The sequence below is a fragment of the Akebia trifoliata genome, chromosome 9, assembly GCF_017979445.1.
Source record: "Akebia trifoliata isolate Shusen 1 chromosome 9, ASM1797944v1, whole genome shotgun sequence".
Lineage (NCBI taxonomy): Eukaryota > Viridiplantae > Streptophyta > Magnoliopsida > Ranunculales > Lardizabalaceae > Akebia > Akebia trifoliata.
In genome coordinates, this window is record NC_141383.1 from 26,292,495 (window position 1) to 26,412,724 (window position 120,230).

The window sequence follows — 120,230 nt, forward strand, 5'->3', positions numbered from 1 at the left end:
GTGAGGATAATCTCTATGGTGAGGAGATCATCCTCGCAAAAGATCATCCCATTCTAAAACTTCTAACCTCGTCAAAAGTGGTTTACTAGTTGAAGAATCATGGACCGTCAATTTTTATCGTTAATTTGTAACCACTTTTGATGGGGTTAGAAGTTTCAGAGTGGACTTATTTTTTGTAAGATTAATCTCCTAAAAAAATCAGCCCATTCAAACTTCTAACCCATGTAGAACAAAACACTGGCTCCCAACGTTGCTTGCAAAATGGGACTTGTCTATATAATAAAACACAATTGTGAGTCCCACGGTTGCTATAATTATGAGGGATAAACATCTCATCCACTCCTTTGTGTGGGTCCCACAGTTACAATTTTGTGAGAGACAAACGTCCCATCCAACCTTTGTGTGGACCCCACTTCATTACTTCCCTCTTCACACCTTCAACTTTATTGTCTTTCCTCCCCCTCTCCCTCCTTCCCTCCCTCCCTTTTTCAATAATACCCCTCTAACTATTATTTTTTCTCTTTACCCTTTTAACTCCAAAGATTTTTTAATAATACTCCAATTTTATTATATTTCCTCTTTTACCTTAAACCCCTCTAGTATATATATATAACCATGAAACCTGAAATGCCAACTAGATTCAAGGTATGTATCCCAACAAACCCATTTCAGATAAAACATAAATGTGTAAATACATGTGAATTTAACAATATGAAAATGTATGCACCACTTTTTAAATTTTGATTACATACCAATGGTTCACTAGTTGGTGGATGCCCGCATCATTTGAACACACATGAGCTTTGGCTAACTTCCATATCCAATGGGTTGTTGCATCATGTCCTTGAGTGTAAACACGTTTGTTTTGAGATGAAGAAGGTGTTGGAGGAAGGGAAAGCTCAATAGCAATTGGCTTCAGAGTGCCACTTTTGGTGTAGAAGAATACAGTCCTAGAAGCATAAGATTTTTTCCCTGGCAAGGAGTTCATCTTCTTGATAAAAGGCAAGAACGTATCATGGAAGTCAAGTATAAACAATCTCTTGCTCTTAATCGCCTGAAACATTAATCATAAGAGAATTATTGAGTATTGAAAATTCTAATTTGCGTGAGTGTGTGTGTGTGTGGGTGCGTGTACAAGAGCATATATGCATAAGAACATAATTGTACCTCTTCAACACTCAAACCATAAAGTTCCGGCTCTATTAGTTCTCTTGTTATTAATGACTCTTGAGGGCCATAAACCGCAGGATCTAATTTGCTGAGAATCGGAAATTCCTGCAAAACTCATTTATTTAATTCAACACTGAAAGGAAAAGATAGAAGGAAAACCTTTACTTGTAGAGAGCTTCTATAGCCACACCAACTTTTGCTAACATCACCTCAAGATGTGTGCTAATTCTTTGGTGATTTACATATGAATTGGGGTGGCATTAGAAAAAGTTGGTGTGGCAATAGAATCTCTCCACTTGTAACAACAAGACCAATTTTAAATAATACCTTCATTCTTTCAATGTTAACTGGATTAACCCCCGCCAAAGTCTGGCGTGCAAACTCATTATCTCGCAACCATGAAAATCTATCTCCTGGACTCAGAATTATATAATTAGTGAACTAGAAGTGTAGCTTCATCTCAAACCAGATGAGCGGCATTATATAACAACGTCATCCTAGTAGGGCTACCAATGGTTCGGATAATATCCATTTACCTGACTCATCCAACCCAAGTTATTTGGGTATGAGTACAATTTTATCCAAATAAGAAGGGTAAAATTATCCGTAATTATTTAATCCGATTTTTTTAGGGTCGGATATAAACATGCATCCTATCCGATCTGAATATCCGTTTATCCGAGTTTAATACGGCAAATTCACAATAAGATTATGTATAACCCAAAATAAAGGTTTTTCCAACATCTTCACAATGATATATATATATATATATATGGGTGGGGTTCCGTAGACACATAAAGCTACTCATAAAGCTACAACGTTTTTGTCTTATATGGTTAAAAAGATTCGGAATGGGCTGATTTTTTGTGAGGATGATCTCTGTGGTGAGGGGATCATCCTTGCAAAATATCATTCCATTCCAAAACTTCTAACCCCATCAAAAGTGATATACAAAAATTGGACGGTCTAAAATTTTTCAACTTGTAAACATGGGGCTAGAAGTTTCATAATGGGCTGATTTTTAGCAAGGATGATCTCCTCACCATAGAGATCATCCTCACAAAAAATCAGCCCATGCCAAACATTTTTGCCCATATAAGACAAAACACGTTGTAGCTTTATGCGTATACGGATCCTAATCCTCTATATATAGGGTTAGGTTCCGTAGACACATAAAGCTACTCATAAAGCTACAACGTTTTTGTCTTATATGGTTAAAAAGGTTCGAAATGGGCTGATTTTTTGTGCGGGTGATCTCTATGGTGAGGGGATCATCCTTGCAAAAAATCATCCCATTCCAAAACTTCTAACCCCATCAAAAATGGTTTACAAAAATTGGACGGTCTAAAATTTTTCAACTTGTAAACATGGGGCTAGAAGTTTCATAATGGGCTGATTTTTGGCAAGGATGATCTCCTCACCATAGAGATCATCCTTACAAAAAATCAGCCCATTCCAAACATTTTTGCCCATATAAGACAAAACACGTTGTAGCTTTATGTGTATACAATCCTAATCCATATATATATATATATCCGACTCAAGTATCAACTTGAAATTTGGGTACAAATCGGATACAGATATCCTTTAAAAAATTGGATAAATTATCAGATATAGATATCCTTAGAAAAGGTGGGTAACAAATCAGATACGGATATCCGGATATAGAATTGGATAAGGATACGGATAATGCTTCATCCGACCCATTGCCAACCCTAATCCCCAGCTACCCACAAAGAGAGAAGCAGAGAAAGAGCACAAGAAATACGTACTCGAGATAATGGCCGGGATTTCATATTTGAACAATCTTTCACCAGCACTCACGACCTTTTTCACCAACATTGGCACCAACAGGCTCTCAAAGACATCTTTTTGTCCCTCATCCTTCAAGAAAACGCCATCATTATACAGCTTGTCTATTTCGGTGAAGCACTCAAAGTGGTTGTCCGAGCGTGACAAGGCAGCAGTCAGAGATGGTATCAGATTGTGCAGCGCGGCTTTCAACCGTCCAGAAGAGAAAGTTGCCTGCTTAATCTCCTCAAAAGTTTCATCTCGAGGAACATATACTGGATGGGGCTTCTCTATTCTACTCTCTGAAAATGGATCTGTTTTAAATCCAGTAAACATGAGACATTAATCATGGAAAACCAATAGGATTTCACTTTAATATTATATGAAACACCTCATACCTGACTTCGTTGGACGTCGACCAGTGCGACACCGCCTAGGATAAGGCCTATCCTCACCCGCAAGAACAGGTCTAGCGAGATCATCATCTTTGTCCGGATTACCCAAGTCATTATAAGTAGCATAATCGTAAATTCTATCAAAGATTTTCCTCTCGCCCTTTCCATTCCCTTGAACACTCAGTAAATCTTCATGTCGAAGATCCTTAAGACCAGCTGGTGTTTTAGAGGGCAAATATGCCTGCTCAGAATTATGAAAAAAGTAGTAAGAGATCAATCAACAACATCATAGTAGAAAGAGTAGAGATGATGTCGAGTTCTTTACCTGATTTCTGAATATAATTCTACTTTCAGGATTATCATCACGGGAATGGATCCACGAATTTGCGGGGAAAAAGATGGGTCCTTGACTAAAACCATGAACCACAATCTCCATCAAGTAGAACTCCTTTCCATGAAGATTAGTGACGAGAACAGACCCAGGGCAGCCAAAATCAGATGGAACGGTGAAATTTGCACCATATTCCTCAATATATGAATGATCTGATTGTTTCGGCAACCAACCCCTTATGGCAGATTCTACACTTTTTCCTGATTTGGTTACTGAGAATAGAACACATAGACCACCTTAGAAACTGCAATTTTTATTTATAAATCTTTTATATATATATTTGGAGGGTGGGGTATTGAAGAGAAATTGGTTGTAAACTACCCACTGTGAGAATCCATGAAATCTATCATTTTCACTGAGAATAGAACAACTAGATCACCTTAGAAACTGCAATTTTTTTATAAATCTTTTCTACTTTTAGTGAATTGTTATGAGAAATTGGTTGTAAACTACCCACAGTGAGAATCCATGAAATCTACCATTATCACTGAAATTAGAACATGTAGATCACTTTTAAAACAGCAATTTTTATTTTACTTTTTCCTAATATTCTGTTTTTTTTTTTTTTTTTTTTTTAATATTTTGAAGGGTGGGGGATTGTGAGAAAGAAAATTGTGGTGTAAACTACCCACTGTGAGAATCCAGGAAATCTACCATTCTTACCTCATAGATCACTAAAATTAATGGTTATAAGACATACACACTTCATGTAATTAGAATTTATAACAGAAATCAAATATTGGGAAAAAAACATAATCCATGAAATCTATCATTGTCATTGAGAATAGAACATGTAGATCACCTTAAAGCTGCAATTTTTATTTTCTGTTTTTTCTGGTTTTCTTTTTTTTTTGGAGGGGGGAATTGTGAAAAAAGAAAATTAGTTGTAGACTACCCACTTTGAAAATCCATGAAATCTACCATTAAAGACTCACAATTTGTAAGAAACTCATACCCACGTCATCAAATTAGAACAGAAATCAAATATGAAAATATAATTAAAATCCATACCCAATTGTAAACAAATTCTCTATATCCCTTTCAATCTTCATATAATTCAAACAAAAAAGTACAAAACAGAGAGAGAGGGAGAGAGAGGGAGAGAGAGAGAGAGTTCTGAAAACTTACCAGGATCGATCTCTTCGCTAATTAGGCGAATTACGATCCCCTGTCCAATGCCATTAATAAACGATTCCCATTGATCCCCAATTTTCTCAGTAAGCTTCTCCTTCATTTTCTTCCTGATCGTGATCACAGCTCTCACATCGATTCCTGGTGAAGACGACGCCATGAACGACTCACTAGTATATGTCTCAGTGGTCTCTACATCCTTGTCACCACTGCTGATCACAGCTCGAATTGACCCAATTCTTGTCACTCGTGAACCAAATTCTGAGTTTTGGGTTCTGATTCTGCCATTTTTGCGAGTACCCACAATTGATGATGGAAAAAATATGGGTTTTGGAGAAGTGATGACGTCTGAGTTCAAGAGGGTTGGTGGTTTAGAAGCAAACATCTTTGAAAGTAAACTCTAAAAGAGAAAAAAAAAAAAAAAACAGAGAAGTCAGCTTAAGAGAGACAGAAGAAGAGTTGGGTTTTTCTCTTTTATGATTTTAATAACATATATATAAGATACTGAGCAAGAAGACAGAGAAATAAAGGTGAAGTTTAGCTCTTTAAAACACAGAAGGAAAGTGGAGATTAAAGTATAAGAGAAAGACACGAAAATAGTTGTCTCCTTTGCGAGTTAAGGAGAGACAGAGAGAGAGAGAGAGAGAGAGAGAGGCAATGGTCTTCAAACTCAGTGCTTGTAATATCAGTGATCACCAGCTAAGAAGACTATTATATAGGAGAGAGAGAGAGAGAAAGAGAGAGAGAGCGAGCGAGAGACATGGTCGTCGAGGTTAAAACTGAAGATTCTTGGTCTCACATACGGATACAACTATTAGGGGTATTTTGGTCCAAATATATATATTTTTTGTCAAAAGAATATTGATTAAGATAACTCAGGCACCTCGTGGGGGGTAGTATTTACTTCAGAAAATTCTACATCCAATTGGTATCACCAGGTGGCATACTCAAATGACTTCATGATGCGAACAAGTTCGAGAATCGTAGATTTGTACACCTCGGGATGCATTTTTTATGAGAAAGTACAATTATGTATCTCGAGGCATTCAGATTTACGATGCCTGAACTTGTCACGTCATGGAGTCATTTGAGTATGTCACATGGCGAGACATATTATTATTACTCTCTTAGATGATATCAATGGTGAATCTAACAATTATCAGTGATGATTTTTTGACTTAAAAATTTTCACTCTTAAGATGATTTGTAGTCGGCTGACGTGACAAGGGCATAGAATGGTTGATCATTTTCCTTGTGTATCCTAAAGAAAAAATAATGGTGGTTTTGTGCTCTTGTCGTGTCAGATGTGTACAGATCAAGTGAAAATTTTTGAATTAAAAAATCACAATTCAACAATTATTTATAGAGTCGTGCTCTATTAACTTTGTTGAACACTATGTTCAATACTACACCGATGTGGCAGTGCATAAATAACCATTGATTTTTCCTCAGGAAAATCAATAATTCTCTATGCATTGTAATATTAGCACAGCGTTGACCAGTGTATCTAATGAGGTAGACCAGCATTTTCCTTATTTATAACACACCAAGTAATAAAATATTATAAAAAATGTTAAACTGACTTTCCTTATCACTCACTCAACAATGTGCTAGTGTGGCAGTGGATAAAGAACTTCAAATATTTTACCTTGTGCCTCAAGGAAAAAATCTATGGCTCTCCATTCCACTGCCACATCAGCAATGTTGAGTGAAGTGTCTAGGAAAGTCAATTTAGAATGACTCAAATAATACTTACCAATAAACTCACAATGTTAAAAGAAATATTTAAAAGAGAAGTAATTTTATGGAAGTACTTTTGTATGTCATGGTAAATAAGCCAACAACCCTTGTTCCATTGTTGTTAACTCTCACTATTGTAAAAGTATGTGATAGCATCTCCAACAAGTGTCAAATAGAGATCTCAATCATAAATGTGTTCCAATGCATGTCTCAAATGGTGTCTCAAATATAAAATATACTAAAACCAACGCTATATTTGATATTGATTTTAGCACATCTCATTATTTGCTAAACTGACTTTTACATTATAAAAAATGTCTATTATTTTAATTTTTAATTTTTAATTTTTTTTACCAAATTGTAATCAAAACAAATTTTAAAAAAAGCAACATTTTAGATTATTTTGTTTAGAGTTGCTATTGTCACACTAACTTTTTCTATCGCCATCCCAAGATGTATTCATTTCTTTGTTGAATTACGTTTGAATTGAGGTGGCATTAGCAAAAGTTGATGTGGCAAATTCAGCATTAGCATGGGAGATACAAGTAGGAAATTTGGTCAATTAATGAAAGATTGGGGTTATTAATGTAAAAGTACGAAGTACATTATTAATGGAAGCGTGTACAACCATATGAGCTAGAAGTCATTTTCCTTTTCCTTTTCTTTTTCATCCCACTTTGTGAGTCATCTTTCATTTGAAAACGACGGTCGTCCATGATCCATTCAAAGTTAAAGTTAGGGTTTTTGACATACCCCTCTAAATTTTGGTGAATGATTGAGATGCCCTTTTTTTTCAAGGGCATATTCCTTCACTAAGGTCCTTTGATTATGGCCTTTTAGGAGAGACTAACAAAAATTACCCTAAACATCCCTCATTTTAATTTCTAGCTAAAAAGAATATTATTCTTCTCTCAAAAAGCCTATTATCTTCAAACCTAGGATAATTATATAACTTATTTGGCCTTCTCTCCACTTTATCATCTTCGTTCTCGTATTAAATTTTTTTCAAAAATTCATCAATCTTTAATGAGTCGTGATAATCTGACTTATCCATGTGACATATTCAATCGACACCATGGGACAGTACAGTTATGTATCCCGAGGAGAGTAGATCTACGATTACTAAACTCGTCATGTCAGGGGTGCCAATTGACTATCCCATGTGGGTAAGTTAGATTACCACGATTCATCTTTAATCTTTCTGAAAACTTTATCTTCTTATCGAGGTTTCAAGGTTAAATGAAATAAAATCTTGAGATTAAAGACGAGGACAAAAAAGAATTATCTTTAAGGCTAATAAGAGAGCTTTCTTAAAGATAAAACAAAGGATACTTGCAAGAAGTTGGAGATGACGGTATTTAGGCCAATTTCTTTTAATCTCTCTTCAAAGACCACAGTCAAGGGCTTAAGTCATCTGTTACAAAACACGTGGGTATGTCAAATATCACCAAAACGTGTTAAAGGTTCACGCTTAAAGTTACTATTATTTTTCCCATTTTCCTTTTGGAAAACCATCACAATTTAGAGAGAGATTCCAAACGGGCCAAGAAAGTTTGATCCACACATGGCCCATTGACCCAATAAATTTATTGCCCACCACTTGGTACACCTAACATTTTCAATCTTGACAAAGAGAATATCCCATACTTCCATTATTTTTTTAAACTGTGGTCCTTCCTAGAATGTTAATTTAGGGAGAGAGTTGCACACCAACCTTGAAAATTTACTTTTTTTATAATATTTATTTTAACGTACTAATTGCACTTCATTATCACTAACATTAAGATTTAGGGTTACTTATTTATCTTCTCGTGATTTTGTCTTCTCTGTTTATATAAATTGTAAACATGTTTATTTTACGATCAAGTATTTCTTACAAAAATTATTGAACCAACAATAATTTATGTGAGTATGGCTGAAGAAGAACAAAGAAAAAAAAAATAGTATAATATTTTCATTTTTATTTTGAGTGAAATTGTCGAAATGAAGTGAAAAAAGGAATTTTTAGGTGATGGAGTGCAATTTGTAGTGGGTGGTGTGCAATTTGTAGTGGGTCCCTTAATTTAAGGTGTTTTCTTCTTTTTTTTTCATATTGGTCAAAAAATATTATTGGGTCGGCATCAGTAGACTTTTGAAAAGTGAAATCATATGTTGACACACAATCTCGATTATTTTTACTTGAGATCCAATAATTGGAATAAAAGATGTATCTCGAGAATAGATTAAGGATCTCAAAGATAAATCTCGATTGTTGAATCTCACATATGCATTGTTGAGATTGTGTGTGAACATATGAATTCACTTTTTCGAGTCTACCGTCTTGACCCATTTTTCTTATTTCAATTATGACAATTTCCAAAATCAAGTTCTAAAACAACTTTTTCCAAACCTTACTTTGCAACAAAAAAAAATTTGAAACGGGTAGGCCGCATCAAAATTTTGAAGGAACTCTCTCCATTAAATTACACGTGGCATTTCATTTTAAAATGCCACGTGTCTTTTTGTGACGAGAGTGTTTCTTCAAAATTTTGAAGGGACATTTTATGAAGATTGATCATATAATTATAAAAAGTTAATAAAATAATAAAATATTATTTACATTTGAGAAGATAAAATTGCCCTTTTTATTCACAATGAGGTGAGTTATAATTTATTTATAGATAAAATATAAAGAGTAAAATACACACAAAATAAATCTTTCATAATCAAGTCTATATATTAAAAATCCAAAATTAGAATAATTTTTTTTAATATTTTTCTTCACAATTTATTCTCAAGTAAAAATTTATAATTTAATTTGTTAAAAGTGGGAAAAGTAATTGGGTAGAGTTTAAAAATCAATCAATGTGGATTGCAATTTTCTTGATTTTTGATCAAAATGATCATGAATATATTAAATCTAAGTTTAAAGGTCACGACATTGTGGAACCACTATTACTCTGCCTTCTTTCAATATAATAGTGAAAATGTGTAAATAATCCAATCATTTTGGGCCTTTTCGATAAAAAATCTAAAGGTTTAAGGGAAAACTATTAAAAGAAGATTTAATATTTTAATATTTACAAAAAAAAAAACCTATTTTTTCAAAAATTACTAAAAAAAATTTAAGTCATTTGACTATCCAACGTTTCTAATGGAAGTTAAATTGTTAGGGTGTTAAAGCACACTATTAAAACATTGAACAATCCAATATTTTAATCATTCAGAGGACATTTTTTATAAGAATAATATTGAAATGACCTCAAGATTGGATTTCACATGACACATCCTGACGTGAAAGTGTATGGGAACCATAAATACTTTCCTCGAGATACAAGTTAAAAACATATATGGCTCCCATCCACTTTCAGGTCAAGATGTACAATACAAGGTCCAATCTTAAGGTCACTCCAACACAACTCTTTTGGTAAAGCCGTGTATTTTAACGATTAATGACAAAGTGACCTCTGTGTGGTACACACGGGAGACATCTTGATGTGGCGGCGCGCACATGTCTATAGATGCGTACTCTCTAAAATACAAGTAAAACGCATCTGTAGACATGCGCGCATCATCACATCAACACAACTCTATTTTAACACATTAAAACGTTGGACAATTCAACGAGTTACTAAAACGCTGGACTGCCACGCAACTTAATCCGTTTTTGGTAATTTAAAAAAAAAATAATAATAAATAATATGAAAATATTTAACCCTCTTTTAATAATTTTCACCCAAGTGTAAAGTCCATGAAAAATATTATTAAAATAATAATATGTTGGTGCCTGTTATGATAATGGATATCAAAAAGAAAGCTGTCATGTGATGTACACGTGAAATAACTTTGTGAAATTCGTAATCATCTCTCCATGCCCATCACATCTTGTTTCCTGCAATTTACACGTGATTTTATTTTATTAATTAACTAAAATAATTAATTAATAATTAAGAGTTTCTTACCAGATAAACCCCAAACTTAATTATTATTTAAATAATCTCCCTTAAAGTTAAAGTAATTCTCTTTCAAACTTATTTTTCCAACCATGTGACCCATAGTTTCAACCTTTGATCAACTCCTTCAAACTACATGTTTAAATAATGATTTAAGTCATAAGATGTCTTCAACTATAATAACCTATTCATGTTCATATATGTATTTGTATTTCTTCTATCCAAAATGATATTATTTTATACCTTTATAATTCACACAAGTCACGAGTTTATTATACGATCTTAATAAATAATTTTTAAAATCGCTTTCAAACTTTTAATAATGTAGCCAAGTCTCCCACGTAATTCTTTAATACACAAGAAATTAATTTAATGCTAATGATATTCTGACTCGAAAATTTTCATTCAATCTATACTCAGTTGACGTGGCAAAGGCACAAAATCATTGATCGTTTTCCTTGTGTATCCCGAAGAAAAAGATTCGTCAACTGTATATAGATCGAGTGAAAATTTTTGAGTCAAAAATCAGGAGTCTTAATTTAAGTATGATAACATCATAGACTTATGCCTACAATTAAATTAAGAGTTTGTCCTTTCTCTCTCTCTTCGGATTCTTTATCCTTGTCAAGTGCCAATCAAAGTCTTAATAAAATATTTGATGATTAATCAGATTTAAAAAATAAAAAAAATTACAGTAATTGAACTCGTGGTACACAATCGTTGTCTTTTAAAATGAAATTTGCTTACTACATGATCAATATGAACTAAAGATAGTAATGCGACTCCTAAATATATCTAATGTACAAGTTTATTCTCTTGATTACACTCCATCACTTTAAAATTCAGTTTGACATCTCGTTCATGGACGAAACCGAGTAGTCCTGGATGAGTCAACTCATATTGGACGAGATAATATTTAACTCATTTTATAGTTATTTATTCATACATGCATGGGTCATGTTTAAGGGCCAATTTTTTGGTCAACGTGTTTTGTCCTAATGGGGTTAGAAGTTTCGGAATGGGATGATTTTGACGAGTATGGCCTCTAAGGTGAGGAGATCGGCCTCACAAAAAATTAGGCCCATTCTAAAATTTCTAACCCCACGTTTACAAGTTGAAGAATCGTAATCCGTCCCATTTTTGTAAATCACTTTTGATTGGGTTAGAAGTTTCAGATTCGGCTGATTTTTCGTGAGGATGATCTTCTCACCATAGAGATCATCTTCACAAAAAATCAGCCTATTCTGAAACTTCTAACCCATATAGGACAAAACATGTTGGCCAAATAATTAGTTATTGAACATGACCGTATAAGTATTTATATTAAAATAATTATAATTTTTTTTTTATTAAATAAGATAGATTAGAAGATATTTAATCATATTTCACTTCCCCATAATTTAATTACCAAAGTTTTTATGTAATCCGAGGTAACTAGAAAATTGAAGTTTTATTTGAATCTAGAAAATTGTATCTTTCATAAAAAAATAATAAACTAAAAGTCAAAACTCAGAAGTACTGAAATATTTTATCTTCCATAACGTGCACCACTTGGATAAGTTGTTTCTGGGTTATTTCCAGGACAGAAAGGCTTGCAAGTTTTCAAACCAAGCCATCAATAATGTACAACAACATTTGCTGTCTGTTGAACTAAAAAATAGAGAATGCTTGAGAAGATAAACCAACAATCGTATGGTAATGTATAAAATATAAGGAAAATGTTTAAGTAACATTAAAATTGACATCGTTTCGCACATTGCTGATGTGGATGTGTGAATAAAACCATGGATTTTTTTTTTCATCGAGATATGAGTAAGTGGCATCTATGGTTCTGTGCGCACCAATGTGTGAAACGATGTCAATATCAATGTTAATCCATCACGACTTAAAATATAATCACCATGAATACTAAAACTAAGTTGAATAATGATAAAGTGACCTCAAGATTGTACCTCATATCGCACATCCCGATGTGAAAGTGTGTAGGAACCATACATGCTTTTTGACTTGTATCTCGATGAAAGCATCTATGATTCCTACACAGTTTCACATCAGTATGTGCGATATGAGGTACAATCTTGAGGTCACTCCAGCACGATTCAACTAAGGTGGTTGGAACCCACTTACATGCAAAGGGCACACATCCAACCCGATCCCAAGTCAACTACAGAAATTTCTCATGAAAAATAGAAGCCCATGTCGGATCCTTATTTTATTTTTTTGCAATTATAAATGTTGTGTCGATAATCTTCTCTGGGCATGTCCCTGCCATGCCCGGATAACACTTCATTGTCATTGCCGCTGCTGGTAAAAATACTAAGAGACGACAGTGTGTTCATTTGTCAAACTTTGTAGGGAAGTTCATTCACTATTTGTGATTTATGAATCCAATTTCAGGGTTCCATATATGAGACTGGTGTGAGGATGGTAGCATTGTCGGATCATGAGATGTGGAATATAAGATGTTCGTCACTTTTCCATCAAATGTAGCTTCTTCAAACATAAATTCTCTGTATCCGATATAATAAAGATTTATCCGCAAAACCATGAAGAACTAGAACGGTTTACCAAATCAAATTTGTATTAAAAAAAATTCTCACATTTCATCAATAAAAATTTTATTTGAGAATAAATCCAGTAACATGAAAACACCTCAGGGCTCATATAATCCGCTTGCAGTTGCAATAAAAAGGGAAGAAAGAGAATGGATCGAATGATCCAACAATGTATCAGATTGCATGTATGGGCAAAAAAACGAGGAACAATTCCAGAAAAGTGTCTTTGAGTCGATCGGGAAGGGCATGTTCTTATGAAGAAAGCACCTTCTGAACTTCAACAGTAACCTCTTTCGGGGGTTTCTCTGCATGAAGTTGTGCAACGACGCCCTTCTTGGCATAGTAATCAATGACCTGCAGTTCAAATGTACAGAACACTTCGTGAGAATTAACATAGTTAGGGGAGGGGGGGAATAAAGAAAAATTGATAATGGTACAGGAGACAATGTAAATATGTTTGGCAGAAAGCAAGAGTTCTACACACGCAATGTATGGGTTGTGGATCTATACCCCAAATTTTTTATTATCCAGCAAAATCACCCTACTGTCACATTCTAACTCAGTGGGAAAAAAAATCACGTAAGCAGCATTATCACATTCATTCAAAACAAGCCAAACATTCACAATTACACGTGACACATTAATTAGAAATCTGACGTATGACTCACAACAGATACGCAGACTTTATTTCTTCTTTTCTCATAAAAAACATAAGTCACTTTTCCAAAACTCCAGGAAAAGTATTTCTCGTCAGTATTATTCAAAACCAATTTGTAATACAAAAAACTTCCAAATCATCAATAAAATTGATGGATTTTTTCATATGGAAAATTTGAATTACAGAAACTTTTCCAATTAAGAATTTATGTGTGCTGAATGCTAACTGGGGTTCCAATCATCTAAATAATATAATACCGACAAGTAAAAAAACTAGCAACTTTCCAACAATTGTCGGTATATAGCAGCCATAAGATTCACAAGAAGTGCTGTCATCAGAACCTCAAAAGTATTCATAACCCTTGTAATATAAGTAGCAATTAGAACTGACCCTGAACCAAAATAAGATTGTGAGAGAGAGAAAAATGGAAGAGTGAGGAGCAAGATATAATGAAGCCTCTTACATAGAACAAGTGTTGATGGCCAACTCAAAAGACTAGATCATTCAATTGGTAAGATATCCTCAGAAGGTTCACACAGCATACATCACACAAACCAGAGTCCTAACTATCCCATGCAAGGACTTTCTCGTGAGCATTTAACCTAATATTTTGTAGTCTGGCTGAGTTTTAGGTCTAGATGGCATGGTTAAGATATTCCCATTGGCATTATTCATTCTTAAAAACTCAACCATCTTTGAAAATAACTTCGAGAATGAAATTCAAGATAGATCTAGATTCACAGGGTAGCAGGTAAGGTTGCTAGGGAGATAGAAGGCATCTATCAAAAACAACATTACTAATTTCTGAATAATTTCATTGTGACCGGCAGAGTCCCAGAAATAAATTCCATAATGGCAACTTTGAGCTCTTTGAATAAGCAATTAGAAAAATGACTTCCTGATACCAATTTATTCTAAAAACCAGACCACAAACATTTTATATTTGACAAAATCCATGATGACTAGCAGAGTCACAAAAACATATTCCATATCTGATACATTGAAGCCTATCAGCAATTAGAATAATGACTGCATTGCTGATAAATAATGCTAAAACCACAATCTACAACCATTTTTTATATTTAACAAAATCATGTTTTTTCCTCTCACATAAATTCAAAACAGGGAGAATCTAAATAAAGAAGGAAGCATGCATACCGGCTCGGTTTGTCTGTGGAATGCCTCCAGCCTTGACTTGAGAACTGCTGCAGTGTCGTCTTTCCGCTGAATCAAAGGCTCTCCAGTGACCTTTGGAGAAAGAAAAAGAACCAAGTATAAATGAGTTCACTTGTCAATTACATTCAACCAACAATCTAATCAGAATAACACCGTTTAGACTCTCTACACATTGTTAAGTCATCAAATATGCCAAGACCAGCTCAAGTCCGCCCAAGAAAGTCAAATAATTTCATAACGACTAATATTAAAACAAGCGGAGAACAATCAGGAAAAAACTGGATAGACAAAACACCACTCATGTTTATAAAATAAAGCATTAGCATTTAAGGGCAGTTTTGCACAGATAGAAGTCATTTTAGTGACAATTATACCAAGCCTAAGACAACTGGCAATTGACGTTATTTACCACATGCCTTACCAACTTGGCTAAGTTGGCACCCTCACTAATGCGAATGAACATTATTTCTACAATGATTCATAAAATAGCCACCAAAGACAAGATTACATTCCATGATATTGATTTAAGCTGCCTAACAATGCTAGTCTAGCTTGGAGGATGGGGTATCTAAAGTATTAAAGCTAACTATATCGATAACTAAAAAGAATGCCAATTATGGCTTTCACAACACTTACACTAAGAAAAAAAGGAAAAAGAAATAGAGAGTATGGCAGTCACATTATCTTACATCATCAATACCAGAAACTTTGGGAGGAGCAAATTTTGTGTGGTAAGTCCGGCCACTAGAAGGGTGAATCCAACGGCCAGTAATTCTCTCCTCCAAAATGGAATCATCAATTGCAAAGTTGAGCACCTTGTCAATTTTAGTTCCCTGCTTTTCAAGCATATCATCAAGCTGCACAAGAAACGGTAGGACCAAGAACAGAAGTAAGTAACTAGACAACTTAAACCCAATAAAAGTACTAGAAAAACAGACCGACATGATAGGTGATATAAAGAGATGGAGAGAAAGACAGAACCTTTTCTGCTTGAACTTCTGTCCTGGGGAATCCGTCAAGAATGAAACCTTTCAGACATGATGGCTTCTTCATAGCTTCGTCGATAATTCCAACAACCAAATCATCAGAAACAAGTGCTCCCTGAGAAATTGTGAAAATCCAACCATGGAATAACAATTAAAAATATGGTTGTGAAAAACATTGGACCTTACAAAGATCTTAAGGCCAAAACCAACACTATGAAAGGCATTTACCTTATCCATAGCCTCTTTGGCCTTAATCCCAAGTGGAGTTTTAGCAGCAACAGCAGCTCTTAGCATATCACCGGTAGCCAAGTGGCACAAGCAATACTCATCCTTAATAAGGGGTGACTGAGTGCCTTTTCCAGATCCAGGGGGACCTGCCATTCATCTAATTTTACATTATTATGCTCATTGCAAACCCCAAGCCCCAAAACTCATCATTTGTACAAAATGTTGGAAGCTCAAACCAGCTTATGCATCTAAATAAGGGGGGAAAATACAAAACTAGCCCTAGACCTCTTAAACATATAAACAAACAAGACCAACCAAATTGTAAACCACAGATATTTTGAAAGAAAAAAAAACATAAACTAAGCATTAAAATCAATGCCAATCATTCTTCCCTAAACCAGGTAATTGCATATGACAACACACCTCACCAGGGGTGGATTTAAAGTAGGGGCAATGGGGGCACTTGCCCCCACAAGAATTTTTAAAATCTGTAAGGATGTATTTGTTACTACAACCAACTTATCAACAAAAAAAAATTGTTACTACAACTAATAACAGAGGCGAAACATAAAATCCCCCAATTGGCCCCACAAGAATTTTTTAAATTTATAAGGATTAATGTGTTACTGCAACTAATAACAGAGACGAAAAATAAATTCACCGATGACCCCCCACAAAGAATTTTTAAAATTTAGTAGGTTCTTAGCCCCCCCACCCACCCACACACGCACACGTAGAAAAAATCCTAGCTCAACCCCTGAACGTCACTGATAACAAGTTTGAGTGTTTTTCTTGAGTTAAGGGGACAAGTAATCTTGGATGACAAAACAAATTTTGTTCATTGAAAATATGATTTTTTTACTTGTTGCAAGACCATGGAGTCCACCAGTTCAACCAACTCATCCCCTCTCCATGCATGATGTGAATTTTGAAGATTTAAACGGACATCAATTCACAAGTCAGTACTCCATGGGCTTAATTTTAGAGGAGACTGTCAAAATTTCCAGAGATGACTAAATGAACCATATCCATATTTTATTATATGTGAAAATTCACCCTCAAGATTTGTGAATCTAGATCTTGGGTCATGACAGTCGTGACATCAGAAAACTAGGGATTAGGGTCCTGTGAGGGAGTAAAGAAGAGTATAGGACTGTAGGTTATAATGTCATAAGTCGTAAACCAAAGTTTTGTGATGGAGGAGTCCATGCCGGGGCAAGATAACCCCGAAGTAGAGACCTTGGGTTCTAATGTCGACTCAAGGATGACTAGAATCAACTCAAGAAACACCTTTTTCAAGTCTGGGTCATCAGGAACACAAAGTTGTTGTCCAAGGTTGCAAGATCAAACCAGGAAAAAAAATACCTATGAAATTAGCTCTAGATGGAATCCTCTCAAACAGATAAACAATCAAAACCAACCAAATTGCAAATCACAGATAAAAAAACAGAAAACACAAACTAAACATTGAAATCAAAGCCATCATTCTTCACTAACAGTAAAAAAAAAATTCATTTAATGGGGACTAGAAAGTTCGAAGCAAATATTTTTTTAGTATTTTTCACTCTCAACCCTCCTGTTCTCAATGCTAACACACCCATTAATAGTACAGATCGTCTCATAATTAACAAAAATAATAATGAAACCCCAAAATCCAGAAAAAAAAAAAAAAAAAAACCTTAAATGCCTCCCCTCCCCAAAAAACCTTCCACAAAGAAAACTCCACCAAATTTACAGACGAAACTATATATATCAACGTAATTTCATGGATTTCGTAATCAAAATCAAGTAAAAATTCACTAAACAAAAGAATCTTAACTGCCTATGAGAGAAAGAGAGAGAGAGAGAGAGAAAGATACCTATGAGAATGAGGCGTTTTTCTGGTTTGGAAGAACATTTCATTCGGCGAAGAAGCTCTGTCATGATATCAACAGAGGGGATGTTTTCTAAACCTTCTGAGCTCGCCATTATCAAAGATCTCTCTCTCTCTGGTTTACGCCCTGCGGAGGATTATAGAGAGAGAGAGAGAGAGACTATGGTTCCTTCGACGCTTGAAATCAAATCAGGTCCTCTACTTTTAAATGACCATTATAACCCTATGTGGCCGCCAAAGACACAGATGGCTTATAAATGAGTAAATTAAATAACTTTTCTAAATATTAAATAATAATTTATTTATAATAAATAAAATAAAATAGAATTTTTTTTTTATGTTAATACTATTATAACTATAGAGTCGTGATTTTCTGACTCAAAAATTTTCACTCAGTCTATACACAATCAACGTGGCAAGGGCACGAAACCATATACCTTTTTTTCTGGGATGCACAAGGAAGACGATCAACGATTATGTGCCCTTATCACATCAACCGAGTATAGATCAATGAAAATTTTCAAGTCAAAAAATCATTAGTGATAGATTTAAGGACAATGATTTTTAAATTCGGTATCGCATCTTGTCTCGTTCAGGTTCGATACCGAGTTGTCTTGGACGAGTTTTCCGATACATTTGAGACGTCTTGTGAGATAATTCAAAAAATTATATTATGAGACGTAAAACTCGGTCAAAAAATGACTTTGTGAGTTGGTCTCGTTCAGCTCTGACATCGAGTTAACTCAGGCGATACGTCTCGATTTCGGACGAGTTTAAAAACCATGTTAAGGACAAGATATAAAATCCCATCAAACAATCCAGGAAGGAAAAAATCTTAATTGCACTTTCGGACCAAACAGGCAAAATATCGAGAATATATGAAATCTCAAGTAATCGTTAAAAGGATAAGGGAAAGATGTTCTTAATTAGGAATTTACCATGTGGAAAAAGATAAAAATGGACCACATCAAATAAGGAAATAAAATTTTAGACTAAATCATTCTTAAATTAGAGGAGAATCCAGATCTATAAAAGTCACCTCAGAGTACAAAGATATACAATCTAAGAAACCCATAATTATTATTCTAATAGAATTGATGTTGATTTGATCATCGGAAAGTACTTTTTACTGAGCGTACAAAGGAATCCTCAAACATCTAGACTCAAAGCATGGTTTAGAGGGAAAAAAATTTGACCAACACACTAACAATTAACTATGAGTAATCTTTGTCAAATTTATATTAAATAAAATTTTAAAATTACAAAATATTATTAGAAAGATGTATAAATGAATTAATTTATCAAATATTATTATGGGACAACTTAATCATTATTTTAAACAAGAGGGGTATTTAGGTCAGTTCATCTCCCATCAATGTTGACAACGTTAACTACATTTGTCTGCTCTTTACGTCACGTTCTAAGCTAGGCAGGCCGTTTGGTTGTTGGAGTCAACTAACTCCACCACCTTAAAATTATATTTTTTATTTAATAATTATATTTTGAAGTTCGATTGTTTGGTTGGTTGAGGGGCTTCTCAACCACTCTTATTGTCAAATAAATATTAGAACCTCGGTCAAAAGATAATTAATGGAAATTCTGTACTATCTACTATCCCTATGGTTTTGGATCTATTGGATATACCCCTGGGGTTTCAAATTGCTTACATATAGGTCCCTTGACCATAGTCTTACGTGAAACACCCTTGTCTCTCAACCTCTCTGAAAAATAATAATAATAATAAGAGTCTTGATAATCTGACACTCCCCTCTAAAACACGCCCCTTTACACACTCATCACAGAATCGTAGATCATTTGCCTTGGGATACACAAGAAAAAGATTTGTGATTCTATGTATCTCGAGGCAAATAATCTACGGTTCTGTGATGGGGGGCAGGGGGGAGGGGGGGGTTGGGGGTTCAAAATATCGTTATTCTAATAATAATAGTAATAAGATAGATATAGACACCACCCCACAGTAACTGATCATCATTATACATCAATAGTTGAAGATGATAGGGTTGTCAATAGATTAAGTTTGGACTGATTGGTATTAAATTAGTATTGATCCTATAAACAATTTATCTAAAGGACCCGTCCGTGTGTCATATTAAGTTTCGAATCCATTGTGATATAATTATTGTTGGTTCAAGTCTTATTCAATTAAAAACAAAAATCAATATTTTTAAATATGTCCTGATTCAATCTGGGGCCGATTCATTGAGACATGATTGATCCAAAAAGCTAAAGAATAAGTTATCAAAACGAGTCCTCATTAGAACCCAAATCCTTGATCCAAACGATGATGGCTCCACTTTTGAACATTGCAGAGTGTGTTTTGTTATCCGAACCAAGACTCCGTGGAAGGTACATTTATCCCTTTATAGAAGGTTTTGCATTTATTTGGGTGTTTGGAGGAAAGTAGGTTTGTCATCCCTCCAAAGTTCTGGATTTGATTTTGGAATTGTGGGTCTTGATTTCTTCTGTTTTAGTGCATTTTTTGGTTTTCTTTTGATACTTCGGCTTGCATGAATTCAATTCCTGGTGCACACATAGTTCTACTTTGAGCTAGCTTTCCAAGTGTTGGGTATCCTAGCAGTGGCATAGGAGTACAAATAAAGCAAATTCAGGGAGTTTCAACCAACCATATATAGTGGATAAATGCGAGTGGGATCGAGTACAATTGGAGTTGTAACTGTTTCAATACTTGGCAGCTTTGGGTTTAATTACAATCACGATAAAGAGCGTGACAAGATTTGGTTAGTGTTTAAAACACATTGGGCTCCTAAACAAGCCATGCACGCAGCTCTGCATTCCTATGTATTATAAATCCAACAAAAATGTGCCACGTAGACACCATATGTTGCTCTATGAACGGGACGACTTGTTTAATTATGGTGGCAGTGATATGAAGTGGTAAGGCCTCGAGGGGGTTCATCACTTGGTGCTGGCTAGCAATAGCTGATAAGAGTCAAAATTTGAAGACTAAGAACACACACACACACAATCACAAAAGCCAATGCACACTGCTTCTTTTCCTAGCTAGAACAACTTTACAAATTCGCAACCTCAACGATTGCATGGAAGCTAAGAAAGGAAAACTTTACGAGAAAATCCTCGAACCCACAAACATGTACTTGCTATAGAAAGCTCCAAACATCTCTTTGAGCTGCACTTGGTTTGTATTTACTATAATATGCTGAAACTAAACAATTAGTTGACTTGAACCCAAGCAGATCATGCTGTCAAATTCTCTGAGGAATGGATTGCAGTCATGTGTGGGAGATGTAATGCGGCCAAGAGCCCTTCCCAGGTTTCTCCAGCTCCACTGGCGACTTGGAAGTCAAGAAGCTTGTTTTGCTTCCTGTAATAATCTTCCAATGGCTTTCTCTGAAAGAAAAAAGAAAATTACTCAATTAGCAACATTTTCAATCTTGCTTTCACCTTTGTATTTATACCCGTAAAAACATAATGACACATAAGTATATAACTCAAGCTTTCTATATTTTTAAATTTTGACGACTTTGTAGATCAAAATCAGGGAAGGGATAAATTTACCACATTAGGAGTGTGTGGAAGAATCTAACAAAACTACTGGTATATTAGACACGATATGGTAACCTCGTTACAATATTTGAAAAAAACTTTTTCAAAAAAGATCCATTTCAAGATGCAAGACCAAGTGTCTAGCCAAACTATATGGTGTGAGATTTGCATACAAAATCTTTCTGTACCATTTAAAAGCAATGTTACCATTGCTTAACAACTATGATTTTGAGTAAATAAGAAACAAGAAAGAACAAGAAAAAAATAGAGTACAGATGATTCCGACAAGGAGTTCCTATAAGGTTGACGTTATGTAATACGAGGTTAGTGATTCCAAACAAGTGGCAATAAAAGATGGGAAGTTGAAGGCTCTCCAAAGAGGAATTCTACCAGTGTAACTTACTAGTAAAATATGGGGTTAGAAGAGCAACCCATCAAGATGTCTCTATATATCTGATTGTATCAAAGATATACATTCATACAGAACAAGTTTGAAAAAAAAAAAAAAATGCATCAGTTAACAACCAAGCAACTCCTCATAGAGACACCTTGAAAGTTTTGAGTTTGCCGAATGTGCCCTCGGCTCACAATAAAGGAAGTGACCATTGTAAATCATGTTTTGTTGAATTATTCAAGAAGCAAGACCAAGAACAATTTCCTAAAATGGATTTTCACGCAAACTATTAGGAAGAAAATGTGTTTTCTTTGTAATTTAGCAACACTTTCCTCCTTTATAACCTTAAGGCCTTCATAATCAAACCTTCATGATCTAGATATTCGTAACCAAAAACAAGTATTATTAAACTAGAAGCATAGATTGTGCCCAAAAGTCAAAAGACCTAGTAATTTATGAAGAAATATGGTTTACCTGCTCGGCATAGATTCGCAATTTTTCTTTTTGAGTATCTTCCGTATTGGAGGATTTCAGTTGAGTGTGTTGCAATTGTGGATTGAGACGAGTAGATCCTGAATTTCCCGTGCCAAGAGATTCTTGACAATGGGAACAGATTCCACTTCCCAGAAATTTCTTCATCAAGCACTTCTCTGTGCATTTGAAATTCACAACTAGATCAATATCAGCAATTTGGTCAAGAATCTCCTGCAAACAAATAAAGGAATCAAGAAAAAGATTCTCAGTGGTAAGCTAAGTTCTGAGTAAAGTTTCCAACATTCGACCCTTCACCCCCTTTTGAGTTTTGATTCATGGGAAGTCACCCACACATTTTTTCATAAACATTCCCACAAAAGCGAACAAACACACACACACTTACTTGACATTCTCATCCTACACGTTTGACTTGTCTATCTATCTCGTTGGTGTCTCAGACGAGATTTAAAACCTTGATGGGAAGTCACCACGCATTTTATCATAAATATTCTTAAAAACCCACAAATGCGACGCGAGCACACACACACACACACACACGCTCACTTACTTGACTATCTCCCATTTTCAAAACAGTTGGAAAGTTTTGTCAAATGGGTTCAAAGATTCTCTCTGAAATTACCCAAAAAATAAAAAATTGAATATGTCAAAGACACTTCAACTTACAGCTTGAATTCGAGTTCGAGGAAACCCGTCAAGAATGAACCCAGTTTCACCTCTGTAGTATCCTTCCTCCAACCTCTTCGACAATAACGCAAAGATTATATCTTCCGGAACAAGCTTCCCTTGGTTCACTGCATTTGCAATCTAATTCAAACAACCGAAAAAAAAAATTTAATTTTAATTTTAAAGAATTTAAAAAGGTTTTCCAACCAATTTTCTATCAGAAAAAAAAAATCCAAGATTTTAGAAGAAAAAAAAAACCGAAAAAACTACCTATTTCATTAAAATGACGAAACCACCCCTAGCGCCCAATCAAATTTACACGAAATAAGAAACTAGGAAGTCTAGTAGAAGTTATAAATATCAACCAAGAAACAAGAAAATAAATGAATTTTAATTATAAATTTTACCTTTAAAAAGCGAAATAGTAAAAAGAAATACCTGTTTGTAGAGAGAACAACGAGGGCTGAGTTCTTGGCGAACGAGGCTTCCCATGGAAATGTGAGGAACTTCTAGAAGTTTCGAGAGTCTTCCGGCGTACACGTGTTTCTTTGCGCCGGGATTCCCTATGAACACCCACTGTACTCCCCTCTTCGACATCGACCCTTCCGACTCGTCCTTCGGCGCCTCTCCGCGCCGATTTATGTAGAGCTCGTCTTCCTCTTCTTCTTCGTAGTAATCGTATTGAAATTGGAGCGCGGCGGCTCCGTAAAATCGGATCGGCTCGAAGCCAATGCGCCGTAACAGAGGTGGCGCTGCTGTTTTCAGGCGACAAATTCCGGCCATTTGGCGTAAGTGTTTAGTTATTCCGGCTAAAGAAACAGAGCAAATGAAGAGGGCTTTAGGGATGATGGAAATGAGATTAATGTGGAAGTACCCCTTAATTTTGAAATAATTACGTTGGATGCCACTATCTGGCGTTTCGATTTCAGCCAGGTAGCTGGATTAGAGAAAGTGATGATTCTAAGAATGACACGTGGACAAAGGCCAAATGTCAAACCTTTTTTAATCATGAAAATTTATTTGGTCGAAAATAGCCCTGGTTTGATGTGAAGAGTTTGTGCTGCACGAGCGCCGTAGATGGATTTATGAGAAACGAATCACGAGGTAACAGTACACCACCACTTGAGGATGTATGGACAAAGATGGAAATATATGCAAAGAAATAGAGGGCACATGTTAAAGTGCAATAAATACACTTTAGGAATAAGGACTTAAAGGGTATTTTGATATATAAAAAAATTAAGGGCATTTTCGAGATAAATTTTAATTTTCAAAGTGTATTTATTGCACTTTAATGTTTGCCCTTCGGACACAAATTAACAAAAATTAAAATTAAAATTAAAAATAAGCAATTTATATAGAGGATCTGTTGACTCCTAAGAATGACTCATGAAAAAATCATATGATCCCCAATCCTTTAAATGCAAAATCCAACGATTGAAATTTATCCTCAAGATAAGTATCTTCGAGATTTGTATAATCAAGATATTCAAAAATCTCAACAATTGAATTTTGTGTTTAAAAGATTAGGATCATGTGTTTTTTTCATGTGTCATTCTTAGGAGTCAATTAAAAAAGAGAGTTAGTTACTAACGCTACATCATGTGCAATTCTTTGATAATTTACATAGGAAAGTGGTGTGACATTAGTAAAAGTTCGTGTGGTAATAGTTGCTTTAAAAAAAAAAAACCTTGATTTTCTTCTCAAAATCAATCATCTTTAAACTCTTCTCAGCATATACAAGAAATTTTTCTTCCAATCAAATCAGCATTATCTTCAATCAATCATTTTCAAGCTCGTTTTAAACATTTATAGAAGACACTCTCTTATCAAAATTCCATCAATTTCTTCTTTAAATCATTTTCTAACAGTCATTCAATTTTAAAAACATCTCTAGACATCTTATGTGTAAGTGAAAATCAAAATGATTTTCATCCTTTTCTTTTTAATACAACAAGGTGTTGGGACTCATAGTAGCGGTGAGACAACTTAACTCTTAGCACACTATATCTCGTCCAAATACCTCGACCAGCCCCCCGCCCCCAACAAACAACACATAATAAGTCAGAATAAATCCATGTAGGTGGCCAATGAAAGGGCTTGAACTCAAGCCCTCTCCCTTTTCGGTGAGAGGCTCTAGCCACTACGCGCAATGGGGATGAAATGATCCACCTGCCTAAGGTACACAGGATGGATCGTGGCCATAGAATCATCACTGAAGAGACTTGTCCCAAAAATATTCATAGCTCACACAGAATAACTCTTAGAAGAGTGACAATGCTCAAACAATTTATACTACAGATAAAAATCCATAAATAGACTCTTAGCACCTAAAAGATAGAAAACTACCAAACTACTATCATCCATCTTCGACAATCCACCATATCCTAAAAAATAGAAAATAAGCCTTAAATACTCTTCTTCCCAAGCATTGCTCGAACCCTCATAGGTAGACCATAGAGTCGAATAAACCCAGCAGCATCAGCCTGATCGTAAATTTGCCCGCTCTCAAATGATGATATATCTTGCCTATACAAGCTATATGGGCTTGTCAAGCCAGCTACAGTGACAGATCCTTTATAGAGTTTCAGCTTTACGGATCCCGTTGTGGTTTCAGTAATCTTCTCCATAAATGCATCCATGGACTCACGAAGCGGATCAAACCACCGACCAGCATACACTAGCTCAGCATATTTTAGGGCAAGCGAGTCCTTCACCTGTATAGTTTCACGATCAAGCGTTAAGGACTCGAGCTCACGTACAGCAGTGAAGAGGATGGTTCCGCCAGGGGTTTCATAAACTCCACGGCTTTTCATTCCAACAAGTCGATTTTCAACCATATCAACACGGCCTATTCCGTGTCTCCCACCAATTTCATTGAGCTCTGTGAGTAGTGATGCTGGAGAGAGGTTCTTACCATTGACAGCGACCGGGATTCCTGAAACTATTTGGATTTCTATGTATCTGCATTGTATAAATGAACGAGAAGGAAAATTGAGTTGATCATGAAGATTATGGGGGACAATAGAAAATTGTCCAAAGGACTTGTCAATAAATTAAAATGCAAAAGAAACAAGATAGCTTACTCAGGTGTATTAGGTGCATGTTCTGGGTCTGTACTCATCATGTACATATCTTTGTTTGGCTCGTTTGCTGGGTCTTCCAGAATGTCTCCCTTCCACAACCAAGATCAAAGAAATAAGACACAAAACTTCCCTTCCCCTTACAATATACTACTAGGTGGCATGTGTAAACGCACATCTATCAAAAGGGCTTATATGTAATTTAAAACATCAATTAAAGGGTTTTCAAATAGTAAATAGTTAAAAATGAAAATTTTGTAATTTTGAAAACTAACGATAGGTGATTCTAGGGTCTTGAGAGGTAATTTCTTGTTTTTTTTTTTATATACTTAAATGATCCTGATTATATTTATTTTAAATATAAAAGTGGGGGCATTTATGGCCACTCAAATTTTGGTGTCGAACCACTTTTACTCCTCCTTCTCTCATTATAAAAGTAAAAATATACTCCAGAATAGTGTGCCATGTAGTTATTATGTCTCGATCCAAGTTGGAGACAAAAGTTTTTCACATGTAAACCAAGACATGTCAAGGATCTATCCACAGCATGTCTGGATAAACAACATAAATTGCATGAATGATGATTACCAACGATTGGATATGGGCTTTTTTCATCATGGACTCAGACCCTATGACCAAAAAAATGCTAAAAAATTCAATGGATATGAATCACCTATCAAGCTTGACTATTTGGACGTAGGTCCACCAAGGCCTGACACTGTTACATGGCAATTACTATGATCCACAATGCAGGATAGGTATTTGTGACCAACAACTAAGGTTTCTCCAAATAAATTAGGTCATAAAATGAAGGATGGTGGGATATCTAAGGAGCACCCTAACTGAAAACAAATCCAAAGTTACCTCATGACTAAGGTGCCATAGGTTCCGGTCTCTGCTGTAAATAGATTTCTTTGTTACAGGAACGGGCACATTGTGTTTCTTTGCATACTCGATAGCATCTTCCCGGCCTTGAATTTCCCATTCCCTCCATGGGGCCACAACATTGAGGTCAGGATTTAAAGCAAAAAAAGTGAGCTCAAACCGGACCTGCAATAAGATATTGTGAGGCACAAAATGATTTTAGAAAGAAACACAGCACATTCCTTAGAAGAAAACTATAAGACATACTTGATCATTTCCCTTCCCCGTGCACCCATGTGAAACAGCATCTGCTCCAACTTCTTTGGCAACATCAACCATGGCCTGTTATTGAGAATACATGGAGGTGGAACAATCAGATTACTTTTAGGTCAAAAATGTAAAACAGCATTGAAAGGAGAAACAGTTCAAAGAAGGAAAATAGAAGTTGACACAGGGGTAAGTGAATGGGAGGGGGTTGTTTTCCATCAGAAACCAAACCATCCATTAAACATCCATAGATGTGGAAAAAAAAGGCCAACTTCAAAGTGCTTCTGTGCACAAGCATCCATATGTGGAAGCACTTCTATTCTATCTATCATCTCATTCATTTTGTCTTTTTACTTTTTCATTTATATTCAACCTTAAGAAAACATATAGCTTATATAAAGTTATGAACAGCTCAAAACTTATAATTATACTATTCAAATTTAATAATCTGCATTGATAACTAATACTGAAAATTCTGGTTGGAAGCTTCTTGAATTGAAGGCTGACAGTCCCTGGTTTTTCATATTGGTTGCCATATTTGACATAAGAAAACCAATATTTTAGGACATCAAATGCCACATGAACAAGATTTCCAAGCTCATGATTCATGAAGCAGCTCATGGGAAAATTTCAAATCCAAACTATCAAGAGACAAGATGTCAAATAGTGGAAATTTTGAGATTACAAATAGGCTCTATGCGAAGAGCAAAAAAAGAAAAGTGCATAAAGAAAATTAGAATCTCCAAATCAACTACAAAGAAGACTTATTTGATCGTTGTCCCAGACTCACACTAACTAAAGAAAAATCCTATAACCACTCAGTTACATTGTGTAGATATGGCCTCCCCTGGTACAAACTTAAGAGTATTTGGCTATTTGTATGATAAGTATCCTAATAAGGGTAAATTTTATTTGGCATCTAGACAATGTACTCTGGAAGGTAAGCTAATGCACATCTCTCTTCTTAAAATGTGTTTGCTAAATCAACATTGTATGTCACTGTTAATTAAACGATACAACCCCATGTCATTTCTTTTCCCACAAAATTTCACTACATGCACACTCTCATACCTTCTACAATATCTCTTTGCATGCGCTTTTAAGTCCTATATACATAATCTCCATCTAAAAGTCTGTACCAATTTAACAAGCTAAGAAATTGATCTTTCACAGACCCAAAATCATCACTAAATCCAAAATCAGAAATTCCCCAGAGTGTGATACCTGTGATTCATTATATTGAGAGAGAGAGAGAGAGGTCACTTTTAGGCTATGTTTGGATTGAGGGAAGTGGAGAGAAGAGAAACTCATTAAGAGGATAAGAGAATGGAAGAGAAGAGAAGAGAAACTCAATTTCCCTCCACCATGTTTGGATTGACACGAGAGAACTTGGGACAACTTCGGAAATTTAAAATATCTTAAAAGAGATCTAGGGATAGAGTTGGAATTATAAAATATTTTAAAAGGGTTTCTCTCCTCTTCTCTCCACTTTAGGAGAGAAAGAAAACTCATCTTTTTTTCTCTCCTCTTCTCTCCCCACTTAACAATCCAAACAGGAGAAATGGAGAGAAACTCATTTATTTCCTCTTCTCTTCTCTCCATTTCTCTCAATCCAAACACAGCGTAGAGAAAGGAAGAATTGATGAAAGAAGAGAAAATAGGAGGATAAGAAAGTAATTAAAAAGAAAAAACATAGTCTAGACAGGAAACAGGGCACCCATTTACAATGCATTCAAATAAAGAACAAAAGAAACGAATGTCACTTCTCAACAGAGGATCATATAAAAGGATTCATACTGCGTGTGTGCGCGCGCGTGCGTGTGTGTGTGTGTGCCATGTCATGCATAGTGAAGCATCCAGAATACATTATATGAACCTAAATATACAAACTCAAATAGTTTGTCTTTGTAAGAAATCACCTTAGCAATAACGGGACGCGCCATTGAAGTCCCCAGCAAATACTTCCTTTCATATATAGCACCAGCTCGCAAGCAAGGAAATATGTAATCTTTCACAAATTCCTCCTTCAAATCCTTAACAACTAATTGACTGGCTCCACTTGCCTTGGCCTTTGCTTCCAAACCTTCCATTTCCTTGATACCCTATAAAAATTAGGATTTCAGTCAATGGAAACTTACTTCAACTCGGAGATGAGGACCTCTTGACAAGACCACAAAAATAAAGATCTGCCATCTTGGAGTACATTCTTATCGGAACATCACTTATCATCATATAAGACTCAATTACATAACCCAATTTTGAAGGAGACAATGGTAATACTTGTGACATACTTGACCAACATCCGCGGTGAAGCAAACGACATCACATCCATAATTCTCCCTGAAATGTTCAAAGTGATAGAAGAAGATGAGAAAAGAGGAGCACATCGTTCAAGTGGAAAAGAATATTAGTATGTATCAATCCAACATACACATAAATCAAGTGAAACAAAGAGAAAATGATACACAACCCTTTGTTGTGCACTCAAAGATAAGCATGAACATAACATCGAAGCCATAGAAATACCTTAGCCATGGGACGATAACTGAAGTGTCCAAGCCACCACTATAAGCTAAAACCACTTTATTCAATTTTCCACGCAATCCTCTCCCATTAGGAGCCCCGGAAACATCGGTCTCTTTTTCACTAACCACTGCCGCTTGAATTGCTGCATTTTAAGATATAGTGCATGAGATTTGCAAAAATCACAAACGATGGTTGAGTCATATATGTTCAACAAATTAGACTCTTGCACCCATAGACTGGTCTCATAGTTTCAGCTGAATACCCCGGCTGGTTGAAGCTTGAGAAAGATTTACATTGCAATGTTTCATTGCATTCCCGTGGATCCCACTCGAACTTGCCCCAAACTATTTGATAATAAAACCATCATCATAACGAAGAAAAAGCTAACCAAAGCATGAACAATTAAAGATAAATTTTTGAGATCAACGGGGTCACTACCTCTTTGTACAAAGACAACTTTCTTGAGCAGCATAGTTTATTAAGATACAGAGATGATTCTGAAATTAGATATAAAAATAGAAAATTACTTCATAAGCACAAAACAAACCACCAAAATACATAATTTGTTTCCTTCTTTTTTGTTCTTCAAATCACCTTCCTGGTCTATGCCCCTGATTACTCGTCTCTTTTACTTCAAATTATGATACAAAGGTGATTCTGAAAATATATTTATAAAAAAAAAATATTCAAAATTACTTCATAAGCTCAAAACAAACCATCAAAAGACAATTTTTTTTGTTCTTCAGATCACCTTGTCCTGATCTATACCTCTAATTACTCATTTCTTTTACTTCAAGTTAACAACTCTTGAATCAAAATCGTGGATAATTTTTTCTGTGATTCTTATTTCTCTGTAAACAGGTGAAATTATAGGAAACCCATGAAAATAATTTCCCATTGGAACACCAAATCATGTTAAAAAAAGGAATCAAAACTAGAGACGAAGCTTACTGGGTTTATTGGCGTCATTGAAGATCGGATTGGAGGAAGAAGAAGACGAAAAGGCGTGCAACTGCGCCATGTGTGGCTCTACAATCAGCAGAGAAGATTAAAAATTCTAGGGTTTCTGCTCGTGAAGATTTAGCGGGCAGTGGCAGGTTTCACTTTCTCTCTCTCTCAAGTCTCGAGTGGAAGAGCCAATAAGAACTGAGTCGGCTGTACAAACGAGAATATGGTAACTTTCTTTTGAATTAGAACTTAGAAGTGGGGGCTCTAAGTAGGGTTTACGCCACACGTGACGGATTCTCTTCCATCAATCAAATTTTTTTTTTTTTTTTTAGGGTGGACTATTTGCACCCACCCTTTTACTTATCTCACCCACGTAAAAAGATAAGTTAGGACAGGCAACAGATAGGTATCCAATTGGATAGTACTGTATCTAAATTCAAATCCGAAAAAAAATGGTAATATCCAAATTTAAATTTGAATTCGATTGAATATCACTAATCAAGATTCGAATTCGAATTTGAATAATATATCGAATATTTGATTTGATCCAATAAAAATCTTACAAAAATTAGATTTGGTCTATACCATTATCTTCAAACTGTAAAAAATAAATCAAAGATGGCAGTCGACTAGAAAAGATGACGGTTATGGGATTTTACTTTATAAAAAAATAAATCTGTAAAAGGGGATTTTACTTTGAGAAAGAGAGAAAATGAAAAGAAATATCCACTTGAAATCCTGGATGCTCGTCGATCGGAGAAGATGGAGGTTATGGAGTTCGCATAGTGGGAAAAAAATTTATTTTACTTTGAGAGAGAGAGAGAAAAAATATCTACCTGGATGCTCGTCTACCAAAGAAGAGAGTAGTTATGGAGCTCGCATAATCGAAACCCTTAATCTTGTTGGTTCTTACGTTTTAGACTGAGAGAAAATAAAGATTTGAAAGATTTGGAACTAACCTAATAAAAAATATGGGGTTTCAAATTCTATTTGAAAATCAATATTTTTTATTTTTATATTAAATCTACTCCAATCCAATATTCATTATTAATAATAATAAGTTAAAAAGTAAGATTGAAATTAACATTGTGGGAGACATTAGTGTGCACATAACCATTGATACTTCTCACTCGTATCTCGATGACAAGCATCTATGATTCTAACACATCCCCATCAACAATGTCCCTTGCAATGTTACTTCAGCACCACTTTCAAATGTTATAGACATACATCATCTATCCAAACAAAAATATGTAAAATAAGTATATAGTTTATATATTTTCTCACATATAATATGAGTATGATTGATCCAAAAACAAATCTTACTATTTACAAGATCCCTAGAGCCCAGATTAATACATCTAGATACTACATTTTTTTAGTCTGATTTAAGTCACCATTAATGTATATTTTTTAATAATTAGTTCTGACTTTAGTTTTGTAGTAATTAATTATTTTTAATTTCTCAATCAAAATTGCTGGTTTGCCCGAGAGGTTAAGGGGGAAGACTTAAGATCTTCTGCACATAAGTGCGCATGGGTTCGAACCCCATAGCCAGCACTTTAGAATTTTTTTTTTTAATGGGAAAATATTTATGCTTTTCCACTATTTTTCCAAAAAATATTTGTTTGAAATTATCTTCCACCGAGCCTCATAGCCAGCACTTTATTTAATAAGTAAATAAAAATTTATTGGAAAATATTTATGCTTTTCCACTAATTTTTTCTGGAAAATATTTGTTCCGAATTATCTTCCACCAGGTCGTTGTTATGAAAAGTTCTATTTTCCCACATAAAAGCCTATAGTACCCCATACCGATAACCATGCTTCGTCAAAATAATTCATCGAAAAATTTGTAATGGTTGTAATTTTTAAATGTTCTGATAAACATAGCTACTTGTTTGCTAGTAAACATGACCACTCAAAAATATTTGGCTCGATTAAGAGAAGCTGAATCATTAACTCTAATGGTCATTTTAACTAGGGAAATGCAAGCCATGAATGCAAGGATGTCGTTACAATATTTTTTGTAAATAATTTTTGAAGACGTTTTGATAATTACGTCGTTATCAAAATAACGATGACATTCCTTATATTTTTTGCATTAAAAGATAAAATAATAAATGTTTTGTGCGTTAGCAATCTACATAGCAATAGACTTCACACGATTTATTTCTTGCTTAAAAAATACAAGGATGTTATTACGATATTTGCAAGTAATATCATTATTAAAATAATAATGTCACTCTTTATTTTTTGCATTAAAAGATTAAATAATAATTAAATTTTTTGATATATCTATGAAAAAATAGTGATCGTGATGATATTTTTACTTACCTTAAAATACTTTATTTAATATTAAAATGAAATAAGGTGGAATAGAATTTTTTAGAGACAACAATTTGGGTGGGCAAAAATGCCCCACTTTTACATTTAAACTTAATAATTCTCTCAGGTTGTGTTAAGTAAAAAGTGTAAGGAATTACAATCCCTCAATGTTACAATCACATTAGAATAATGAAAAAAAAATCCTTTTATTAGTATATCTTTAAAATCTCTTAAGTTAATTTCTTCTACTATATAATGAGACCAAATTTTGAATTTCAAAAATGACCCCATCTTAACAGTTAAACTTAATGTGAATGAACATCGTTTTGGTCAATAAACAAAAAATAAAAAATAAATGCAATCCCACGTCAATAAAATCATGTTGACAAGTTTTAAAAATTTACAAAAGAGTAATGATTTTCTGACTCCCTCGCGTGGCATATTCAAAATACTCTCATGATGTGTCATGTGCTAGAACAATAGATCTGTGTATCCCAAATAGAGACAAGTCGTATTTTCAAATCCCCTCCCCCCCCCTTCCGACACATGCCCCTCTAACGTGGCATGTGCTAGAACCATAGATTTCTTTCCTCATGATACACAATTGCACATCTTTATGGGCTGTACAGTTGTGTATCTTGAGAGAAAAATCTATGGTTCTAGCCCATGCCATGTCATGGGGCAAGTGTCAGAGTAGGCGTCACAAAATCACAACTCATCTTTAAAATCAACTTTCAATAAAATATTTAAATTATAAATAAGTCCTTCAGCACATGTGTATTTTCACATGCTACCTTTTAGTTAGGTCTTAAAACAGGTCGAATTCGGGCCAGATATGAGTATGTCTACATCTATATCCAAATTTTTTATTCGAATCCAACTTAGATCCTACTAGCAAAAATAATATCCAAACCATGATGTTTTTGCTAAAACCATATTTAGATCTGATTCATGTATCCAAATGATGACTTGAAGTCAAAACCTATTTTTTAAAAGAGAAGCCTTGACCATTACACCCAATCGTTGTTGATTGATGAAAGACATCCTTAAAAATATAAAAGTACAACTTGAGAAGTAATATATATCATTCCGATCTTGACGGATATAGAGATGGAGCTGTATTTGACTCGAATAAAGAGACATCAACTCATATTCGACCCATATTTTAATTTAGATATACTTGAAGGAACTAAACCCATTAAATTCGCATCCGGATTATTCGTATTTTAGAAAAAATATGTCCCATTTTAAGCCATACTTTTAGTTAATTTAAAAAAAAAAAAAAAAAAAAACCCCTTCCTATACACATTCGCTGAACGGAGAGTGTAATGGGCACGAATCGACGCATTTTAGAGGAGTTACAAATTTTAATTCAAGTATACAACCTAATAATAGTGAAAAACTAGAAATCTTCTTGTTCACTCGTTTCTTGTAGATATCTACTCTTCTAACTACTACTAGCTTAGATTCAATGGACAATAAAATCAATCTCACTGAAATTAGGGTTTTTTCCGCCCACTTATGGGTTCCCATCCCCCTTCTTTTAATTGATTTAGACACCACCCTTGGGTTGGTTGAAATACTCCCCTCCTCTCATCAAACTAATGACATGCCCACTTATCTTTAATGTAAATACTTAGTTCAACCACAGTCTGCCCCATTTGACCCGCCCCATTTGACCCACTCATCTTTAATGTCAATACAACGAAGGAATGATCCAATGTTAATAAGTCAAAAGAACATGGGTAGAGTTGTGGAGATTTGAATGATATAGAGACACTTTTACACACATTTTACCACTCAACTAATTAAAGTTTTTTTTATAACATCACTAATATAAATGCATATATAATGTACATAATCGTGACGGGTTAGCATATAAAAACCGTCCTCACCTCGTATCCTAATAAAATTTTAATTTTCAATGCCGAAATCGTTTAAAATAGTGAAAAATCGACCCTATAGGGGAGGGGGTCTATGATTATGTGTGCACCTCCATGTTAGCCATGTGTGAAACGATGTCAATTTTAACGTCTCTCCAACACAACTCATCTATTAAATACAGTTTGTCCTCTCAAATAAAAAAAATCTTAACTGCGCCCTTGCCCCTTATATACCAATTAATTTTTGAGATAAATCCCTAAGGGTATAACTTAAGGGGTGATTCAAACTCAAGGGGTCTCTTTCTTGAGATGTGGTCTGAGCCATTCACCAATCCTTGGGGTTGATAAAATTTACAAAAGAGTAATGATTTTCTGACTCCCTTGCATAGCATACTCAAAGTACTCTCCTGATGTGTCATGTGCTAGAACCATAGATCTGTGTATCCCAAACAGAGACAAGTCATGATTTTCAAATCCATCCCTTACCCCCCCCCCCCCCCCAAATGGAATTTAATATTTTGTTTTAATTCATTTTTCAACATTTATAGGGTGGTGATTTAAAAAAAATAAAAAAAGTCAAAGGAATCTATGATGAGATAATAAATGTGGTTTAGTTTGTTAAGGCCTAAAGATCAACAAGCCCGTCTAGCTCAGTTGGTAGAGCGCAAGGCTCTTAACCTTGTGGTCGTGGGTTCGAGCCCCACGGTGGGCGTGTAATATTTTTCTTTTATTCTCATAAAATATGCCCTTTTTATTTATTTATTTATTTATGACGAATCATTATATTCTTCGGATTTGGAATTCGTCTTGTCTCCATTCTCCTAAACAAAGGTTTTAGCTGTCAACACGTGCCAACACCATCATGTCACATGCAAACAATAATGCAATGTGGGCCCACCATAGTAGCAGCTGCACTCCCATCACATGGGGTCTTCCAGATGTAATAGAGAGTTACTATTGCTACACAAACGTTTACTAACGCCACACCAACCTTGTGCTTTATATGTGAGTTGGTGTGGCATTAGTAAACGTTGGTGGAAACCCTACTTAGAATCCTCACCTCTAAATTCTAATTCAGAAGAAAGCTACCAGATATTCTCGTCTTAGTTCTTATTGGCTGTTCCACTCGAGACTTATGAGAGAGAAAGTGAAACCTGCCACTGCCCGCTAAACCTTCACGAGCAGAAACCCTAGAATTTTTAATCTTCTCTGCTGATTTTAGAGCTATACATGGCGCAGTTGAACGCCTTTTCGTCTTCTTCTTCCACCAAACCGATCTTCAATGACGCCAATAAACCCAGTAAGCTTCGTCTCTAGTTTTGATTCCCTAATATCTATTTATTTTAATTTACATTTCTTGTTCTAAACTGCTAAAATTCATTTTTTTAAAACATGATTTGATGTTCCCATTGGAAGTTATTTAATGGGTTTCCGATATTTTTACCTGTTTACAGAGAAATAAGAACCACTGAAAAAATTATCCACGATTTTGGTTCAAGAGTCGTTAATTTGAAGTAAAAGAAATGAATAATTAGAGGCATAGACCAGGAATAGGCGATCTGAAGAACAAAAAAAATTGTCTTTTGATGGTTTGTTTTGTGGGTATGAAGTAATTTTTTTTATAAATCTAATTTCAGAATCACCTCTGTATCATAATTTGAAGTAAAAGAGATGAGTAATTAGGGGCATTGGTCAGGAAGGCGATTTGAAGAACAAAAAAATTAAAAAGGTAGACATTCCATGGCCAAGGGATCAATTTGCAATCCCAGGGGTCTATTGCAAGATGGAAATTAGTGACTTTACTTTGTTTTTTATTTAAGTTTAGTGGGGTTTGAAATTTAGGAGAGATAAAGTTACGAAAATTAGGTATTTTAGTTTTATCAGGACTCTTGGTTGATTTTCTTTATTTATAGATTGTATTAGGGTTTATTTACAGAGAACAAATGGAATAAACATGAAATTTCTGTTCTCTTTTGAATGTTGGTGTATTCAACATAGTTGATGCCATGGAAATCATTGGGGTGATTTCAAGGTAAATATCATTGTTTTTTCTTTTCTTTAATGTTTTTCTTATCATCTATCTTTTTTTTTATTTTATGAGAAATCAAGAAACCATCAAGAACCCTTTAAATCCTTTCAAGAACCCAAACCATAAATTTTGTTTTCTTGATTTTTTTTCAATAAATTTTGAATTCTTGATTCTTGATTTTCTTGAAGTCTTGGATTCTTGAATCTTGGTTCTTGAAACCCTTTTCTTGATTCTTGATTCTTGATTCTTGATTCTTGAAACCTACAAACCTTTAACCTTTTTCTCTATCTTACAATAATTGAAATAAAATTTTCATCTTACTTTTTGGGTTTACCCTATCCTGACCCAATTCGTAAATCCAATCTCGAATCCTTAGTCCTTACCCAATCCTAGACCAAATTCTTAACCCAACCCCAAATCAGATTTTTCTAAATCCTCTATTTTTCCTAAATCAAATTCCATTTTTCTTATCTCCCCTCATCGTCTTGCATCTCTTCAGTTTACAGACAATACAATTGCTTCATTGGATGCCTAATAAGATCAAAAATTTTACACTTAAGATACATTCTTAGTTGTTTTGAAGAGGTTTTGGTCTTTGGATTAACCTTGCAAAAGCCTTGTGTTTCACATTGACGATTTGGCAAACCTACAAATGTGTGTGGTTTCCTTGTAGTCTTAAATGGGTTTCCTCTCTTTTAAACTACTTGATCTTCTTTTAGAGACTTCTTACAAGTTGGAAAGAAAACTAATGTTTCAAAAAGGATTCATTTCTCTAAAGAGAAAAGTTAGTCTCTCAAAAGCATTCCAAAAAACTCCCTATTTATAACTCATCCCTCTTCTACATTTTTATAATTGTTGCAAGTGTTTGAGAAAGTGATCTGGTGAATTCTTTCTGAAGGATATAGACAACACTCAAAAAATTCAACCTGGTCGATGCCCATAAGGATTTACACTAATTTAAACCGAACTTTCAACTTTACACTAACTACCTTGAATCAAACTACCTATTTAAAATTTTACATTAATTCCCACAAATAACCATTACCCATCTTAGAAAATCATAGGTAAATTTAATTTACATCATAAATGAGCTCAAATTACCACTACTAGTTCCCATTTATTCCTACTATTTTATACCAACTGCTTTGAATCCAACTACCAATTTCAAATTTTACATTAATTTCCTCAAATTAACACTATCCATCTTATAAAATCATAGATACATTTAATTTACATTATAAACGAGCTCAAATTATCCACTAACAGTTCTCACATGTTCTAACAACACTTCAAACAGTCAAATTTCTTCTTGTAGTTTACACAAAAGTGGTAAAAAATAATATATTATTAAATCAGAAATTTTTTTTCCATAAAAATAGTAGAAATATATTCGAGATGTTACCTCGTATAGTTTGTACGGAATAATGATTCCAAGAAAAAGAGTAAGCCAGAAAGGTGTGTAGAGAAGGAATAACATTCCCTCCCCCCCCCCCCATCTCTTACTCTGATTGTTGACAAACCAAAGACTAGAAGAAGAAGCTAAACCTACACACTCTATAGTAGGATATCAGAAATCAATAATGAGACCTATAAACCCACTAAAGTGAGGAAATTTTTTCAATGAGATTGATTTTATTGCCCATAGAGTAGATTTCGACAAGAAAAAAGTGAACAAGAAGATTTCCTACTTTCCACTAGTGTTGGGTTGTATAATTGGATTAAGATTTGTAACTCTTCTAAAATGCGCCAATCTGTGCGCATTATGCTCTCCACCAATGTGGACGAGTCAACGCACATGTATAGGAAGGGTATTTTTGTAATTAACTAGAATAACATTTGTAATTTAAAATATTTATTAAAAATTGGTTTTGAAGATTACAAATTAAAATGGGGATTCTTGTTGGATGTTGAAGCTTATGAGAGACCACCATGTGTCCTTTTTTGGCGGAGGTGTAAGACCATGGGCTTTTGGAGTTGGCATGAGCTTAGCATGGGCTTGACATTTTGTTTTTGGTTTTGGGCTTGGGTTATGGACTTAGGATGGTTTAGGTTTGGGTATTTGGACTAGGCTTGAATGTGGACTTGGTATTCGGTTAGGGTATGGATAATGGGTTGGTCAATAGAAAGTGAGTTTGGATTAGGGAACGAGTATGAAATTGTGCCGGCTTATGGATTTGGAGTAATAGGTTATGGATGAGGTTATATAGATGGATTATGAACAAGGTTGGGCATGTAAAACAATATGAAATGGTGCATGTGTGCGTGTATGCATGAAGAAGTGTGCCAAGTGACAATTATTATGTAACGTGGACCAATTTGAGGGTTTTAAGCTCTTAATTGAAATCAACTTTAGATTTTGAAAAATTAGGCTTTTTCTAACGGGTTCATGCAAATTTGGGATCTCTACAAAACATATTTGGGATCGAGCTTTTGACAGTAAAGTAAAATGTTAAAAGATATTGACCCATGAGCATCCACATGAATAGCCATGTTATTTTAGAGAAGCAAAAAAAAAATCAAATCAAATCAAAATGGTGAGATTGAAATTGTTGGTTTTGTATTTTGCATCGAACTTGATTTTTGGCTAGCATTTTCAGAGTTAAAAAGACCATTAAAGTGAATGACTCGTACGCCTTTTCTTAATCTAGCCAAATGTTTTTGAGTTAGTTGTATTTACTAGCATCCAAAAAGCTAACAAGTAGCTATGTTTATTTGAACATTTAAAAATTATAACAACCTAAGTTTTTTTCATGAAATATTTTTACGAAGTATGGTTGTTGGTTGAGGTGCTATAGGCTTTTATATGGGAAAGTAGAACTTGTCAATTATCATACAACGACTTCAATAGAAGATAATTCCAAACAAACAAAAAAATTTCCAAGAAATATCATTGGAAAAACATAAATATTTTCGAACAAATTTTTTTTACTAATGTAATGCTGGCTATGGGGTTTGAACCCATGTGCACTTCTGTGCAGAAGATCTTAAGTCTTCCCCCCTAACCTCTTGGGCAAGCCAATAGTTTTGAAAGAAAATTTAAAAATATTTTATTATTTTAATACTAAAGGGAGAACCAATTAAAAATTATACATTAATTCTAAGAAAAGTAGTCCTTTTCTCTCCATGTCCGGTTACCACATCATGTATGTTCCCAATAAAATTTCTAGAGCCATCAGAAATTTTTAGATTGTTATAATTTTTAAATGTTTTAATAAACACATCTACTTGTTCGTTTCTTGGATGCTAGCAAATACGACCAACTCAAAAGTATTTGGCCCGATTAAGAGAAGACGTACAAGTCATTCACTTTAATGGTCTTTTTAATTGTGAAAATGTTAGCTACAAATCAAGTTCGATGCAAAATATAGAATCAACGATTTCAATCCCACCATTTTGATTTGATTTGATTTGTTTTGGCTTCTCTAAAATGATATGGCTATTTATGTGAATGCTCATGGGTCAATATCTTTTAACATTTTACGTTATTTGTCAAAAGCTCGATCCCCAATATGTTTCTTATTGATGAATCAATAATTAGCTTCATTAAGCATAACTAATAGAGTCGTGATAAATTGCCGCGCTAAAACGTAAAGGTCTGTATGCGATTGACGTGGCAAGTACACATGGTTGAGAAAAAACAGGGACAATCAAACCAAGAACCGAATCGAAACAAAACACAAATCACACACAATTTTATGTGGTTTACTCAAGATTGTGAGGTGCGTCCACGGATCACATCGATTCCACTATTAAGAGATACTTTGAAGTTACAAATTACCTTTCACCAAAAACGAGAAAAATATAAATACCTCACGGAACCTAGTTAGGGTTTTACATAATATTAGTGAAATTATAAAAATACCATTGAAAAAATTTCTTTTGGGGAAGAAGCCCTTGAACCCCCCATAGGGGGGTTGTTGGCCCCCCTCAAACCCTCCATCAAGCTCAATGTCAAGTTCAACTGACTTGAAGGCATGGCTTGATTTATAGTACCTCTTTGTTGACCGATACTATCAGGCTCTACAGACCACAACACGCAAGACCATAGATCTTTTTCTTCGGGATACAGGGAAAAAGATCTACGGTTTTGTGCACTTGCCATGTCAACCGCATATAGACTGTGTATGTTTTAGCATGTTATTTTATCATTAGTCTTACTAATTTTATTAAAAGAATTCTTTGGCCATCCCAATTTTTGTCTGGAACCACTTCTACTCCACCCTCTCTCGTTACAATAGTAAATATCATAAGATTAATTTGTATACGTTAATCCACAAAATCTTATACTTATATAAATTATAAACATTTAAATCATTGTATTTTCAAATAGATGTCATGCCCATTTATCTAGTTATTCTCTTACGTATTAAGAAAAAGTGGCTTAAAATTATTATTTTTTTCCCCAAAACCAATCATATTCAAACTCTCAGATTATTTTCGTCAAAAAATGAAGGGAATTACAATCCCTTGATCCTACAATCACGTTAGAAACTTTTTAAAATTATAAAACAACATTCTTTTATTACTATATCTTTAAAATCTGTTAAGTTAATTTTTTTTACCATTATAATGAAAGAAGTAAAGTAGAAGTGATTCGACACCAAAATTTGGATTTCAAAGATGACCCCTTCTTTATATTTCAACTTAATATAATTAAGGTTATTTTGGTCAATAATAAAAAAATGCAATCCCACGTCACTAAAATCATGTTGACAAGTTTTAAAAATTTTAAAAATATCCCATTTTAATGTGTAATCTTCAAAACCAATCTTTAATAAATATTTTAAATTATAAATAAGCCTTTCAGATACATGTGTGTTTGCACATGCTATTTCTTATTAATTACAAAAATACCCTTACTACACACGTGCATTGACTCGTCCACATTGGTGGAGAGTGTAATGCACATGGACCGGCACATCTTAGAAGAGTTTCAAATCTTAATCTAATTATACAACCCAATAGTAGTGGAAAGCAGGAAATCTTCCTTTTCACTCTTTTATTGCTGATATTCACTCTGCTGACTGCTACTAGTTTACACCCTATGGGTGGTAAAATCAATCTCATTGAAAATTAAGGATTTTTTCCTCACTTTAGTGGGTTTATAGGTCTCATTATTGATTTCTGATATCGTGCTATAGAGTGTGCAGGTTTAGCTTCTTCTTCTAGTCTTTGGTTTGCCAATAATCAGAGTAAGAGATGGGGGGAAATGTTCTTCCTTCTCTACACACCTTTCTGGCTTACTCTCTGTCTTGGAATCATTATTCCCTACAAACTATATGAGGTAACATCTCGATTATATTTCTGCTATTTTTATGGAAAAATTTTAATTTTTTTTTCCGGTTTAATAATAGATCATTTTTTATCTAGGCTGTGTAAACTACAAGCAGAAATTTGACTGTTTGAAGTGTTATTAGAATAAATGGGAACTGTTAGTGGATAATTTAGCTTGTTTACAATGTAAATTAAATGTATCTATGATTTTATAAGATGGGTAGTGTTAATTTGAGGAAATTAATGTAAAATTTGAAATGGGTAGTTGGATTCAAGGCAATTAGTGTAAAATTGTAAGAATAAATGAGAACTGGTAGTGGGTAATTTGAGCTCATATACGATGTAAATTAAATCTACCTATGATTTTCTAAGATGGGTAGTGGTAATTTGAGGGAATTAATGTAAAATTTGAAATAGGTAGTTGGATTCAAGGTACTTAGTGTAAAGTTGGAAATTTGGTAGAAATTAGCATAAATCCTTTTCTAGGCATCGACTAGGTTGATATTTTTGAGTGTTGTCTATATCCTTCGAAGGAAGTCACTAGATCACTATCTTGAACTCTTGCAACGATTATAGAAATGTAGAAGAAGGGATAAATTATAAATAGGGAGTTTTTTGGAGTGCTTTTGAGAGACTGAATTTTCTCTTTAGAGAAATGAATCAAAGTTTAGAGGAGAGGAAACCTATTTGAGATTACAAGGAAACCACACACATTTGGAGGTTCGCCAAATTGTTAGTGACAAACACAAGGCTTTCAACAAGGTTAATCCAAAGACCAAAACCTAAACAACTAAGAATGTATCTTGAGTGTAAAAAAGTTGATCTTGCTAGGCATCCAATAAAGCAATTGTATTGTCCATAAACTGAAGATAATAACTAGATGAAATGAAAAATCACCGGCTTTAAACCCCCATACGACTATGTCCCTCACATTTCTTCTCTACACCATTTTACCAACGACTTCAACAACTACAAATGAAAAAGAATAGAGAGATGTTTTCATGTAAGCATGATCTCTAAAATATCTTTTGGATTGTTTCATCCGATTATTATTATTATTTTTTATGGAGTTATTGCTGTATTTTAGTTTCAAAAGTTGGAATACCAAACACTTGTCGACATCTTGACACTTCACACCTCTGCTATGTGTCTAGGTAACACTAGCTAGATCATTACTTTCTTTTTAGGATGACTCAGGAAAACTTCTGATTAGTCCTCTTCATTTTTCCATAATCAGATTTTAATGCAATTCTTCTTTGGTAATTGACAGAGCTTCACCGAGTTGGAGTACCTACTTCTGGGGTTGGTATCCGCAGTTCCCTCTTTCTTGATACCACTTCTTATCGTTGGAAAGGTGAATCCTTTAATTTTTACTTTTCTCCAAGCAATTTACCTATTACAACTTTTTATCTTAATGGTGTTTGCTTTCTTTTCATGATGTGCTACTTGCATTCTTGTTTAGAAGCAACACGTAACTCTCTTAAACTAAGAATTCCACTCTCGTCATGTTTTATTCAAATGTTGAAGAGGATTTCTAAAATATTGTATATTCCATTTATTTTACCTTTTTGTAGTGGGTATTTGTTTTTAGCATTATTGTTTATATATTTTGTGAGAAAGGTATACAAAATTTTTATTTTTCGCTACTTAAGGGATTGCAGCTTCATTAGTAGCTAGAATGCCTTACCCATGGGGAAATCTTAGTTGTTGGAATGCCGTAACCTACAAAAAACCTTAGAAACCTACTTTTATTTATTATTATTTTTTGTACCCTTAAAGTTTCATTTTAGGATTGGTTTTTGCAGGTTGATAGCAGCATGTGTTGGAAGGACCGTTATTGGGTAAAGGTACGTGCTTTCCTATGATAATTTCTAATTTACCACAAACAAAAAAGGCCATTGAATTGAAAGCACTGATGTTTGACCATTTACTCCCCGCTAACACATTTAGCTCTTCCTTGTCCAATTTACGGGTGCTTTTCATAGAAAATTAACTCTCGAAAGAATATTTTGTATGAATTAAACTAAAACTTTTTTGTTGTGGCAGGCTAGTCTCTGGACTATAATTTTCAGTTATGTCGGGAACTACTTTTGGACCCATTATTTCTTCACAGTATTGGGAGCTTCATATACTTTTCCCTCATATAAGATGAATGATGTAAGCTACTGGAAACAATTGTGCCTTGGATGTGGTGGTGTGTACTATTTGTTTGTATTTGGGGCAAATTTTTAACAAACTGCACCGGAATGAGCAGGCATTAGTCTTAATAACTTCTTAGTATACTGTCTTTTATATCTTGGGTTTTTCTTTCTAATATGCAACTTTGGTCGCATATTCGGTTTTTTTATAATGAGTTATTATATTTATAAGAATGCATGTGTGCATGCATTTCCAGCTTTCAAAAATTATATATCAAACTTTCAGTTTTAATTCATTATTCCACGAGGAATAACTTCCCTATTGTGTTCGTTTGTATTAGGAGTTACGCATATGGTTGCATTGATTATCTTATATCTATATGAACTTCACAATCTTCCATGGGTATATGTTGTGCATGTTGACATTCAATATGGCATTATAAGTAGCATCCATCTTAACTAGTTTATTTACTTACTTCTTGGGCTAATGAAGTACATTAGTTTTACATTTATACTTATATTGTTGGTTCTGTGTAGGTACCACACACAACGTTCCTTCTGACTCATGTTTGCTTCCTATTTTACCATGTCGCATCAAATATAACACTTCGCCGACTACGTCATTCTATTGCTGACTTGCCAGAGTCGATTCAGTGGGTAACTGAAGCTGCATGGATTTTGGCCCTCTCTTATTTCATAGCATACTTGGAGACCCTCGCTATCTCTAATGTATGTAACAATGTGATTATCTGTCTTATAGTTGTTATTGCCATTCTTTCAATTGATATTTTTGTAGCTATTCAGTTTTTTCATTGGCCAGCATTCAACAACTTGAATGTCAGAAATGGCTGTTTCAAGGAGGGATTTAGGTTTAAGTAAATGCTTCTGAAAAGCTGAGCAAACATGAATTATATGGGAAAATTTGGTTGTTTCAAGGATGGAATGGATTGAAAGATATTGCAGTAAATATTTAAGAAATAAAAATATAGTTAATGGGTTTAGGTCCAAGCCATAGTTCTACAACGGGGAAAAAACACGTACTTTTTTTTTTTGGGATAAGTAATATACTGTGAAGAGAGTTTTTTTTTTTTCTTTCATAAGTAAATGTGATGGTATTAAAAAGTGGTCGAGATGACCAACAAAGAAGTACGGCACACTTACAGGTCCTGGAAACAATCACCCAAATCTACTTACCCTATAAAATCCTCAACAAACACACCTTTGAATTCTTCGAAGGCTTTACACCAATAAAACAAGAAACCTTTGATCTCCACAATAATACTATCTAGAGAAACCTCTTTTCCATAAAAAAATTCGGTGATTCCTTTCTTTCACGACATGACGATGTTGACCCAACTCTATATTAGGCACATCCTCATAGAACCTTACTCTATAAGTGATAGCCATTATATATTGCTTCTGAAACTCAAAAAACTCATTGGGATTATGATTTTTGTAGGGAAACAGTAAATCTGTCTCTTATTTTAAGTTGAATAGGTTGCAAAATATTTATTTGTGTACTCATGCAAGAACTGACCCATAATGCTTATTGATCTTTGATTGTACTCTTTGATTTTGTTTTGAACATTTGCAGTTCCCTTACTATCAATTCGTGGACCGAGCATCGATGTACAAAGTGGGATCCCTGTTCTATGCAATCTATTTTATCGTAAGCTTCCCAATGTTTTTGAGGTAAGAATTTGATTCTTCAAGTTCAAAGTACCATGTTTGAGTGTTTATCAGGAAAAATGTGGATGTTATTCATGACTCCTGAGTCAGAAATTGCTTTCTTTAGTAAAAGTATTTTATGCTTTCTTTTGGATCACTTGGACCATTTATATTCTAATTTTTTTGGACTAATTCCATCTTATAAACAGGATTGATGAGAAACTTGGTGACCCATGGGACTTACCCAGAGTGGCTATCGACGCGTTGGGTGCTGCAATGCTTGTCACAATAATTCTTGATTTATGGCGCATTTTTCTGGGACCCATAATTCCAGCACTGGATTCAAAACAATGCTTTCAACCAGGGCTACCATGGTTCTCAGGATATGCTAAATAAGAATGAGAAGACATCTAATGGAAGATAAGAAACTCGTGTTTAAGTGACCAACTGCAGAAGTAGGGTTGGGTTTTCTTGTGTTTGATCTGTATTTGTCTTTGTACCAAGTCTCGGTTGTAACCATTGGTGTCGTCATATTTCACATTTAGTCATTAAAATTTGAGCAATGTTTGAAGGCTGTATTTGTAATCCATCAATGGGGGACGTTTTCCCATCTTTATAGGCATGTTGGTGTTGGTTTCTCTTTAGAGTATCCGATTTGTTAAGCTGGTTTGTGACCAAAGAGTTCATCGGGACTTCGGGGCTCTGTGCCTTTTATTCATCACAAGCCAAACTTGAGAGCTTATGCTCGTTGTTCTCTCTAAAAATATCGAACCTCACTCCTTTTAATAAAATCTTTTAAGAGTAATGCATCATATCTGATTGAAAATACAATCTTATTTGAACCTATTAGTTTGGTGTGATGTAGATGTTGGATTCATAAAGGATGCTATCCATTTTGTTAATCTCGAGCATCTCCAGCCATGGGTCTAATTTTCACTTAAATTTGAGTAAAAGCTTCGTTTGATATGAACCACTCTAGTGGTAAACTAAAAAAATTAAGTTAGTCTTACTAATTTAGAAAGATTTCAAATGGGTCTCGAGCTCCCATGTGGCATCCTAAAACATGATTCAATGCCACAAAGTTTGGGGAAACTTTTTTAGACAAAAAAAGTTAATTTTCACTGTTGAATTTTAACTTTAAATTTAAAAGTTTGATAGCCGCCCATTTTCAACATCTTGAATGAAATCTAGAATAATTTTTTTTGTTTCTTTGAATATGAGTTTTTTCCATTAAATCTAAAAGGCTCTATTGTTGGATTGCCGATGTGGTAATCAGCATGGGCCCAACGACGCTTAGTAAGATTTGAAATTTACTAAATAAATAAGAATAATATTTTTCCTAAGTAAAATATAACTGTTGAAAGTTAAATTTTACTTAAACTCTCTTTCAATTTAAGTCCGACTTTGATTCAAGGAGTGGAGAGCGAAAAAAGGACGGTTTTACTCAAATTTTGAATTTGAATCAGACTTTGGGTCAGGCAGATGGATCAACCATTTCAAGATCCAACAATATGTGAGAAAATATACAAATGATATTGTTTTTATTTTTATTTTTTATAGAGGAATTTCTCTTTTTTGATAACTTCCATCATCATATCAACTTTTTCTTACTAGAAAATTAATTAAGAGCAAATTAATTTTCATAAGTGTGGAGATTTTCTTTTAATTATTTATTATTACTAGAAAATTGTACTTGCACTGTGTGTGAATTATTATTCATATTTTAATAATTTAGTCTAATATTCAATTTACTTAATAAATAACTTTTTTAATAATATATAATTTTAATAAAAATGTATGTAAAATTTTCAGTATTATTTTCAATAATAAAAAGGAAGATAAATATTTCTCTATTTTTCTCAAAAAAAAATAATAATAACATACCCATTTTCTGGAAAAGCTTTTTTCAAAGTTAAGATACGTAAATATACATTTTTTGAAAATTAAAACAATTAAAGTGGGCCCCACCGTTTTCTTTCGTTAAACTCCACAGAAGTGACAAAAAATCCCCACAATTTAATCCGATTAAAAAAAACAAGCGGAATTTTTTTCCGGGCTGAACTCTCACGTAAAACCCCGCGAGTTTTCTCTTTGGCTCCCTCCATCGCTCAAGAGCTCGATCTCAGCTAACTCTCACTCTCTCCTTCTCACATACAGACCCCCATTTTCCTTCTCTTCCATCTCTCTCAAGCTAATCTATTACTCACACAACCTCTCTCCCACTCTCTACAGGCTTTCGAAGCATTATTTGTGCCGTTAGGGTTTCTCAAATCGAACAAAGGTGAGTTTCTTTTGCATCACTTTCAAGTTTCAAATGTTTTTTTTTTTTTTTCTCTGATTTAAGTTCTGTTCTAGTGATTTAAGAATTTTGATGTTGGTTTTTGGGTGATTTTCATTGATTATATATTTTGGGGTTTTTTTTTCTGATTTTTTTGGGATATATGTGTTATGTTAATGGGTATCCACCTTGGTTTTGGATTCCTTTTAATTGGAATCGATTACAATGTAATCTCTTGGAATGGAGTCGATTGAGCAATCGATAAGAACCAACACTCAGAATCGTTTTCAATCTCAAGGTTCCATCTCATTAAATCCAGATTTTCTTATAATTTCCCACACAAAGCTTTTTCTGATTCTTCTTGAGTAGCATCTAAAATCAGATTTATATACTATTATTGGGGTTCTTACTAAAATCCTTAGAATTTATTTGGTTTTGATATTGTTTATCTGGGCAGATCACTCTTCAATTCAATTATATATGGTTGTTAGAATTTATCAATTTTAATTATGATTTCTACTCATTAGATTTAGATATTTTGTTTGTGCTTCTTCAATTAAATGATTTGAAATCGTCAATCTAGTTTCTCTTCATAAATAGGCATTGCACCTTTGTGATCATATATGATCATAATCATGCATTTAATTTGTAATAAAGCTCAAGTGTATAATACAAGCAAAATATGAAAAAAAAGATGAAGGGGTAAGCTTCAAAAATATAAACCTATGGGATAGTCCATAGTCAATGTGTCAATCAATTAATGATTGAAATTAGTTGAGATTATTGTTTTAGCTCTGTTCCATCATATAACATTCTTGTGTATTGGATATTCTTTCTACCATCTAATTCATTGAACTATATATTTCACAAGTTAATGAAGTTGGGGAATCAGTCTAAATAAAGTCAATTGATGAGATGGTTAATATCATGATATGGGCATAACTTCTGACTGTACACAGTAGTATAGATTAGTGTGTGTGTTGTCCAAACAGATCTATGATCTGAATAAAAACCAGGGAATATTAGTAGTTGCATACTGCCAAATCCTAGTCATCTGATTAAACTAAGAGTTTGCAGATAAAAGGATGGAATGCAAATAAACAGGACCATCCTATTGATACTCCTAATATGAGATAGGCTATTCTTTAATGTTTCTGGATTTTTTTTCTTTTCTTTTCTTTGTGGGCTAAGTGTCGTTCTGTCTTCATGGTGGACATGTGTGTTTTTTTTAACTGTTGCAATAACATGTTTTTCAATAACAGAACTTGCTTAAATCATGAAAAATTATCATTTGTAACAATTGGGAGCTAGTGTTATGTTTGTATTGACACTATTTATATCAGAATCATTTTTAAAATTGATTTTTTAATGACAAGTAGGATTGTTCTGTCTAGAAGGTGCCAACTTAGCCGTGATATTCTTTGGATGTCTGCAATACCAGTTAGATTGGAGTGTTCTTAAGGTTAAATGGAGACTTTAAACCCTAATTGAAGTATTAGAGTTCGATTAGAATGTCAGATATACTGTAATAATCAGAGAACAAAGAATTTTTTATTTAGTTTTGTTATTGATTTCTTCTGATAACAGGACAATCTATCGAGTTTAGGTTTTTCTGTGACAGAGAAGCTCACTCCACGCCACACCACTTGTTTTCCAGCTGATATGGAGGTGAGCATTTAAGTTCTCTCTCACGTTTAATTTCATCAATTTTCTCATGTTTCGATTATTTCTTGTTCCTGGCATAGTCACAAAATTCTCCCTTTTTCCCCCAAAAAAATCTGTTCAATTAACCAAATCAGTGACTAGCCGATTAAATTGGGCAATCAATGAATTAATTAATCATTTATTGATTGATCGTGGAATATGGTAACATTTTGTTCTTTAACACTCAAAATTTTTCTTTTCTTCAACATTTAAATCTCAAGAAGAATATAAGGTTTTTAGGGCAGCTAAAGATGATAGATTTTGGCAAGAAATCCAAAAACTTTATTTTTATATTCTCCGAAATTTTCTCCATTTTAAAAAGGCTTTCTTGAATTTATTCGAACTAACCAAATTGAAATCCCGACGAATAATTACCAAATCTGAACTTTATTGCTATGGTTCCTGATGCAGGAAGGAGGAGTTATTGACCTAGACAAAACAACAATAACTTTGGAACCTGATAAGCTGAATGATGGAGGATTACGTGTTCCTGGAAAGGATAGAGTGGTGTTTAGACCTCCCGAGAGGAAATCTCTTCTAGGTATTATCATCAACCTTTTATTAATTAGGATTGATATCTAAGTATATATATAACTTAGAGAACTAGCATGTAGGGCTGTCAATGGGTGGGTTCGGGCTGGGCTTCATAGAGTCCTAACCCAGCCCTAAAGAGGCGGGCTCTCCCTAAACCACCCCTATACCCCTCTTGGGCCTAAGTCGACTAAGCCCTAGCCCATGGCCCTAATGGACTCGGTCTTGATTCGGGCCAGGTTCGGGCCTAGAATTCACTTTTTTAATGAAAAAATTGCATTTTTCACTATATATATATATATATGGGTAGCGTTCAATGGCAAACTTTTTAGCAAACTTTTTGGCAAAACATTTTTCAAAACATGAGTTAGAGGTTTTGGAATGGGCTGATTTTTGGTGAGGATGATCTCTACGGTGAGGAGATCATCCTCACCAAAAATCAGCCCATTCCAAAACTTCTAACCCATGTTTACAAGCTGAAAAATCGTGGACCATCCATTTTTTGTAAACTGTTTTTGATGGGGTTAGAAGTTTTGGAATGGGCTGATTTTTGGTGATGATGATCTCCTTACCATAGGGATCATCCTCACCAAAAATCAGCCCATTCCAAAACCTCTAACTCATGTTTTGAAAAATGTTTTGCCAAAAAGTTTGCCATTGAACGCCCCCCTATATATATATATATATTTGAAGATTACCTTATCGAATTTACAATTAATATCTTATTAACATATAATTGTAGCAAGAGATGAGAGCCAAATTCTAATTAATATTTTATGAATGTTTCTAAAATATATAGTAGTGGGCTAGGGCCGGGCTGGGCATTAGTAGGCTCTAGCCCAACCTGGATTTGACGGGCTGAAAATTATTGATCCCAGCCTTACCCTTGTGGACTCAATATGAAGGCCCTAACTCTTGTTTTGGCGTGTGGGGTGGCGGGCCAGCGGGCTGAATTGACACCCCTACTAACATGGGACTGTTCAAACAGGTTTGGATGTTCTTGCTATTGCCAAAAGAGGATCTAAAGGTGATGACGTATTCAAAGTCCCTAAAGAAAGATCCATTTCTGTTGCTGCTTCTATTGAAGAAGAAGATAAGTTCACATCCTCGGGATTAGATGATGTTGGGACCGATTTATCTCATGGGGGGCGAGCTCATTCAGAGCGTCGATATCGCGGAACTGTGGCAGAAGAACCACGCCATTCAGGTAGAGATTTGTACCACGTAAGAGAAATGTGAATATATAATAATTTGGGTATGAGGATAGATTCAATCATAGATCGAAACTTATATAATCAATTAATCAAAATCAATAAAGCCTGATTCAAACTACTTGGTTTCATTTGTCTCGATAAATTTTGTTTTACTTGTCCAACCTTTTTTTAGTATAGCAGATGCATGTGTGTTGATATGTTCTTAAATTATTTGGTGGGTTCTGAAAATTTTATCATGGAGGCAAGGTTGACATAAGTGCTAGCTCTCTCGTTAAAGAAAATATCTTCTTTCACTTTTTTCTTTTTGTTATGCTGTATTTTCTTTAGCCAGAACTGATGAATTGCTTTTCTCAAGAGTTTCTTGACTCATTACAAAAAAATTATGTTATCTTCTATTTCAGATAGTATGACGAAACGTGAAGGGCAAGCTGGTGATTCATTTGGAACTCCCGTTTCAAGTGAACGTCTACGTTCTGAAGTAAGTTATTCTATCTTCTTCTATTGTCTTAAATGCTTTCAATAAGCATTTGGTTGGTATCCAAGAAACATTCTTTTGTTGGAAGAAATCACTGCTCAACTGTAACATTCTTGTGACTTGATTAGAAATCTGATCAATAAAACTTCACACAAGGGACATCCATGTTCTTAAAGGTTTTTTTTTTTTTGATAAGTGTAATATATTAAATGAAGGAAAAAAGTACAAAGAGGCCGAGGAAGCCTCTAAGAGAGCAACAAGCTAAAAAGAGAACAAAGCATCAAAGACTACATAAAGAATTCCATCTAAAAACGAAATCATCAAAAGTGATCCCCTTGAAATCGATGTTCTGTTTCGCCCAAAGATATAATAAGCCCAAGATCTCCAAGAATATGCCGTGAGAGCTTCTCATTCTATTGTTAAACACCCTGTTATTTCTCTCGTTCCACACCCCCCAAGCTATAGCCGAGGGAAGAATAGCCCACATAAATCTTTTCCTGGAAGAGAAGACATTACTGGCCCACCCTTCTAACAACAGGGAATACTTACAAGGAAGGACCCAATGAATACAGAAAAGACCAAGAAATATTGACCAAATTTGGTAAGAGAATGTGCAATGAATTAAAAGATGGTCGACAGACTCCCCATCTCTCATGCAAAGAGGACAACAATTTGGAGTGATCCACCCTCGAGCAATCAAATTGTCCAATGTAAGAATCTTCCCAAGGGAAGCCAACCAAACAAAAAAGGATATTTTAGTTGGAACGAATTTTGACCAAATGATAGATCTCAAGGGGGATTGCTCGGCAAAAGGGTTGAGGCACTTAAAAAACGAGCTAACAGAAAATCTCAAGTCTTTAGCCTTCATCCATTCCCATCTATCTTGTTCACTATCATTGAGAGGACACGAGTGCAAAAGGTCAAGGAAAGATATTACATCTGTTAGCTCCCAATCATTAAAGCTTATGAGTTAGTTAAACAAAAATTTCCTGAAGGCCTGAAAGAAACAAACTATGTTACTTCAACATATGGAACATCCACCAGTTCGAAGTGTCCTATTGTCCAACATAATGACATCGGAAAATCTTGGAATTTTGATTTGTCTAAAAGAAAGAAACATTGAATCTATTTTGACCATAAAAAAACAAACGAACCCGAAGTAGTAATCCTGGAATGAACATGCCTTTAATATTTTGGCCATAACTTATTCCATTCTTATCTGAATTGTATAATTGTTGGAGTGCTAATTTTAAAATATTTCTGACTACCAAAATTCAAGGATTGAAATGTTTTCTTAATACAGAATATGTGCATCTAATGAATTGACAAAATTAGATGTCAGCATAATGATGAGAATGTGAGGAGAGAAACATTTTGGGTTGTATAGGCTCTTATATTTAGAAAGCTGTTTTAACAAAGAGGAGACCTTAAATACCTTTTTTTCCCTTTCTAACTTTGGTGGGGATATATACCCATTTTTTGCTTTTCTTATGTAGACTTTCTTTAAAATGATAATCATCTTCTACTTACCATTGTGTCAGATATTGAAGTATAGCATTTGAGAGGTGGTTTACCTAATTTTTTTTTCTTTGATAAGTCAAAGTTTTATTTATGAAAAAACAAAGGGGATTAGATGACCCTGAAATACAAACTTATCAGAAAGAGATAAGGAAAGCCCCTTATGCCGCATCTAAATTACAAACCAAATCCCACCTAACAACGAAATCCTCAAAGAAGGTCCCTTTAGACTCTTTTAAACTTTTCCCCCAAAATATAATAACCCCAAAATGGACATCAAGAGATGTTGAATTGAAAGCTCATTGACCTCAAAAGTACGCCTATTCCTTTCCTTCCACAAACCCCAACAAATGGCAAAAGGAAGGAGATTCCAAAGGATCCACTTTGTGACTTTGAAAGGACAACCTCACGAACACCAACACTCACAAAGCTCCTTGATCAAGCACGGAAGGCAGCCCACTACATCAAAAAGACCGAGAAAGTGAGACCAAACTTCTTGGGCTGTCGCACAATGAAGGAACAAATGATTAGTTGTCTCCTCATTCCTCAAGCACAACAAGTAGCAATTTGGAGTTTGAAAACCTCTCTTTATTAACATCCATTGTGACTATTCTCTCCAACGGTGCCAGCCATACAAAAATTGTGACTTTTGAAGGTCCTTCACCCCTCAAATCAAAGAAGTTGGGAAAATGGAGTTCGCCATAGGTATCCCTGCCACATACATAGATTTTACCGAATAAATCCCGTTTGCCGTACCTTCCCAAATTCTTCGATCCTTCCTACCTGCACAAACATTATTAGTCTCAACCAACTCCAAAAGCTTCTCCACACTGTTAACCCGGTTATTGTTTTTTGATTATAGAATTTATTTGATGCTTGTGTAGTTTACCTGGTTATTATGCGATTTACTTCTGTTTTCCTGTGGCGTTATCATTTGGATCGATGATACAAATGTGAATATATATCATTTGTGTAACTAAGATTTAAGGATGTAAAATTACCGCTTGAGATGTTTTTTATCGTTGAATTTTTTTGTAGAGTTCTTACTTTGTGTTCCTTGTGAAGGTTATCACTCCATCTGGTGGAAGCTCTCGAAGTTTCCAATCTATGAGTCCTAGTAAGTATGACAAAGATGGTCGTGGCCGTGAAAGAAGAGAGTCCAGGGATGACACTAGGAGTGAGAGCAAGAGAGTGAGACACAAACAAAGTGATGATGGTAGAGAATATTACCAGGAAAGAGATGCACATTCTCGATATGGATATGGACAAAAATATAGTGGAGATAGAAAACAAAGAAAGTATGAGTCTTCTTCTAGGAGGACTCCAGGTATGTCATTGATTTATCAAGTATTGTCATGGTACATCTAGTGTGCATATCTAGAATCAGAATGGTGTTTAACATTCCAAATATCTACATAATTTGTAGGAAGATCTGATTGGGATGATGGAAGATGGGAATGGGAAGACACCCCACGCCGAGATGGTCATTCTATGGATGGTAGGCACCATCACCCTTCACGGTCACCAATGCTAGTTGGAGCATCACCTGATGCACGTCTGGTGTCCCCATGGTTGGGTGATCAAACTCCACGTTCTACAGGTATGCTGCTGATAACATGAAATCCATCGCCATAATGCTGATTCACATATATTTGAACGGGCCAAAACTAAGTTGCATGTTAAATGTAGGCTCTAAATTTTAATTGATCATATAATAATAATGATGAAAAATGCTTCAGGGCCTTCTGTTTCTCCCTGGGACCACGTTTCTCCATCTCCTGTTCCAATACGTGCTAAAGGATCCTCAGTCAGATCTTCCAGTTCTCGTCCTGGTGGAAGGTCGCATCAACACACTTTCTCGAGAGAAAATTCAGAACTAGGTTTTGAGGTAATTTTGCTTCTTTGCCTTTAACCTTGGATTTTCATTTTTATGATTTTTCTTTATTCGATACAAGCCTTCAGGCAAGGCAACACATAGGTGAAGCCTAAGGGACAAATATTTATTTATTTATTTATTCATTTCTTCATTAATTTATTTCGTAATAATTAATAAGAATATATCAATTTTTATTCAAAGACAAAGAAATAGACATACCCATTGTAGATTATTTAATCAAACAAGAGGGGAGTATCAATTATGTTATTTGATCATCACTTACTATGGATTTTTTCGTTGAATGCTCTAATCAAAGCAGATGCTCGTATAGACAACGCCCATTGTCATCCTTATTTTAGTACAATAAGCGAAGAAAAAGTATGAAGAAGAGAGGGAGGGGGAGGAATTACAAGGGAAAGAAACAACAGAAACAGAGGACAAATTTTGAGATGCACCAATACATTTCCTTTCCTAAAACAGAAACAGGATAGAGAGAGAACTGTTTATTTGTTGCACAAATGCAGTGCCTCCCCTCTCAAAAAAATGAAAAAAAGAGGAGAGAAGAAGAATGGAAATTGAAGAGAAAAGATGAGTATGTTGCATTAATGTTTAAGAGAATAGAAACTAATGATTTTATTTTGTATTGCATAAGGAGTTCCTCTCCTATAAATGAAAGAGAGTAGATTGTCTTGTTGATATTGTACACAATTCCTCTTGAAAATGAAAGAAATTTTTTTTTACCGTAAGTAGGGTTCCAAAACTTGATAGGCAAGGCACCAAAACAGTGAAGGTGATAAATAGGTTGGAAATAATATTGGAACTATTTATATTGCATGTTATTTGATGTTTAATTATTTTTAGAAGATATACCGTGGTAAGTTCGTTCAACGACTATGCCAAGGTTTTAGTTTCCTAGTGCTTTAGTGCCTAGCTGATTAGCCTAGGGGTTGGCCTACATGCTGAGGGTCCCGGCTAGGCAATTCAGTTTCCTAGGTGAAGCTTTAACTAAATTGCTATAAATCGTTGCTGAAGACCGGAACTACTCTGCAATCCCTCTTCCATTGACGAACCACCTTCCCGAACAATCGCAATGAAGCATGCGTATCTGTTCCGTATAGAAATTTTCCTTGGGAGCCCATCTCTCCCCTTCAACTCGATTGCCTTAAGATTAGGAAGATGAAGTCTCCCCAGCTTCCACTAAGCCACCATAGACCCCAGCAAGGAAATGGAACTCCAAATTTTTTTTTTTTTTTTTCAATAGATGGACTCCTCAAAAATCTCACCCATTGCTCCATGTGTGTTTTTATTTGAAGCCTATACTCTTATATTGTAGAGAATGCGTTGATGCATGCCTTCTTGCCTCTTTTTATTACTTAATGTATCTTTTTTGTGTGATTTGCTCATTGAATCTGAGACATGCTTCTCTTATTGCATATTCTAGTTTTATGTTCTTAGAATTGTAACTTTTGTTTCTTCATTCCAGGATAGCGCAGGGGATACAAGTTTTTCCAGTACAGAAAAAGGTCATGAGATTACAGAACAAATGCAGATAGAGATGGAATACAATTCTGATCGCGCATGGTAAAAATTTTCATCATGTCTTTGTTTTTATAAATATTAATTTTTATATATTTTTAATCTTTCTATAACAGTGAAATGCTGGGGCAGATCACAGTCCACTTTTATGATTTATTATACTCTCTTGAGATCCTTTTATATTTATTTTTTGTTAGCAAGCACCATGATCGGTTGCATCTCTGTACCCTGAGACTTTTATTGTGCTCAGCTAGCAATGTCACACGTGCGTTTTTAGAAATGGTAGTGAAACTTACTTGGGCATGGATAAATTAAACCAACTGATTTGAACCCCCACCCCTCTTTTTTGCTTGGATGGGTCATTCACAACCCAATGTAACTCTTTCATCTTCAGTTACCTTGCTTTTAAACTTAGCATTCTCTGCGTAGTTCAGATGATCGGAGGTGTGGATACTGTTTATGTTTCTCATCTGAGTTGCAGATCATGCTATTTGCAGTTGCCATTGTTCTGTCTCTTCTTTTGGAAATTTGATTTGATTTGATTTTTTTTTTTTAATTTTATTGTGTAGGTATGATAGAGAAGAAGGTAACACGGTGTTTGATGCTGATAGCTCATCGTTTTTCCTTGGAGATGAGGCTTCTTTCCAAAAGAAAGAGAAAGAGTTGGCGAAGAAACTGGTATGCATAAATTTTTTGTTAATTTGTGGACCTGTTATACCATTTTTACTCCTCTTCCTTATTGTGTCCATGTACCATTTGCTACTATATTATTAAAAGTAACTTCCTCTGACGCTAGGTAAGGCAACTTATTATTTTCTGTGATTACGAAGGCACCTTTTTAGGCACTAGGGACTTATTTAATGAGGAGAAAGTTTGTGCTGAAGTTGACTGTTGGATTGCATTTTTTAATTCTCAAAAGGATTTGGTCATGGAACTCAAAGTTGGCATAATGAAAAATGCTACCTCTTTGGATCATGTCTTCACGCATGGAGAACTAAAATGGAACTATGGGAAATTGGACCCATGATAATATATTTGTTGCATTTGTGCATATTAAACATTGGAAAAAAAATTTGTTGTATATGATAGGATGCTTGCACTTACATAATACCCTTACCTTGTAAAAGTTTAATAGTCACACATTAGCTGGAATATCACTTCTCTGTTGTTTCAAATAGATTGTTTCTGTGAATCACAGGTTCGCAAGGATGGAACACAGATGACACTTGCTCAGAGCAAAAAATTATCACAACTGACTGCTGATAATGCTCAATGGGAAGACCGGCAACTTTTGAGATCTGGAGCTGTTAGAGGGACAGAGGTGCAGACAGAATTTGAAGATGAGGATGAACGCAAAGTTATTCTTCTTGTTCATGGTATGCAAATTTACATGAGTTCGCCTTAGTAAGTGCTTCAAAATTTTGTTGATTCCTAAAGCATGAGATTTTTTTTTGAAAAAGTCCTGAAGCATGAGATGATGATTGCTATTTTGTGTAAATTGAGTTTTTCTTGTATAGTAATTGTGAAAATGTGGTTTAATGTCTCACTTGATGATCTGTGTATTTATGAGGGATAATCATTCTTTATGGGAACTCCAATGGGGTTGGGGCGTGCAACTGTAGGGACTAGTCCCATCCCAAAGGGTTTGGGGTTACCCAGCGATATAAAAGAAAATGGAAAAAAGAAAAAAGAAAAAAGAAAAAAGACAAATGTATTCATTAGCCCTTAATTCTGTGGAGTGAAAGAAGCATGTGGTTTTGTAGTGAACTAAAACATATAAGCTTGGAAGAACTGACTTAAAGGTTCATTTATCAACCTTTGGAAATGTCTCGCTACCTCTGTGTTTCAACAGCATTTGCTCTTCTAAGTAAATAATGAACTTTTTAGACCAGCAGGAGGATTGAGTTTCCAGGCCTACGCCAGAGTATCTGGGGTGGGGTGGGGGGCAGTAGGAAGATGGTTTGTTATTTCTCTATTATTATTTTTTGTAGAACAAGTGCATAATTTATTATGTTCAGACGGAATTTCAAAGAACAAGTATTCTGGGACCTTTAAATCAAATTTGTTTGATGTTTTCTTTCTTCTTGTCACAGATACAAAGCCTCCTTTCCTGGATGGGAGGGTTGTCTTTACAAAGCAAGCAGAGCCTATAATGCCCTTGAAAGATCCCACGTCAGATATGGCTATAATATCGCGCAAAGGATCTGTTCTGGTTAGGGAAATTCATGAAAAACAAAGTATGAACAAATCACGTCAAAGGTTTTGGGAGCTTGCGGGATCAAAGCTTGGCGATATCCTGGGCGTTGAAAAGACGGCAGAACAGGTCAATTACTCTGATTAACAGATGAAGCTTACCATTGTTATGCCATCATGTGATGCAAGGTTTTAAAGTTAGTTTTTTCAGATAGGTAGGGTCTAAAGTTCTCATGATACTTCAAATGCCAGATTGATGCAGATACTGCTGTAGTAGGAGAGGAGGGTGAAGTTGATTTTAAGGAGGAGGCAAAGTTTGCACAACATATGAAGGAGAAGGGTGAAGCAGTGAGTGATTTTGCAAAGACAAAAACTTTATCACAACAACGGCAATATCTGCCTATATATTCTGTGCGCGAGGAACTTTTGCAGGTTATATTATCTTCTCTTATGATGCAATTGTACTTCACCTTGCACTATAACATGTTTACACATGCCATTGTAGTTTTATATCTTTGTCCTGTACATTATGTCCATGTAGGCTGTTACAGAACCATCATTAGATGGTTTCCAGTCAGATCAGATAGCAATAACCAATAGATCTCTCTCATTTTTTGAATCATCAGGGTAAACACAAAACAGTTCTTTAGTCTATGAATTGGATGATTTGGCCATGGTTTTGTTCATTTTTTCTTACCTAAAAGCTATATTATTTAGGTTCCGTCATACGTCGGGCTTGGCTCATTGATGTGTCACATCAGGATTTGGTAGAGGGTTCCGACATTGTCTGTTGAAAAGATGCGATCTACTTAGTTCAACTTTTATAAATATTCATGTGTGCAAGCCATGTTAATATTCATTTTTTACGTTTGTTCTTTCTTGGGGCCTTCTCCCTTCTCTGACTATCAACACCAGGTTTTCATTTGTCAAACACACATGCACACACACACACACCAGATTTTCAAGCAGCATTTTCGTCGCTCATGCTTTGACTTTCTTTTGTTGTTACTTTAGCTTAGTTATTTTTAGTACATTGTTGAAATACATGCTCTCATGCCACTTTGAGTTTAAAGCAGCTTGGGATGATTGGACCTGCTCATACCACATTTATTATTTGTTTTCAATCAATGATGCTCAATGAACTAGTTTCAATCTTTTTATTGTATTTCATTTTACCATGATTCAGGTAATTCGTGAAAATCAGGTGATTGTTGTAGTTGGAGAAACTGGTTCAGGAAAGACAACTCAACTCACGCAGGTTTGTTCTGTTTTATAAGTTTAATTATTGATAATCAAATAATGATTGTTTCATGTTTTTGATGTTTGGAAAATAAGAAAACCTAAAAGTCTTTCATCTGCTTCTTTCTAATCTATCGTTTTTTATTATTATTACAGTATTTGCATGAGGATGGGTACACTATAAATGGCATTGTTGGTTGCACTCAACCAAGGCGTGTAGCAGCTATGAGTGTTGCCAAACGAGTTAGTGAAGAGATGGAAACCGAGCTAGGTGATAAAATTGGTTATGCTATTCGGTTTGAGGATGTGACCGGGCCAAATACTATAATAAAGGTAGCCAATTGTTGGGCCCTTTTTAATTTTTTTTTTCCAATCTGTTTTGCCTGCTTGCCTATAAACCCTCTTCTAGTAACAATGTAAAGAAGTTGTTTAATGTTTTTTGTTGCTGCTTCCATGGTTCAAAGTTTTGTATAGTTTCGGCCTAGACATTTCAGTTTCGGTCAAGACCAGAATGAAACATTGATCATGGAATATATCAGTTTGTGTCGAAATGTTTCAGTCAGGACAGTCTCGAACTTTCCCCTAACTGGAACATTGCTTGGAGACAAGATTTTAAACCTTCGTTGCCACTACACATTTTCTAAACCAATGCATCAAGTGATTGATATTTACTCCCCTAGCACATTTTCTGTTGTAATATCCCCAACATCTGTACATGGGTTTTCACAACTTCCAATTGTCCTCCATATTACTATTTCTCTCAGGAATCACATCTTCATAGGCACAAAAGTATCTTACACCCAGGTTTTTGCTGTAACTATTGCACGTAGAATAATTTCTTTGTTCTGAGTGTTGACCTAGATGGTAGAAACTGTAATTTGTTCATGTATCATGATAAACTTTGAAGCTTCGATTGGTTGGAACTTCAATTTGTTCTTGTTTCATGATAAATTTAGAATTATGAGCACTTTGATTCCTTGAACCATCAGTTTTTGTTTCTGTCTCAAAATGGTATATGCTGAACCCTCGCATTTTCATTTTTTCAGTACATGACTGATGGAGTTCTTTTGCGTGAGACACTTAAAGATTCTGAACTTGACAAATATCGGTATGGTACTATGGTGGTTGCTTGGATTTTGGCTCCCAAATTTTGATTATCTCCTCATACCCACTCATATATCTGTCATCACTATTTGCTTTGAAATTTGACAATTAAGGTGCTCTTTATACAGTGTCATTGTCATGGATGAAGCGCACGAGAGATCACTAAGCACAGATGTACTTTTTGGGATACTGAAGAAAGTGGTTGCACGACGCCGTGACTTCAAGCTCATTGTGACTTCTGCAACCTTAAATGCAGAGAAGTTTTCCAACTTTTTTGGAAGGTAATACTTGTTCTATCTTTGCGAAACAATACTTCCATTTCTTTTCTTGCACTTCTTCAATCGTTCTACTTTTGGTTGATTTTGTTGCAGTGTACCAATATTCCACATCCCCGGGCGGACGTTCCCTGTGAATATCTTATACAGTAAAACCCCATGTGAAGACTATGTCGAAGCTGCGGTGAAGCAAGCTATGACTATCCACATCACAAGTCCTCCTGGTGACATTCTCATCTTCATGACCGGGCAAGATGAAATCGAAGCAACCTGCTATGCACTTGCAGAGCGTATGGAGCAGCTCGTCTCCACCACCAAGAAAGGGGTCCCCAAACTCTCTATACTCCCGATATACTCCCAACTGCCAGCTGACTTGCAAGCCAAGATCTTCCAGAAAGCTGAAGAAGGGGCCCGTAAATGCATTGTTGCCACCAACATTGCCGAGACATCACTGACCGTGGATGGTATCCTATATGTCATTGACACTGGCTATGGTAAGATGAAAGTATATAATCCTAGAATGGGTATGGATGCTCTACAAGTGTTTCCAGTCAGCCGCGCTGCTGCGGACCAGAGGGCTGGTCGTGCGGGTAGAACTGGACCTGGCACGTGTTATCGGCTATACACTGATAGCGCATATCAAAATGAAATGCTGCCGAACCCTGTACCAGAAATCCAGAGGACCAATCTTGGCAATGTAGTTCTGTTGCTGAAGTCTCTGAAGATCGACAATTTATTGGATTTCGATTTCATGGACCCTCCTCCGCAGGATAACATCCTCAATTCAATGTATCAGCTTTGGGTATTGGGTGCCTTGAACAACGTTGGGAGCCTGACGGATCTTGGGTGGAAGATGGTTGAGTTCCCGTTAGATCCACCACTTGCGAAGATGCTTTTGATAGGGGAACAGCTTGATTGCCTGAATGAGGTCCTGACGATTGTATCCATGCTTTCAGTGCCTTCTGTTTTCTTCCGACCAAAGGATCGAGCAGAGGAGAGTGATGCAGCAAGAGAAAAGTTCTTTGTCCCGGAATCCGACCACCTAACGCTGCTCAATGTCTATCAGCAGTGGAAGGCAAACCAGTATAGGGGAGACTGGTGCAACGACCACTTCTTGCACGTGAAAGGGTTGAGGAAGGCAAGGGAGGTTAGGTCTCAGCTACTAGACATACTCAAGACTCTGAAAATCCCTCTCACCTCATGTGGACCAGACTGGGATGTCGTGAGAAAGGCAATCTGTTCTGCTTACTTCCACAATTCTGCGAGGTTGAAGGGGGTTGGGGAGTATGTGAATTGTCGGAATGGGATGCCATGTCACCTGCACCCGAGCAGCGCTCTCTTCGGTCTGGGTTACACCCCAGACTACGTTGTATATCACGAATTAATCTTGACAACAAAGGAGTATATGCAGTGCGCAACTGCAGTGGAGCCACAATGGCTAGCTGAGCTGGGTCCCATGTTCTTTTCCGTGAAGGATTCGGATACATCGATGTTGGAGCACAAGAAGAAACAGAAGGAAGAGAAGACGGCAATGGAGGAGGAAATGGAGAATCTGAGGAAGGACCAAGCAGAGGCAGAGAGGGAGATCAAAGAGAGGGAGAAGAAGAAGAGGGCAAGGCAGCAGCAGCAGGTATCAATGCCTGGGTTGCGTCAAGGCTCGTCCACGTATCTTAGACCACCGAAGAAGCTTGGGTTGTAAATGCAAGATTCTTTTAACTCTTGTAACATTACTTTATTAAAGAAAAATTACGAAGAAAATAGAGATTAAAATTGAGGCAAAGTCAATATGAGTTGTTCCCTTTATTACATCATTTTGTATTGTCTCTTAAGTACTGATATTAGGAAACAATAACATGGTGTACATGCTGGAGTGTTGTGAGGCCAAGCATCAATGGCCCCACACCCTATTTCAATTCAACTGGTGTGTCATCCATCTGGTGGTGCCAACAGTGTTCTCATGTTTTTGCTAGATTTCTATTTTTTGGGTTTAGGATTTTATACTAGCGTAATCATAATTGTAAACAGCTACAGAAATTGTTTGAACAAGTGTTATAATGTTTTTTTTTTTCTGTTGTAATGTTGAGATTCTAATTTGAGCCAAACCTTTTTAAATGTTTGAAGAGTAAGTTAGGAAGTAAAGAAATTGATTTGTAAAAAGCAAAAGTTGGGGTGTCAATAGCAGATCTCTTGATTTAAAATACTCAATTCCTTTGTCCATGCATGAACAAAGGAGACATAAACACACAAAAAACCTACCCTTATCTCTACATCCCAACACACTTCAAACCAAAAGTAAGAAACCAAACTATTACTGGTAAGAAAATGATAGATACAAGCACATAAGTTCCTTCCTTATTACATCACAGTTTCACTATATTCAAACCAGAAACATTGAAACCTCCAAAGAAGAGGAGAAGAAGATTAAACTGAAATTAAAGCTGTGGGAGGCTTGAACCCAAAAGGGTGGCAAGCGACGAGGTAGAAGCCAACCTTGTTTTTTAGTTTCCTGAAAATCAAAACTTTCCCTCCTCCCCAATGAAACACAGACATAAATATCTTCTTAACTCTTCTCCTCCTTGTCCCTCCTTCACCTTCTTGTGAGACTCTTTCTATATCTTTTTCTTTTTCTTCTCCTTTTCCTTCCCAGTCAAGTGGGTAACTCCTCAAGAACACCCTTCTATTGTTATAATCTTCGTATCGAAAGCTCCTTGTTCTCACCCCATTTTCCTCCTTTTCTTTGAAATCCATGATCAACAAGAGAACTAAACTAAAAGCAAAGCTAGAAAAACTAGATGGGTTTCTTGCTTTTTTTTTCAAGAAGAGTGTTTTTAACTTATAAGCCTATAGAGAGAGAGTGAGAGAGAGAGAGAGAGTACCCGGCACTTTGATGGGTGATAGAGAGGTTATTTCTTTTAAATTTTAGTGAAGAAAGAATAAATAGAATGAGGGTATCAACCATAATGTGTCGTTTTTGGTGTTTTCTCAATGGATATGATACTTAAAATAATGTTTGAAGAAATATACGTCAATCTCCAAATATATTCATCTTTGTCGATCTCTATTCCACATTTTAGTACAGTCCTTGATAATTGTTTGAATTATTAAAAAACCCCTCCTCCAAATAAATGTAAGAGTCCCACTAGCACTATCATCCTTGGGTTCACCTTGTGGCATTCAAAAACATGATGCAATTCTTCAGGGTTGTAGAGGTAAAAATTCTATATATTTTGAAAAAAAAATAAAAAAATTCAATTATAAGTTTTCGGAGTTATGTGGAAATTTTTTAGCCATCCATTTTCAAAACCTCGGATCAAACTCAAAAGAAATTGTTTTTAAAATATTTTTTTGGATTTGAGTTTTTCAAAGAAATTTGGAGGGTTATGGTGTTGGATCATTGACGTGGTAATCTATTTGAACTAAACGACCCTTAATATGGCTTAAAATCTGACTAAGTTAATAAGGAAACACATTCAAATATGGACTTGAAGTGACCGAAATCAGAAATCATTTAAGTATAAAAAAAAAAGGGGGGGGGGGGATAATTATCTCAAATCCCCATCTTTTTAATAAAGTATTTTTACTCATAAATCTCAAATAACACTCAGTCAAAAATATTGACTGATGGTCAAGATGATGGCCTTAACAAGACAGATTATGGTTTGAATTAGTTTAACACTTTAACTAGTGTGTTTGTCCTAAAAATGTTAGAAAAATAAAAGCTTAAGGAATATGCTCCTCATTTTCTCCTCCAAAAGAAGGAGATCATGAACACTGGCGTTACAAAAGAAGGCCTAGAGAGAATCAAGTGTGGATTACTCTAAATTATGAGTCTAAAGTGGGAGAAAAATTACAAAATGACAACGAAATTGTCCTTGATTTGACAAAGGCATTTTTATCATAAAAATAATAGATACTCATGGAAATATATCGTGAGATACAATCGATGATTTTCTAGTAGACTTAGTTTTTGTCATTAAATGTACTATAAGAAAGGCCAAGAAATATTCTTCTAAGTTTTGGTGAATATTTGAGATACCTTAAACAAAATTGCCTAAATTCTCTTGTCTTCAACATATTTTTCTCTCTTAATTACTCGGCTTCAATCTCTTGAGTAAACTTTTTTAGAATAATGATTTTCTGACTCCCCCCTCTAACATAAGCCACCATCATAGAACTGTAGATCATTTGCCTCAGGATACATAAAATCATAAATCTTTTTCTTGTGTATCCCAAGGAAAATGATCTACGATTATATGATGGGGGTGTATGTCAGAGGGAGAGCGTCAGATCATCACGACTCAATTTTTTACCCTTATCTTCAACCTTAATATTTTATCTATTTCAACTTTCAATTTTCACTCGAGATAAAATAGGATTTTTGAGAAAGTGGAGGATGATGAAATTTTTTTCGTAAAAAGAAAAAAAAAATTAATGGGCTTTCTTTACATGCTTAAAGCGAGGTTGAAAACAATAGTTTGAAGATAAAAGGTTCAATAGATTAAAAATAAATTACGATAGAAGTTGAAGATAACAGATTTTGAGGAGAAAATCATTTCTATGGCCAAGGTTGAAAAAATCATGGCATTTAGATAATTTTTTATTAGTCTAAACCAGAAGACTAAGGTCAAGGGCACTTCATCAGTAGAAAAACATAGGGGTATCTCCTCCTCGAGATTCACGATGATTGAAAGGTCAAGAACTTGGGATTACGGTCCGCTAGGGCTAACAGTGTGTCTCATTTATAAAACCAAAATAACAGTTTGCCGTTAAGGCAAGCTTGATTTTAAACATCCACCACATGAAGTCAGTGTCTGAATCTCTACTCACGTGGAAGGCACGTTAAGAAGAATAAGAACATTTCTAGAAAACAACAATCATCAAATTTAAAAGATTTACATGGAATCATGATTTTAAAACCAGGTATTTCATCCGAGTCATCTTGATTTGGATGACTCAAAATTTAATTATTTTATACAAAACCCAGTTGACTTGGTTGTGTGTCTTCGTGAACTCGGACAATATTTTTTTTTAAATATTGATTAAGTCATCTCGGATCTCAAACAAGTCAATGTGATGGAAGAATCGTCCCAATCAAAGATGGGGAATTGTTGTTGCACTAGAGCTGGTGCCACTCCCAAAATTGAACCTTGTTCCCCTTACCCACTTTGAATTCGATCCTCGTGAATTCGGGTGATGGACCTAAGATTCTTAAACCTAACACCCCACTCTTTTTCGAGGTAAAATATGATCTTCCGATTATCAAAATGGACTTTTTGAACCCTTTCTTTATCATCATTCCATAAAATCCCAAAAACATCTTATTATACAACACCTCCACACTTAGAGAGGGGGGGGGGGGGGGGGGAGTAAAACTCATTTTGAATTCTCATCCATGAACAAGACTGAGTTGTCTCAGATGAGTTTTTCGATACATTTGAGTCATCTCGTACAACAACGAGACAAATGAACAACGGTTTTAAATCCCATCCAATACATTTAACTTGTCTATCTGTCTCGTTGGTGGACGATACTGAGACATATCAGATGAGTCGTCTCAATCTCGGACGAGATTTAAAACCATGAACGACGAAAACCTGATCTATCTTGAAGTGAGACACCTACCCACACTTGATAACAGAATCTGAGATGATATTAGTCCTATCAGGAACTCCAAGATACAAGCCGAGTTAAGATGCTGGAAATGATCCAATCTCACGCCCAAGGGTCGACGTCAATTTATTGATGTTACAAGGACCAAAACCTTGTCGTCTCCCAGGGAGTCAAGAAGAATTGAATATAATAATGGTAACTCAAGGACACCAGCTTTGAGCTCCATTTGTAATTTGCATAAACACGCAAACCACGCTAAATCTCTAGATTTCCTACATAACATCACAAAGAAATCTGGTTGCATCACATTCACTTGGAATAAAATTTTGTATTGTAGTACGAGTCAAGTATGTGGCCCAAGAATAACATAAGCAAATTGTATCTCTTTATTCCAAAATTTGAGCACATCATACAAGTCAATAGTGTACAACAATATCTTTATTGATAGAAAATCAAGCACCATACAACGATCTTACTAACTGTTTTTTTGAGCTTCTTCCACGCTCTTCCTCAGAAGGGAAATAACATGTGCCGGCTCTGCAGCTCCAAATACTGAACTTCCCGCTACAATACAGTTTGCCCCTGCTGCAGCTGCTGTGTCAATGGTAGAAGGGCCCAAGCCACCGTCCACCTGTAAACCAAGGCCAATCAGTTCTCAAGAGTTACTTGATATAGAAAAAACTCGTCTATCATTACTTTACATGCACATACATATTTTGTGTAATTTATTCAAAGAGGGCATATGGGTCCCGTAGTTAGACATGGAGATCGGGATACCATCCTCAAAACTGAATGTGGGCGGCGGGTGGGATCCCCACCCCCCAAGTGATTTAATACCAAAAGAATGGACCTTGTTGCATGACCAAGACCATAGCATCTAAGTCATTTTTTTTCCTGCCTGACTGAAAGAAGTACAAAAGGTTGGTTGGTTACAATCCCAAAAGACAATCCCAAGAAATCTCATGGCTATCAGATTTGTTTCAAATGGGCCTTTACAATACCTGACATCTATATAATGTAGGAAACAATGAAGAAGACTCAATCATTTAGAATTTCACATAAAACCAAATATGGATCTAGCGAAGATAATCTAGATAGATATCTATATATAGAAGTTATATTCATGAAAATCACTAGAAAAATGTAGAGCAAGCTAAGAAACTGCATTTAAAACTTAAGCTAACAAGGTGATCAAGTAAAGTAACTGCTAGCAAAACCTTAGATGGTGATGGAGTCAAAATCAGAAGATGAGCTCACCTCTATATCAAGAGATGGGTACTTCTTTCTCAAGGCACGCACCTGATTACCCAAGCAATTAAAAACAAATTACGAATAAAAAAAGAGATGCTGATGAAAAAATCATTAAGAAAATGAACTCACCTTATCCATCGTTTCTGGCATGAACTTTTGACCACCAAATCCAGGTTCCACTGTCATAACAAGGACCATTTCAACGGGATTTTCATCATCAACCTGTGGGGAAAAAGAAGGCAACATTTTATTTTGATTTCGTAGTAAATCTTGATTACAGTACACATTTTGGCACTTTGTATTGGATTTTCTTTGAACAGAATTCTGGTTTACTGAAATCTTTTTTTATTTTTTATTTTTTTTACAACTTGAATTAAAAGAAAATGATATTTATGTCTAATCTGCTTTTCAGATTGGAATTGAATTTACTTTTTGATCACGATGAGAAATATCAGCCTAATTGCCCAAGTTGGTGAATATTCAAGTGATCATAACAAGTCTAACGTGTCTTTCATTGGGCTTTGATAACATTACATGTGTTGCATTTTTCAAACAAAAAATATAGCATCATAAATAATCTACTATATCAGGGAACAAAGAAAAAGAGACAGTGAATACCAATGGATACACTTCTTCAATGGGAGTTCCAGGCTTCAGTGCCACACCAGGACGCATGCCCTTTGCCTTAATTCTCCGGATGACCTCCTGCCAATTATCTGCAACAAGTTGCCATATAATCCAGCTAACTCAGGCTACAGGAATCATAAGAGTTACAACTATAAAACATGCCAAAGATACTCTATTATCAGGAAGTTTGTTCTGTGGAATATCCTTGCTGTGTTCATGTGATGGCAATGCATAGTGCACTCACTTCTTATTCAGACAAGTCATTATTTCTCAAATATTTCACAACTATTATTTAGGTAATGCTTTAAAATTTTAATTTATATCAACTTATCTAAATGAATTCATTCTTTAATACTATACTGGAATGAACTAAATTCTTTACATAATGTATCATTCAATAAGCAATAAACTTTATGGAAGAGTCCGTGACTCAGTTTTGTAGGATCGATGTGTCTGAACTTCATTCCTATGTCCAATGTACATATGATTGTGTGTTAGGCCTGCTTGGTAGGGCAGCAAATGGATGAAAATTCAACCGGTTGCAGAACATTATCATTTCTGCACATTTGGATGGTTGCAATCAGTTGCAATTTGAAAATATTTGCAGCAAACCATGAAGGGACTTTGGGTGCCTCATGAAAAGTGAAACCTGGAATGCTAAATAATCCAGAATAGTAAAGCTGCATGGGTTGCAACTAAATCGAATATCCAAAATCTACAAGACCCACCTTTGGATGCCTCAACATGAAAAGTAAAGCCTGAAGCACCAGCTTTTCCTAATTGTTCCACATAATCAATCGGATTTGTAACCATAAGGTGGCAGTCTAGATATGCCCTGAAAAAAGAGGGGAAAAAAATATCAAATTTTCTTGAATTAAATAAAGTTGGGAACTTCCTAGCAACAATGTCTAAACTTTAACCACAACAAGGAAAGCATAATCAAGAAAGAAATAATTACTTTGTGTGCTTCCGTAAACTTTCAATGACTGGAGCTCCAATTGTAAGATTAGGGACAAAGTGCCTATGAAGAATGAAATGCATGTACACATGAGACACAGGATCAACCATCTAAAATGCTTTAAAAATTTAGAAATATTTGTTTATCTATGATTTTTGCCTAATAGATATTTGATCATTCTAAACGTAGAGAGATAATGCCCTGATAATCAATTTATCCATTTAGGTAGAGTGAAGTATGAATTTGATGACTAAAAGAATATATAAGCTAAGTATATGTATCCAAAGCCAAGATAATCCTCTAATGGGATTTAAGATTATAAAAAGAAGTCATTGAGTTTTAACTCTGGATATTGATGGCCAATATATTCTAAGAAAAATCATAAATCAAAGCCAAACATAGCTTGGTGTTCAAGTAAAAGGTCACAAACTTGTAAGTCGTTAAAGGTATTATTGATATTTAAAGTTTAGTACAAATAAAGGTGCTTTTCTTTAAGCAATTTGAATAAGATGGATGGGAAGATGATGCTAAAAACCAATAAATTTCGACCCTACACGTTTTACCATTATTTTTTTTATAAGTTAAAATTTTAGTAAAAAAGGGGACGAGATAGGTCCAAATTACAAACTTATCAAAAAGTTGGGAGCGCCACTTATGCCTCCTCTAAATTACAAACCATGTCCCACCTCAGGGGCGGATTTAGAGTGGGGGCAATGGGGGCACTTGCCCCCATAAGAATTTTCAAACCTTTTGTAGAGTATTGAGCTATTGCGACAGATAATAGTGGCGGATAAAGAAATCTGCCGCTATTGCCCCCACAATTTGTTTTACACTCTTGGTTACCCCCATAAAAAAGTTTCGATTCTTATGTTGCTCCCACAAAAAAAAATTACAATCTTTGTTGCCCTCACAAAAAAATTTCTACACTTATATTGCCCCCACATGAGTAAAATCCTGGCTCCGCCCCTGTCCCACCTAGCAATGAAATCCTCGAAGAAGATTCAACACTATATACAATTTACTCAAAAATAACAAAAGACCCAAAATAGACAACAATAGGTCATGAATTGTGAGCTCCTTCCCCTCAAAGATGCGCTATTTCTCTCATTCCAAATGCCCCAACAAATGGCAAATGGAGTGAGACTCCAAGGGATCGGTTTTGAAGCTCTACTCGTGAGCTCCTTCTCCTACAATTGTATAGTTAAGGTTCCCCATAACCACTTCAAAAATTATGTCTCCCTCATTGGAAGACACGCAACAGGAGACACTTCACTCTGATCTACTACACTCATGCATAAAAATCAGCCAAAAATAGGATATATCAAATAAAATAAATGCAATATTGCTATGAAATGTAATACTGCTTAAAGGAACTTCAGAGCTCAAAGCATTAGATCATAAGCAGCACGGAAGGACCTACCCATCCTGCAAAGAAGCCAACAAAAACAACCACTTAGTGTCATTAAAGGTGCAGTAAAATAGTAGTTCAAAGCAACTTCTATTATATCTAAAGTATGAAGTGTCATCAAATCAGCTAATTCTCTTCATGTTCCAAATCTGAACAAGAAGACATAAAGTTACCACATTTTTTATTTTTTATAGTAATTAATAAAGTTACCATGATCACAATACTTCACAAGTTTCGTTTGGTATTTAGGGTTTACTGATTTGTGCATCACATACATTTAAGTTTATCCATTGTTTTTCCAAATGACAAAATTTAACATCTTAGGAAACCTACTTTGACTTGTTTATGAATTATGACATGAAATCTAAGTTGGAAAACCTAGATGATTTACGAACTCTTAATGAAAGTAAATCAAGACAAATATATAAAACAACATGGAAGATAAAACAACGAAAATAAGAGTTTCAGATACGATTTACAGAACTAATAGATGACCATTTGACAAGATGGATCAGAAAGTAGAACCCTAGAAGGAGAAATCGATACCATGATGTCCATGTGAAGCCAGTCAGCGCCGCATTTGACCATACGATCGGCTTCTGAAGCCAAATTCGCAAAATCAGATGAGAGCATCGACGGGGCAATTTTGGCCGCCATTAATGGAGTCTTCTTTGAGCTTTCGAGCAGAGAAAGAAATTGCAGAGAATGCAAAGTTGCCAAATTGCCAGACCAAAAGAGAAGGCAATCGAAGAAAAATCTCTCGCGCGGTCGCGGTCGTGGTTGGTGGGTGATCCGTCGTATTTATTTTGGATAATTTGGATATACTCCTCCAGGTTTTGTAAATATTTGAGATACCTTTTATGTTTCCAAACTAATGACATATCCCTTGAACTCAATCTTATGTGATAGATTAGTGTAAAATGATCTGATTGCCCTTATCTACAATCTATAGCTAAAAACACTTTTTTTTTTTTTTAAACCCTCAAAGCCAGTTATCTTTAAAGGTGGCAATTCTTAGCATGACTCAAAAAATGATAGAATTATCTTCTTCTTCTTTTTGTAAGTAAAATGATTTCATTTATAGTTATAAAAGGAGCAAGATCGGCCAAGTTAGCCAGTCTAGTGAAATACAACACATAAAAAGTCACTCTCTCGTAATACTAATTCATTCCCATCTTTCTACAAAATCTTCAGAGAACACCCTTTTAAGTTCATCATAACTTTTTGACCACAAGAATATATAACCTATAATAGTGAGAATAAGATCCGGAGTACTCAAGTCTTTTGTTAAAAAAATCCCACCATTATGTTCCTTCCACAAGCCCCAACAAATGGTGAAGCGAGTGATACTTCAAAGCACCCTCTTCACCTTCGGAGAAAGAACTTTCATCGTGCAACCATGATTCAAAGAGAATTCGCGTGGAAGCTAGTAAGCAAAACAAAACTCTAAATAAACCAAAAAAAATGAGACCAAACCTTGTGGGCCACTCTACAAAGAATCACAACATGGTTTGCCAATTATGCATCCCTTAAGCACATCATATAGTAATTGACTGCACAAAGACCCCTCCTCATCAAGAAATCTATCGTTTGAATCATGTTCAACATTGTAGTCCAAGTAAAAAATAGCCCATATTAGAGGGTGCTTTAAATCCCCATATTGCTACCTTTTAGGAACAAGGGAAAATCATCACTAATTAAAGACCGATAAAAATAACTAACAAAAAAGCCACCCTTACTCTCCCTCCAGACTCTTGTGTTCTCACTCTCTAAGTCAAAATGAAGCGAATTAGTACAGTTTACTAAACTACCAATCTCCTTTTATTTTTCAATCGTTAAAAGCCCTTCAGAACCCCAAATCCCAAGATAACAAACCATTTAGACATCGCCTAAAACTAGTGATTAATAGTCATTTCTTCATGGAAATCGAATACAATATTGAAAACTCATCCATAAGTAGCCCGTAACCCCACCAACTGTCTTTCCAGAATCTTACTATATCCCATTTCCCTGCTTCGAATCTTGTTCTCAATTTAAACACTATTAACAACTTCAATATTCCTTTTCATACTCCACAACCATGGGGGTGCCCTTGACACTCCACTCTCGCACCCAAAATAAATCTCCCCGAATCTTGTTGGAATAACCCTCCTCCATAAGTTATCCACATCTACCCTGAATCTCCAAATCCATTTTCCCAACAATGTCAAATTAGACATCTCAAGTTTTTTTAATCCTAAGTCCTCCCTTATTATTATTATTATTATTATTATTATTATTATTTTGCCTTAGTCACAACCCTCCAACTCATCAGGTGGTGCTTTCGATCCCATTCTCTTTTGTGCTAAAGGAAATCCTAAATCATCTTACCCAATTTTAACTCAATCTTTTTAGACATTTGGAATAAAAAAAGGAAATACACAGGGATGCTAAAGAGAATGATCTTAATCAAAGTCAGCTTTCTTCCCTTTGAAAGACAATTATCATGCCACAAATGCAAATTTCTTGTTTACCCTCTCCAACACCGGATCTCACAATGCCGAACACCAGTTTGGAGCACCTAAGGGAAGTCCTAAGTATGAAGTGGGAAGACTGCTAATCTTCCAACTCAAAGAAGTCGTCAAAAGAGCTACATTTGGAATCTTTCTAATTGTAAACACCTTACTCCTCTTCATGTTTATCGGGATGTTCGATTATCGACTTTATATTTACCTTAGTCGTATTCAATTGTTATCATGTTGACCCATCTAACCCGATTATTAAATGGGCTGTGTTTAGATTATGGACTTCAATCCATTTTGACCTACTTAATTATCGTATCATTAATGTGTCATGTTGACTTTTGTACGACTTGACCCTTTTTATAATTGTGGTGGATTTTATTAATGAAGGAAATTGGTTTATGTTTTATGATACTTAACTTTCCAGAATTTACCTATGCCTATCGACACAAGCATCTTTTTAGGGATTAAGGGGTAGAAAATAAAATATAATAAAATTAGAGGGTATTGTTAAAAAAGAAGGAAGAAGAAAAAAATGTAATAAAGTTGCATGATTATTATTGGATGGGAGAAGAGGAAAGATAATATACGAAGTGGAAGGGTACTCTTGAAAAGATGGGGTAGAGCCAAAAATATAATAAAATTGGAGAGGTATTCCTAAAAAAGAAAAAAAATAGAATAAAATTGAAAACTTTCCTTGAGATTTGTAATGAGATTAAACCCCAAACCCTTTTTGTGTGGTGGGACAACATCCATTCTTAACTTTGTTTATATTGGTAGATATTAGTTTTTGGTTGCGTGCTTTTATTTTCAGTAAATTCTCAAATAATTATCAAAATTTTCAGTATTTCCAAAATATTATTAATGTTGACACAACTAACATGTAATGTTGACAAAATGTTATCAAATTATCAAATATTATGTGATGATTTTGTCAACATTGACAATATTTCATTACTATCGAAATCTTTTGTAATTATTTGAAAATTTACCTTTTTATTTTTAGTTACAATATTTTTATTTTGGTGGTGAAAATGGAACTTATATTTTTTAACTAAGATTAAGATTATATTGAACGTGTTATAGAGGTCGGGTTAGGTTACTTATTTAATAAATGTGTTGGATTCAAGTTTAAGTTTTTAACACGATTATTAAATGGGTCGGATTTGAGTTGGATAAATTTTCATAATACCCTTATCTCAACACGATAGAAACACGACCAACCCAATGCATTGCCACCCCTACTTGAACATTTATTTCAATTAGTCTTGGGCGTATCTCATAAGTATGAAAAGGCAGGGGTTAGCATAATAAAATCGGGAAAGGAAGGGTTACATAATAAAATCGGAAAAAACAAGGAGTTAATCTCAAATATTCCCCAAAACCAGTTGGATATGTTCGACCTTGAGCATCATTAATGGCGTCGCGTCGAACTCAAGCGCATTTGTAACCAAAGTAAGGGGAACAAGAGAGAGAAGTCGACGATGGATTACGCGATGGAAGCAGCATCTGGTCCGCACTTCTCAGGTCTACGCCTTGATGGCCTTCTCTCTTCTTCCCCATCTTCTTCTCCTCGTTTTACTTCTTCGACTGATACCCTAACAGACGATAATGCTCCCAAGCAGCCCTTCGTCATTGGTAATTCTCTCTCTCACAAAAGAAAACCTGATGCTATCTCTCATCTACTTTGTTTTCTAATAACTATATCCAGTTTTACATGTTCTACGATTCCGCAGTTTCAGTGTTTATTTTAGTGATGATTTTGGTTTTATTTGGGGAAATTGAGTAGGAGTTTCGGGTGGTACGGCTTCTGGTAAGACAACTGTTTGCGATATGATCATTCAACAGCTTCATGATCATCGTATTGTACTTGTCAATCAGGTGAGTAGGATTTTATGGTTTGTAGTTCCTTTATATGATCATGATCAGTTTATTAGTCATAAATGGAGCATTTTTAATCTTTGTTTCTTTTGAGTTTCAATATATTTTTTTAAATCTGTTTTGAGTGCCAAGGAATTGAGCCTGCAACTGATAGATATGGATCAATTGATGCTAAATACTACACTAATTTTGCTTGTGATAGAGATCAACGTGATTTATCTCTAAAAAAAATAATTTTTTGACAAGTAAAACAGTTCAATAAAATAGAGATCCTAACATTCTTATTGAGATGTTAACTATATTTAATCATGTAGGAATGAAGTGCATCATGTTCGATGTAGTGTTTCTAAAATTATTCTTATATGTTTTTTCATTTTTTAGGATTCATTCTACCGGGGTTTGACTGCTGAAGAATCTGAACGAGTCCACGAGTATAATTTTGATCATCCTGGTAATTCATTTTATGGATTAATACAGATTGTAGGTTTACAGCCCGAGCTGGTTATTTTAATTTTTGAGTTTATTTATTTTACAATGTATACATGTTAAAACATGTAGTAGTTTCTCCGTAGATGCCTTTGATTCCGAACAACTTTTGGAGTGCATTGGAAAGCTCAAGTGCGGCCAATCAGTCCATGTTCCAATTTACGATTTTAAGAACCATCGACGGTGTTCTGAAAGTTTTCGACAGGTATGCTTTTATGCGGCATTCTTAGTTGTAAATTTGTAATTCACTTGTTGGTTGTCATGGTTTGTGCATTTGATAATTAATGTCTTGCGTGTAAGGTTGTTTTTACTCTATTTCCTCTAAGGTGATTCGAATTGGTCTAAGTCTTGGATTCTTAAGACATAAAAGCAATTACCATTTAAGGCACTTTTGGTTGCAAGTTACTAGTTGCAGCTCTCTCTTTCTTTGCACCTCAAATTTAGCTGATATAACCCTCTTCACGTCATCAGGGTGCATCCATATCTGCTTCAATATCCTTATATGTTGGAGATGGATTTTGTCTCCTTGTATCCTTCGATCATACCTAGAAGAAAACTACTATACTGCACTTTGGGGAGGTGGGACCCTGAGACAAAAAGATATGTGGCTAGTGCTATTGATTTGGTTAGAAATCCATTGATTTGGAAATTTTATATGACGTCAGTAATGCTTTATAGAGCTGATTGTTAAGCAAGTGAGAAACAATGTTGTAGAAAGATAGCAAATTAGCAATCAAGAAACAATGTAGTAGCGATGAGGATGATTGGAAAGAGTGAAAGATTAACATTAGAAATGAACACATTACGGAAATGTAGGAGCAGCCCCAATTGGTGATAAGCTAATGGCCCTGGTATTATATATTCAATGAAGAATGATAATTGCCCTGGTATGAAGGAGTGTGTACAAATTGAAGGTTCTACAAGCATGATGAAGACCAAAAATGATGTGGACTGAGGTAGTGAGAGCAGATTTGAACGCATTTGAATTAATAGAAGACATGGCTTTAGACTTAATTGAATGGAAGAAGAACAGGATTTGTTTAGCCAACCTCAAATTTTTTGGATAAGACTTTGACAATGATGATATATTTTTCAATTGTGGCCTAGAGAAATGTAAGGTTTTTATGTACTTATTTAGACATCTGTTGTTAGGTAAATGCATCCGACGTCATTATTTTGGAGGGGATTTTGGTTTTCCATGACCAACGTGTCCGCAACTTGTTGAATATGAAGATTTTTGTTGACACAGGTACTTGTCTTTATCTTGCTGTTTATGTTTTTTTCTATAAGCTGTTGTTTATGGTTTTGATAAGAGAAATATTGCCAAACACTAAAGTTGTGGTTATGCCATGATCGCTTGCCTATTATAGTTATGCAGCCCCATGTATATTTTCTCAGTTCTGGTCTAAGACTTACATATAATTTTTGAGGTAGAAACATAAGAGAAGTATACAACACAAATACAAAGAAGCACAAGGAAAACACAATTTGTATCAATTAAACAAACATTTGGACTACCAAAAGTGAGGAATTCTCTAATAGAAAAATTGATAGCCACAATGGATGGGGGTTGTGTCCATATCAAGAATCAGTGGTTTTCCATTAGCTTTTGCGTCCATTACCTTGTTAGCCTCGTTATTGTAAGAAAGAAATCTCATGTCCCTTGTACGAACACAATATCTCTTCGACAATTTTATCCAATCTTTTATTTAAAGAATTTTATCTTATTTGTTTACCTAATGAAATTAGCTACTTTTATGACTAATAGACAAGCGGAGAGGAGAAAATATGAATTTCTTGGTAGAAGAGCCTGAACCTTTGTTTACACAGTCACTTTGTGGAATGGGTGCTTGGTGACATTAGCTTTTCTAGGCACCATATACTTAGGTAGCCCTTGTTGGGATTCTATTATTGTTGTTGTCCACTTAAGGGCACTGGCAATTCTTATAGTTGAGTTATTCATTATCATCATCTTCTATGCCTTATCCCAAATATTGGGGGTTAGAAACATGAAGCTGATTTCACCATTCCACTCAATTTTTGACCATATCCTTGGTCAAGGCAATATGAAGAATTAATTATTTCAACAACTTTGTTTCGTAAGTTATGTTTGGATTTATGACTTGTTTCTTTACCTTCTTTTTCTGGTTTCTTTTATTTGGGGTTCCAAAGTGGCTTCTTTTTCTTTACTCTTCAAGAGATATTTAATCCCATTGAAAAAAGTTTGTTTGATTGGCAAGTTGAAGTTTCTCAATGTTAATATCTACTACTTTTATTTTTTTTAATATTTTTTGTTAGCAACCAGGTTAGAGGATAGTAATAAGGAGGTGAAGAAGGGTTTTGAATCAGGTTGTGGTTTGCTATCATACATTCAGACACCTTAAAGAACATAATTGGGACCTGCTTTTCGGTAAAGAAACAGGTGTGCAGCTGTTCGGTTACATGGATTGGGTAGCAGGAGATAGGTTTTGGCTAAAATGGGCTGAATTTAATATTCTCTAAATTTATGATTTATTATTCTGGTAGAAAAAGAAATTGATTGGTAATTTTGGTAAATGAAAAAAAAAGGACAATTGACAAATTAAGTTTTGAGAAGGAGGTTTCCTATTGATCTGTAGATCCATTTGTGCATTCTATAATAGTTAGGTACCGTTGTTTGCTTTCTTCTAAGTTTTTTTCCCTATGCAACTGAAAGAACTGTAAATATAGGTATCCCTATGCCATTGATAGGATATATCTCCAGCAGTTTTTTTAGCAGCATTCATGTTTTTTGCTATAATCTTTTATCCTTCATTTTTTTCTTTGTTTCCAAATCTTATGGTGATTCATTGCTTCTAGATGCTGATGTAAGGCTTGCCCGTCGAATAAGGCGTGACACAGTTGAGAGAGGTAGAGATGTAAACTCTGTCCTTGAACAGGCAAGTAGAATTCTGTGGAAGACATGTTTTTCTTATCAAATTTACCTATTATATTAAGTTCTATTTCATGCATTGTACAAGTGGTAATAGTGATGTGCCATAGAAATTAGAAAATTTGCATTATGCTTGTTAACAAACACTCAGTTTTTTAATCATGTATTGTGTACGACGCTCTCATTTTTCCTTTACAACGACTCTCATTAATGAGTGCTAATGTGGTGACTGAATTATTGGCGTGAAAGAGTGTTACTAGGCCATCCTTGTATGTTGGGAGAGGGTACTCTCTCTCTCTCATATCTATTTTTCTAATCAAGAAGTAAAAGCGAAAAAAAAGAAAAAGATCCTGCAGTAATAACCATAATTTCACTTGTACATAGATATGTCTATGGATGGTGATTGTAGAACTTTTTTGATAGGCAAACGGAATAATACTAGAAGAAGTATTTTGTAGAACTTGATGCCCAGAATATACTATAAGAAGTATTCATCACATCTGGTCTTATCTTCTTTCTCTAGCAGCATATTCAGAAGCAAAAAGATAAGAAAAGGAGTTACAGGCGACCACTACATATGAAACAATGCCAATACAGCCCCGATCTAGTGCTCATATGTTCAAACTGCGTCATTTGAGACTCCTTTATACTGTAGAACTCTAAGGTTACATAAAGATTTCTAACTAGTGGGGGGTGCTTAGCAAATAGCTGCTTTGCTAAGTTTGGTTGAACTGCAAGCCTTGTAGGAAATCAGCGTGAACCATAAATCATATAAAGACTTAAACCAACCATCCTTGGGTTACTAAACAGGAAAGTAGGACAATTTCATTCAAAATCTGAAATATGGACTATCTAGTAATGTTTTTTTTTTTTTTTTTCACATATGCATGTAAGTTTAACTTTCACATCACATTAAAATGCTACTTGAATATTTGAACTTTTTACCTTATATGGATAAGATACCTTGGAAATATTGTATCGACTGTACAGTATGCGAAGTTTGTAAAGCCTGCTTTTGATGATTTTGTTCTTCCATCAAAGAAATATGCGGATGTGATCATACCCCGGGGAGGTGATAATCATGTTGCAATTGATTTAATTGTGCAACATATCCACACAAAGCTTGGTCAGCATGACCTTTGCAAGATATATCCTAGTGTATATGTCATTCACTCAACATTCCAGGTACCTTCACTTATCCTCTTCTGAATTTCTGTTATCCTATCATGTTCTACTTGTAGGATTTGTTTCAACGAAGGGACAAAAAGCTTTATGTTCTTTGCTAGTCCAACTACAAATGTGAATTGTTTCACGTCTGTTACAGTCCTGGCTGCCTCCATAGCAAAACACCATCCTTATCATCAATCTTAGCAAATCCTTCGATTGTTAATACATGAGAGCAGAGAAGATGGGCTAAAGATGGGGCACTTAAAATGTTTTTTCTTTCTTTCTGAGGGGGGAAATGGAGGGAGAACCAATGCATTAGGCAGTTAACTTTGTCATGTTAGTCTGGTTTTTTCGGGATTGTTGAATGGCAATTAAATACACTATCTGAGTTGATGCCTAGATTGGCCATGTGCATTATAGCATGGACACAAAACACACCCCTATTTTGAGTCTTCACCCATTAGAAATTCTTGTTTGTTTCTTTCCTTCTGCTTTCTTCAAGTACTTGGTGTAATTATACTCATGCTCGAGTCCCTTGCAACAGATAAGAGGGATGCATACACTAATCCGAGACCGGGAAATAACAAAGCATGACTTTGTCTTTTATTCGGATAGGCTTATTCGTCTGGTATATTCTGCCATAGAAGTTATTCAAAGTTCATATGTGCACTGTGTTTAATATTTCCCTTTTCTGAAATCTTACCAATACATTTTTATGTAACCATTAATGACCTTGTCAGGTTGTTGAGCATGGTCTTGGCCATTTGCCATTCACTGAGAAGCAAGTTATCACTCCTACAGGTGTGTTAAGGAATAATTATTACTACGTTTCTTTTCATTCAGTCTCTTAAGTAAGTTTAATTGTCGTTGTTGCTACTACAACCACCACTACGCTAAAAAATTGTAGTTCCTTATGTAGACTGTGCACACATGAAATGTGTATGAATGGTATACATTTTTGAAGGATTAAAGACAATATTGACTTCCCTACATGATGTGCCATCTGTTTTGCATGATTTGTCCATAGAGTAAATTGAACTGTTACAAATGTTTGAAATCATGCCATTCTTCTACTCCAGGATCAGTATATACAGGAGTTGACTTTTGCAAGAAATTGTGTGGAGTATCCATTGTTCGAAGGTGAGCCTTAAATCAGGTATACTTAGCAGTTTTTTATATCCTGAAAAAAGAGAAAAAGAAATCCTAATCGAGAACAATCGTCCTAGCCTCGATTAATCCATTATTGTTAATTTTGGCCTTCCAATATTTCTTATTGCCAAATTTTCTTTTTTCCGTTCTTATTGCTTATATTAAAAGATCAAGTTTTATTAATAAATATGATAAGAAGATGAATATGACACTTCCAGTGTCTGAAAATTTCACATATTTGTGTTCAAGATTTATGATTCTTGGTGCATAGAAGAAACATTTTGTCTCCCAATGACACTTTTTTTTTTCGTTGTTGCTATAGCTGTATCTTTTCTAAGAAGTTAAATTCTCGTTATCTGTTTGATTACAGTGGTGAAAGCATGGAGAATGCTTTGCGTGCTTGTTGCAAAGGAATAAAAATCGGAAAAATCCTAATCCACCGTGATGGAGACAATGGGAAACAGGTGCATTCCAAAACTTGGTCCTTCTGCTTTCTTTCATGAAAACTTTATGGTTGCTCACAATAATTTCTCCTTGTCTGTCTCCGAGCAGCTTATATATGAGAAACTTCCCAAAGATATTTCAGAAAGGCATGTCTTACTTCTGGACCCAGTTCTTGCTACAGGTAACTCTTTTGTATATTTTAAATTACAAGTACAATAAGATTGTGTCAAGGTTGGGGCCATATCTTTTCAATGTCCTCACGATTCTGCCATTTGTCGCGGCATGTATGATTGTAGAGAGTTCATTTTTAAGGGATTATGAATTCATCGGGAAAATGAATTCCACCATGTGATTGTTCTTGGGAAAATGTCAAATAGAGAATAACATTAGGAAGTGGGAAAATCATTTTCCCATATTATGGGTGGGAAAATATATTCCCGACTTTGGGAAGAAATTCATTTTCTAGAGAAAATCACATTTTCCGGGGATAACCATTTCCCATGCACTATATACAGACCCTTGGTTCCTCGAAGCAGAATTCGGATATGTGTGGTGAATTTATTGCATAGTTACCATTTATTTCAATTATTTTACACATTTTATGCTTTCTTAATTGTTGTAATCTAAACCATCCCGATGGCTTTCTTTAGGTAACTCTGCGGGTCAAGCAATTGAACTTCTCATACAGAAAGGAGTTCCAGAGTCCCACATTATTTTCCTAAACCTCATCTCTGTGAGTATCCAACTATGTTAGTTGCAGATTTAAAATTCTGGAACTTTTCAGACGTGCTTACGTTATGGGGTTACTATTGTGTTGCTGATTTAGGCACCAGAAGGAATTCATTGTGTTTGCAAACGTTTCCCAACCTTGAAAATTGTTACTTCGGAGATCGATGATTCATTAAATGCAGAGTTCCGTGTTATACCTGGGATGGGAGAGTTCGGAGATCGCTACTTTGGCACAGACGATTGATCATTGGCTTTTAGAACCCTAAATGGTGGACCTGTTCTCTCAGGCTTTAGTTTCTCGATATCAAACTCAACCCAGAAAAAAAAAAAGGAAATGTATAAGCTGTTTACAGTGAGAAAGATCTAAAGCTACCAGTTTAGATACAATTAGTTTTGTATCGAAAAAGGATAATTTAAAGCCTCTACCAAAGGCTTTTCTGTGTGTTTTTTAAGCTAACATGTCACTTGAACGAGTACACATGTAATAGTTTATACATCAAATTATATACAGTGCCTCAGGACAGAGTGGAACAATGGATTGGGATTCATTTGGTAGACATCTTAGATCCTTGGGATAAGGTTTCGATGATGATGATAAATAAGTGTACCATTAGCTACATTCAAGCTGACCATGCTCTTCATTGGATGGATATAGTGGATGGTCTCGTTGGACTTGTTCTTAATTATGTGTAAAGAGACGATTGGAAGGATAAATCTTCTGGCTTCTCCATGTTTTAATTTTATTGAAGTAGTTTTGGGTCCATCAGTCCATAAAATAAGAAAGCATACAAGAATATTGAAAGAATAATGATTTTCTGACACATGCCACTCATTACAGAATCGTAGATCATTTGTCTCGAGATATATAGAATCATAAATCTTTTTCTCAGGTATCTCGAGGCAGATGATCTACGATTCTGTGATGGGAGCGGAGGGGGGTGTCTGATTATCACGAATCGTATTGAATGAGTTCTAAGAGATGGGAGTGTATAAAAAAGTTTTTATTTTTTTTAAAGAAAAATAAATCATAGAAGAAAAAGAGAATGGATTTAAGGGATAGTCTTGTAATCTGACTACCCTCGTGCCATATTCAATTGACCATTTGATGTGACAAGTTTGAGAACCCTAGATCTGTGCTCCTCGGTATATACAATTCCCTTGAGATATGTTTTTTTTTTAAATGGGGAAGTGTGTCCATGTATCCCGAGAAATGCAGATCTACGATTTTCAAATTTGTCACGTCAGAGTAGTTGATTGAGTTTGCCACGTGGGATAGTCAAATTATCATGATTTTTTAAGGAATATGTGAGAAAAGAAAGAGAAGGTAAGAAGGTGGAACCTCAAGGTTGAGGATACAGTAGAGGTTGAAGACAGGAGCATGTCATGAATTTGAAAATAGAGGGGTTTCTCAAATGTTTGCTAAAATATGGACCCCCATGCCTAAATGGCTCTTTAAGTCACGATCCCTCCTAAGAGCCTTAATTAATTTAGAGGAGTTGCTAGGCACCCCAACTTCTACTTATTACACACCAATTTCTTAAATTATTTATCCCATCCCAAACTAAGAGACACACTTCTAACATTACAAAGGTTTGGCTCAAATTATTATCTCAATATTATACAAAACATTATAACACTATTAAAAAAATTTGGAAGTTGTTTACAATTATGATTAGGCTCTTATAAAATTCTATACCTAAAAAATTGAAATCTAACCAAAAGAAAAAAGAAAAAACTAGAACTTCTATTAACACCCCCAATTTTTACTTATTCTCAATCATCGACTTATTTTCTTCAGTGTAAAGTAGCATTCCGTTTGTTGAATATAGGTAAATTCCCATTTCAGTAAATTGTTCATTTTAATTCTTGAAACATGCTTTTTAGCCGGATCATCACTTTAAAACGTTTGCAACCTCGCTATGCATGTTTTTGGTATAATTGAACAATGTGCTGGAATGGGAATATTAACACAAAAGATTAATGTTGGAGCGACCTCAGCGGGGGACACACTGGGGATATCTTGATGTAGTGGCGTACGCTTGCCCGTAAATGCGTTTTCTCTGAGATGTGAGTAAAACGCATCTACGGACATGCGGGACCATTACGTTAAGGTGTCCCTACTAAGGTCACTCTTAAGAAAAGTGGCATTGTTTTTGAAAATTTCTCTTTTCTATATTTTTAATGGGGTGTAATATGTAAAAGTTGGGTTGCCAATATCAGTTCTCTTAATTTATAAGCGCTCGATAATTTCTCCTTATTGAGCCGGGTTTTGGTACGGATCTGGTTTTCGGATGGTGATTAGAGTTCGGGCATTTTCCAGCCTTAAAAGTCCAGGCCCAGGCCCGCTTGACCCTGTACTAACTGTAGAACCTCAAAACAAGAACGAAGCCATGCTGACATCTCCCGCCGTCCCTTGTCTCAGCCTCTCTGCTTGTCCTTATAGAAGATCGAAGAACCAAAACTAGTTGCAATCTTATTTAAATTTCTATTTTTGATTCAATCTTAATTTAAGTTTCCAAATTTCTTCCTCTAACGCTCAAAAACCAGAATCTTTTCTTCCAAAGTTCAATTTCCATCGAACCAATGCAAGAAAACTTTGTCTACTGCTTTTGAATCTGCAGAAATCTAATCGAAAATGGCAGGAAGTAGCAGAAGAACTGCTCGAAGCAGGATCAAATCCGCCAGAAATGTTGACGAAGATGATTCTCTTACTAATCGTAAATCGATTCAAAGAAGCCGAAGTGAGAGAAGTAGATCTCACAGTTTACTTCGAATGATGGAATTCAATCTCAAATCTCTGTTAGGAGTTGGTGTTTTTTCTTTTTTGCTTCTCGTTTTTGTAATTTATTATCTTGTGAGACCTGTTGAAGAAGTTCAGGAACTTAGGGTTGTTACACCATTTCCTGCACCAAAAATTATGGATCTTCCACAGGTGAAGGGGATTTCTAGCATTTTTAACTTCAAGAGATGTTAAATTCTTTAAATTTAAGTTGTTTGATTTGGAATTTGGATGATATAACACTGTAGTTTCAAGGTGAGCACAAGGAGAGCTTATATTGGGGAACTTATCGTCCGCTAGCTTATCTTGGAATCCGTGCAAGGTATCCGTTGACAGTTTCTGAATCTGTATTTTAATTTCTGATTTTGTTTGGTTGTTAAATTTAGAGAATTTAGAGCTTTAATGCAAATTTATGTAATTTCCGTTTTATTTGTTCCATTTGACTTGATAAAGCATGGATTTATATAAAAAAAATGGTGATCTTTCAGGACTCCACGGTCCTTAATTGCTGGATTGATGTGGATTGGTGTAAAGGATGGAAGGTATTTGATACGGCATGTCTGCCAAGATTCTGATGAGCTTAGCACATATGGATGGACAGATCATAATGGACGGGATTATGGACGTCAAGTTGTGGTTGATCAAGACATGACCTTGACGACAAGTTTCTTAAAATCCAAGGGTAATGGCAGTGGCTATGGTGGAGACTGGGCAGTTCGTGTTGATGTGCAAAATGAGAAGTAAAGGCCTGACCTTTCAGTGTAATTATCAATTTATTAAGTGCACACATGTAACTTGAGCATGATTTTCAGTTGATGAAGCTTTAAATTTTAGAGTTTCTTAAATTCTGTCCAATATCAGGAAAGTGACTATGATTTAGGGAGAAAAGAAATGGACTTCCATGGAGTACACACAATTTGTAGTTTGTGTGTGGCCTTTGACCAATACCCCAAATCCAAAATCCTAGTCATTTGATCCCATTGAGTTTTTGTGCAAAAGATTTACTTAGCTACATTATGCCCAATAGGTAAATTGATCTGAACTCTTATTTGATTAAATTGAGTTCATATTGTCTAATAATAAATATCTTATTTGATTAATTCATAAGTTGTTTTAGTTATTTTGTTATATAACTCTTTTTTGTAGAGTTTCTTATTGTCAATAATTAATATCCTTGGCATAAGAGTGAAACATGACTGAGAGAAATGGTTTTACCCCATCCATGATTCTGTATAACTACTTTTTTGATAGGTTAAATACTGATTTTTCCAATTGTGGTGCATTCATGGCTTGATATTGAAAGTTTTTTTTTTTTTTTCTTTTTTATTTTAATAAGCAAATTGTGCTTTAATTATAGGAATCTGTTTTTGAAAATGTGAATGACTAAGTATCATGACAAAATTATTCAGCAAAATATATCCTGTACTTATCTTGCATTGTTGGTTGTTGGTTTTTGGGTAATTTGCAGATCTAAACTTGATGAAGAAATATTGCGAACGGGCCATCTTTTCTTCTATTTGGCTGATGAAGAAGGAAATACTCTTAGTATAAGTAGAGAGGGGTTGGATATTCGTGATGGCTCTCTTTTGGCATTTGGATCACGTGGGGACGTTGGAAGTTGGGAAATGCATTTAGGTTCAATGGTATGCATAAAATATCTGGATCACCTTGGTGAATATTGTAATCAATACATTCCCTAGCTATCATGATCCTATCAAGGATTTTTTGCCTCTCATGAAGGCTCTTTAATATTGAGAAACAACTCTTTACAGTACTTCCCATCATTTTGAACATAAGAACTTTAGCTTATTGACTATATTTTTGTACATTCTATGTTGTGATACTGAACTTAGTTAAACTGTTTTACGGTTTTATTCTTGCAGGATAACTTGGACATCCATTATTCTGGTTTCAAAACTCATCACATGCATAATTTTACAGAGCTTGTCCAGCAAACACTTGGAGCCCATGTATGTAGGGTTTAAGGTTTCATTCCTCATAAGTCATAATAGCTTGATACTGCATGGTTGAATTTTTTTCTGCTTTGTTGCCATCTAGAACAAACTCCGATTGTACTTTTAAATGAAGTTTGGTGTTTCCAAATGTTAATGATGGTTCATTTTTCCCCATTAACAATTCATACTTTTTACCAGGCAAGAAGGGTGGGTCTTCTCCAGCTACCTGACTCATATGATGATTCTTCAAATGTTCTAGTTTTTCAGGTACTAGTCAAAGGCATGTTGGTCTCCTTTCCACATTACTTTGTTTTGAAATAAAATAGGTTCCTTTTCACTAATATTCTTTGTTCCTTATCAGTTATCTATGTTCTTATGCCCTCCTCCCCCGGTGATGCTTTTTTTATTTTTTTTTTTTTTTTAACAGATTTCTGCCAAGTTTCCTTTTAGAACAGATATTGCTTTCATATCTGGAACTGGTTTGAAGAGTTCAAGAGTTGAAGAACGTGTTAACAGCCTTACAGGTGTCTGCTATAGTCAGTAGTTGCTCTTTACCGATTTAGCCTAAGCACTTCTTTGTGCATTGTTGCTGATTTGGAATAAGTATTACCACTATGGGATCATTCTTTTATAGTTTTTATTCTTTGATAGATTTGTGCATTAGTATGCTCTCTTATTCATCTTGACAGATATTAATGAGATGCTATTGATGAATTTCAGGAAGCTTACTGACTGATCAACTAAATAAGAAACAAAAAGATTTCGAAGACAAATATGAAAGGTGCTTTAATCTAACAGACAAGGTATCCATCCACAGAAACTTCTTTCATGTTACTTGATTGTTGTAATAATTGACTTCCTCACTTTTGTATTTCACGTGGTCAATGACACATTGTGGTTATTTCTGTTACACTACTGTGAGATAATATATGGATTTTCCTATTATGATATGTGTTCCAATTTTTTATACTATGTAATTTGAAAGATACTTGTAGTGGTAAAGCTAAAATAGAATCTCATACTTGGGTAAGCTATTCTACAATTTTGTTGTTTTGAAGCCGTTTTGTTTGTTGTACCCTTTGTTGTACAGAAACAAGGTCAAACGATACAGAAACTTATCATCCCTAAAAGTTGTTCAAATTGCATGTCAGCAAGTCATTACTCATGGCGAAGTCAACCTAGTCAAGTTCATGTTTGGAATTTGATTAACCTTCTGTTTGGTAGTAGTAGCTTCAAAGTACTACTCCTGGGTATACATGTGTAGTTGTGACATCTTTTGCATATTGAGTCTGCTGCATGCTTGGTCTTCCAAATTTTATAAACATATCTTTCTTATCTTCAGAATGCCCCTCATTTTTAACCATTGAAATGTTGATAGATACTTAAGGATATGGATATAAGTTTCAATCTTCCAATAAAGCCATAAGTCCAAATAGCTTCTTAATTTTTATCTGCCTTGATGAAATAGTTCTGAAATCATCATAATGTGCATTCAGGTTGATCCTGAATCAGTCATTGTTGGTAGGGCTGCCATTGGGAATCTGCTAGGTGGCATTGGCTACTTTTACGGGCAGTCAAAAATTGCCCTTCCGAGAGACTCTAATGTAAGTTACGAAACTCCCTGATTTTTTAATTGACACATTTCCTAAAACTGCATGTATGTTGGATGTCACCGTCCCAATAATATATGCTTAACTGCATCTCGTGAAATCCCTTGAGAAACTACTCTTCACATTTATGCAAAGTAACTATAATATGTACTTTCTTGGATATCAGCATATGTATCTTTGTATTGATGTATGTATATTATCCTTTTGTTCCTTGCATAGTTGCATCACATACTCACAGCTTTTAAGTAAAGTTTGAAGCATTCTCAAATTTAATAGTTACTGGGCAGTTAAGATTCCTTCACAATTTCCAGTGTTAGTTTGTAATGTTTATTAGCAGATAATCATTATCATAGTTTGACCACATGATACCTACGAAAAGAATGAAAGTTTGACTAAATGTCATTCTCAGTATGATATTTCAATGCTCTGTATGCTATCCACTATTTCCTGATGTTACCGCATTCTGTATAATTTCATAATCAGCCTACATCTTCATGCACTTATAAAATCATACAGTGGTAATTTTCTCTTTGCAGCATAAAAATGGTTATAATTTTGTTCCATATTGGCCAGCTGAGCTTTACACAGCTGTTCCTAGCAGATCCCTCTTTCCGAGGGGTTTCTTATGGGATGAAGGTTTCCATCAGCTGCTAATCTGGTTAGTAACCTGCAGTTGCTCAGATTTACTTGAACATCTTTTATTGTTCCTTCTTCCTTGGGCATTTTTCAGTTCCATGAATCTTATAAACATATTTATGCATGTTTGTTGGGTATTTGGAGTTCATTGCTAATGTCATCAATCTAACTAAATGTGCGTCATTTGCATGTTGGTGATTTGTTTTACCTTGAATAGGCGTTGGGATATTCGTATTTGTTTGGACATCATTGGACACTGGTTAGATCTGTTGAATATTGATGGATGGATTCCCCGAGAGCAAATCTTAGGTGCTGAAGCTCTAAGGTGATTTGGAGAGTTTTGCATTGAAGTGTGTGCTGTAGGTGACTTAAGATCACACTTGTCAATGAAACTAATTTTTACTGTTTTCTTATGGAATATCGGCAGTAAAGTCCAGAGGAATTTGTTCCTCAGCACCCAACAAATGGAAACCCACCTACTTTATTTCTGGTTTTACATGGTAAGGAAACTTTCTTTTTTCACAATTTACGTTTTTTTGTTAACTGTTTGAATTTCTGCTATATTGTTTTTTGGTAACATTGAGGAAATGATCTTATTCTATTGAGAGGAAGATGCCTATATTGGTCCTGATGTGTTGGTAATGGGGATATGGCCCCATACAATTGTTTACCATTTATTAGTTCCCCTTATCTTGAAGTTTCCGGTGTTATAACTACTCAGTGGTGTTCTTATTTTATAATTCCTCTCTGTACATATATATAGTTGTATGTATATTATAACTTAGCAAAAAAATGGCTGTATGTATATTATCATCAGAAAAAAAAAAAAAAAAAAAACCTTCCCACTTTCTAATTGTGATGTCGGGTTATTTGAACCAAGCACACTTTTTTTTTGGGACTTTCTTTCTTAAAAGAATCCAATGGGAATATAGAGGACCCAACACATGCTCAATGTACATGCTGGCGAAGGAGAGAATTTTCCCATAACTGGGAAATGAAGCATCCCTTAAACCGCACAATGTGCAAATGATTAGACTGACTAAAGTAACCTTCTACATAATAAATAAAGAAGATTTATGTTTCTATACTCTGTTTGGTTATGGTGTTATTAACCAAACCGTTTATAAGTTTCATGTGTTTATTTTCTTTATGAGATTTTTTTTTTTGCAAGCGATAAAAAATTGTCTTTTCATTTCATCATTTCTATACTCTGACACTCATTCATCATTTTGTGGACATTTCCTTTAAAATTTGCTTCTCTCAGATATAGTTTGTAGCGCAAAGGGAAAAAAATTTACTACCGCTGAAAGCAATGAGATATCTTCCTTCTTCGATAGGGCTTTCGTTCGCCTTGAAGCATGGTTCCACTGGTTCAATACTACACAATCAGGTAAGTTTGGTTTCCTGCTACTTCATATGGAAGTCTTTTTTTTTTCTTGATAAGCAAATTTTTTTTGAAAAGTGGTCGAGGTGACCAGCAGCATAGAAGAATGAAAAGAACAACCACACTATGAGTTAGTCGAGATACAACACACCCTTTCTCAAAAAAACAGGAAATCTTCAGAGAAGACCCCTTAAACTCGTTAAATACGTTATATCCAAGATGAAAGTCTTTTGGTTCATCACATTGCCTGAAATCATTCTTTCTAGGAAAAATTTCTATCCTCTAAAGTAACTAATTAATTAAAGTTTCTTCATTCAACTTGTTGAAATAAGGGAACTAACTATAACATCTACTCTAAGAAGTTGTTTTACGAGTCAATGCAAAAATGCATTTCTAAATGTCATACAGATATGGGATATTCTTTTTCAGCATCCATGTTGGTACATTAACCATTTTGACCTAGAGAAAAGTGTGCAAGTGCATGTTTCACTTCTATTAAAAAAAAGGGAGGTTGGGGGGAGGAGGAGAAAACTGCTGCCACCTTTTCCAATTTTTGGAAAAATATCTAGGTTTGATTAAGTTCATAGAAACCTTGGATATTTCAACAGTGAAAACGTTGATTATGGTATCATTTATCACCAACCCAACTATCCGTCCCGTCCCACTGATGACGAGGGTGCTAAATTGAAAGACTACATGTTTCACTTGGACCAAATTTCTTTTGGAGGATTAAAAGATAATAGCTATCACATTTTCATTTTTGGAAAAATGGCTTACTTCGAAGGAACTTCATGAAAATCTAAGCTATTTCAAAAGAATTCCCTGTTGATCTTGTAATGGTCTGGTTTGCTGTTGGCATTATATGGGTGGGTTTATCCTTAAAAGTCGCAATGTTTCAATTTGTAGGGAAACATGCAAGCAGTTATTATTGGCATGGGAGGGACAATGCAACAATTCGTGAGCTAAATCCAAAGGTTCTTATGCAGTCTTTTAGATCTCTATAAATGATTACTGAACTCTTTTTTTCTTTTTTACAGAAATATAATTATTATTTCACAATTGGGTCACCATGTAAACTTCTCTAGGTTACTTAAAATATTGAAACTCAGACTTTTTTTTTTTTTTTGATAAGTACAGAAACACAGAATTATAGTTAGGGATGTAAGTGCTGACAAGGAATATCCATAATTATGGAAATGAAATGACATTTGCTGACTCATTGGCTAAAGGAGTACATAATAATCTTTACATCTAAGATACTTGGAGTTATGGTTAGCTTGGGGAGGTTCATTTTCCTTGTCAAAAAGGATTCTTTGGTACTTGCTCCCCTTTGCAGTCTTTTGGAAAGCAAGAAATAGTAGGATTTTTTTGGGGAAAGAGTAATCGCCGGAAGAAGTGGTCTTATCTATTTTGGGCTTAATGTTTGCTTGGAGTAAACTCTATAAGGATTTCAAAGGAGTTTTCTTCAAAGACTTTTTGGTTAGATGGGATAGAATTTGTAATTTGGCTCTGGAATGGTTGGGTTGGGTTTTGTTGCTTTCTTTTCTTTTGCTTTCCTTGTTTGTCCCTGTTTGGGTTGGTCTGCTTGACCACCTCTTTTCGTCTTCATTCTTTCTAATAAAATTATCTTTACCAATCAAAAAAAAATTCTGATCTTATGTTGATCAGGTGGCAACTGTTGAAGAAATCCTTCCACTCATGAGCTCGTTCTCAATTTAATCCACAGTTTCATACATAATTTTTTTTTCTTATTATCCATGTTCATGTTATTCTATTGACTTGGTTATGATTTTTCCAGACATTGACCTCTGGGCTGGATGATTATCCACGTGCATCACATCCAAGTGATGAAGAACGCCACTTAGATCTAAGATGTTGGATGCTTCTTGCAGCAGATTCTATGCATTCCATAACAGAGCTTCTTGAGAAGAAGAATGGCTTGGGGAAGGTATGTAATGAGAAAATACATCATATTAGTTGCAAAAGGGGTGGGGACACCCTATCACAGAAAAAAATCCATCTGTTAGATTAATTGGCCTTGGACTTCAATATATTGCAGGAATACCACTCGATGGCTAAACTGCTCTCAGATTTTGAGATTCTAAATCAGGTACATTCAAGTTTATTATTCTAAATAAGGTAGAAAGAGGCTGAAAGTGACATGGATTGTAGGCCAAAATTGGATGATTTTTAGATTGAATTGATGTTTCAATGAGAAAAATTTGAATGCTTTATTCATCAAATATAAAAAAATCTGAATGCTTCCATAATTTCCTTGAAAAATGCATTATTTCCATATTGGGCAGTAAGTTTCCCTTTCCTGGGAGTTCGAAATTTACCTCAACATCAAACTTTAATACCTTCCCATAACAGATCAGTTGACTTTTCTTTGTTTTATTATCTATTGGGGCTTACTCCTAGTCAGATGTCCTCACTTCTGATTTTATCTTTTCTAGTCTTTCTGCATGTCCATCTCGAAATCTCGTCTGTGTGGCACGGATTTTAAGGCATTGTTTTCTTTTACCACTGGCATTGTCCTTCCTTTCCACGTTTCAAACTAATAATCAAAATTTTAAGAGTACTTTCATCTTAGCGTTATAATTACTATAATTGTAATATTATTAGTGGTTTATTTCTCAAACCTACACATAGGAAGTATTTGATGTTGTTGAAGGGAAAATCCTCCTACATGTAAAAACCAGTCTATTAAATTTATTTTTATTTCTTGCGGCAGTATAAAACATCCTAATTTTTCTTGGCAGATGCATTTTGAAGATGTTACTGGAGCTTATTTTGATTTTGGGAACCACACTGAAAAGGTATAATGCTTGGATAATATTTTCCTTTCAAAAAATTGTACATCTGTTTAAATATCTTTGCTTATAAAACAGCGGAAAAATGGAAAATTCTAAATATTTATGTATTGGTTTCTTTTTTGCCAAAAAATCCATTTTGATTTATTATTATTGAACATTATGTGCAGTTCTTTGTTTTAATCTCTAGACAATCTTAATTTCTGTTTTGTTCGCTTGTTTTATTTACCATTATTGGTTAAACGTGAACGGTGAGAATCAATTTTCCTCTCATCTGAAAATGTCTTTGGCGTATTTATTTGAGAATGATTTGAATGAGTTTTATTCTTTTGTGTTGTACCAAATATTGGCAGTGACATCAATGATAATGTTGAATCAGTAGTGGACTTCAGTTTTATGCCCGTTGATCTTTTATGGTGATGCTTAAGTTGGCATATTTGATAATTGTGAACATTTGGCATCCATTGTGTGTAATCCTTCTTGTGCAAAATAAATAAATAAGAAAGAAAGAAAAAAATAAAAGGTCAAAAGAGTTCTACATCTAAGTATAAAATGTTAAATTTTTTAGTGTACTATTTTATCTCTCTGTACTTGCATTATTTACTGAAAAGAGGTATTTGTTTTTATTAAATTTTGAAAATAATTTAGTAAACACTCTTATGTTGGAGATCATCATATTTATTCTCGGTATTCTTATTTTTTGGTGCAAAGTCTTTGATGAGTCTAGAGGAGTCTTCTTTATAAACTTAGTATTTGTAATATTAGATATTCACTGTTAGGCACTAGGCCTTCTGTAACCAGAATGAGTGCTCTTGGTATTTTCTCTTCTTTGTATTTCTTCTCTGTGGGCTGGCCCATTTTTTCTTTTTCAATAAATTTTTTAACTCATCAAATTTTTTTATGAAAATATAGTTTATTGTGATAATGTTGCTAAAGATAATTAGCAGCTCAAATTATCCAAAGATAATCTAAGTTAATTAATTTTATCCATAATAATTGTTTCTAAAGTCCCATATCAGTCTTTGTTCTTAATTTTGTTGTTTATTATTTTCCTTCTATTTTCTATTGTCTTAACTTTAATTCTCAGTGCTTGTTTGTGCTTTATTACTCACGTCTTCCATATTACAAGTTGTGAGTGGTGATTTAATCAAGCTTCTGATTCACCTTTCTTTGATTCCCCAGCTAAAGTAGTATTTTGTTTAGTGAACACGTCATAAAATATTCCTTTTCTTATTTCCTATGGTTACTATATACTGAATCAACATTGTCTTTGTTAGGTTCGCTTGAAGTGGCAAGAAATGACGGCATTAGGCAGTAATCATGCAAGTCGAGAGCTTGTTCGTGTGGTTTTAGAAAGGCCACAGATGAGACTGGTCCCTCATCTTGGTTATGTCAGCCTTTTCCCATTTATGATGAGAATAATTCATCCAGTAAGTTGCATTCAAGATCCTTATAGCGCTTGAGGATAAAAAATAATAATAATATTATTATTATTTTATATATTTCAGTTCTTTCTATACGAGTCTTTTTCTTCTTATTTTTATTTTTCCCATTTTTATCTCTTCATCTGTTCAGCATATGTTTTTCATCTTTTTAATTATGTTTTACAGGAATCATGGATCCTAGAGAAACAGTTGGATCTTATTTCCAACAGGAGCACCTTATGGACAGATTACGGACTCCGTTCTCTTTCCAAAACAAGGTACTATAATCTCTTAGTTACTTTGTACAATCCATAATTTCTCATTGACGTGGCATTATTTAATTGATTTTCCTTTAGAAAATTACTATCTTTTATGCTACTTTGGGAAATCCTGATTACCAAATGTGATGTTGCCTGCCACAGCTCAATGTACATGAAACGCAACACAGAGCATGATCCCCCTTATTGGCGAGGCCCCATTTGGATGAACATGAATTACATGATTCTTTCGGCACTCCACCATTACTCCCAAGGTATTAAAAAATCAAAGAACTTTTTATAAAAAAAAAGGGAAACTTGCTTGAACAAAATTTCACTGTCATTGTGTTTGTTCCTATTTACCATACATTTTTTGTTAAATCTCTACAGAGGATGGACCATATAGAGAAAGGGCTAGGATCATCTACGAGGATTTACGGGAGAATTTGATTAGGTAATTTTATACCTCTTCTCCATGCATATTTTAAACATAATTTTTGTATGTAAACTCACATTTTACCCCTTTCATATGGCAGGAACGTTGTTAATAATTATTTCCAGAACGGGTATCTGTGGGAGCAGTATGACCAAAAGAACAAGGGGAAAGGAAAAGGCGCACGCCCATTCACTGGTTGGACCTCTCTTATTGTCTTAATCATGGCAGAAGCTTTTACTGAGACCTAGACGATTCAATTTCATAGTGCTTCCCTAGAAATCGAAGGGCACATTTTGCACTGGTATCATATAATGAACACAGCCTAGTTTTTTGTAATACATATAGTGACACCGACAAATTCTCTGAGGAAAATTGTAGTATCTGCCCTTAGTGAATACTACCGCATCGTCAAGGTCCAAAGCACTGAATGGTCCTCGAGATGCGTTATGTGAATCATGAGGACCAGTAGCAGTCTCTGTGCCTTGGGACAATGGGGAATGACAGTATTCGCCAAAGGTATCCGCTAACACTCCTTGCAAACCTGAGTTACATTGTTGGCTAGCAGTATTTCTCCACTTTTGATACTTTCTGTGCTTAAAATTGTTTTACTAAACTGCAGGATAACAATTTACTATTTACACTTTTATACCTTTAGATTGCTTAAATTCTACAAGTCGTAATCTCTACCCATTTAGAGTTTAACAAACTTTGCTCATAGATTATCATATTTTCTGGAACTTGTACTGTGCTTTTGGGATTTGATGTGGCTTGTGGACTTAAATTGTAATACAATCAGCAATGTACATCGATGCTTTATCAGGCTATAACAATGTCCAGACCCAAGGTACGAAATTTGTTCATCCTATATTTACTGGTACGAAGAGAACCAGTTTAGGGTACAACAGATTATATAACAACAAATTTGCAAACCCAATCATTATGATTATTGGCGATTTATTTTTTTTAAGTCGAGGGTTGAGGCCGATCCCCAGATTGGATATTAAAAAAAAAAATCTATTTCTTACGTAGGAATGCCACCTCGCCCCCTCACGGCCTCTTGGATAGCAAATATAAGATGGCTTAAGGGAATCACCAGGATACAAATTGATCTCTCTTTAGAAATATTTGATTATTATTATGATAAGCTGTGAATTTTTTAGGTGAATTTTTCTTTTTGGATAGATATGTTGTGGCTATTTTGTTATTTTAAAAGTAGGGAAAATTACTTAAAAGTTCCCTGACGGAGGGATTTCTTTCTAGTTGCTTGATAGTCCATTTGATAAACCTTTTTTATTTCTTAATGATTCATTGGTCCTTCAACCTCATCTCAGTTTATAATAATTTTGAAATATCCAAACTATCCATTTTTTTCATCTTCACATCCTTAAGGTTTTCCATTCATTTCTGATGATTTTTTTTTATCATGAATGACGAATGAAAATGACATATTTCTAATTTTGAACATTTAGATGTAATTTTTTTTTTAAAATGATTTATAACAAAAAAATAAGAACAAAACTGAGATTCAAATTTTTTTATGGTGTCGAGCTCACCACTTTTTATTTATTGTCGCGTTCACCAATTTTGTTTTTTTGTCGAGCTCACCAATTTTTATTGTTGAGTTCGACAATTTTTAAACAAAACGTAGAACTCAACAATAAAAGTTGTGAGTTCGATTCTGGTAAAATCCATTTGTTTTCATTTTTGACTAAAATACATGGAAAGATTGATTAAAAACTTGACATAACGACTTATGTAGATGATTTCAAATCAAAAAAATCACCCTCAAACGATGTTCATACAAAAAGTGAAGAATTTTTATTTTTATTTTGAAAGAATGAAGAATTTTTTACAAACAGCCTCAAAATGCTTGAAAAAAAAAATCTTTAAAAATGGTTTCTTCTTTTCTCAAATTTCTTCCATCGGAATGAAGTCTCTGAAACTTGATTGGGATGTTAAAAATCCAATTTTTCTAGATGAAAATGATTGAGTGCAAATGGTTAGGGAAATTTCAACAGTAAGAGGTGTGTGGTGTGAGATTTAGGGACTGATTTAAAAAGAAAAGTTTTACTACATGGACTACTAAGCAAAACCCTAAAAATTAAGGACTTATTAGAAAAAAATCCCTCGGTAGGAGTCATTTAAGTAATTTTCCCTAAAACAAAATTTTAAAGTAACTAAAAATAGAGATTATATTGCCACACCAACTTTTGCCAGCAGCACCCCAATTCATATGCAAATCTCCAAAGATTTAACACATATCTTGGGGTGCTGTTGGTAAAAGTAGTTGTGGCAAGAGAAGCTCTCGTTTTTTAACCGATCTGAAAAACAAAAGTCTCATCTTTAGTAGACTTATGGTCTCTGATAATAGAAATAGTAAAGCCTGTTACTGCTCATCATACCGTTCATCTATAAAACTTATATCACCCCCCAGACTGCCTTGTAATTACACTCTTGAATTTGATACCAAAACCCCAAGCTACGAAGAAAGTTTGATACTGGAAATTAGCTGATTCACAGCTAATTTATGTCCCCAATGAGGCCATGGTCATGGGTTCTACTGAAAAGGCAACCTGGGCCCAGAATGAGGGAAGACCCGAACCATAAGTTCATTTAGAATCATCTGACAAGACCTCGTACAGAGAGTCGTGATAATCTGACACCTCCCCTCTGACATAACCCCCTCCTACACTCTCATCAAAGAACTGTAGAACATTTACCTCGGGATACACAAGAAAAAGATTTATGATTCTGCATATCCCAAGACAAATGATATTGATTCTGTGATTGGGGCGTATATCAGAGGGGGTGAGGGGTAGGTTCAGAAAATCATTATTCAACCTCCCTACACTATCTGCCACTAGAGGAAAGGGAAGGAAATATTCATCCCAATACCACTTGAATGGACTGGCACTTTTTCGGACTGACTCGGTTGTCGAAGACAACATGTAAATTAAACTGAATTAGAAAAGGTGCAGGTTAGCCATGTTCCATACTAAGTTGCCAGGTGAGGAGCAAAACAAAGAAACACACCACTCAAGATTTTGGACGGCCCCCAAATACCCAGAAAAAAATTAATCCAAAATATAACTTAAAACTGACCGATTTATTTCATGTAATGCATGCAAGTATTAATGTTCCTATTTGTCATGTTATATACATGCCCCACTAGCTCCAGGGGACCAAGGATGGAACCTTTTGGCCTTTTTTCTCCGAATAAAGAGGTCGAAGTGAAAAAAAGAAAAAAAGAAAAGGCGAGAATCTTTTATATAGATAATTAGCCTTCACATGAAGTAGCTAAGAGAACTCTTCTTTCTGGAACCTCCCTCGCCGTAAAGTTCATTCCACTGAAGCAGCTCGCTCATGTTTACAGACTCGGATGATACACTTGCACAGACCTAGTTCCATGGATTGAGGAGTTGAATTGAGAAAAAGGAGCAATAACATTTAGTATCAACTTATGGCTTAGTGTTTTTTTTAACTTGTGTACCTGTTCATGCGCAAATCTGAAGTCATCCATGTTGAGAGATCGAACATCTGCACTCCCACTCAGGGCTGGAGGTGGTTTGCCTTGTGCTAATGCTGTCACCCGTTCCTGTCAGTGGTTCAACCTTATAAGTACACCGTTTTAAAATAAATTCCCATAAAAATTATATGAATTGAATCTGCTTAGCTATGCAAGGAATAACAGACTGAAATGAATTGATATTATGGCATGAGGTTGCTTTAAGGTAAAGATTATTGATGAAATTGGATATAAATCATCCTTTGTATTGGTAGTAAGAGCTAAACAAGTGATCAGGAACTGAAAGACAGCATGGTAAGACGTAAGAGAACTGGAGAACAAAAAATGGAGTTCTCTTAAACCGAAGTTTAGTGGCACTTGAATCAATTCCAAGGATACAGCGGTAACTTTTTTATAGACGATGATGGGGAGATTATATAGGAATTTTTCATATTTAAAAAAATCTTTTTTGACTTCTTTATATGTTTCAAATGGTTGAAGACAAATTTCGGAGGCCTCTCTGCCATTGCCCAGTAACACCCTCCTATTTTAAACACACCATCCATAATCAACTGTTAATTTATGAAACGAATGTTAACCTTCTTTTCTTTTTCCAATATCTCTCTGATTGGACAGTGTGCGGCAGCAACACAGAGATTCTGCAACAGAACAAAGCAAGCATAAGACATTGAAAAGATCACATCCCCCCAATTGACTAATGAAGGTGACTCCAAGTTGTAGCAAAGACAACCTTGAGGTCGCTTCCAGAAAAGCCATCTGTCAAACTTCCAACTGCGTCCAAATCAACATCTGATGACAAGTCCTCTTTGGCCAGTATCACTTTCAGGATCTTTAATCTATTGGAAGCATCTGGCAAGTTTATCATCAATCTGTGGATAAAACACTAATTAGTAGCAAATGCAGAATCTGCTACAGTAGTCCCATATATGTAAGACAGACCACAAACTAAATGACTCAAGAAAGAAATTAACTGAGAAAAATTACGTGGCACTTTACCTACGTGGCAGCCTTCTAATAACGGCCTCATCAAGGTCAAAAGGCCTATTTGTGGCCGCAAGTACCAGAACCCGTTCTTTATCTTTTGTGCGTATGCCATCCCAGTTCACCATAAATTCGTTTTTCATCTTGCGCATGGCCTCATGTTCTCCTGGACTCTCTCTCCGGCCCAACATGCTATCAACCTTGAAGAAGAACGATAAAAGATAATAGGTCGAACCAATCAAAAAAGTAAATAGGCTAACATTACAAATAATGGATTATGAGAAGGTAGAGATGTAAAAAGCTCACCTCATCAACAAATATAACACTAGGAGCAATTTTACTCGCCAGAGAAAAAACAGCCTTCACATACTTCTCACCTTCACCGAACCACTGGAATAAGAAAATGAGTTTTAACTTAGAAGCTGAAGAGATTATTAAGTAAGCAGAATTGAACAGTTTCTCAGAGTTACAAACCTTAGATGAGATGCTAGACATTGAGATGTTGATGAAGTTTGCTCCAGCTTCAGTGGCCACAGCTTTTGCAAGCATCGTCTTTCCTGTTCCTGGGGGTCCAAATAGAAGGATTCCCTTGCAAGGCTGCACAAAGAACTCATTGTGGAAATCTCTCTGGAACACACTTGAATAACTTAAGCAATGGAATGGTGGATGGATGGTCAAGTAAGTTTCATCTTATACAGATGACAGATATGTGGACATAAAGCTTTCATAGGTCTTATTGATCTTCTATTTTCTCCTTCGATAATTTTTTATCTTTCAAAAAGGGAAAAGAAAAAAAAAAAACTGATTCTTCAAATATAGCATATTTAGTGTTGGAAAGAGAGAAATCTGCAAACCTTTGTTAGCTGCCCTTTGCCAAATAACTCGGGCCTTTGTAAAGGAAGCATCACCAACTCCTTCAATGTATCCTTAACGTTTTCTAGAGCTCCAATGTCATCGAATGTTACTCCAATATCACTAGGTGGAATCACATCAGCCAGAAGCCTTTTCTCAAATTCATTCTCAGTTGCAACATCCTGAGGTTGCCCAACACATTTAACCCAAGAAAATAATTAATAAAAAACTTCTAAGTGAAGATGTAGACTCCTTCCAGGAAACATCAACTTCAAAATAAACCGATGGATTGTGTTTTATGGTCCCTGGCAATATCATAAATGGAAATACCAGTTTTCAGAGGCTCCTAGATACTAATTTACAAGTATCACCTTGAGTGTCTTCTTCGAACTTTTGGATTCATTCTGGATGGCCTGTAGAATTCCAAACCCATGCAGGATGCTGCCACAATTGCAATTCTACTGATTATTGTATGATTTACCACTTATGAATACTTCTACTAATCGTAACAATTTATATTGTTGATAATGTGATGAACATGTGATTAATACCTCTTGCAAGACAAAACAAGCTTTCCATCTTCCTCACCTGCCTCTGGGTTCTGCATGAGATGATGACCTAGGGCCCATCCAACTACCTTCTCTGAACCTGCAACACATGCGAAAGACATAATTTTTTCTACACATTTCCTATTAGTATGTAAACTAATCATTTCACGAAGGAAACATATCTTTGTCATGAAATGATAAAATGAATACATACTTTCATTAGTAAGTGTATGCTCTTTAACAGATAGAGTCTCAAGTCCGTCGCACTCCAGCCCACTGCGATCCAAAACCTGCATATGATGAAGAGCTGCACTCAGACTAAAAGAAGATCCTTTGTTTCATTTTTTCATGAGAGCATCCCCAGAGGTGATATACTACAGCAGAGTCCAATTTTAGTGAAATGTAGTCAAGTGTTTACTTATGACGCCCACTAGGAAGGATAAACCAAAACTATGACCAGTTGCAGTGAAAGTACACAAGGGATTTATCACCAAACTGGAAAAATGCGAGTACAAAAGTAAATCCAATAGCATAGGATCCATCTAGCCACATGGAGTATGTGAGTGAAGTGGAGGTGTTCTTCTAGAATTTCATGTGACTGACACATCTCAATCAAATTAAATGGGGAATTTTACAAGGAAGTAGCAAGACTGACTATGCTTTATGTACATGCATGTTGGACAATCAAGAAGCAGCCTTTTCATAAAATGAGCATAGCAGATATTTCTTCTTCTTCATTTTACTACCATACCCATTTTCCCATGGATTTGGAATTCCATGGAAAAGTAATTTCCATGCAATCAAACAAACCCTAAGGGAAAGTCAATTGGAATGATTTGGCCATGTGCAATGAAGACCACTAACAACATCAACTAGAAGGAACTTTCAAGTTGAAAGTTCTACAACATGGATTGAAATAATAAGAGAATACTTGAAGACGCTTGAATTAACAGGAGACGTGACTTCAGGAAAATTGCTTACCGCACGAAGGTGGATCAAATTTCCGTTAGCTTTGACGGTCTCAACATCTCGATCCAACTGTTGTTTCCAATCCACGAGAAGAGTCTCATCCTGCACCATTTGTGAATTACCATTAGATAATGTATGAAGTAAAAGACAATAAAACCTGGATTCACGCTATAAGCACCTGTGGCATGTGTATGGTAACTTTATTGGGGAAAAGTTTAGTCAATAGCTTTGCAGTTTTAGTAGCGTCCTTGCCTTTATCGTGCAGTCTCCCAAAATTATCCTGAGAGAAGTAAATAAAGGAGGTTGAATGTTCAGATAAAAATTTACAAAACCCATTTGGTGCCCAAGCTCCACACATGTTTCACTCTGCAACCTGTATATCAATTATAGAACAGGCTACCAAGATAAGTTACATACATCTACAACAATCAGCATTTTAAACCAGAAATATAGAAGCTAAAAATGAGAGAAACTGAAAACCAGTTTCAAATTGTATCACAAAAACTAGCCAAAAGCTCACACTGAAATAGAGAGGCCAAGGATGCTCATACATTGTTATTGTTTTAATATACGAAGGGTTAGTCATTAGCGAAATGGCGGTGGGTTCAAGGGGATTTGAACCTAGGATGTGGGAACAACACCCAAACACATCTTACCAACTTAAAGAAGTTGACACTTTGTCAAATAGGTCCACCTATGTCAACATTGTCTCTTATGAAACGCTGAAACATGCAAGATCTCATAAGAAAAAGGCAGTGTAAAGATCTACCACAATCATGGAAGGTCACAGACAACACTGATGATGTCCAGTCAAAATGCACAAACTGTCACAGTGACACTCGACTTGTAAGAAGAGGTGCTCAGAATAATTCCTTTATTGACCACTAGTAACTAGTAAGGTGTGATGTGGAGTGAGTCACTGATCTCAAAACAGCTTACCAATCCACCAAAAAAAAGTGTGGTGTGGTACAAGCTACAGGCACTATTGTTTGTAGGGGTCCTAAAATGGACAGATTTGTTCCCTCTGCAACTCAATTTCTAGTTATGAAATTCAAACTCTGAAACCAATAAATCTTCCTTCTATAGATTTCTATCTCCTTTTACAGCTAAAATACGATTCTTTCAATGTCATTAGCTAGGCTGATTAGTCTCATCCTTGGTGTTCCTATGGTATTTGTGAAAAATCTTATAAAGTTCTCAAGTTTCTGTTTCTCATTTATCTAATAGATGCAACATGTTTTTCTTTATAAAGCAAATAAATGCAATAAAGCATTTATAAATCAAATAGTTAGTGACAAACCAGGATGTGTTGCAGGAGGATTTGTCTACACATAACAAAATCCATTTTCATGTCTTGGGCTTGTCCTGTGTAATATGCTTCTCTCCCATTTTTCTCTGAATAATGAATATTAAAAGGATGTACAACTTTCTTTTTTCCTTGGTAAAAGGATTAGTACTTCTGATAGAAAAAATGATTGTCACAAGCTTTTATGTAAAAAAACCAACATTGAATCAGTCTGTCCTCGGAGAGAAATTTCAAATAGTCAAACTTGGAAGAGCTTATCAAAATAGATTGTGAAACAACTCTTCACGGGAAATATTTTGAAATAATCAGATCCCAAGGATGCCCAAGAGAGAAAAAAAAAAGTTCAAAATATAGTGACAGTTTCCGACAGAGTTGCTGCTTCAATCATCTAATGTGCACTTCTTGGAGGTACTCATCTTTTTTTTTTTTTTTTTGATAAGTATAAAATTTTATAAATGAAGAAGAGATAAGAAGGAGGCTGAGATAGCCCCCGAACAACACTACAAGCAAAACAGAAAAAGAAAATAAAACTACACGGCTGGAAGCTAATCACAAATGACATCCCAATTAAATAAGAAATCTTGGAAGCGCACTTCCTCATCTATGTTACCTGATTAGTGGGTTCACTCAGTTCGAATTCGGGTTCGTGGTTCGCCACTTGAGAATGAACCCAATTTGTAAGGGTAGACTGAGATGAGGGCATTTGAAGGTTGAAGTGATGAATAGGGTAAAAAAGATAAAGGTATTTGGTCATTTTCATCAGTTTATTAGTAAAGACCAAGGTCAAAGGGGCATTCTATCAATTTAAAATTTTAGGGGGGGGGGGGGGTATCTCAATATAACAACATGTGGAGGGGTGTGAAGAAATTAAGGCAAAATAACGTAAGTAGTTTGGTTCGCTAATTTTCACGTACCCATAGCGAATTGAACCGGGACTGATTCGCAGCTCAGTACCTCCAACAGGATGAAACAAGTTGCTAATAGTAGGCAAGAACATAAGAATAATTGTGGTGGTACAATCAAGCAGTCCACCGCAACAGGAAAGCATAAGCAAAACAGAATGCCCTTGTGATGGTGATGGGCTTATTATTTGAGGATTTGTATCTAGACAGGATAATATTGCCAATGGGGTGATTTAAGATATTCTTTTTTGTTGTTTTAGTCCAGGGCAGGCCTTCTCATCCTCCTAGGTTGGTTTGTTTTAATCTTTTTCCATTAAAAAAAATCTATACATCATTTCGATGAATGCCCAGAAGAGCCACTTCAAGAAATAAATATTATTTGGATTTCGATTTACCAAAAAAAAAATCCCCTCAAACTTTCCATGCTAGAATAAGTGTTATTCTCCGAAAAAGAAGGCAATGAGTTCCATAACAGAACTTTCTTACCGGTAAAGCGAAGTCAAGGAGGGCAGTTTGATTGCTTCCAAATTTTGTGAAAAGCAGACCTCCAGGATGCAACTGCAAAGTAGACAAGAAGGAATCAAGGTGAAAAAGAAGAAAAAAAATTCATAATGCCAATAACAAAATAAATATTAGAATATCATCAGTTTTACTTATATATATATTGAGAAATACAATCAAAGAACAAAGAGTCTTAATGTAGCGATAGCAAGGAGAATAACACGGCATTACCTTTTCCTTACGGCTATCATTCTGAGTGTGTGAACCAATTACGACAACATTATCAGGAAGCCTTTCAAGCTTGCTCTTAAATGCTGAATATGATTCTGAACCAATGATAGACTTTTCAACATCTTTCAGGAACAAAATGAAAGGAGAGTTTCTGCTTTCACAAGATACAACCTAGAAATAAGAAATGAAGAACAACCAGTAAAATGATAATGCAGCGCAAGAATAATGTCACTGAAGAGATTAAACTAAGCAATAAAATGGACACCTCGAATAATGTGCTGATTAGCAACTTGTCCGAATCCTCTGCACCTGGTATTTCTAGACGAAGATCATTTCCTACAAAGAAAGAAACCGTAAACAAAATGTACAGAATTTGAGGCCACAAGTCTCGAAAACATCTGTATTCAGGTTAGAAGCTTCACAATTAAAGGAATATGGTACTGCAAAGTAGGTCATCACCATTGCAAAAGAATCCATGATTTCTTTCACATAGACCCCCGAGATCAACCCCTTCAGGAATAGGTTTATCAAATCGTACACCAATTTTGGACGAAATATTATCTTCGAAAGGTAGAAGAACTTTTCCCCGGCATCCATAAGTTGGCCCTCTATATATGAAAGGAATCAATAAACGCAAGATAATCAATAAATTCACATCAAATGGAAATGTGAAGAAAGTAAAAAAACCTACAATTTACCATTGAACCAATCTAACATTGTGCAACCAATAAAATAACTATAAATTTCTATTTTATTCACCTTCAAGACTCTATTAATTTTGGTGAAACATTTACAATAGTGTGATTGTGTTAAGGAAAGATGGGTGTTGAGTCTATGGTTGAGGTATGCATGTAAATTATATAATGAATGACGATACCAAAACAAAAGTTATAGAGAATATTAGCCATAACCAGCCGGTACTGTAGTTTGTTGCAAGTTGCTTAGCAGGCATACGAGAAAAGAATGAAGGGTTACCGGTACCGCAGGGTCGATGTAATTGAGAAGTTTCATCAGTTGTCGATCCAGTGGAATCAGAAGCTTTAGGATTGACTAGATCATATGGATCAAGCTTTAGATCAGATTAGGATTAGTTGTCTTTCCTTATTTTGGATGCTAGTAGAATTCTATATAGCCCCTCTACAAACCATCCAAGGTTACATGAAAAATTTAACAGATTTTAGATACTTCAGAAGCAACTAATCCTAAGAAGTGAAAATGCATCTACAAGCTCGTAGACTTCAGAAACAGTAAACGGAATCTAATGATTCATAATGGGCCTGTGAAGAGGAACTAAACAATGAATAGCACCAGAACTGAAAAGTTACTGAAATGAAAACATAGTAAGAATTACCCAGAAAGATGAAGTGTAAAAGAATTGTACCTTGAAGGGGGTGATGCTCCTGGAAATAAGGCACTTGAAATTGGACCCACGTATCTTACTCTATCACCTGAATGTTTAATATTTGAAAATTATAGCTACGTCAAAAAAAAAAAAAAAAACATAAAAATGTATCTCCACAAGAAAAAATTGAAGAGGATTAAAGGCCCTTACAAAAGTAACAGTTAAAGAGACATACCCATTTTAAACGGATGATTCTTAGATGTCACAGAAGAGGAAGGTGCAGTGTTAATTACTGGCTTTGGTTGTGAATCCATATAGACAGAAAGTGCATTTGTAGCACCTGAGGAATCTTTCCCTCTCGCTGAAGTTGTGCTCTTAACCATGTCAGCATTTATTGGATGTTTCTTGGCACAAATGCAGGATTTTTCTCGCAATCCATCTTTCAGAAGCTCTACCGCCTTTGATGATAAACCCTGCACACGTTTACAATTAATAAATAAGAGCTAATTAAACTTCATTCACGAGCAAGTAAAATTGATAATGGAAATGGTAACAGTTATAGTAATTATATAACCACAATGAGATTCGGGTGATGGGGAGGTAGTGATAATGATAATTTGTTATACAAGAATATATATATATATATATATATATATATATATATTTTAAATGTGTACACATTCCAATCAAATAATCATCAGTTATAAAACAAAGCAGCTTTTTCCACTAATCAGGTGCATCTTACACCCAGAAGCGAGTGATTATCAAATATTAGCAATTTAGCCCCAAAATGATTAGCAAGTGCCTTTGACAACATCTCCTGATATATCTCTGACCCTGCACAAACATTTACAAGCAAAAATGAATAGTCTGTATTTGGTGAATGTAATTTAAGAAACTGAATACAGTCTTCAGTTTCCTAAAGAAATCTTGAAAGGTAGGAAAATCCCACTGACCTGCAGGACCAGACAGCAAAATTCTTGGACTCACACTAGGAAGTTCGGACGTATATTTCCTAAATTCTCTATGTTTCAGGTGTATAAATACTGCAGCAATCAGCATATTTTTTGTGCTCTCACTGTAACAGGAAAAAAAGGGATACTGAAGTTACATTGATAAAATGTTACAAGTACATTGTGAAATGTTCAAAAAACCAATTATTGTGTGAGAATGACTCCCTTGAGAAAAGTGGCATACATATAATAATGAATATTGCAGATTCATACAGAAGAAAGCACAACATAATTTAGCAAATTTTGTTACAAACTGAAACAAAGAAAAAAAGGTGTAAACTTAAAGCTACATGGCGTTTTTATTTCTTTCTTCTTCTTTTTGACACTTAAAGCCACATGATTTTAAATGGCATCACAGACATCCTATGGAGAAGGGCCCCATTTATGTATGCTATATGTTCCATGTCTTTTTTGGAGTAATTTCATTTGCTTCAGACCTCTTATCCCATCTTACAAATGTTTTGGCAAGGTGAAAGTGAATAGGAGCTCCTGTTGGAATAGAACTTTTGAATTCTAAAACAAAGAATCAGATGGTAAAGATTTTACTCTGGCTGCCAATTTGACATAACCCTCCTGTATTTGGCTTGGAACAGGTAATGGATTCCAAAAGAGATCCACACAAGTGAATGGAGAGATTGGGTTGGACAAAGATAGAGTACGTGGGATGTAACCTTCGTAAAGACACACTGCGGTTGTCAATTTGATGGCCAAGAAATAGCTTGAAGTGATCACTATCGTTAATATCCACAAGGATGGAAAGATTACGGAAGATGTTACCCATGAAGTTAGAACTTGAGGAGTTAAAGTGGAGGTGACTTTTGTAGCATTACGCAAATACACATTCCAATTCCTTTGAAGGGTAAATTTTATAAGACGGCAATAAAACTAGTATCCTTTATGGAGATAAGTTTCGGAAAATCAGGAAACACTTTTACAAATGTGCGTGAAAAGATGAGAATGTTGAGATGACTAGTGGAATGACTAAAAATGAACATATCGTAGTCCCAACTCCAAGTTGTAATAAACTAACAAAGTCAATTGAGATGATTTGGTCATGTGCAACAAAGACCAGTGACAGCGATATCTTTTCTCCCACTAAATATTCCTTATCGATTAAAAAAATATTGTTGGTGGTTACCTGGATAATATTTATATTTGCATTTAGTTCAACAACTGTCTAGATGTTAATTCAGTATTATCTTGCTTTGCAACCCTTCCCCCCACTCTTTGCCAGGAATTTTATGATTTTTTTAATTCAACTCTATTCAACAATTGTCCTGATGTTAATAGGGTATTATTCTAGTTTTGCATACACACACACACAACTGTTTGCCAAGAATTTTATGATAAGTAGTTGAACAATGACGTTACTCCAGAATAATATCATATCATCTAATTCCCTATATTAACTCATGTTTAAGATAACTAAAATCAATGTTGCTCAGCCTCTTCAGTCCTTCCTTTCATAATGACCTTACTACGATTATATTTGCGTACTAAAGGTCAATTTCTACAAACCAGCATGGCATGGCAATAAATATCTTTAGCAAATAGGGTGAATACCCAGAACCAGAAACTTGAGTGTCAACAATTAAATCTTCTGTAAGAACCAAGCACGCAAGAAAATGATATTAAATAATTCTCACATTCTAACAAAAAACATGGTCTTGCAACACATATTCACTATCAAATAGAGCAAATAAAACAGAGATCAAAGAAAGTTCAAGAATAGAAGAATGCTCCAAGAATGGGAGAACATTCCAACATACTTGAGCTACACTGTCGCAAGAATAATACAGTGGAACTCAAGGAAATGGGGATAAGAAAAATATCAAAGAGCTCATATATAGATAGAAAAAAGAACCATTCAAAGGAAGATTCATACCTCAAGAAATAGGGAAAATTATCGAAAGAGATTTTTATGTCTCTCCCATCAACAATACTCGAGTGAATATCTTTGAGTGCTACACCTCGTGGAGGTATACCTGATGTTGATGCTGGCTGAGAATCTCCGGCCAATTCCTTTCTTTCATCCAAAACCTGTCATAAAGTTATTAGTTGTTCAATTTCAAATCAGCATACCACAATAACTCCATCCGATCAACAACTGCAAAATTAACCCCAGAAAGCATTACAATGTCTGACTCTATCCTGGAATCTCCAATGTTGTCAAGGTGAAGGCTTTTGCCAGTTTCTACAACATCATCAGTTTTATCATTCCCTCCACTCAAATCAGAATTGCCTTTACTTTCCTGGCCATCAAGAGTACCTGGACCATCACACGCAAAAAGGTGAGAGGTCATCTTGTCAAAAATGATAAATCTTATCTTGGGCTTGACAGAGATGCCAAGATAGATTCCTCAGCCACACCCGAAGAGACCCCAGACTTCTTTTTAAGGAGCAGTCCTTTACCTGCTTCGGTTTGATTCTCCACCACCCCTACTGATGTAGGTACCTTAGCTACAGCCTCAGCAGGGAGTTGCTGGAAAATCTACAGTATAGATAATTTAAGGAATCCCAAGGGGGAAAAAAGAAAAATAGAAAAATTGTTGACGGACCTATCAAAAAAATAAAATTGTTGGACGGTGTGGAGGGTAAGGAATGCAAAGATCTTCGAGGCAAGAGAGAGAGAAGAGCACGAGATCGTTGTCGACATTTTAGGCCTCCTATTTCATTGGAGCTAGGTTTTTATTGAAGCTAGAGGGGTCTTTTTTGAGGATTATTTTGAGTAGATAGGATTGGGTTTGTAACCGAGTGGGAAGCTCTTAAGGGTTGTTTTTTTTCTTTTTTTTTTTTATTCGCCCTTTTGAATGGTCATCTCGACCATTTCACTTTTAATAAAACATTTTCATTCATAATATAAAAAAAAAGTAGGGAGAAAGAAAGGAAACTAGTGGGATTAAGGTGAAATAATTGAAAGGATACGTAAGCATGGTTCCCGGGTGAACTGAAGATAACCTCATCCCCGGAGTTGAGAACTGAGCTGGTATTCTTCTTAACGATCTTCGTCCTATTTATTTGCACGTGCCCCTTGCTCCCCATGCTTTCGAGCACAGCAACAACACTACCATCACGCTGAGCATGCCGACAAACAATGAATATTTATACTGCATGTACACATTACGGAGTTTACATCTAAAAATACAAGAAATCTAAGTAACCCAATTAGACCACTCTAATTAACATATGTTTCCCACCCAACAGAGAACAATAATCGGGAATTTTTAGTGAGTTAAATTTCAAAATAATACTTGAGTATGCTTGATACGGCATAGATTCGCACTAACGGTTTGCTCCTTTAAAGAGAAATTGCAGGATCTGCTTGAACCAATGGTGAAAATAGGTGAGCAGATGGGTACATTTGGGTTCTGCCAAAACAACATAAAGGAATAATTTTAGTGAGAAGAAAAACAACCCAATAATCTAACAAAGAATGCGGTTTCAGCTGACCCTACATGGATACAAATAAAATTTAAGTCTTTCAAAAATCTAATTTTTTTTTTTTTTTTCACTCTTGGCATAGAGATGGCAATGCAAGCAAGCCCTCAAATTACAATAAAATAGTTTAAATGGTAGGGCCCAAATTGCAATGCAACCAAATGATTAAACGTGGAATGAAAGGTCAAATCTTTAATACAAACACTTCAAATTAAGGAAAAAACTGTGGAGAATTAAATAACAAGAAAATGAAAGAAGACCTTCCCAAGTTCGCAAAATCGGCCTGAATTACCTGAGAGTACTGAGACAGAAGTTTGCACCAAGGACTCCAAGTGATGAAATTAGGGTGGTTCTGCTTCTGATTCACACTCCAAGTAGAGAAAGAGCTCTTCGGTCTATCCTCCACAATTGGAGAAGACCCTTCAAGAGAACAATAACCAAATCCCGAACTCAAAATTTCAAAATTTTAACACAAATACATATTAAAACAGTCTTAGATATCAATTCACCAACATAAACAGATAATTACCTCCAGAGATTGGTGCTGAAACAGGATTCACTGTTTCTGCACCGTTTTTCCCATCAGCAGCACCAGAGGAAGCGTTGGCAGATATCGGTGGATCTATTGGAGCACATTCGACATGATCCGATACTGGAGACGAACATAACTCCTTCGAATTCTCGTTGTTCGCTGAATCACCATTTTCGACCTAAAAATTAAGAAATCGAAGATGACATATAGGTAGAATTGATAGAAATAAGGAATTTAGATATTCAAGACTACAGAAGATCGAATTTGAGACCTTCTGTCTCTTAGGAGACGAGGGTTTCTCATCTGAAGGCGAAGATCTCTTGTTGTTATTCTTTGGTAGGGATCCGCTTCGCCTTGTCGAAACCATCACTGGTTTTTTTTTTTTTTTTTTTCTTTTCGTTCTTTTTAATTTCTTTTCGTTCTTTGCCACAGCTTTGATATTGATGTGTTCTAGAGTTTTAAATGGTTTCAAAACTCGTCCGACACCGAGACGACTCGTCCAATTCGTCTTGGTATCTGGGATGAACGAGACAGATGCACAAGTCAATTTTTAGGATGAAATTTAATACCTCACGTTCATTTTTAAAATTTTTTGGACTAAATGTCTCAAACATATAAAAAAAAAAAAAAAAAATTCAAGACAACTTGATATCTGACATGATTGAAACAAGACGTGAAACCGAGTTTTAAAACCATTTTCAAGTAGGGGAAGTGAAGAGTGTAACTATTATAGGATGATTTAGATACACACCCTTATGTTTTGATTAATATATAAGAGATACCCCAGTGTTTTTAACATATGGCACGCCCCTTTTCAACCTACGAACCCTATGAATAAGGGGTTTTGTTACACTTCGAAAATTAGAATCTGAGGGCATTTGGGTAAAAATAACTTTTTAGAAGTTTTTACTATAAATTCCAATTTCCAAAGTGTATTTATTACACATGTTAACAAGACCAATGAACAAGAGACATGATTGACTTAAGGCCCCATAAAAGTCGAATATGTAAAAATAATTTATCATAAAAGTCGAAGAGCTCAAAGACTTTTGGAATAAAAGAAATAAGGTTTTAGGTTAAGAGCTTTGAAAATGATGTTGTTACCAAAAATAAAAATCAAAGGATTTCGGATAAAGGTTGAAGACTAGGCATTTCAGCCGTTTAGATTTTGGTTGGAGGTTGAAGACTAGGCATTTCAGTCATTTAGATTTTAATGTTGGTCTCCTCTTAGAAATGTCAGACGATTCATATTGAAAGTCTACATTATTTCACACAAACGACACCAACATGACATGGGCAAGTCATCTTCATCTTAGACAATTTTTAAAACTGTCTTCAAAAATTAGGAAATGTGCTTTTCAGCTTTTTTTTCACTTAATTTTTCCATTTAACATGTGTTCTGTCTTTGCTTCCATTTTTTCTTTCCCAATTTTTTTTTAAAACAAAAACTAAGATAGTACCTTAAATATAGAGCACGTTACTATTACCACACCAACTGTGTGCAATTCTTTGGTGATTTACATAAGAATTGGTGTGGCATTAGTAAAAAGTTGATGTGACAATAGCAGCTCTCTAAATATACCTACATGTGTACATTAGCTTAGATGTGCCGTGGGAGTGGAGGAAGTTATGCAAGCACATGAATCCTCGACTATAATGGTCTTTGTCAAAACTTCAACATAGGGACCATATTGGCATGAGTCCTTGTCTGACTAGCATAAGCCATAAGCCTTACATGTCCAGAAACATTTACCATCAACACGACTATTAGATTCTTCTGATGGTACCCAAGAATGCAAGTTATGTTGAGCTCCCCAAATACAAAACTGTCCCTGGGTCATATATAAATCCAAATATATCAAGGCAACTCTAGTGTCACGTGATGCTAATTGGGCACCTGAAAAGGTCAGGGTGCCATGCCAAGTACCGAAAATCACATTAAGCGCTACTGCACAGTGGCATAAGTTGTGCTAGTGCCAAGGTAAACTCAGTAAACAACATCAACACAAGACAATCTCATCAGGCATGTGAGACTCACTTTCCAATCCATGTGACCCCCAAAATTGAATATGCCTGTCTTGACCACGTTTAGTCAAAGTCAAGATCACAATCTTATAGAAAACATTAAAGAGGTCATATGACATTCACCCCCATTCAATCTGCCAAACGTTGAAATTACTTGAGTAACAAGTGCATTCCCCCAATAAACAATTCACATGAACTACCAACTTTTGTAGTTTAATAAGGACCCAGCCATACTAGTAATCAAAAGAAATGTTCCAACAATTCTTAGTCAAAAATTCGAAATCTCAGCATCTTTAATTAATTCCAAACTAGAAAGGGGAAAAAAAAAAAGGGACTCTCCCCCACCACTCAAGAGGAAGCACCACTCCTTAGGGCTCCAGCCTTGGCTTTCCTCGGAGCTAGTTGAGTATCAGCCTGAAAAAAATCCAGAAAAAGTCTAAATTAAAACAAAACAACAAAATTACAAACTAAATACATCACTCTCTGACCCAGCTAAAACTATTTGTTTTTTTTCATATATTAAAAATTATACTATGAATTTTATGCAATACCTCCTTCTTGACTGGTTCCTCTTTTTCAGACAAAATCAACTCGATGTGGCAAGGAGATGACATATAGGCTGTCAGCAAAGCCAAAATATTAAAAGAAAGCGGGAAAATAAAAATAAAAAATAAAAAAATAAAAACAGGCAAGTGAAAAAGTCAACTCACGGTTAATTCTTCCATGAGCACGATACGTCCTACGCCTCTGCTTCTGGGCTTGGTTTACTTGGATATGTGAGACATAGAGAGAATCAACATCCAAGCCTTTCACCTACAAAATAAATAAACAGCAATCGGGAAGATGGTTAATAGAAGAAGATAATACGACAATTCCATAAAGAAAACAGCAATCTGCATTAAACATACGTCAGCATTGCTCTCTGCATTTTTTAGCAAATCCAGAATGAATTTTGCAGATTTAGCAGGCCAGCGACCTTGTCCATTTGAGTGGCGGTTCTTTGCCTGAGCAGTTCGACCAACACCCCTACAGAAGCGACGGAAGGGAATGGCTTGTTTATGAGCAAGAACATCCTCCAAATAACTTTTGGCCTTGTCCAACCGCAACTTTCTTATAGCGTGGGCTGTCTCCCTTGTGTTCTGAGAATAAAGAAAAGACGGATTCAAAAGGATATCAGCTCAAGCACTCTAAAACATTAGAATCAGTGTAGTAAAGGAACCCAATTACGTGGTTATTAAGCAAAGATTTTTTATTATTAAGTATTCAACCATTCAAAATTCATTGCTGTTGTACGCATTTACTGGACACACATCACATGAAAAACTCACTAAGGTAATGCAATCATCATCATCGAAATCTTCATACCAAAATTTAGGTGTCTACCGAATAAATCATCCATTCACTTCTCTGTCTAAAGGCACATCTTTTGTTATTGCAAGTGGGTCATATTCTCTCTCACTACCTCAATTAACGTTCAGGAAGTGTGAGAAGATACAAACGCAGTTGCAATAACAAAGGTGATGCCAATGACAAACACAAAACACCACAGCCGTACCAAATCAAAAATAAGTTTCTTTACTATGAAAAAGAAGTTCACATCACAATGAATTGGATATTTTCAACACTATAAAACAAATACACCTTTTTTATAAGTTCCATAGTTTTTTATGTACTATTGAAGAAACGAACAAATTAGATAATCTCGAGGAAACCAATGTTTAACAATGTCATATCATTGATTGAACCACAAGTCCCAAGCACAAAGAGCCTACAGGGGTTCACCCAATAATGATTTTATAGCAATATCCCTGAAGCTTACGGGAGACTAGCTCATGTAGAAAAATAAGTCCCTGCTTTTTTACTTCAGGATAAGTACAAGTCAAACCTCAATTAACGTTCAGGAAGTGTGAGAAGATACAAACGCAGTTGCAATAACAAAGGTGATGCCAATGACAAACACAAAACACCACAGCCGTACCAAATCAAAAATAAGTTTCTTTACTATGAAAAAGAAGTTCACATCACAATGAATTGGATATTTCAACACTAAACAAACACCAATAATACACCATATATATTTACCATCTTAGACCTTGTTTTATAGTTTAGTTTTTATGTACTATTGAAGAAACGAACAAATTAGATAATCTCGAGGAAACCAATGTTTAACAATGTCATATCATTGATTGAACCACAAGTCCCAAGCACAAAGAGCCTACAGGGGTTCACCCAATAATGATTTTATAGCAATATCCCTGAAGCTTACGGGAGACTAGCTCATGTAGAAAAATAAGTCCCTGCTTTTTTACTTCAGGATAAGTACAAGTCAAATAGCAAGCATTAAGAACACTAGATACAATGCCACAATAAACACTTTTGCTTGTAAATAAATTTCAAATGAAACAGAAAACTCTTTATTGTTAAATGATCTACATTCTACATTGGTTCACACAATAGCAATGGACTAATTGCACTAAGTTCAAAAGCGACCCATTTCACAAAGGCAACAAAACTTTGCTTTTTTTTTTCTCCCTTTAGATGTAAACTCTTAATAATTACACAACAATAAACAGAACCAATCAGGGGTGGATTCTTACAGTGAGAGCAGTTGCCCCCACAATTTTTTTTTTTTAAGTACGCTCTCCGAATTGGATGTATTTTGAGTTTGCCTCCACAAATTTTTGGCAGTTGCCCCCAACCCACTCAAGTTTGGGTTTAATAGAACTCTTTTATTTGGTTAATATTTAGCTATTTACCCCACCCACCCCCACTGAGGACATTGCCCATTTTCTTAGGTCTTCTCTCATAGACTAATAAGACATGATCTAAATGCCCTTTTCTACAACCTCTAATAAAAAAACCCATGAATTTTTGCCTCAAAACCACTCATGTTCATGTTCTTCAACCTTATCGGGCAACTATAGTTTCGCCCCACTACAAGAAAATCCTGGCTCCGCCCCTGGAACCAATCATAATTTTCTACTCCATAAAGGCAGATTTGTACTAAAAATATAAGAAACAATAGGATTATTCTTTACGTTTCCATTTTTATTTTATTTTTTCCCATAATGATAGCCTGAAGTTAAATAAATTGGTAGAATCATCAAATAAAAATAGACACTTTGGTGGAAATTAGACAAATATAAAAGATGACTTAACGCGTACAACTGAAATATTATTCAAAAACACATTCTTTCCAAAGCTCGAAAACCACCAAATCAACGTACCTTGAAATGAACTCTAAGATCCGAACCCCTGGCCTTGCAGGCTGAAACGTGAGCACAACAAACATCAAATCAGAGCTCATGAAGGCCATATCATGTACTCTAACACAAAAGCGAGTAGTAAATCTAAGCAGAAACACAATTTAAAATAGTAAACAGAGATCGATCTTGACACGAAACCCCTAGATGTTCGAACGAAAAAGAATGGCAGAACCAGAATAGTAGAAAAATTCTAGATTCAATCAAACCAGATCGAATACTAAGAGAATAGCAAAGCAAAGAAAGATCAGTTCGAAACACTTACACTTGGTCGAGTTATCCGGTTCTCTCGAATACTTAACCTAAAAGATCAAGAAAACAGATCGAATAAAGGGTGAATCAGTATAAGAAAGATTGAGAAAAAAATTGAAGATCAAATCGAATTAACATGAGTTCGATTACCATGACTGCTCTTATGCGCTGCTGCGAGCTCCAACAGAGAGTTTGGTTAGAAGTAAAGGCTTCTCATTTTAAGGGTTGTGAGATCTTTAACCTTACTAGGGTTTTGATTGTGGGTTATAATCTCGAGGAAAATACATATTTTTACGAGAAATCTTTTCCTTACTGACATAGTGGGAAAAAGGGCCTTACTAAGGCTCATCCACCGCCAAAAAAACCTCGAAATATACAAAAAAAGAATTCAAGATTTTACGAATCTTGAGGACATGTTTATGCATCCCAAGGTCATTTTTACGGTGGATGAGGCTTAGTAAAGCTTTTTTTTCCTCACTATCTTAATAAGGCTCGTTGGACACGTTTTCATTGATTGCCTCAAAAATGACAAATGGCACAATTAATAAGACCCACTAGCATATAAAAGTTTATTTGGACCCATAAAAGAAAATTAAGCCTGATGGTTGAATTATAGCCATCCGATCAAGAAATGTTAATAAAAAATATTGGGCTTCAAGTCATGTCGACATGAATTTTTGTAAGAATTTAAAACACAATAGAAATAAGCATGAGGGCTTTTTTGGTAGGAAAATATTTCTTTAAGGTTATTTTAAGTAGGTTGCAAGTTGATTCGGTTTGTGGCTAAATCAGAATTGAACCCACATAGGTTGGTTTCTTCATTAAATAAGAATCAGAACCGAATCAAAATGCCATTAGAACCAAACCAGCCCAAACCAAACTAAGGTCGGTTTGGTTCAGTTCGGTTCTATAGGTTGCCAATATCCTATAAACTTAGTTGGAAATGACATATTTTTAATAAATAAATAAATTTTGTATAATAAATCATTAATCTATTTATAAAAAGAAAATCATTAATTTATCCTTAAAAAAATCATTAATCTATGTCTTAACTCCTAAAACAATTCATATAATTGAATAAATTTATTTATTTATTTATAAGGTTCGATTCTCGATTTGATTCATTTTATACAAGTCTTGAACTGGAACCAAATCAAATTTGATCGGTTCTCCATTTTCTAAATTAAAAACCGAACCACAACTTGTTCCAAACTGAACCAAACCAACCCAAAGCTATCGGTTTGGTTCGGTTCTAGGTTTGAACTGGATTAAGTTGCACCCCTAATTTCAAGTAATAAGATAAAGTTTAAAGGTGTATGTATTTAATGTACCTTAATGTGTGCCCCAAAGCCACAAGTTAAAAGACCTTAAAAAACACTAAGATATCAATTGATATTGCATGTGCCAACAAGCTTAGTTTGTGAAGTATCGGATTATATAATGGACTTAGTTCAATTCCCATCAACACCGAGTTAGAGCAACTCCAATGCCATCGGACTCGAGCTAAGTGTCCTCTCTCTCCCAACTGATGTTTTGCATAGCCAAAGCCTTGAGAAGTAACTCCAATGCACTCTATATCAAAAGAGACATTTTCAAAAAAAATGGAGAGAGAGAAAGAGGAAGACGTGTAGACGTCTCCTGTTATAGTTAGAGTTTTCTGAGAATTACCAACCATCTTGGTTTCATATAGAAATTCATACAATTAACAACAAAGTCATTATACCCCAAACAAAATTCACACTCTAAGATCTATAATACATATACACAAAACACATAATCGATCAGATAATATGAATTGCTAACCTAAGCACGGATGAGAATATAAAGCTTACCCATTTGGAGCATCGCATATGCACGGATGAGAGTATAGAGCTTACCCATTTGGAGCATCACATCTACTATGTACTTAGTTTTCTCCTTAGATTGTGAGGAACTCTAGGCATCCCTTCAAATAAATCTGACACAAGGGTCTCTAAATCTTCTGCATTGTATTTCATGTATTTCCCCCAACATGTCTTCCACTCTCTAGATAACTCTCAAACCTACCCATAGAAGCAC

General features: G+C 35.1%; 11 protein-coding genes, 2 non-coding genes and 2 pseudogenes across 21 annotated transcripts in view; 6 read left to right on the forward strand and 9 right to left on the reverse strand.

Moving 5' to 3' along the window:
• The window catches only part of LOX6 (PLAT/LH2 domain-containing lipoxygenase family protein), a 7,122-nt gene extending 1,566 nt beyond the window's left edge, over positions 1-5,556 (reverse strand). Inside the window, exons 1-7 of the mRNA XM_086453595.1 lie at positions 4,876-5,556; positions 3,682-3,959; positions 3,360-3,597; positions 2,943-3,275; positions 1,498-1,583; positions 1,168-1,275; positions 753-1,054 (exon numbers count right to left, since the gene is read on the reverse strand). Of these exons, the coding sequence (XP_086309721.1) occupies positions 753-1,054; positions 1,168-1,275; positions 1,498-1,583; positions 2,943-3,275; positions 3,360-3,597; positions 3,682-3,959; positions 4,876-5,263 (1,733 nt within the window). The 5' untranslated portion in view covers positions 5,264-5,556. The remainder of the gene's footprint in view (positions 1-752; positions 1,055-1,167; positions 1,276-1,497; positions 1,584-2,942; positions 3,276-3,359; positions 3,598-3,681; positions 3,960-4,875) is intronic.
• Positions 5,557-13,151: 7,595 nt separating this feature from the next.
• On the reverse strand, positions 13,152-18,219 carry LOC147395085 (Adenylate kinase family protein). 2 transcript variants are annotated; one of them, XM_086454435.1, is made up of 6 exons: positions 18,013-18,219; positions 16,154-16,299; positions 15,921-16,040; positions 15,629-15,796; positions 14,922-15,011; positions 13,152-13,459 (listed from the first exon to the last, which is right to left on the reverse strand). In XM_086454435.1, exons 1-6 carry the CDS (start codon positions 18,119-18,121, stop codon positions 13,358-13,360), a joined length of 735 nt encoding a protein of 244 aa, XP_086310561.1. In that variant the 5' UTR covers positions 18,122-18,219; the 3' UTR covers positions 13,152-13,357. The 2 variants fall into 2 exon arrangements, with proteins under 2 accessions (XP_086310561.1, XP_086310562.1); XM_086454436.1 differs by having other exon boundaries at positions 16,154-16,310; positions 18,013-18,144.
• Positions 18,220-20,706: 2,487 nt separating this feature from the next.
• On the reverse strand, positions 20,707-23,977 carry LOC147395086 (putative adenylate kinase 7, mitochondrial). Its single transcript, XM_086454823.1, has 4 exons — positions 23,563-23,977; positions 23,125-23,265; positions 22,441-22,671; positions 20,707-21,416 (listed from the first exon to the last, which is right to left on the reverse strand). The coding sequence occupies exons 1-4, from the start codon at positions 23,905-23,907 to the stop codon at positions 21,264-21,266; spliced, it is 870 nt and encodes a 289-aa protein (XP_086310949.1). The 5' UTR covers positions 23,908-23,977; the 3' UTR covers positions 20,707-21,263.
• Positions 23,978-25,349: 1,372 nt separating this feature from the next.
• On the reverse strand, positions 25,350-31,051 carry LOC147395087 (arginosuccinate synthase family). 3 transcript variants are annotated; one of them, XM_086453952.1, is made up of 11 exons: positions 30,816-31,017; positions 30,459-30,521; positions 30,303-30,361; positions 30,127-30,208; positions 29,865-30,006; positions 29,630-29,678; positions 29,258-29,440; positions 27,339-27,413; positions 27,072-27,257; positions 26,211-26,299; positions 25,350-26,088 (listed from the first exon to the last, which is right to left on the reverse strand). In XM_086453952.1, the coding sequence occupies exons 4-11, from the start codon at positions 30,170-30,172 to the stop codon at positions 25,533-25,535; spliced, it is 1,326 nt and encodes a 441-aa protein (XP_086310078.1). In that variant the 5' UTR covers positions 30,173-30,208; positions 30,303-30,361; positions 30,459-30,521; positions 30,816-31,017; the 3' UTR covers positions 25,350-25,532. The 3 variants fall into 3 exon arrangements, with proteins under 3 accessions (XP_086310078.1, XP_086310075.1, XP_086310077.1); XM_086453949.1 differs by lacking the exon at positions 30,459-30,521 and having other exon boundaries at positions 30,816-31,051; XM_086453951.1 differs by lacking the exons at positions 30,127-30,208; positions 30,303-30,361; positions 30,459-30,521 and having other exon boundaries at positions 30,816-31,051.
• Positions 31,052-32,289: 1,238 nt separating this feature from the next.
• On the forward strand, positions 32,290-32,372 carry TRNAL-UAA (transfer RNA leucine (anticodon UAA)). The gene has a single exon. It is a non-coding gene; the product is annotated as a tRNA-Leu (tRNA).
• A 3,290-nt stretch (positions 32,373-35,662) lies between these two features.
• TRNAK-CUU (transfer RNA lysine (anticodon CUU)) lies at positions 35,663-35,735 on the forward strand. Its single transcript has one exon. It is a non-coding gene; the product is annotated as a tRNA-Lys (tRNA).
• A 347-nt stretch (positions 35,736-36,082) lies between these two features.
• On the forward strand, positions 36,083-46,776 carry CPI1 (cyclopropyl isomerase). Of its 3 annotated transcripts, none has more exons than XM_086453468.1 (8): positions 36,083-36,323; positions 42,203-42,336; positions 43,597-43,680; positions 44,132-44,173; positions 44,373-44,483; positions 45,002-45,193; positions 46,059-46,156; positions 46,342-46,776. In XM_086453468.1, the coding sequence occupies exons 1-8, from the start codon at positions 36,254-36,256 to the stop codon at positions 46,526-46,528; spliced, it is 918 nt and encodes a 305-aa protein (XP_086309594.1). In that variant the 5' UTR covers positions 36,083-36,253; the 3' UTR covers positions 46,529-46,776. The 3 variants fall into 3 exon arrangements, with proteins under 3 accessions (XP_086309594.1, XP_086309595.1, XP_086309593.1); XM_086453467.1 differs by having other exon boundaries at positions 36,084-36,323; positions 42,194-42,336; XM_086453469.1 differs by lacking the exon at positions 42,203-42,336.
• Positions 46,777-48,162: 1,386 nt separating this feature from the next.
• Positions 48,163-64,144, forward strand: EMB3011 (RNA helicase family protein). 2 transcript variants are annotated; one of them, XM_086453208.1, is made up of 19 exons: positions 48,163-48,413; positions 49,808-49,872; positions 49,998-50,078; positions 50,526-50,655; positions 51,634-51,852; positions 52,261-52,337; positions 54,918-55,179; positions 55,279-55,452; positions 55,592-55,740; positions 57,212-57,309; positions 57,834-57,942; positions 58,463-58,640; positions 59,358-59,587; positions 59,710-59,889; positions 60,644-60,715; positions 60,853-61,029; positions 61,743-61,804; positions 61,929-62,081; positions 62,172-64,144. In XM_086453208.1, the coding sequence occupies exons 3-19, from the start codon at positions 50,073-50,075 to the stop codon at positions 63,772-63,774; spliced, it is 3,879 nt and encodes a 1,292-aa protein (XP_086309334.1). In that variant the 5' UTR covers positions 48,163-48,413; positions 49,808-49,872; positions 49,998-50,072; the 3' UTR covers positions 63,775-64,144. The 2 variants fall into 2 exon arrangements, with proteins under 2 accessions (XP_086309334.1, XP_086309333.1); XM_086453207.1 differs by lacking the exon at positions 49,808-49,872.
• A 3,909-nt stretch (positions 64,145-68,053) lies between these two features.
• LOC147395092 (Aldolase-type TIM barrel family protein) lies at positions 68,054-72,707 on the reverse strand. Its single transcript, XM_086454520.1, has 8 exons — positions 72,476-72,707; positions 71,942-71,946; positions 70,522-70,584; positions 70,292-70,398; positions 69,555-69,652; positions 69,066-69,158; positions 68,943-68,984; positions 68,054-68,316 (listed from the first exon to the last, which is right to left on the reverse strand). The coding sequence occupies exons 1-8, from the start codon at positions 72,584-72,586 to the stop codon at positions 68,161-68,163; spliced, it is 675 nt and encodes a 224-aa protein (XP_086310646.1). The 5' UTR covers positions 72,587-72,707; the 3' UTR covers positions 68,054-68,160.
• Positions 72,708-75,833: 3,126 nt separating this feature from the next.
• On the forward strand, positions 75,834-83,814 carry LOC147395093 (uridine/cytidine kinase UKL1, chloroplastic). Of its 2 annotated transcripts, none has more exons than XM_086453481.1 (14): positions 75,834-76,068; positions 76,220-76,311; positions 76,693-76,762; positions 76,884-77,002; positions 77,950-78,046; positions 79,636-79,715; positions 80,699-80,893; positions 81,420-81,503; positions 81,616-81,676; positions 81,955-82,015; positions 82,395-82,488; positions 82,577-82,649; positions 83,119-83,201; positions 83,295-83,814. In XM_086453481.1, the coding sequence occupies exons 1-14, from the start codon at positions 75,915-75,917 to the stop codon at positions 83,439-83,441; spliced, it is 1,410 nt and encodes a 469-aa protein (XP_086309607.1). In that variant the 5' UTR covers positions 75,834-75,914; the 3' UTR covers positions 83,442-83,814. The 2 variants fall into 2 exon arrangements, with proteins under 2 accessions (XP_086309607.1, XP_086309608.1); XM_086453482.1 differs by having other exon boundaries at positions 80,750-80,893.
• A 1,727-nt stretch (positions 83,815-85,541) lies between these two features.
• On the forward strand, positions 85,542-97,171 carry LOC147395094 (mannosyl-oligosaccharide glucosidase GCS1-like). The gene is made up of 22 exons (XM_086454282.1): positions 85,542-86,129; positions 86,225-86,298; positions 86,465-86,716; positions 87,445-87,619; positions 87,860-87,946; positions 88,130-88,198; positions 88,359-88,455; positions 88,652-88,734; positions 89,428-89,535; positions 90,078-90,199; positions 90,395-90,502; positions 90,610-90,677; positions 91,442-91,567; positions 92,468-92,535; positions 93,360-93,509; positions 93,621-93,671; positions 94,324-94,380; positions 95,652-95,804; positions 95,985-96,076; positions 96,221-96,330; positions 96,446-96,509; positions 96,592-97,171. The coding sequence occupies exons 1-22, from the start codon at positions 85,833-85,835 to the stop codon at positions 96,737-96,739; spliced, it is 2,559 nt and encodes an 852-aa protein (XP_086310408.1). The 5' UTR covers positions 85,542-85,832; the 3' UTR covers positions 96,740-97,171.
• Positions 97,172-99,551: 2,380 nt separating this feature from the next.
• LOC147395095 (uncharacterized) lies at positions 99,552-113,064 on the reverse strand. Of its 2 annotated transcripts, XM_086454280.1 has the most exons (29): positions 112,904-113,064; positions 112,630-112,810; positions 112,393-112,520; positions 111,914-112,030; positions 111,588-111,737; positions 111,075-111,153; positions 110,798-110,931; positions 110,548-110,702; positions 108,606-108,727; positions 108,395-108,486; positions 107,885-108,122; positions 107,689-107,755; positions 106,767-106,915; positions 106,573-106,643; positions 106,308-106,478; positions 106,062-106,133; positions 103,546-103,647; positions 103,380-103,469; positions 102,613-102,688; positions 102,402-102,498; positions 102,222-102,291; positions 101,853-102,032; positions 101,473-101,595; positions 101,305-101,388; positions 101,014-101,198; positions 100,748-100,886; positions 100,596-100,655; positions 99,982-100,086; positions 99,552-99,889 (listed from the first exon to the last, which is right to left on the reverse strand). In XM_086454280.1, the coding sequence occupies exons 1-29, from the start codon at positions 112,997-112,999 to the stop codon at positions 99,776-99,778; spliced, it is 3,447 nt and encodes a 1,148-aa protein (XP_086310406.1). In that variant the 5' UTR covers positions 113,000-113,064; the 3' UTR covers positions 99,552-99,775. The 2 variants fall into 2 exon arrangements, with proteins under 2 accessions (XP_086310406.1, XP_086310407.1); XM_086454281.1 differs by lacking the exons at positions 112,393-112,520; positions 112,630-112,810; positions 112,904-113,064 and having other exon boundaries at positions 111,588-111,769; positions 111,914-112,014.
• A 1,797-nt stretch (positions 113,065-114,861) lies between these two features.
• Positions 114,862-118,404, reverse strand: LOC147395096 (large ribosomal subunit protein uL22y-like). The gene is made up of 7 exons (XM_086454536.1): positions 118,323-118,404; positions 118,186-118,222; positions 117,885-117,925; positions 115,566-115,796; positions 115,368-115,470; positions 115,209-115,276; positions 114,862-115,071 (listed from the first exon to the last, which is right to left on the reverse strand). Exons 1-7 carry the CDS (start codon positions 118,323-118,325, stop codon positions 115,006-115,008), a joined length of 549 nt encoding a protein of 182 aa, XP_086310662.1. The 5' UTR covers positions 118,326-118,404; the 3' UTR covers positions 114,862-115,005.
• On the reverse strand, positions 116,380-116,517 carry LOC147395097 (small nucleolar RNA snoR74; annotated as a pseudogene).
• Positions 116,827-116,964, reverse strand: LOC147395098 (small nucleolar RNA snoR74; annotated as a pseudogene).
• Positions 118,405-120,230: the final 1,826 nt, after the last annotated feature.

Coding starts and splice junctions, on each gene's coding strand:
- LOC147395085 (XM_086454435.1), bottom strand. CDS start 18,121: ATGGCGAGCTCAGAAGGTTTAGAAAACATCCCCTCTGTTGATATCATG. Junction 16,300..18,012: donor AAAACGCCTCATTCTCATAG/GTATCTTTCTCT, acceptor GATGAATGGCAG/GTCCCCCTGGATCTGGAAAA. Junction 15,012..15,628: donor AAGTTTCTGGTATTGATGAT/GTAAGATAATGT, acceptor CTTTCTCCAAAG/GTCACTGGAGAGCCTTTGAT.
- LOC147395086 (XM_086454823.1), bottom strand. CDS start 23,907: ATGGCCGGAATTTGTCGCCTGAAAACAGCAGCGCCACCTCTGTTACGG. Junction 22,672..23,124: donor CTCGAACTCGAATTCAAGCT/GTAAGTTGAAGT, acceptor ATTTGTTTGCAG/GAGATTCTTGACCAAATTGC. Junction 21,417..22,440: donor TGCGAATCTATGCCGAGCAG/GTAAACCATATT, acceptor TTTTTCTTTCAG/AGAAAGCCATTGGAAGATTA.
- LOC147395087 (XM_086453949.1), bottom strand. CDS start 30,885: ATGGCGCAGTTGCACGCCTTTTCGTCTTCTTCTTCCTCCAATCCGATC. Junction 30,362..30,815: donor CAATGACGCCAATAAACCCA/GTAAGCTTCGTC, acceptor ATCTAATTTCAG/AATCATCTCTGTATCTTAAT. Junction 26,089..26,210: donor CATGCACCTAATACACCTGA/GTAAGCTATCTT, acceptor TATACAATGCAG/ATACATAGAAATCCAAATAG.
- CPI1 (XM_086453467.1), top strand. CDS start 36,254: ATGGCGCAGTTGAACGCCTTTTCGTCTTCTTCTTCCACCAAACCGATC. Junction 36,324..42,193: donor CAATGACGCCAATAAACCCA/GTAAGCTTCGTC, acceptor ATCGTGCTATAG/AGTGTGCAGGTTTAGCTTCT. Junction 45,194..46,058: donor AGACCCTCGCTATCTCTAAT/GTATGTAACAAT, acceptor GAACATTTGCAG/TTCCCTTACTATCAATTCGT.
- EMB3011 (XM_086453208.1), top strand. Junction 59,890..60,643: donor TGCGCGAGGAACTTTTGCAG/GTTATATTATCT, acceptor ACCATGATTCAG/GTAATTCGTGAAAATCAGGT. Junction 62,082..62,171: donor TTTTCCAACTTTTTTGGAAG/GTAATACTTGTT, acceptor ATTTTGTTGCAG/TGTACCAATATTCCACATCC.
- LOC147395092 (XM_086454520.1), bottom strand. CDS start 72,586: ATGGCGGCCAAAATTGCCCCGTCGATGCTCTCATCTGATTTTGCGAAT. Junction 70,399..70,521: donor AGTTTACGGAAGCACACAAA/GTAATTATTTCT, acceptor CTCTTTTTTCAG/GGCATATCTAGACTGCCACC. Junction 69,159..69,554: donor TTGAAGAAGTGTATCCATTG/GTATTCACTGTC, acceptor TTTTCCCCACAG/GTTGATGATGAAAATCCCGT.
- LOC147395093 (XM_086453481.1), top strand. CDS start 75,915: ATGGATTACGCGATGGAAGCAGCATCTGGTCCGCACTTCTCAGGTCTA. Junction 76,312..76,692: donor GTATTGTACTTGTCAATCAG/GTGAGTAGGATT, acceptor TTCATTTTTTAG/GATTCATTCTACCGGGGTTT. Junction 81,504..81,615: donor CGGATAGGCTTATTCGTCTG/GTATATTCTGCC, acceptor TGACCTTGTCAG/GTTGTTGAGCATGGTCTTGG.
- LOC147395094 (XM_086454282.1), top strand. CDS start 85,833: ATGGCAGGAAGTAGCAGAAGAACTGCTCGAAGCAGGATCAAATCCGCC. Junction 91,568..92,467: donor GTTCAATACTACACAATCAG/GTAAGTTTGGTT, acceptor TTCAATTTGTAG/GGAAACATGCAAGCAGTTAT. Junction 95,805..95,984: donor TGATGAGAATAATTCATCCA/GTAAGTTGCATT, acceptor TATGTTTTACAG/GAATCATGGATCCTAGAGAA.
- LOC147395095 (XM_086454280.1), bottom strand. CDS start 112,999: ATGGTTTCGACAAGGCGAAGCGGATCCCTACCAAAGAATAACAACAAG. Junction 102,499..102,612: donor GCATACACTTACTAATGAAA/GTATGTATTCAT, acceptor CATGTGTTGCAG/GTTCAGAGAAGGTAGTTGGA. Junction 101,596..101,852: donor GCAAAGGGCAGCTAACAAAG/GTTTGCAGATTT, acceptor TTCTTTGTGCAG/CCTTGCAAGGGAATCCTTCT.
- LOC147395096 (XM_086454536.1), bottom strand. Junction 117,926..118,185: donor ACCGGATAACTCGACCAAGT/GTAAGTGTTTCG, acceptor CTCACGTTTCAG/CCTGCAAGGCCAGGGGTTCG. Junction 115,277..115,367: donor TGCTCATGGAAGAATTAACC/GTGAGTTGACTT, acceptor CTTTGCTGACAG/CCTATATGTCATCTCCTTGC.